Here is a 127091-nt window from a genome sequence, read left to right as displayed (position 1 = left end):
TTGAGGACACGGAAGAAGAGGTGTGGGTTTCACCGAGGTCGACGACGTCAGAGGCAGGAGAGGACTGGCAGAACATTTTTACTCCCACCAGCTCTGATGCCACTGACTTCTTGGGGTTTCCGTCTTCTCAGGGGGAAGGAGAGAGATCGCAGGATTGGGGGGAAATTTTCACACCCACAGGCTCGGATGCCACGGACTTCTTGGGATTTCACTCGTCCCCAGCAAGCAGAGAGCCACTAGGGAGGGGGAGAGAGGAGCCTGGGAGGGGGGTGGATGTGAGGGACAAGGGATACAGGGAAGTCCCTCCCATCTTAAGTTCCAGCCCATCACCAAGCGCTGGAGAGAGTAAGGAGAGCTCTGCCTCCAGCGGAGAGTCAGGAAGTGGTGTCCGAGGCTCAGGCAGGGTTGTGGAGCCCATGCCTCAGGTGGGACAGGAAGTTGGACGCACGGGGGGGAGGCCAATCCCCCCAACTCCCGAATTGCGACGCAAACGTAGGGGGAAGAGGTTGGGTCTGCCAAAGTTGTGGTGCTGGAAGAAAACGCGCCAATCGCCATTCGGGAGTTCTGACACCTCACCTTAAGGATGCATTTTCATTGCTCTGAACACTGTAAATAATCAGCACTTAATAAAAGCCTTAAAAGACCATGCTGGAGTCGTTACTCTAGAGTAGCCACACCAAGCCCTCTGACAGTATCTAAACTCAAAAGGGTGGTGACTGAAGAGGGGAGATAAAATTAAGCCTGAGGAGTAGGTGGATAACTTGTATCTCAAAATAAAAAAAATTCCTTCAGTAGCACCTTAAAGACCAACTAAGTTTTTATTTTGGTATGAGCTTTCGTGTGCATGCACACTTCTTCAGATAACTTGTATCTCAAAGTCATACACAGAGGAGGCAAGTGGAGGGAAAGAGTGCCACAAAGTAGCTAAAGTGCTGAGGCAACAGCTGCTGAGGTGAACCTGAGTTGAGAGGGAAACCTTACTGAGGGCACAAGATTGTTCCTGTAAAATTTGCCTGGAGTTATTAAGGATACTGAGCCACATTATTTGGAAAGCTGGAACTGGACTCTATGTACTAGCAAACCCATATAAAAACAGGGAGTTTATTTGGGAGAAAGAAGGAATCGTGGGTTGTTTGTACAATAACTGAATTTCTTCGGCACACTGCTAGTAATAGAGAAGGGAGGTACGTCGCACCCTAGCAGTGCGAGAAACAATAGACAAGTATGACCGGTTCCGTTTACCAGAACTGTTTACCTCTCTTATAACAGACCATACGTTTTTCCAAAAGTGAAAAGGTCTTTGTCTTTCTTTTTGCATAGCAAATGTTTGCCATTGGCCACATCACTCCACCCCGGTTACAAAATTTTTTTTTTAAAAAAATAATAATGTATAGCACCTTATCTGAGCACAATGGGAAAATGTTAATTTGCCTCCCTTTGATTTTTCTGGTTTCAACCCAACCCGATTTTGTTCACAGTGTCTTTGGCTGTTATCTACATTTTCCTCTGCCATCCTTTTTTATAAAAAGAAAAAAATGGGTGTGGGATGCAACTTGCAGTGCAATGCCATTATTGTATTAACATAGTGTGAAGGGGGGGTCCTACTTTCATCTGCCATTTAAAACTCTTTTGTGCTGAGTAGCAGTTTCCTGAAGTCATGTTAAAAAGACACCAGATCAGTTGCTTAGATAAGTAACATGTCAGCATATCAGGAATATGGTTACTGTTTGGGAAAAGTATTCTCTAGAAATGTAGACTTTTTATACGGTAAAAAGTGTCACTTTGTTTGCAGAATAAGCAGAATCCTGTTTTTGGTTTTTTTTAAGTTACACGGAATGCAAAGGAGACCAATACTGCAATCTTCCCCCCTGCCAACCTAGCAGTTCGAAAGCACGTCAAAGTGCAAGTAGATAAATAGGTACCGCTACAGCAGGAAGGTAAATGGCGTTTCCGTGCACTGCTCTGGTTCACCAGAAGCGGCTTAGTCATGCTGGCCACATGACCTGGAAGCTGTACATCAACTCCCTTGGCCAGTAAAGCGAGATGAGCGCCGCAACCCCAGAGTCGGTCACGACTGGACCTAATGGTCAGGGGTCCCTTTACCTTTACCTTACTGCGATCTTCCATGTACACACACTTCCCTAGGAGTACCCAGTGGGTCTTACTTCTGAGTAGACATGGCCATGATTGTACTGTAACTCTTGGGCTTACAATACTTTTTAATGCAAAGGGGACCTAAACATCTGCCAAAATAAATAGGGAGAGGCAAGAATGATTCCCAAACAGCAGGTAGTTCTAGGGGATGATATGGAGAGTTGGCAGAAAGCATGGTGGCAACATTCCTGGTACAGCGTTGCTGAATGGCTGGTTTAATGGGAAAGGCCTCAGATCTTGTATTCCTGTTCCAGTAAATATGCTACTTACTTTGAGTGCCCACTTAAGCCAGGAACTCTAGTATTTATTAGATTGAAGCCACATGAGTGGTACAGTCATTCCCTTTTCAGTCATGCCCTGAGTTACCGAACTTTAATCCTTCTTATCTTGTTTGCTAGTAGTCCAAAATGTTTTGCAGGCTGAAAGTGCCATCTATGCTGCTGACCTCGAAGGGCCCACATTTCTCATGCTAATATAAATACTTCTTACTTCAAATATGAACAGCATTTGAAGACTCTGAAAGCATATTTTTCAGTGGAGCACTAAATAAAAATTGCAGGACCGTTGTCAAATCTAGGGCCGGCCCACCCATCAGGCAAGGTCATGGTGGGGCAGCTGGTCTCCTCCTACCCCTAGGAAGAAAATGACAGAGGCTGCACCCTGGGGTCTCTTGGAGTCTTCACCTGACCATTGACCAACGTGATTCAGATTGGACTGCTTCCCCTTCCCCAGTCAGCGGTGCCGCTAGCCTTCTGGCTGCCCGGGGCGGCAAACCTGAAGGCACCACGCCAGGGGGCGGGGCGTCTGTTGCGCGCATGCGTCGCGTGTCACAACTCATGTCACAACTCACAACGCACGCGTCACACTACAGAGCGGGTTGCCTGGGGGCGGTGCTCCAGCGCCCGGATCCAAGGATCCTGATGGCGCTGGCAACCCGCTCCATAGCTCACTGACGCCCCTCGCCGCTCCTCCTGAGTAGGAAGAAGCACAAAGCGCGCTATGGGTTGACTTGCTGCGCTTCTTCCCATACCTGCCAAGTTGCTGTCAGAGAAATAAGGGACCGGGCCGGAAATAGCAGATCGGAAGTAGTGCTGCCGCCATTTTGGAACTGGGCGGAGCATGCTCAGAAGTGACTTTTGATGCTGCTTTGCCCAGTTCCAAAATGGCCGCCACGCCAGAATAAACCAGGAAAAAACAAAAAAATCCGTTTTTTCAGCTAGGAACAGCTGGAAAAACAGGGATTTCCTGGGGAAAACGGGAGACTTGGCAGCTATGCTTCTTTCTACTCAGGCGGAGGCGGAGCAGTGAGGGCGTCAGTGTCCGCCACTGACACTGCTCTCTGGCCTGCTCCTTGCCTCCTCCCCACCAGGAAGAAGTGAGGGGGAGGCCAGCAACATTGGGGCTTCCGTGATGGTGGTCGCACCGCCGCCACGGTAGCGGCAGCTGTTGGTGGAGGGAGCAAGGGGGCGCCGCACTGCCCCCCACAGAGTGGAGCCCAGGGCACCCCGCCCCCCACCCCCTATTGCGACGCCCCTGTCCCCAGTGCCTCATGGAAGGTTGATTTGATTCTCTGCCTTGTTCCCAACATAGATCTTCACTCACCTCTCCTTCCCTGGCAGCCCCCCTGCTGCCATTTTGTGGTTCGCCTCAAGTGCCAAAATGCTTTGGGCCAGCCCCCTTCAAATCTAAATCTATGGGGCAGATAAATGTTCTGCAGAGCACCATTGCCATTATCTTCCCATCTTTTGTGCCGCCTTTGTGGACTGCACTGTGGCTCGCTGCCAAGTTATTATCATTTCTAACTTAGCCTCCAATACCCAGTGGATACTGTCGTACAGTGAACTGCAACTCATAAACTGAATAGTTTTAAACTTATTAAAATATATGGGTCCCAAGGTTCAGCTAAGCTAAAGATGGTGAAGCCAAGGTGACCAAAACCGTGAGGATTTTCACAAAACATTTTAGTAGTCTAGGTCCCAAAATTCATAATGTTTGTCAAAAATTTCTCTCCACAATTTCAGTGTGTGGTGTGGATGGTGAAGTTTAAGGAAATTTTTAATATTTCTGAGCCTGCAACTTAAATGAGGGTGTGATTCTTCAGTAGTGTTTCCTTTATTGGTGTGGAAAGGGTTTTTGAAGGTAGCTGAACATCCCCTAAATCTGCTAGATCCTTAAGAGGAAGATGGCAAAGGAAGGTATGAGTGAATTATGGCTGTTATGCCCAGTAGGGGATTTGGAAAATAATTGCCAAAAAGCCTTCTGAAAGCCAGAAAGGAGGAAAGAGGAGCAATAGGATGCATTTTCTTTTCTCAAATGCTATTAGCAACACTCATGTGATCGGAATTATAGCAGTTGAGAGCTTCCCAAGCATATTTCATTTATGAAGAGTTACTTATGTATTCTGTTCCTGGCCTTATAAGGTAAGAACGGTTCATATATTATATGTAAATATGAATGTATGAATGAGAATGTGTGTCTACAGTCATATAAATATGAATAAATAAAGCAACTATATCTTCTTACTATAAATAAGTTAAAGTAAAACTGATATTTCATCAGATTAAATAAAAAGCTATGTTTAAAATTTGATATGCAGTTACTTGGAAGCAGTTACTTGATGTGCAGTTACTTGATGGCAGGGGGTTGGACTGGATGGCCCTTGTGGTCTCTTCCAATTCTATGATTCTATGTCCCTACTGAACTCAGTAAGTCTTACTTCTGAATAAACCCATATAGAACCAGGCTCCCGTGAGTTTCTTCAGGGATGTGTTCAAGAGTTTACAAAATGTTCCTTTATCCTTTTAAGTACAGCTAAGTTTGCAAAGACAGAATAGGAGATATGCTGTTCTTTCATAATCTTTCTGTCATAATACCCCTGCGTGGCACTTGCAACACTACTAAGTAGCACAAAATAAAATAATGGAGCTTGCAGATCTTTTAACACTTTAATAGTTACTTCAGTTTAGTTCCAGTTTCTTTAATACTTCTGCAAGGCAGGGGAGAAGTTGATAGCCGTCCCCGTTGACTGATTTTCCATCGCCGTTTTCAGAGTCTCAGAATCGGAATTCAAGATAACCTTAACATACTGGTTGTCAACCAGTGTGTCGTGGCACCCTGGGGAGACTGGAGGAGCATTCAAGGGAGCCCCGAGGCCGGAGGCGTCCTTTCATTAACTTGCAGCCCATATATTCCTGCATTATCTCTCTCCCTTTCTCTCCAAGGAACACTCAGATGATCCTGTGTTTTTAACTTGCAGTGGTCTTGCTTTCTAGAGTCCTCCTCTTCCTCACTGCCTCCCAGTCCCAATCCCAGATTCCTAGTCTCTCCCCTCCCCCTGCTCTCCATTTCTGGTGTGCCTACATAGAGGCTCCTTCCACAAGCTCAGAGTGAGGTAGAGCACAAGCATGTCCCATAGAAGGGGAAAGTATGCCTCTGCTAGTGTCCGCTAGTCCCTGGGCGAAAATGATCCATACTAAAATTGTGTCCTACAGACTATCCCCTTCGGACTTGTTGAAACTAGACCTTGCCACAGCTAAAAGAACCCTCAAGCAAAAACTAGAGGAGATGGACCTCCAGCAAAATGTCATAATGGGAAGTGGCACCTGTTCACCATCGAACCTCGGCATAGTGCCCTCCCCACAGATCCCATCTTATTTGACATCCCTATCAGTCGCAGCCCATAGATTTGCCTTTATTAAGGCAAGATTTAATGTCTTTCCTTCCAATGTTGTGAATAATAGGTTCTCGAAAGGCCAGAGTTCAGTTCTGTGTACATGTGACAACAGATCGATAGAATCCCTCCATCATATATTATTCTGTTGCCCCTTGCACATGGTCCCTCAGACCAGATTTTTATCCCCCTTAATATCAGAAACTTTGGATAAGACTTCGGAATCCCAGTTAACATATCTGTTACAGGATAATGATCCGAGTAGATCACTCCTTGTAGCTAGATTCCTGATTGCAGTTCTATCCTACAAGAGGAAAAATGGGTTACTTTATGATTATTGATTTTTCGTCCTAATGTTTGATTTATAGTGGTGACCAGATGAACTAAGTGATATGGTGTTTTTACCTTGTAATTGTAATTTATAATATTTATAGGGATAGGATTTATATGAATGGAACTGATTCGATTCATTTTGTCTTCTTTTATTCTGTTTTGTTCTGCTGTATGATGTACATTGTTTTGTGTTGATATCTTAATATGGGCCTATGGCAGTAATAAAGTATTGATTCTGCTAGTGTCCCCAACTGGAGATTTGGCTGCCCATGTCTGTCGTTAATGTGTAGGTAAGCAAGCAATTTTCAGTGTCTACTTGCTTCTCAGAGGTGGTTGCCCTTTTGTTCTGCTGCTGTTTGGCTGCTTTGGCTGGTAGCTGATAGTTACTGGGGGGGTGAGTGTTGATCTGCTGTTTGAGGGGGCATAATGGAGAATGAAACCCCTAGTTTAAGTGGAGCCACAGAAAGAATCTGGTTGGTCAAGGGAGCCATGGACCCAAGAAGCTGGAAAACCACTGCCTTAACAGATTGGAATACTGTGCCCAAACTAACAAAATAAATTTCAATAGGGACAAGTAAGGTTCTACACTTCGACAGGAAGAACCAGCTTTACAAATATAAGATGGGGGACACCTGGCTTGCCAGTAGTACACGTGAGAAGAATCTAGGCGTCTTAGTAGACCACAAGCTTAACATGACTCAACAGTGGGATGTAGCAGCAAAAAAAGGTGAATGTTCTTCTAGGCTGCATCAACAGAGGTATAGTGTCCAGAACAAGTGAAGTCATGGTACCACTCTATTCTGCCTTGATCAGACCACACCTGGAGTACTGTGTCCAGTTCTGGGCACCACAATTGAAGAAGGATATTGACAAGCTGGAATGTTTGCAATGGAGGGCAACCAAGATGATCAAGGGTCTGGAAATCAAGCCTTATGAGGAACAGTTGAGGGAGTTCGGTACATTTAGCCTGGAATGGAGGAGATACTATGGTCATACTCAAGTACCCAAAGGGCTGTCACGTGGAAGATGGAACAAGCTTGTTTTCTCCTCAAACCAATGGATTCAAGCTACAAGAAAGACGTTACCCATTAAGCATTGGGAAGAACTTTCTGACAGTAAGAGTTGTTTGACAGTGGAACAGACCCCCTCAGAAGGTTGTGGACTCTCCTTCAGGGGAGGTTTTGAAGCAGAAGTTGGTTGGCCATCTGTAATGGATGCTTTAGTTGAGATTCTTGCATTGCTGGGCATTGGACTAGATTATTCTCGATGTCCCTTCCAACTCTACAGTTCTGTGATTCTGTGAACAATGGATCCCATTCTGCACCTTTAAAAGTAGAGCAGGGGAGGCATATCAAGTTTGGAGACAACTCCTGGTCCCTTCCAGCTCTACAATTCTATGGTTTTCTTTCATTACAGTATTCTTACTGCATCTATCATGAATGCAATAGGGTTCTTTTGTGGCATGTATTAATGAACATTTCTATGTTGCCCCCAAAGTGAAGTTCTGTGAGCAGCTTTCTCCTAGGTAGGAGCCTTTATGGAATATGGTCTCTGGATGCTTCAGCAGCAGCTGCAGCAAATGATGGGAACTGGGTGTGAGAAAATGCAGAATGCTGTGACATCAGCAGTAGGTTAAGTTGGGGTGGGGGAATTCTCTGCAGATGTTGTGGGTGGCTGTGGCCCAGGAGAGGGCAATCTTATGGCAGTGTCTAAGTTATGGAGTTCCTTCCCCACAGCAGTGTGTCTGCAACTTTCATTGTGTATTTTTTGTCCTATGTGGAAGATGCACCTCTTTATTGCGGCCTTGGACACTTGATATATTAGGACCCACCTATTCTCTTGACTGTAATTTGTTTTAATCTCATCTTCAAAGCCCAGATCACATAGATGTTTACTTAAAAGTAAAGTACTGTAGTAAACTTTTATTGCAACAGTTTAACAGTTCAAAAACTTAGTGGCAAAGTAAATGAAAAATCTGGGGCAGTCATGTCCAACAGGTAGATTGTGATCTACCGGTAGATCACTGGACATCTGTGGTAGATCACTGGCTCCCTGCAAAGAAGCTCAACAACTTTGGCTCCCCTAAAAATGCTCAATATTTTAGCCCTTCACCACCCCCAAACAGGGCTTTCCTCCCGCCTCAGAAAAGCTCAACAACTCTGACCTGAACCCCTAAAAATGGGCCTTCCTCCTTACTAAAAAAAGCTTAACAACTTTGACCTGAACCCCCCCCCAAAAAAGTGGGTAGATCACTGCCAGTTTTTAACTCTGTGAGTAGATCGCAGTCTCTTCAGAGTTGGCCACCCCTGATCTAGGGGATAGTGCTCTTACAAGGCAGAGGAGTAACACCAATAAATCTGGTCCAAGAATGAAGACCAAGGTTCAAGATTTCCCGAGTTATATCAAGACTCCAGTAATGCATGGAAGACACCAAGCTGTTCCAACAAGTTTTCCCACCTACTCATCAAACTTTAAAACAGAGCTGGGGGTTGCTCAATTACTCATGAGAGCCCCTCTCTCTTTGCGGGAATTCCTGGCCTGAAGACAGGCACTTCTCTTGGGGTTGGGTTGTCCCTTCTCTTCTCTTCTCTCCTCTTCTCTTCTCTTCTCTTCTCTTCTCTTCTCTTCTCTTCAGGGATCTCTTAAGGAATCTCTTCTCTCTGGAAGACATCGCTAGGTGCACCTCCTCCTCCTCCTTAGGGAAATGCTGGGTGAGATCCCATGGACAGAAATACTAAAAGGGAAGGGAGTTCATGATGGTTGGGAGTTTGTTAAAAGGGAGATATTAAAAGCACAACTTCAGGCAATACCAATGAGACAGAAACATGGAAGGTGCCTAAAGAAGCCAGGGTGGCTATCTAAAGAACTTTTAACTGAGTTAAGATTTAAAAGGGATATGTACAAAAAATGGGGAAAGGGGGAAACCACCAGAGAGGAATTCAAACAAATAGCCAGCATGTGTAGAGACAAAGTCAGAAAAGCTAAAGCACAGAATGAACCCAGGCTTGCTAGAGAGGTTAAAAGCAACAAAAAGGGCTTTTATGGGTACGTCCGTAGCAAAAGGAAGAACAAGGAAGCAGTGGGGTCACTTAGAGGAGAAGATGGTGAAATGCGAACGGGATAGAGAAAGGGCAGAACTCCTCAATGCCTTCTTTGCCTCAGTCTCCTCCAAAAAAAGAAAACAATGCCCAACCTGAAGAATATGGAGCCGATCATTCAGCAGGGGAAACACAGCCCAGAATAAGTAAGGAGGTAGTACAAGAATACTTGGCTAGTTTAGATGCATTCAAGTCTCCAGGGCCAGATGAACTACATCCAAGAGTATTAAAAGAACTGGCAGAGGTGATTTCAGAACCACTGGCAGTAATCTTTGAGAATTCCTTCCTGGAGAACAGGCGAAGTCCCAGCAGACTGGAGGAGGGCAAATGTTGTCCCTATATTCAAAAAGGGGAAAAGAGAAGACCCAAACAATTACCGCCCAGTCAGCCTAACATCAATACCAGGAAAGATTCTAGAGCAGATCAATAAGCAAACGGTCTGTGATCACCTAGAAAGGAATGCTGTGATCACTAAAAGTCAGCATGGGTTTATGAAAAATAGGTCATGTCAGACTAATCTGATTTCATTTTTTGACAGAATTACAAGCCTGGTAGATGAAGGGAATGCTGTGGATATAGCCTATCTTGATTTCAGCAAGACCTTTGACAAGGTGCGCCATGATATTCTTGTTAAGAAGCTGGTAAAATGTGGGCTAGACAATGCTACCATTCAGTGGATTTGTAACTGGCTTACTGACCGAACCCAAAGGATGCTCATCAATGGCTCCTCTTCATCCTGGAGAGTAGTGACTAGTGGGGTGCCACACTGTTCTGTCTTGGGCCCAGTCTTATTCAACATCTTTATCAATGACTTGGATGATGGGCTTGAGGGCATCCTGAGCAAGTTTGCAGATGACACCAAATTGGGAGGGGTGGCTAATACCCCAGAGGACAGGATCACACTTCAAAATGACCTTAAGAGATTAGACAACTGGGCCAAAGCAAACAAGATGAATTTTAACAGGGAGAAATGTAAAGTACTACACTTGGGCAAAAAAAATGAAAGGCACAAGTACAGGATGGGAGACACCTGGCTTGAGAGCAGTACATGTGAAAAGGATCTAGGAGTCTTGGTAGACCACAAACTTGACATGAGTCAACAGTGTGATGCAGCAGCTAAAAAAGCCAATGCAATTCTGGGCTGCATCAATAGGAGTATAGTGTCTAGATCGAGGGAAGTAATAGTACCACTGTATTCTGCTCTGGTCAGACCTCACCTGGAGTACTGTGTCCAGTTCTGGGCACCACAGTTCAAGAAGGATACAGACAAGCTGGAACGTGTCCAGAAGAGTGCAACCAAAATGGTCAAAGGCCTGGAAACGATGCCTTATGAGGAACGGCTTAGGGAGCTGGGTATGTTTAGCCTGGAGATGAGAAGGTTAAGGGGTGATATGATAGCCATGTTCAAATATATGAAAGGATGTCATATGGAGGAGGGAGAAAGATAGTTTTCTGCTGCTCCAGAGAAGCGGACACGGAGCAATGGATTCAAACTTCAAGAAAGAAGATTCCACCTAAACATTAGGAAGAACCTCCTGACAGTAAGAGCTGTTCGACAGTGGAATTTGCTGCCAAGGAGTGTGGTGGAGTCTCCTTCTTTGGAGGTCTTTAAGCGGAGGCTTGACAGCCATCTGTCAGGAATGCTTTGATGGTGTTTCCTGCTTGGCAGGGGGTTGGACTGGATGGCCCTTGTGGTCTCTTCCAACTCTATGATTCTATTATTCTATTCTTCCTCCTCTTGCTCTGTCACAGCCTCTGAGCCCTGCTCATTCTCCATAGGCTGGGAGGGGGTAGCCTCTGGGTCTCCCACCTCATCAGGGTTCATTTCCCCCTCCGAGTCCTCAAGTGATCCTCATTCCTCGCCCGACTCAGAGAAGAAAGAGGCAACCACAGCCTGCATGGTGAAGGAAATCAAGCCACATTTTAATTTTTTTTATAAAAAAAAACCATTTAATTATTTTTATGGTATACAGTATGTGTAAATTGCCTTGAGAGGCATGTAGAAGGTAGTTGAATGAGACTTACTTCCAGGTAATTGTGTTTAGGGTTGTGGTCTAAGTTCCGATCTACACATTGGTCTAGGTCAGGAGTTGCAGATCAGGGCCGTTCACATTGGGACTCACAAAGACTGAGTTTCCCAATGAACCCATTGAATATTGAGTTTAGCATTCTGTATGCCTGGTTCAGAGTCATCAATGTTCTGTGTTGTACACACAGTACCTATTCAGTTAAATACAACAGTTTGTTGTCTTTTTTCGCCGTCAGACTCCTAGGGACTTAACTGTTCTTGATAGCAAACAGTTCTCTGTCCCTTTTCTTGAATTAGGAACCAAATGAAACTCAGTTAGGATACACTGTATTATCTATTTCCACATATGCTTGCAGGAAATAAAATCACAAGCTGCACAATTAGATATAATAAAGTCATGTAATGCTAGCGAAGCCTGCAATAAATCTTTCAACAAGATAAAGTCATTTATCATGTGTGCTGGCCTTCTTCCACAACATAAGCAAAGATTCTTCAGGCACACAACAGCAAGTTCTGTGCTCTGCTTTACTCGTTCACTTTAGAGCAGAAAACTTTATGGTTTTAGCGTCTGGCTTCTTTTGCTCCATATTTGCATGTTTACATTGCTTGACATGCACAGCACACTTCTTTTAAGTACGGCATCTTAGAATTCAGTGACTCTCTGGCAGCCGGTCGGTGCGGCAAATTATTAGGACATATTTGCGCTACAAAATTTAAGTTGGGTTGGATCAAGACTAAGTTATGCTTAGAGCAGACCTGTTGAAATCAACAGGGCGTAAGTCTGTCATGGCTAGCGTACCAATGGAATGTCTATTTAGTAGGACTAGGTCCATATCCAATTCACTGTCCCTCATAAATACCAATGAGTTTAGACCGGGTTACATTTTCCCAAATATAATAAAATCAGTATGGTTACGTCCAGTCAAAGGCGACTATGGGTTGTGGCACTCATCTCGCTTTCAGGCCTAGGAAGCCGACATTTGTCCGCAGACAGTTTTCGGGGTCATGTGGCCAGCATGGCTAAAGCACTACTGGCGCACGGAGAACTGCGATGAGCGCCAGAGCGCACAGAAACACCGTTTACCTTTCCCAACGCAGCGGTACCTATTTATCTACCTGCACTTTTTGGGGTGCTTTTGAGCTGCTAGGTTGGAAGGAGCTGGGACAGAGCAATGGAAGCTCACTCGGTTGCAGGGATTCAAACCGCCAACCTTCCGATCAGCAAGCCCAAGAGGCTCAGTGGTTTAGACCACAACGCCACTCACATCCCTATAAAATCAGTAGCGGATGGTACCCAATGGGAGCCCAATAGTAGGTGGCGCTAAAGCCAATGGCAGGCAGAGCCCACAAATTCTCATTTTGCCTTCATCTTTCTTGCTACTGAATTCTATAAAGGAAAAGCCGAGACTAAGGAGGGATAGCCGATGGGCAGTGCCCCATTTGCCCTAACCCTGGCTTCCTCAACCTCGGCCCTCCAGATGTTTTTTGGCCTACAACTCCAATGATCCCTAGCTAGCAGGACCAGTGGTCAGGGATGATGGGAATTGTAGTCTCAAAACATCTGGCGGGCCGAGTTTGAGGAAGCCTGCCCTAATGGATCAGCTTCACTGCATTATAATAATAATAAATAATAATAATAATAAATTTTTATTTATACCCCGCCCTCCCCAGTCAAAAACCAGGCTCAGGGCGGCTGACACCAGCAGAATTACAATAAAACATAAAAACAATTAATTAAAATACAGATTAAAATACAGTATTAAAATTTAAAGTACAGCCTCGTTTCAAGTAGTCCATAAATCCAAGCCATGAGGGAGGAAAACACAGGGGTCAGGCTGAGTCTAACCCAAAGGCCAGGCAGAACAGCTCTGTCTTGCAGGCCTTGCGGAAAGATGACAAATCCCGCAGGGCCCTGGTCTCCTGGGAAAGAGCATTCCACCAGGTTGGGGCCAGTACTGAAAAGGCCCTGGCTCTAGTAGAGGCCAATCTAGCCATCTTATGACTTGGGATCTCCAGAATATTATTGTTTGTGGACCTTAAGGTCCTCCGCGGGGCATACCAGGAGAGGCAGTCCCGTAGGTACGAGGGTCCCAAGTCGCATAGGGCTTTAAAGGTCAAAACCAGCACTTTAAACCTGATCCTGTACTCCACCGGCAGCCAGTGCAGCTGGTAAAGCACTGGATGAATGTGATCCTGCGGCCGGGACCCTGTAAGGAGCCTCGCCGCGGCATTCTGCACCCGCTGGAGTTTCTGGGTCAGCTTCGAGGGCAGCCCCGCGTAGAGCGAGTTACAATAATCAAGCCTGGAGGTGACCGTCGCATGGATCACTGTGGCCAGATCGGGGCGAGAGAGGTAAGGGACCAACTGCTTGATGCGGCGGAGATGGAAAAATGCCACCTTTGCTGTGGATGCAACCTGCGCCTCCATGGAAAGGGAGGCGTCAAAGGTTACACCCAAACTCTTGACAGAAGGCGCTGGTACCAATTGAGCCCCTGCAAGAGATGGGAGTTGGCCCCCCAACCCCATGTCGCCCCGACCTAGCCAGAGGACCTCTGTCTTCGAAGGATTTAGCTTCAGTCGGCTCCCACGTAGCCATCCAGCCACAGCTTCCAAGCACCTGGTGAGTGTGTCCGGGGCCGAGGCAGGGCAGCTGTCCATCAACAGATAGATCTGGGTGTCATCAGCATATTGATGACAACCCAGCCCAAAACTCCGGACAATCTGGGCAAGGGGGCGCATAAAGATATTAAAAAGCATTGGGGAAAGGATTGCGCCTTGCGGGACTCCACACACCAAGGGGTGCCGCAGCGACAACTCCCTCCCTAGCACCACCCTCTGTCCCCGACCTGAGATGAAGGAATGCAGCCATTGTTGGACTGTGCCCTGAATCCCCACGTCGGCAAGGCAGTGGTCTAAAAGTTCGTGATCGACCATATCGAAGGCTGCTGACAGATCTAAAAGAATCAGCAGTCCCGACCCACCTCGATCCAGCTGTCTACGGAGATCATCTGTTAAGGCGACCAGAGCTGTCTCGGTCCCATGACCAGGGCGAAAGCCGGACTGAAATGGATCTAGAGCCGATGTTTCATCCAGAAACCTACCAAGCTGTTCGGCAACCACTCTCTCAATTATCTTACCCAGCTACGGAAGATTCGAAACCGGGCGATAATTGGATAGATCTAAAGGATCTAGAGATGTTTTTTTTAAGAGTGGACGCACCACTGCCTCCTTCAACTCCTCTGGGAAAGTCCCTGTGCCCAGGGACAAGTTGATGATCTCACCCGGGGGGGGGCGTACCTCATCTGGACACGCTCTAATCAGCCAAGACGGGCACGGGTCCAGGGAGCAAGTGGTGGGCCTTCCAGCTCGGAGGAATCTGTCTACATCGGCAGGGAGTATCTGATCGAATTGGTCCAATACTGAACTCGAAGACAGTCGAGGGGCCTCCAGTTCCGTTATTGTATCCAAATTGGCAGGGAGGTCATGGCAGAGTGTCAAGACTTTCTCCGCAAAAAAGCTCGCAAATGCCTCACAGCTATGGGTCAAATTCGTATTTAAATTTGGCTGTTCCTCTAGGGTTGTTAGAGACCTAATTATTCTAAAAAGTTGTGCTGGGCGAGAGCTAGCGGATGCGATGGAAGCTGAGAAGTAGGACTTTTTTGCAGCTTTCACCGCCATCTCATAGGCTTTCATAAGTTTCCTGTAAGATGTTCTTGAGGCTCCGTCGTGAGCACGCCGCCATACTCGCTCTAGCCGTCTAAGGTCCCGCTTCATTTTCCGAAGCTCCTCAGTAAACCAAGGGGCCTGGTTTCGGCGGGGTCGCAGAGGGCGCTTAGGTGTGATCTCATCGATGGCCGCCAAGAGCCGGTTATTCCAGTTCTCGACCAGCTGTTCTAATGAGCTGCCAGGGGGAGCAGGGTCCCGCAAGGCCTGACAGAATCCGTCAGGATCCATCAGCCTTTGCGGGCGAGCCCAAATAGGCTCGCCACCCAAGCAGGGGAGGGGCGGGAAGTCAATCCTGGCTTTCAGAGCGTAGTGATCAGACCATGGCACTTCCACAGTTGAGGACATGATCACGTCTATACCCGCACCAAAGATCAAATCCAGCGTGTGGCCTGCTTGATGTGTGGGACCCAAAACAAACTGGGAGAGCCCTAGTGTCGCCATGGAAGACACCAGATCCGGAACCCGTGAGGAGGGGGTGGCTTCTGCATGGACGTTGAAGTCCCCCAAAACCAGTAGGTTAGGGAACTCCAAGGCCCAGCCTGCCACCACCTCCAGCAGGTCCGACAGGGTGGCTGCTGGTGCGCTAGGTGGTCGGTACACCAGACAGACAGCCAAGCCCCCCTTGGTGCCCCACACTAGGCGAACACATTCAATGCCGGTGATTGATGGTGATGGCAGAGCCCTGAAAGAGCAATCCTCCTGGATTAACAGTGCTACCCCTCCCCCCCGACCCACAGTCCGCGACTGGTGGAGGACGGAGAAGCCCGGGGGTGTTATCTCATGCAGGGCAACTACTTCGCCTTCACGCATCCAGGTCTCAGTCACGCAAGCCAGGTCAACCTCCAGTGAGATGAAAAAGTCTCTCATAGTGGCGGTTTTATTGCCTATAGACCTGGCATTGCACAACACCAGTGATGGAGGTGGGTAATCCCTGCTCGCCCTACCCTCGTCCCTCGGGATGGGGCGAAGATTGGAAGGGATTCGAGCATCACCACATCTCAAAACCCTTCGCCTGTAAAATCTACCCCCACCGCCATACCTCCCTCCCCCTTCAATGGTGGTGATCCCAAACCCCATGTTGGCCTCATCTATAAAGGACTGGTATCCCCTCACTAACCAGTCATCCCTGGGCCAGGTCTCTTGGGTCGGAGGGGTATAATGATGGAGTATGGAATCAGCTGGACAAATATCCCCAATAGGTATGGCCCATCCCGCAGCACCCCATGTAAGGAGGGCGGCCCCACAATGGCCTGCTAGCTGTCAATCCCTTTCTTGCTCATAGGATGACCGAGGGGCTGCTAACTCTTTCTGGGCCTTTGGGAATATTAAAGAAGCATGTGCTGTAAAATGGGGATCATTCGCCAACAGAGAGCCAGCTTCCTGCTGAGGAACTCCATCTGTCCTATCTTGCCAAAGATGGAATGGGGAGGAACGGTTGTCTTCGTGGGTTTTGGGAGTATTAAGCAAAGGACCCGCCTGGGTATTTTGTATCAAGAGTCTATCAGCGACCTGAAGTTCTTTGGGAGTTGTTAACGTGGGATTATCATGGTCGCCAGGCTCTTCCTCTTCATTGCTATCACTTAGGAAGAGATCCGAGTGTTGGACCGATGTCCTTCCTTGGGATGGAAAGTTGTTGGGCATATTTAAATATTGTGTTCCAGGCTGTAGTGTCCTTATACTTTGAATTGAAATCTCCAACTTTATGCTTAATAATCTTCTCTTCAGTTCTTGTATTTCTGAGCTCACGACTTCCTCTTTTGTATTTATGATGTCTCTGTTGTTTAGTTTGATTTCCCTTCACTTTTACTTTAAGGTAAAAGTGGATCTTTTTGTTTTCATTTGTGCTGTTGGGCCACTTCCTCTTTTGTTACTGTGTATCAGGCATCCCTAAACTGCGGCCCTCCATATGTTTTGGCCTACAACTCCCATGATCCCTAGCTAACAGGACCAGTGGTCAGGGATGATGGGAATTGTAGCCCGAAACATCTGGAGGGCCAAAGTTTGGGGATGCCTGCTGTGTATCCTGAATCCTAAGTGCTCTCCATTTGGAGATCTGCTCTGACTGGGGATATGGCAAACTCAGGAGCTTCTGTTCCTTCAAGCTCAGCCATCTGCTTGTGCAACAAGGCTGTGAGACAAGACAGAAAATGAGACTGAGGAAAGTAACCAGTAAACTTCCCAAGGGTTTCCTCCAGAAAGAAATAGTGGCAGCAATTACCAGTAAAAGGCGTTAGAATAGGAGAGTTAGACCAGAACCTGCTTCACAGTTTATCCAGATCCTTCAGAGGGGACATGGAACATGATGATGTCTCAGCATGCAATTCTTTTTCTAAACATTACCAGCGGGAGGAGAAGATGTGGGTAATGGCAGTCAAGAGTCTTACTAAAAGCCATTATTCAAAGAGTTGTTCTGGAGGGAATAAAAACATGTTATGCTTAAATGAAGATGTTACAAACAGCACTAGAGAAGTCTTCAGTGGTTTCTCTGCATCATGAAAATAAAAGCATTTTTGACAGCAGCTTTTCTTTTTCTTCTTTCTATTTTCAGTAAAAAGAAAAAGAAAAAAGAGGAAGAAATAGAAAGAAGAGAGTATTATATATCAAGATTTGCTTTGTAGGATTGATATATTCTGACAAGCTAGGAAAACCAACATTGGCCTTGGCACATTTCGGATGCAACCATAAGATTGCTTCAGGTCACAAGTGGGAATCAGGGTTTTTAATTTTCTCTCGTGCTAAGCAAAGAACATGCAAGCAGAAAGCTAGCAGAGCAAGAAGTAGCTTAAAGGAAAAAATTTCTCCTTGAAGTGTGAGCTGTTTTGTTTTGCTTTTCGAACTTGCAGGAAACCCTGCGAGCTGTAGGCACAGTCCACTGTACCGTTTCATGATTTCTACCTCATTCTGCTGCACATGCAGAACAAGTCCAGTGAAAGGGGAAGCAGGCACAAATGCCGCCCCCCCTGACATAAATTTAGAGTAATATCAGAGCACTCCTGCTTGAGCCTTACTTGCACATGGCTGCTTTCAATAAGGGCAATAGGCAACCAGGCTCTCATTTGATAATTCCTCCTTCTCCCACCTTGCAAATCATTCAGTAGACATCATCTTTTGATATTTCACAGTCCCATCAAATAAATAATCACATGGCCCCACCCACATGCTTAAAAGAAATATCCATATACCCAACAAAGGGAAAAGGAAACAAAGTGTGCATTGGTGCCAAGCTTGCTTGCTCTTTCCCTCTCTCCCTCTTTCTCTCCTTCCTTCATTCCTTCCGCACTGGGGGTGGAATTAGAGTGGTACACCTGCACAGGGTGCCAAGCTAGGGACGAGATGTTGCAACGACGCCTCTACGCCAAAAAAGACCTCACGTTCCAGATTGCTCTGGAGGAAGCCCTGGCAACCGAAGCCGCCGAGAGGTCAACGCAAGAGGCACGACCGGCCCCGCCATCCCAACCGAGGGTCTACCACGAAGACCTCACCGACGAATCCGAATCTGACAGGGAGGAAGTACACCGAGTACAGCGGCGCACTCAAGCAGCACACACACCACAGCAGCCTCGACGAGAAGGAGGGAACTGTGCAAGCTGCGGGGAGAACCACGAGAGGAGGACCTGTCGTTTCCGCAACGCAGAGTGCAGGCAGTGCAGAAAATTGGGACACATCGCCCGGGTGTGTCGGGCTCGACTCACCCGTCGACAAGCATCAGATGACCGATCCAGGAGCCCCAGGTCACACGGCACCATGCACCAAGGCAACTCGACGGAGATCACGGACTACCAGGTATTCCAGTTGCCCCATCCCAGCACAGAGAAAATTTATATAGAGGTACAGATAGAGGGAGCCCCATGCCGCATGGAGCTGGACACGGGTTCAACTCTATCCATAATCTCGGCCCAAACATTAAGGGAACTGTGCCCTAATGGGGGTCCCAAACTAAGGCCGGCCCCATTCACCCTCCGGGACTTCCAGAAACGTAAGGTCCCTACAATGGGGGTGGGGACCTTCAGGGTGCAATATCGAGGGCGAAAGCAACAATTGGACTTGCTGGTAGTTAAGGGCCCCTACGTTAGCTTACTGGGACTGGCATGGTTTGGACCTCTGGGGCTAGCCGTTACCGGGGTGAACCGCACTAGCTTACAAGTGGACGTGGACGCCATATGCAAAGAGTTTCCAGGGGTTTTCGATGGGGCATTGGGACGATATACAGGACCCCCCATTGCCCTACAGCTAGACCCCGCGGTACGACCCATCAGGCACAAGGCCCGCCGGGTCCCGTTCGCCCTGAAACCCCGCATAGACGAGGAATTGGACCGGCTCGTGGAGCAAGGAGTGCTGGAGCCGGTGCCCAACGCCCCCTGGGAAACTCCAATTGTCACACCCGTCAAACCTAACGGTTCGGTCCGCATCTGTGCAGACTACAAATGCACCATAAACAAGGCTCTCACGGCCCATGCATACCCAGAGCCAGTGGTCAGCCATGTCCTCGCCACCCTGGCTGGGTCAAAAATCTTTGGCAAACTGGACTTGGCCCAAGCGTATCAACAGTTGCCTGTGGACGAAGCCACAGCAGAGGCTCAGACGATTGTGACGCACAGAGGGGCATTCAGAGTAAAGCGGCTGCAATTTGGCGTTAGCGTGGCACCAGGCATATTCCAGAATCTAATGGACTCTCTCCTTAAAGGGATTCCTGGCGTCACCCCCTTCTTCGATGATGTACTGATCGCCGGGCCCACACCAGAGGAATTTGAGGACCGCCTCCGCTCCGTCCTGCACCGTTTCCAGACGGCGGGCCTCAAGGTGAAGCGGGAAAAGTGTTTACTGGGAGTGCCGCAGGTGGACTTTCTGGGATTTAAGGTGGATGCAGAAGGGGTCCATCCAACCGGTGACAAGGTACGGGCCATTTGTGAGGCCCCAGCGCCCAAGAGCAAGCCCGAACTTCAGTCATTCTTGGGACTATTGAACTTTTACCATGCCTTCCTTCCCCATAAGGCAGCGGTAGCGGAGCCCCTACACAGACTCCTAGATAAAAGGGCCCCTTGGGTGTGGGGCCAGCGACAAAGGGCCGCATTCCAGGCAGTCAAGGACTTGCTCGTCTCAAACTCGGTCTTGGCACACTTCGACGAGAGGCTGCCAGTGGTGCTGGCATGCGACGCCTCTCCCTATGGCATCGGCGCTGTCCTGGGACACCAACTCCCGGATGGAAGAGAGGTGCCGGTGGCATACTTCTCCCAGACGCTTGCTGCAGCCGAACGAAACTACTCACAGATTGACAAGGAGGGTCTGGCAATCGTGAAGGGCGTAAAAAAATTCCATGATTTCTTGTACGGGCGGCCCTTTACCATAGTGACTGACCACAAGCCGTTGCTTGGCCTGTTTGCCCCCGAGAAGCAGACCCCCCAAGTGTTGTCTCCACGTGTCCTCAGGTGGTCAATTTTCCTTGCCGGCTACCAGTATGCACTAATCCACCGCCCTGGGAAGGCGATGGGCCACGCAGACGCACTCAGCAGGCTACCACTACCAGAAACAGGCCCCGACCCAGCGCCTGCGCAAGAGGTTATGACCCTGGAGCTGCTTCCCGACCGACCCATTCAGGCACAAGAAGTTGCGCACCATTCCACAAAAGATAGGGTCATCTCCCGGGTCCTGGACTGGGTGTGGCGACCCTCCTTGTCAATCTGTGAGTAGTTTCGTTCGGCTGCAGCAAGCATCTGGGAGAAGTATGCCACCGGCACCTCTCTTCCATCCGGGAGTTGGTGTCCCAGGACAGCGCCGATGCCATAGGGAGAGGCGTCGCATGCCAGCACCACTGGCAGCCTCTCGTCGCCAGTGAAATATACTCGGAGTCGAGAGTGAATTTCATGCTCTTTATTCAGCTCATATTCATCAAGGAGAAGAAGAGAAGACGAATGGCTCTTTTCCCAAAACCATCTGCTTATATACATTATTTACACAATGGGCCTTGCGTGATTGGCTACTTCAGGGCTACACCTGTGGGCCAATTATATTGTGGATTGACTTCTGCCTGCAGCCTGATTGGCTGCTCCTACAGGCCAATCAGGTAGCAGATTCACTTCTGCCAGCCGCCTGATTGGCTGCTCCAGCAGGCCAATCAGGTTGCGGATTCACTTCCACCTGGAGTTGGATTGGGTAGCTCCCGCTGATTCTGAATCCTATTGTTCTAGGATTCAGCTCAGTACATAACAGGGAAGCAGGCACAAATGCCGCCCCCCCTGACATAAATTTAGAGTAATATCAGAGCACTCCTGCTTGAGCCTTACTTGCACATGGCTGCTTTCAATAAGGGCAATAGGCAACCAGGCTCTCATTTGATAATTCCTCCTTCTCCCACCTTGCAAATCATTCAGTAGACATCATCTTTTGATATTTCACAGTCCCATCAAATAAATAATCACATGGCCCCACCCACATGCTTAAAAGAAATATCCATATACCCAACAAAGGGAAAAGGAAACAAAGTGTGCATTGGTGCCAAGCTTGCTTGCTCTTTCCCTCTCTCCCTCTTTCTCTCCTTCCTTCATTCCTTCCGCACTGGGGGTGGAATTAGAGTGGTACACCTGCACAGGGTGCCAAGCTAAGGGACCACCCCAAGGCCTACCTACGGACGACGAGGCACCTCATGGTCAGAGCTGGTGCATTTGCTCCAGTCACTGCTTCTTCTTCCTCCTCCTCCTCCTGCTCTCTCGGGGTCTCTGCTACAGCTAGGAGACTGGTTTTCCTGGACCAGGCTCAGGTGCCACTTGAGGGAGCTGCAGCCACCAGGGAGGTCCCAATCCTGGGGGCGCTTCCAGAGGTGAGAGGATGGCATGGGAGGCCAGCACCAGGCCCACCCCCTAGAGAGGATCTGTGAGGTGCAGCGGGGGGGGGGGGCTTCCCTGACCCCAGTTTGTTTGTCTTGGGCACGTCAGGGCTGGAGGAGTCCCGTGGCACCTCCTTGTGTGCCCTGGGTGGCTGGGGTAGGTGGCTCTCCTCCCTGCCACTCCAACACTGCTTCCGAGTAGACAACTTTGGACTTCTCCAGCCCCACTGGAGTCACTGCAACATGGGTGTGCGCGCATGCGCATCAAATTTGCTCATAAATACAAAGAAAACAAAGGAGCTTGTGGTGGACTTTAGGAGACAGAAGAACACGGTCCAGACACTCTTGATTGACGGAATTTGTGTGGAGAGGGTAACGTCGTTTAGATTTCTAGGCATTGAGTTACAGGAGGATCTGTCCTGGAGTGTTAACACAAAGGGGCTTGTGAAGAAGGCGCAGCAGAGACTGTATTTTTTTGAGAATTTTAAGGAAAAACCATCTTCCACAAAAGCTGCTGCTTGCCTTCTATCACTGTGCCATACAGAGCGTGCTCACGTACGGTTTATGTGTGTGGTACGGAAGCTGGTACGGATAGAGCAGGGCTGTGTAGAATTATTAAAACAGCAGAGAGCATTATTGGCTGCTCACTCACCACCTTAGAACAAATCTACACCACCAGGTGCCATAGAAAAGCACTAGACATATCAAGAGATTCAACGCACCCTGGTCACCATTTCTTTCAGCTCCTGCCATCGGGACGGAGATACAGAACAATGCAGGCAAGAACGAGCCGTCTCAGGAACAGTTTCTTCTCTAGAGCGATTTTGGCCTTAAATGGAAAGCCTGGACTTTGAAGTCATCTTATTTTACTTGTTATTTTGTATTATATTTACTGTTTTTAATTAGGTTTTGTAATTTTGGATTATGCGGAATGCTTTATCTGAGTGGATGTAGCAACCGAGTAATTTCGTTGTTCCCACAAGGGGACAATGACAATAAAGATATCTTATCTTATCTTATCATCTTATCCTCACTCAGGATGTCATATTAGCAAAGTTCCCCCTTGCTTCCTTCCGTATGTGCGAATGGGATTGGCTTTCTTTAATTCTGACCAAGGGCAGGCAGGCGGGGAATCCATGAAAAAAAGTTAGGAGGGAAAAAATGGCATATTGACAGCGACTGACTGATCATCTTGATAGGAAGCAAGAGAAGGTGCTATTAAAGTAAAGGACCAGCACTTAGGGATCCACTGAGGAGTTGCTTCAGATTTCCTGTTTACTGTTTACTTTCCTACAGCCAGGCAGAACATGTGCCTTAATCCTTAGCTCAGTTGTGTCTAATTAGATACCAGGAAAGAGGTAGTAATTATTTTATGGAATTTCGTCACAGGAACAAACTGATCAATATAAACTTTACGAGGCTTTGCAATGAGAAGTGGATAGCCAGGTCCTTTCAGCGGAATCTTCTGGCAGGATAAGAACAAAAAGTCCTATGGTAATTTGGGGGTGTGATAACTGTCAGGATTCAAAAGGCTGTTTGAGGTCATAGCTAGGCAGCAGGTGCAGCTGGTGATCTCTGCCCAAGTTAATGCTTGTCACTGTCAGGTCTGTTTTGGTTTGATTTTTCAGCCTAAAACCAGATTTCAGGCCGACACTATTATTATTATTATTATTATTATTATTATTATTATTATTATTATTATTATTTATTAGCTACCTTGGGGGGGGGAGGTGAAACTCAAAGCAACTTTAAAAAAAGGAAAATTAGAATCAAGGATAAATAATCTAAACTGCACACAACCTAAAATACTCCCGCAGTCTCTCTTCTGACAAAGGATGCCCAAGGCAGTTTTAGTCCCAAAATTGGGCCTAGGCACTATGGAGCTAGAACAGGGGTGGCCAACTCCCAAGAGACTGCGATCTACTCACAGAGTTAAAAACTGTCAGTGATCTACACCCTTTTGGGGGGTTCAGGTCAAAGTTGTTGAGCTTCTTTTAGGGAGGAGGAAAGCCCTGTTTTGGGGGGGGGGGTGCGGGGCAAAAATGTTGCTTTTTTTAGGGGAGCCAAAGTTGTTGAGCTTCTTTGGGGTGAGCCAGTGATCTACCACAGATGTCCAGTGATCTACCGGTAGATCACGATCTACCTGTTGGACATGCCTGAGCTAGAACATCGGTTTCATCCAGGAAAGCATTACTTGGTACTTAAAGTAGCTAGCAAGATCTCACCCCTTTCTCTCTCCTCAGGCAGGTAGGGGCTTTCAGCCACAGAACAGTCAGAAGTAAAACTGATATAGTACACAACGTTCTTACTTAACCCTTGTGACTTTCCAACTATTTCCCTCCTTTGTTGTAGGATTGCAGGGTGAGAGCAGATAATTATATTTGGGGCCCCTCCAAACCTGTAAGATAGGACTCTGTAGCAGAAGGAGCTACTAAAGTGGCCAAACCATTCTTTTCGTTAAGTTAGTGGTCCTGCCCAAGCCTGTTTGACCAGCATAGGCAAACTTGGCCCTCCAGACGTTTTGGGACTACAGCTCCCATGATCCCTAGCCAACAGGACCGTTGGTCAGGGATGATGGGATTTGTAGTCCCAAAACATCTGGAGGGCCGAGTTTGCCTATGCCTGCTGTTGACCATCCTTTTTGCAAGCTGGCCATGTTGCCACAGAAGCAACTAGCTAGTGACGCCTCCAGATGGAGGGGATGAGTCTCCCTACTCCACCCCACCTAGCTAGAGGCCACATCATTTTAGGGGCAGGAGAGCAATGGGCCAGGGTCGCAGCAGACCTCTCTTGCTCTCTGTGCAGAAACCAAACCCATGGCTTTGAGGGGGCCTCTCTGGAAACCTAATGATCTACATTGGCTCCCAGTAGGTTTCCGAGCACAGTTCAAAGTGTTGGTGCTGACCTTTAAAGCCCTAAATGGCCTCGGTCCAGTATACCTGAAGGAGCGTCTCCACCCCCATCGTTCTGCCCGGACACTGAGGTCCAGTACCGAGGGCCTTCTGGCCGTTCCCTCGTTGCGAGAAGCCAAGTTGCAGGGAACCAGGCAGAGGGCCTTCTCGGTGGCGGCGCCTGCCCTGTGGAACGCCCTCCCAACAGATGTCAAAGAGAAAAACAGCTACCAGATTTTTAGAAGACATCTGAAGGCAGCCCTGTTCAGGGAGGCTTTTAATGTTTAATAGATTACTGTGTTTTAATTTTCTGTTGGAAGCCGCCCAGAGTGGCTGGGGAAACTCAGCCAGATAGACAGGGTATAAATAATATATTATTATTATTATTATTATTATTATTATTATTATTATTATTATTATTATTAGACCTCTGCCAGCCCAGGAGTGCTGCTAAAAGCCAGACAAGGCAATTTTCTGGGTGGGCACTGACCCTCAGTTGCTTTCTGTGGTGCTGCCAATGACAGGGAAACACACAGAAACCTCCCATATTCCAGATTTTCCTCATCCTCTGATTCTCTTGACAGTATCTCAAGATAATCCCTCCCAGTCAGGCTAGAAGCATCAGTGGGCAAAAGGTTTTTAATGTTTAATTTTTTTTATTTCATTTTTCTGTCGTAAGCCGCCCAGAGTGGCTATTATTTATGAGGAACCAAGATACAGTACATTGCTGTGTTAACACTGTAAGCCCTGCCATCTGATGCTCAGGATGTAGATGTGTGTAAATTAAACCATCAGTCAGAAGTCACCACAGTCTCCAGTGACCTTGATTTCAAGGAAACTGAAGTCTGAGTCATTGCTGGCACCCCTGAAGTCCCTCACCGCTCAGAGATTCAAGTGCATTTAATAACATCTCCTGTATCTACTGACTCCTTCCCCTTCAGTTTATTGGACTGTGTGGCCTATCAAGTCACATCCGGGACACTTGACTTTGTTTGAGGTTTTCTAGTTAACTGGAAAATGTACACGCAAATGATCAGAGAGGAACGCAGTAAGAAAAGAGGGTTGTTAAATGTCATAACGCAATCAAGTGCAGCAATATTTTAGAGTGGGCATGAAAGTGAATGATAATTAATTAATAGCCTCCTGCTGTTTTCAATAGATGGACGTTTTAGATCAGGTGTGGGAAACCTGTGCTTCTCCACCAAATGTTGTGGCCTACATACAACTCCAGCCATTCCTGACCATTTGGTCAAGTTAACTGGACCCAGGGGGACCAGCTGGAATAAATTGGGGGACACCATTTGAATGGCAATGCCCACCAACTTTGGGGTGCTGCCCCCTCAAATATATTATTGGGGAGGATGAAGGGGCCTCAGCCCCTAGAAGTTGGCTCCTATGACCGGACCTGACGGGAACTGCAGTTCAACAACACCTAGAGGGCCACAGCCTGGCCCCATCCCTGTAGAAATCATAAATGTTTGATCTCATCTAGGCCAAGATGGAGAAGGATATTAATTTACAGGGTGGGTGCCTACTTTGCACATCACACGCCAGCAAGCCATGGCTTAGCACAGGGATCCCCAAACTAAGGCCTGGGGGCCGTATGCGGCCCAATCGCCTTCTAAATCCAGCCCGCGGACGGTCCGGCAATCAGCATGTTTTACATGAGTAGAATGTGTCATTTTATTTAAAATGCATCTCTGGGTTATTTGTGGGGCCTGCCTGGTGTTTTTACATGAGTAGAATGTGTCCTTTTATTTAAAATGCATCTCTGGGTTATTTGTGGGGCATAGGAATTCGTTCATATTTTAATATATATATATATAGTCCGGCCCCCCACAAGGTCTGAGGGACAATGCACTGGCCCCCTGCTGAAAAAGTTTGCTGACCCGTTAGCACAAAGGTGTAGCCCCCAAGAGCAGAGATCACATCTGCTTGACACCCACCCAGCTCTTTTGAATCATAGAATCATAGAGTTGGGAGAGACCACAAGGACCATCCAGTCCAACCCCCTGCCGATCAGGAAACACCATCAAAGCATTCCTGACATATGCCTGTCAAGCCTCTACTTAAAGACCTCCAAAGAAGGAGACTCCACCACACTCCTTGGTAGCAAATTCCACTGCCGAACAGCTCTTACTGTCAGGAAGTTCTTCCTAATGTTTAGGTGGAATCTTCTTTCTTGTAGTTTGAATCCATTGCTCCGTGTCCGCTTCTCTGGAGGAGCAGAAAACAACCTTTCTCCCTCCTCTATATGACATCCTTTTATATATTTGAACATGGCTATAATATCACCCCTTAACCTTCTCTTCTCCAGGCTAAACATACCCAGCTCCCTAAGCTGTTCCTCATAAGGCATCATTTCCAGGCCTTTGACCATTTTGGTTGCCCTCTTCTGGACACGTTCCAGCTTGTCAGTATCCTTCTTGAACTGTGGTGCCCAGAACTGGACACAGTTCTCCAGGTGAGGTCTGACCAGAGCAGAATACAGTGGTACTATTACTTTCCTTGATCTAGACGCTATACTCCTATTGATGCAGCCCAGAATTGCATTGGCTTTTTTATCTGCTGCATCACACTGTTGACTCATGTCAAGTTTGTGGTCTACCAAGACTCCTAGATCCTTTTCACATGTACTGCTCTCAAGCCAGGTGTCTCCCATCCTGTATTTGTGACTTTCATTTTTTTTGCTGCTGCACTGTTCTGAGCTAGGCTGTGGTTTGGCTCATGGTTCAGCTATTCCAGGCAGAATGAACTGTAAACTATAGGGCAAGGTGTGGTTACAGAGTGTGATTAGTCCGGAGAGATCTAAACCATGAGCTTTGATTTCACACAATGCGCCAGGTCAAAGCATGGCTTCGTTTGGTTTGACACAATAGCAAAATGCTCTGTGAGGAGTGCAGGTGTTGCAACCTGCTCACCAAGCACCCACATGGCCATGTGCTCATGCCAAGGCATAGTATGTGTCTGGCTGGCTGCAGTTTTTTCTATGCATGCAATTGCAAGCAGATAACCATCCTCCAGTTCATGCTAGTTCACTTCCATGTGCAAATTTTATTGTGGTTAAGGGGTAGCCTAGGGGCCCTGTGCCTGGATCCCAGATCTCCTCCCCCTATTTTATTTTTGATATCTATTTTTACTTTGTGTGCAAAGTGGCTGGGCAAAGTATCCCCCACCCTCAGGTCATTTTAATTTTCCCAGAAGCAAATGTGTTTCATGGGCCTGTGCCTTGCATTTTTAAAAATACCTGGTGGTAGAAAGCAAGAGCTGAAATTCATCTCTTGCTTTCAGTCACCTTCTGTTCTTTCTGAAAGAAATCAAACATTGTGCAAGACCTTGGCTCATATATAACTGGGGCAGCGCTGATATTGCAGTGTTTACTCTCGTCTAACACAGGGATTACATTGCTTTGCTCCATCTCAATGTCTGATTTGAGGTGGAAGAATCAGGTGTTCAGGTGGTGTACCCAACTCCCCAGTAACATTTTTGCAAGCAATTTGGCCCAATTTAATGCATTTTTGTATATTGCTTTACTAGCATATGCAATTTTTCTAGGAATACTTTACCTCAATATATGCATTTTTGAACACATTTTTTTATTCAAGAACTTCATCATAAACTTTGGATAAGTGCATATTTTGAAGGATGGCTGTTTTCATATTGTTTTGGGAAGTGCAGATTAAGTTGATTTGCAGTAACGTGAAGTGAACCAAATTTCTCCTAGCTGGAAATAGCTTGAGATGTGCCAAGGCAATTTCTCTGGCCTTTGGTGCTACGTTGAAAAGAGGAAGCTACGTAATCAAATATTCCTCCTTAAACTCCATAATCCAGCCTATGGCTGACAAACCAGTTGACCTACAGCTTGCCTGGGTTCTTCAAGATGTGGATCCTTATATTACTCTACAGGTTGCTAAATTCCTAACAGCCGTCCTCTCGTACAAGAGACGGAATGGAATGTTAGCTGATTATTTATAGTTATAAGAATTTTCTATAATGACATCAGATATTGATTTTAGCGCAGTGTCTAAATTTTTAATCATAATCTTAAACTTTTCTTTTTGAATTGTTAATATTTGTCCTTGTGAGCTGTGAATTGTGTTATATTATTTGTGGCTTGTACGAGTCTGCTGTTTTATTTGATTTATTTTGTTGTGTTGTGTTTTATGATGGGCGTAAAGCCGAATAAACATATTATCCATTATCCATTCCTCCTTGCGATTCTGTGGTTGGTGTGGGAAGAAAATTGGTATGCAGGTAGTCACATACAGTTGTAGGAATCCAGTGAGGTAATGCAGTACTTAGACATCAGAACTGTGGGTTGAAATCACCCGAGTGTGCAATACTTCAAAAACATCTATGTTACTCAGAAGACAGGAATAATGAAATCAGCAACCACAAGTATGGAAGATGTAAATAATTAACCGATTTTAAGCACACTTCCATGAAATGCAAAATACATTGCAAAACTTTACCACTGATATATTTCCCAAACAGATATTAAGATTTCCTTTTCCTCAATCTTGCTAGAGAAGCTGTCTGAAGCAACTATAATAACTAATGAAATGAATATTTAAGGCTGCTATTCTAGGCACATTTAAGGGGTAAGTAGCACTCATTGGGCCTCACTTCAGAATAGTCATTCATAGTATTGCTCTACATGATTGCAAAGTCATTTCATGATTTTAAAAAGTCCAATGTGATGAAATTGAGGAGACAACGTAATCTGCTCTTTGCAATGTTTTGTGTAAAAATTCCAGAATAGATTGGACTTCTGCTTGTTAATTGGCAAGCATACCCTACAACATTTCTATGAAGAAAATATTGGATGTCCTATTTTGTAATAATATTGCTTTAATTTTACTATTTATACCCTGCCCATCTGACTGGGTTGCCGCAGCCACTCTGGGTGGTTTCCAACATATATAAAAGGATAATAAAACATTAAACATTAAAAAACTTCCTTATACAGCACTGCCGCCAGATAGCTCCAGGGTTGGATAACTCCATACCCTCCAATATTTCTCTGATGAAAATAGGGATGACCTAAGGAAAAGGCCATATCACTTGACATTGCAGGCAGCAAGAAAGGAGATTCAGATGTAACCAATAATTTTTTAAAACCGTAACATAGAAGCGATTTGTGGTTACAGAGTTTGTGTACACATTACTGCCTTAAAACGCAGGTGGCGCTGTGGTTAAACCACTGAGCCTAGGGCTTGCTGATCAGAAGGTCAGCGGTTCGAATCCCTGTGACGGGGTGAGCTCCCGTTGCTTGGTCCCAGCTCCTGCCAACCTAGCAGTTCGAAAGCACGTCAAAATGCAAGTAGATAAATAGGAACCGCTACAGCGGGAAGGTAAACGGCGTTTCCATGTGTTGCTCTGGTTTGCCAGAAGCAGCTTTGTCATGCTGGCCACATGACCTGGAAGCTATACGTCGGCTCCCTCGGCCAATAATGCGAGATGAGCGCGCAACCCCAGAGTCGGTCACGACTGGACCTAATGGTCAGGGGTCCCTTTACCTTTACCTTTAAGGAAAAGGAGGGCATCCCAGGATCAAATCAGAAACTGGGTTGGCTTCTGTAAATCCTGGACTGTCCCTACAAATTGGGGCACTTGGAGGGTCTGGGCCAGTGATCTTTGCAATTGCCTAGATGTGGCAATGGAATCAGCACATGGCAACTTTGAGGGAAGGCTGCTGTGGGCGAAGGTGGCCAGAACCTTCACTGGCCTTGGTGAGGGAGGATGACAAATCCATCAGGTCCAATACTCCATCTTGCGAGTATTCTTGTGATTGTTGTTGTTTAGGCATTTAAAGGTAAAGGGGCCCCTGACCATCAGGTCCAGTCGTGTCCGACTCTGGGGTTGTGGCGCTCATCTCGCTCTATAGGCCAAGGGGCGAACCAGAGCAGCGCACGGAAACGCCGTTTACCTTCCCGCCAGAGCAGTACCTATTTATCTACTTGTACTTTGATGTGCTTTCGAACTCCTAGGTGGGCAGGAGCTGGGACCAAGCAATGGGAGCTCACCCCATTGCAGGGATTCGAACCGCCGACCTTCTGATCAGCAATCCCTAGACTCTGTGGTTTAACCGACAGCGCCACCTGGGTCCCTCTGTTTAGTCATTTAGTCGTCTCCAACTCTTCATGACCCCATGGACCAGAGCATGCCAGGCACTCCTGTCTTCTGAAGAAGTGTGCATGAAGAAGTGTGCATGCACACAAAAGCTCATACCAATAACAAACGTAGTTGGTTTCTAAGGTGCTACTGGAAGGAATTTTTTAATTCTAACTGCCGTCAAATCAACTGACTGGTATTGCAACCAAGAGCAGCAACAGCCCTGTCCTGGCCACCTGACACAGACATTCTAACCTGGGGCAAGGAGTTGCTCATTGTCCCCACCTCCCACGGAGGCCACAAAAGCCAGAGCAGGCAAGCATCAGGTGAGGGAGTCTCTTCCTTTGTTCCAGGGCGGATCCAGATGCAGAACCCCATCTCTGCTGAGAATGTAAACAAAAAACACCCAACTTTATTCAAACCTGCTTGCAAGTCACCTTTGAAAACCAGTATGAAAACTTTGGGTTGGAAAATGGTATGCAAGTATTCCAATAAATACATACATGTGCATAGCCATTGTGGGTAGATATACATCTAGATGTGCATGTCCAGTGCTGTTTTTATAGAAAGAGGGGTGCTGGAACTCACCCTGAACGCCTCTCATGTTCTCTTATAATGGCAATGGCACCCACCAAAGAGGTGCCAGAACTGTGTGTCCTTATTCATTTGGATCTCTTAGTGGCATTCAGACTCATCACCCAGAGTCTCCTATCGGGATGGGAACTGGAGGCACAGCTTTGTAGCGGTCCTGTTCCTATCTTGATTATCGGCAGGGTTCCAAGTTGACGCCGAATTCCTCTGCCCCAGGGCAGTTATCTTATGATGTTCCACAGCGTTCTGGCTTGACTCCCATGCTATTTAACATCTCCATGAAGCCCCTAAGTGAGGTCATCCAAAGATTCGGAGGAAAGAGACTTCGGTATTCTGCAGAAACACACCACTATTTCTCTCTCTCTCTCTCTCTCTCTCTCTCTCTCTCTCTCTCTCTCTCTCTCTCTCTCTCTCTCTCTCTCTCTCTCTCTCTCTCTCTCTTTCAAAAAACCAAACTCAGGAAAGGTCTGGAAGTGCTGAATCATTGTCTGCATTAGGGAACTGACAGGGTGGAGACCAATAATCTGAATTTCAATCCATACAAGATAGAGTTGCTGTAGGCTGGTGGTTTGTCTGGAGTGGGAAGTGCTGTTCAGCCTGTTCTGGGTGGGCAGGATTGCATTCCACGTAGAAGATCAGCTTCTTCATCCAGTGTGCTCACACATGACATTAGCCACAATCCATATCTATGGCTCTATGCTGCATCTATCTTGTCATTTCTTATGAAGTACTGGTTTTTGATGCATTCCCATCTCCTAATCGAAAATGGAACCAAGCTGCGTTTTAAGGCAGTAATGTGTTTTTAAAAAGAAAGGGGGGGGGGAGGTATAAGTTAAGTCCAGTCAAAGGTGACTATGGGGTTGCAGTGCTCATCTCGCTTTTCAGGCCTAGGGAGCCGGCGTTTGTCCACAGACAGCTTTCCAGGGTCATGTGGCCAGCAGGACTAAACCGCTTCTGGTGCACAACGGGTCACCATGACGGAAACCAAAGCACACAGAAACACCGTTTACCTTCCTGCCGCAGCAGTACCGATTTATCTCCTTGCACTGGTGTGCTTTCAAACTGCTAGGTTGGCAGGAGCTGGGACAGAGCGACGGGACCTCACCCCGTCACACAGATTCGAACCGCTGACCTTCTGATTGGCAAGCCCAAGAGGCTCAGTGGTTTAGACCACAGTGCCACCTGCGTTTTAAGGCAGTAATGTGTACACAAACTCTGTAACCACAAATCGCTTCTATGTTACGGTTTTAAAAAATTATTGGTTACATCTGAATCTCCTTTCCTGCTGCCTGCAATGTCAAGTGATATGGCCTGCATTTGCAAAAGAGCCATGACACATACAGCGCCTGGGATGAAATGCTCATATTGCCTGAAACTGAATGTTGGTTTTTTTTGGCCAGTTCACACCTCCAAATGGCACTTATCAAGTGCTGAGAAATTAAGAGATCTACGCGCAGGTGTAAACTAGCACATGATCTCTCAAGACATAACTGTGCTTGCTCCTTGAGAATTGCTAGGTCACAGTGGAATTCAGTTACATAATTTTAGAATCCAAAAACTGTATCCCAAGGATAAAAGGTAAAGGACCCCTGACAGTTAAGTCCAGTCGCGAACAACTCCGGGGTTGGGGCGCTCATCTCGCTTTACAGGCCGAGGGAGCCGGCGTTTGTCCACAGACAGTTTTTCCGGGTCATGTGGCCAGCATGACTAAGCCGCTTCTGGTGAAACCAGAGCAGTGCACAGTAACGCCGTTTACCTTCCCGTCGGAGTGGTACCTATTTATCTACTTGCACTTTGACGTGCTTTTGAACTGCTAGGTTGGCAGGAGCTGGGACTGAGCAACGGGAGCTCACCCCATTGCAGGATTCGAACCGCTGACCTTCTGATTGGCAAGCCCAAACGGCACAGTGGTTTAACCCATAGCGCCACTCACATCCCTATCCCAAGGATAGGTCCCTATTATTATTTCTGTAGGATACTTTGGTTTTGGGAGAGAGAGGAGGGTTGTTTTGTTTTACCTAGCATAGCTGAAGCTGAATTTCAGCTTGCTTCCTCCTACACACTCTTAAACAAAGGGAAGGGAACACTCATTGATGTGTACATGCATTTTATTAGAGCTGATCAAGCATTATGTCAGACATTTTTTATAGGGGAAACTCACATTCTGCAATGCAATAGAATGCAGGGTCATGGCCTCAATTAGGCAGTATAAGATTAGATCAGCAGTGAGGGAGAAAGGAAGTTGTTTTGGAAGAAAAGAATGAGGTTCTTTATTCTATTCTCTGGTATTCAGGAATAAATTTAGGTTCATTAGGTTGATGAAAGTGTATGAGTCATGCATTTCTAAGGACCTTACTCTGCATAATAATAATAATAATAATAATAATATATTATTTGTACCCTGCCCATCTGGCTGTGTTTCCCCAGCCACTCTGGGCACCTTCCAACAAAAAATTAAAATACATTAAAAGCAGGGCATGTTACCTATTCCAACTACAACTATTTTGCACTTTAGTTGAAAGCGGAAATGAAATAAATTAGAAATAAATTTGCCCACTCTGTACTGGGCAAATATGAGCTAGACATGACTCTTGGGAATGATTTTAAGGAAAAAGACAGTAAATCTCAATGAAATAAACCAGCGTATTTCTGCACAACACATGAGGAATGGTCCTCTCTAGCGAAACAGACTACATAAGGTAGGATGGACTACAATGAATAAGTTCAAATTGAGAATTTCAGGAAAAACTAAGTTTTCCCTATGGCTGAGCTGCCTTATTCTGGCAGAGCTTTAGGTGTCAACAGTTTGCTGTTTAAATGTTTTTTAGCAATAGATGCGTGAAGCAATCTTTGACATTGCTTTTTGTTTTGACCCTACTTTGATTTATGACATATTATCTCGTGTGTGCAGATAGTTGCCCTTCTCGTTGTATAAAATCAGCAGAATGTATGAACTTAGTGGGCTAAGCAGATCAAAGTAATAAAGTAATAAAAAGGTGCAGAGCAGTGACATAGCTGGTAAAAAGACAGACTTTGGCTTGGATCCTATGATCAGCTCACTTAAGGATGTTAACAGAAAGACGGTTCTTGTCCCGTTCTCCCCACTCCAACCTTCCCAGGTTTCCACATGGTTTGGGGGACCCAACCCTCTACAGAGGCTTTTCTCAGGGAGTGGACCACATTCTGTGAACTTACTTGGGTTAATGTATCTTGGAATCCAAGCCCTAGTGCGGGACATCAAAACCTATTTTTTGTTGGACCCTTGGAATAACATTTGAATAAGATTGTGCTGCAAGTTTAGCTATTCAATAGTTTATTTTCTGGAGTTTCCTTCATTCAGTTAGTACTAGATTGTTAAAGTTTCTTTTTTTAAACCACAATGTAGTTCCCAGTAGCTTCAAATTTGCTTGCAGCAAGTGTGTGTTGTATATTTGTATGTTTGTGTACAGGGAATCTCCTGCAAACAGAGTGGCCAGGTAGAAAAGAAGACAGAGCTACAGTACTGCCCCTATAATAGTTGTGTAGAAGAAAACAATTCAGCAGCTGTAGCTTGGCATAGCATAGCAATCATTTGGGTCCTCAGTGATTTGTATTTTAATGCAGATAAGATGTGTTTAGGTTTGATGCAATCAGCACATTTTTATTTTTCCATTCAGTGATTTTGGGCAGATGCCAGCATGCATGTAATTGGCGATGGTCCATGCTTAAATATAACCACTGCCTCGTTTATTGATAGCTTCTTACTTCAAATGTATCTTACTGAAGGGCTCTGATTAAGAATCAAATAACAGACAAACTAAGTTACATACCAGAATGTCAAAGGAATTCTCCAAATCTGTATTTGTGCACAAATTTGGGATGTTCCAGCACCCCAAATCTGCATTGGAACTGCCTCTTAAATGTTTTGTCCGTTTTTACAGAAAAATGAGTGGTTTCGGGCTGGATCATATCATAACAATGCAGGGTATGTTTTACTGATGATACGGCTTCCAAGTGGCATCTCTGAATTTTAGCTATTTATTTATTTTTATTTATTGAATTTATATACCGCCCTATATCTGGAGCCAGTACGACAACTTGTCACCTATACTTAGTGTCAGAGATGGCTAAGGCTACTCTTGAGTAAAGACGCTCCACTCAGTCTTGTCTTTCAGAGTTTTATTGTGCATGCTATTTACAGTGCAAGAACATCAGCAAACATGACTGCTCAGTCCGTGTCAGAACCCCGCAATGGCTTCCTGCAGGTTTTTGCCCAGCATAAAAGCCTGGGCACCCCAAAGCGCCGACCCCTGGCCCTACGGGTGGGCGCTCGCCTCAATTTGGGCATTGGCGGGAAGGGCCGCCTTCCTGGCTGCCCTGTGTAGGAAAGCCCTCTGTTCTCCTCCTCCCCTATCCCTCTCTCCGAGTGGTGCTGGGGCTCTGGTACATGAGACAGCCCTCTCTCCACTCCGCTAACTTCCTCATTCCTTTGCCCTGACTCGCTGCAAAAATGACATATAATTTGCTGCATGGGGCAAAAAAAAAAAGAGGACCAATCCATCAGGCGGTTATGACTAAAATTCTAGTTCTGGGCTTTTTCCCTGGTTGTTTGCTTAGACTGGGCTTTTGTTCAGGCTAAATCAGCCATCAAACAGAGTATCACTGACATAGAATGCCAAACAGATTTGGGTAGGTCCATTTACTTTACTGTCAGTGATTACAGCGGGTATCTTTCAACTCCCATGGCGTATCTAAGCAGTCTGGAACCGCCTAAACATCATAGGGCCTTCACCCAGGCTTGGTGCTGTGCTCTCCCCTCTTCCATTCTTGAAGGACACTACAGAAAGATCTCATATCTGGAGAGAAGCTGCCCCTGTGACTCTGGCCAAATTGAAACTGTAGAACACGTGTTTCTTCAGGGCTTGTTTTATGGGGATTTATGCTCTGACCTTGTTCTGCCAATACTCCAGAAGTATACAGGTGTCACGGTACGATCGGCGGGCGTCAGGACCAGAGGCAAGATGGTGGTGAAGAAGCAGGGTCGAGGAGCAAGGCAGAGGCGAAGGTCCACGGGGCACGAAGCAAGGCGAAGGCAAAGCAAGGGTCCAGGAACAAGAAGCAAGGCGAAGGTCCACGGGGCAAGAGCAAGGCGAAGGATCCAGGAACAAGAAGCAAGGCGAAGGTCCACGGGGCAGGAGCAAAGCGAAGCAAGGGTCCAAGGAGCAAGGAGCAAGGCGAAGGATCCAGGAGCAAGAAGCAAGGCGAAGGTCCAAGGGTCGAGGAGCAAGGCGACGGCGAGGCAGGGGTCCAAGAAGCACGGCGGCAACAAGGCAAGGGTCCAAGGAGCAGGAGGCCAGATGCAACCAGGCAGGGATAGCGTTGCTGTGGCAAAGAGCTGAAGGGAAATGCTGGGCTTTTATCCCTCCCAGCTCCTGCCACCAGGTGCAGTGAGATCTCAAGTAGCCTCACCTGGGTGACTACTCCTTGCCTCTCCAGCACAAGCTGAGGACTTCACCTGTGTGGCCACGCCTTGCTTCTCCAGCACAAGCTGAGGCATGCCCCAGTCCTGCAAAACACTACAGGCCCCAGAGCCTGACTCCTGCCCATACTCCTGACAACAGGATGCTCTGATCAGTTTCTTGCCACTCTGTCACTCCTTGATAAAAATCCTGTTATAACATACAAGGTGGCCAAATTTTGTGCAGCAATCAAAGTACAACCTATAATGATTAGCACCCATGAATAGTATAACATATAATATATTGATCGCTGGACATTTCTAGGTCAGAAGAGTTTCCTTTCTGACAAATAAATGACCACTCAGAACTAATTTTATATGTACCGTATATGCGATTGTATATCATTTTATCTAGTCTTGAGCTTTTAAATTTTGTAATTGGTGTTTTTATCTTGATACTGGCTATTGACCGTAATAAATTTACTTTTTTTAAATAAAAAAAAAGAGGATCAATAATACCCCACTTTTGCATGTGGCACAGGACAAAGCAGGGAACAGAGATTCAGTTTTTCTGCAGAATAGTAAGGTAGGAATTCGCATACTCCTAATGATATGTGGGAGACACATGGACAAATGTCAATCTTTTTAAAATAGCTGAAATGCAGCTGTGGGGTTCAGTTTGTGGGAATGTTAGGGATGTGGATTAGGATATATTATTAGATAGATCCTATCCAAGCTTGTGTTAGCAAGCTTCCAATATCAGCAGAGTGACATTCCCCCTTTGTGCGCAACAAAGCATGAGCGTTAGGTTTGTTAGAAACTCTATAACAATATTATACTTCAATATTATACTTCCTGGCAAATCCCCTTCGTCCCTCTTAAAAGAAATACACGACACAATAGTATTAAAATAAGATAGAGTTTACTCACATGACATCCTGAGTTAACAGCATAATCTCAGAAAGGCAGGCTTGCGTAGAAAAGTTACAAGTATATACATCTGGAGTCTAGTTAGTAAAGTGAGGCTCCATCTGGTCTCTCTCTTGGCAGCAGGCCAAGAGGGAGAACCATCCTAACTGGAGATTCTCTGGAGATGTGTTCCCGTTGCAGGAGAAATGGCTAAGAGAGAGAATGGCTGCTGGCTAGGGGCTTTTGTCTGCCAGCTAATCCATCTCATCTGCATATCTGGAGGAACAGGAAGCTTAGTCAGGTGTCCCTCCAGGTGAGTTCCTCTTAGTGGACACTCTAGGAACTGTTGTGACTTGTCTGCCCCAGTGTTCCATCCCACACAGTTTTAGTGGAGGAATGATTTGAGGACAAGCTGCTTAAGCCTTTCCATTCCTGACTTCCAATTACAGACCCTATTTTGCTGTTCAGATTTTTTAAAAAAATTAAAAAGCCCAGAGGTTTTTCATGCGCCTCAAATATTGCTAACCTCCTATTCTCTCAGACCACTGCACCCCACAGCCAATTATAACCCCAATGAGCACAGACCGAATCTAAACCGTGAAAGATCCCTGAAACGAGATAATTAAATTAAAGTGAAGAATATAAATTATAATGAAGCTAAACTACTTGATGTGTAAATACTCAGAAAACGTAAATTGCTCAAAAAAACCTTAATGAGTTGCCGGCTAAAAGTCTCATTTCACTGTAAATGATCTATCAGTTTCCTCAGAAGGAAAAAAAAATAAGTTATAAAGACTTAAGGTCTCTTATATTCAAAATAAGGGGAGAATTCATAAACTCATAAACTCATAGAAGAACTGAAAACTCCCAGGTAGTCAGGGGTAAATTACCCAGAATAAAGAGTCTAATTTTGCTTAAACCAAAAGGTTTAAAAAATCCTATGAGAAAATTGAAATGGCCCTTTATATCACTTGCTTGGGGCTGGCTTTTTCCAGTCATATCAGCATGTACTAAAATATCCTTGAGATTCTAGGTTCTATGAAAACCAATACATGGAGGTGTAGATGGACAACCTGGGACTTCGTAATGTGCCAGTGCTTTCTAATTGTTCTGCCTATTGAGTTAGATAAAGGAGTGAAATCTAAGGACCAGGTTAAGGGGCGGACTTCAAGTTTAGATCATTCTTCAAAAAATTATAACCCCAAAGCATAGCTATGGCAAAGAGGCCCTTCCCATGTGTCTCTGGGAAGAAGAACCGACATTTGATTTTCAGGCTTTTTGGCTATTGGAATTTGAAGTTATTGACTAGTAGGAGGGCTGCTGGCTTTTCAGTATCTGCTGGGTGAGCTCCAACTCCCTCTGCTGTTAGGAGAAGGATCCAGCATTCACTGCATCAGATTAAGAGAAGCTGCTTGAAGAACAGCCCTGCGCCATGAGCACGCTCAGAGCTGTTTCCTTGAAGACCACATCCCCTCATAACTTTTAGCATGTTTTGGTAGTGTAGATCATGGAGAGTTTTCTATTTTGAGGTTGTTTTTTTAAAAAGTATTTGTTTTGTGACTTTCCTAGAGAGAAATTGCAAGCACACAAGCAACAGTGGACACAGTGTGAGTCATTTTCTATAATGTTCTTAAATCCTTGATTGATTTACATTTATTTTGTGAACTGAATTTGGAGGGGAGGAATTGGTGGATGGCTTGTATATGAGTATGCAACAAATTCTGTATTAACTATTTTTTTGGTATTCACTCAGCCACTGGGTGTGGCAGGCAGGTTCATCTGACCTACGTGCATTTCCAAAACATTTCCCACAATTTTTTCAGAAAATCTGTGTTCTGATCTGGCTCCAGCAAGCTTAGGTTCAGAATATCTTGAATGTGTGATGGAGAAGAATTATTTCTTGCTTGCTTTTTTGTGAGTTTGTCAATGAATTTATAAAATGAAAAGTTTTGGATCTGTGCCTGCCTAGGTATCACACTCCACGCCCTTCTTCAAACCTGAAAGAAACTGATTGTGTTTATTCAGGTGTAATATACTCCGTACATGAGCAGAGGTTATGTCACATCCTCAGTCACCCATTCTAAATTTGTTCTGATGTGCTCTGCTGCATTCTGGTTCAAATGAAACACTCATATTGGTCTACTGGTTGGAATATTTTCTTCTTCTAATTTTGAGGGGAAAGTACTTTGGATAATGAAAAGTTAAATTGATTTTCTTGTGGAACAAAACTGCATGCACCTGGAAGCAAGTGTTCCTTGTATTTTAAAAGTGTGTTTACTTAGTTTCTTTTTTTGAAAGTGGTAGGTACTAATTCAGTGGTACCTCAGGTTAAATACTTAATTGGTTCTGGAAGTCCGTACTTAACCTGAAGCGTACTTAACCCGAAGCGAACTTTCCCATTGAAAGTACAGTGGAACCTCGGTTTATGAACACCTCGGTTTACGGATTTTCGGTTTACGAATGCCACAGACCCATCTGGAACGGATTAATTCAAACATATGCTATCAGAGCTGCCCCAAAGCTGTTACAAAATGGTGCTTAAGATTCATTATTATTCTATGGGATGGGAATGCCATCCAGGCCAGTCTCGAGCAGGTCGGGCGCCCTGGCGCTGAGGCGCAGAGATCACTCCGGCGGCCCCGCGCCCCGGCTGCTGGCCCGGCGCCCCAACATCCCGCACCACCGGGACTATACCTAGAGCCGGCCCTGATGCCATCTGTGTAACACTTGAGAGATCCAGCCTATGGATAGTCAGTTTAGTTCTGCATCAACCTTTAGCATCCCAAACTTTATTAGCCAGATTAAATGGCAATATTTATATATATAATATGCTTGCTGTCTTCAAAGATAACATCCATATTATTACCAGGAACTAGAAACTTTACAAATTAGCACATACAGTCAACCTCAGTTAATATTAGAAGTTCTAGCATGATCTGCTTTATGCCACAGTTAGGATTTCCTGTTCTCCTATCCCTTTCCCTTTAAGCAAGAGGTAGAGGTACAGTGGAACCTCAGTTTATGAACACCTCGGTTTACGAATTTTCAGTTTACGAACGCTGTGGACCCATCTGGAACGGATTAATTCACTTTTCATTACTTTCAATGGGAAAGTTCGCTTCAGTTTATGAATGCTTCAGTTTATGAACAGACTTCCGGAACTAATTGTGTTCATAAACCGAGGTACCACTGTAATGGAAAGTGGATTAATCCATTCCAGATGATGAAAAACACCCCCTAAAACAGCAATTTAACAAGAATTTTACTGCCCAACAAGATCATTGATCCATAAAATGAAGGCAATAATCAATGTACTGTACTATAAAATAAATAAGACAGTAGTGTAGATGAAAAAAATTAACATTTACAGTGGTACCACGAGTTAAGTACTTAATTGGTTCTGGGGTGCCATTCACACCCCGAAAACATACTTAACCTGAGCGGCGATAGCGCATGTGCAAGAAGCGCCAATAGAGCGCTTCTGCGCATGCATGAAGCGCGCAAAACGCTTCTGCACATGCGTGAAGCGCGCAGAATGCTTCTGTGCATGCTCACGTGGCGGAACCCAGAAGTAAACACTTCCGGGTGCATGGAGTATTTAACCTGAAAGTACTCAACCCAAAGCATACTTAACCTGAGGTATGACTGTAAATAAATGAATTCAAAAACTTAGGTTATATGGTATGGCTTATTTTCTAAACAACAGGTCAATCTTGTGTGAAAATCCAACTTCAGCCCTTTAACATGGAAGCTCTTCCTGAATCCATAGATGTACAATGGGACTCTGGACATCTGTTATGGCACACTTCCCTACATGAGTGCTGTACAAACCCTATTGGGATAAAGTGCAGTGTTACAATTTTTAACCTTGGCTAGTTAAAATGTTCCCAGTTGCCTCTGGTTGTAACTTATTTTAATCTACTCTCATGCTTCGAATTTAAATAGACAAGGATTGCAATATGGGGGTGGGGCACACAATATATGATTTGAACTGGGCAAAGTTATGGTTGGTTGTGGCATTGCTCAGAGCCAGTGGGGCGGTTGTCCCAGACACAAAATTGTTAGGCAATGCAAAATTTCAACAGCCAGTGCTGCTTCAATGCAGCTATATGCTTCTGTCACTGGGCTCAGTTGAAAACAGATTCTCCACGTGAACCAGAAAGTGATAATGGAAGAACTCTTCTTATCTCTGCAATCACCTGGGTGATGTGGATGCCATTAGGCAGTTGGATGCAAATCTGTACTCCGTACCTGCCCCCTCTGCGCAGCCCCGGGCACTGGCAACCCATGCTGTGACACTGCTCAGAGCCGTTTTCTTGAAGACTTTGCCTCCTTGCAGCTCTTAGCACATTCTCATAGCCAGTGAGCGTTTGCTATTTTGAGCCGTTTTGCTCTTCTCTGCTTTGCTTAGTATTTATTTTGTGAGCTTGTAAGAAAGAGAAGGTGTGCAACTGCAGGTGCAGTGTGTCTCTTTCTGTAATAAATACTTAGCTAGGCTTTACTTAATCACTTTGCATTTATTTTTGCAAGAATAGGGATTGCTAAGAAAAATAGATGGCCTGTGCATGTGTTGCAACAAAACTCTGCATTAACCATTTCCCTGTATTCACTCGTCAAAAGCTGCACCAGCTTCTGGATGGAGCAAGGTACAGGGATCTGAGCTGCATGCTATTTTCAGGAGAGAGGCCCTTCCCGGGCCTAGATTAAGTTCAGAATAACTTGAATGCTAAGTTGTTTTTGTTTCTAAATGCCTTGAATGATGGAATAGATGACAGGGAGGACAGCAAAATGGTCCTGTAAGGCTAAAAAGAGTTCCAAAGCTTTGCGCCACCCACCCACCCCCCCAAAAAAAGAGGCTCAGTGCTTCTTTCATTGAAGTACTTTTGAAAAGTTAAAATGATTTTCTCGGGGTGGAAAATTGTGTGTGATTTTTGATAGTGGTACTTACCTGTAGTCCTTGTGTTGCATTTGTATGTGCCCCCACCCCCAGTTTCTGTAAGAGTCTCTGTGTTGCATACATGATGGCTATCCCTGTTTTATCCTTCCACATGCTGCTTTCTCCGTGAAGGAAAAAAAAGAGGTCGTTCCCTGTATCTATTCCCTTGAAGGGAGAACAGGAGCTTGATAGAGGCAATTTTGATCAGGAAGACCAAGAGGGAAAGGTTACGCATCCCCCCCTTTTTCTTGCTTCTGGACCCAACCTCCACTTGATAATTTTCATTAGAAAAATAATCCGTTGAAAGCTACAACTCCTTTTGACCCCAAGGGTCAACTTCACCCCAAGGAAATAATATTAAAATGCAGGGTATCCTTGACCATATGCTAAGACCAAGAACTTGACAATTTATTACGTTTATATGGTATTATTTTGCTCTGTTTCTATTACACCCTTTATTTAATAATGCCAGTTACCATATACCTTGTCCCATTAGAAGGCCATTTCCCATTCCTTTGGAAAGCCTTGTTTCCGTCCAAGAACCAATGTTGGTGACCAATTTTATGCCCAATTTGAGATGATCACATAGCTGGCAGGAAAGAGTCTCTTGAGAGGAAGCTATTAGTAAAGAGCAGGGCCAGAGTAAACAATTTTATTTCTAAATGGCCTCTGGGCGAGATTTATGGACTGAACAATAAGGAAACATTTCCTCATATGTTTGTGATGCTGATTTACAAAAATATTGGTTGATCTTATTAGGAGATACAGCTGAGGTTAATGATTCACCATTCACAAATGCCCACAAAAGAGAAAGTGGCAGGTGCGAATAGGTGGGTTTAATGATTGATTAGTCATTTTTTAAATCGCATCAGGGTTTTTTTTCCCCTGCCACCTCTGCTACTTATAGAATCATAGAATCATAGAATCATAGAATCATAGAGTTGGAAGAGACCACAAGGGCCATCCAGTCCAACCCCCTGCCAAGCAGGAAACACCATCAAAGCATTCCTGACAGATGGCTGTCAAGCCTCTGCTTAAAGACCTCCAAAGAAGGAGACTCCACCACACTCCTTGGCAGCAAATTCCACTGCCGAACAGCTCTTACTGTCAGGAAGTTCTTCCTAATGTTTAGGTGGAATTTTCTTTCTTGTAGTTTGAATCCATTGCTCCGTGTCCGCTTCTCTGGAGCAGCAGAAAACAACCTTTCTCCCTCCTCTATATGACATCCTTTTATATATTTGAACATGGTTATCATATCACCCCTTAACCTTCTCTTCTCCAGGCTAAACATACCCAGCTCCCTAAGCCGTTCCTCATAAGGCATCGTTTCCAGGCCTTTGACCATTTTGGTTGCCCTCTTCTGGACACGTTCCAGCTTGTCAGTATCCTTCTTGAACTGTGGTGCCCAGAACTGGACACAGTACTCCAGGTGAGGTCTGACCAGAGCAGAATACAGTGGTACTATTACTTCCCTTGATCTAGATGCTATACTCCTATTGATGCAGCCCAGAATTGCATTGGCTTTTTTAGCTGCTGCATCACACTGCTGACTCATGTCAAGTTTGTGGTCTACCAAGACTCCTAGATCCTTTTCACATGTACTGCTCTCAAGCCAGGTGTCTCCCATCCTGTATTTGTGCCTTTCATTTTTTTTGCCCAAGTGTAGTACTTTACATTTCTCCTTGTTAAAATTCATCTTGTTTGCTTTGGCCCAGTTGTCTAATCTGTTAAGGTCATTCTGAAGTGTGATCCTGTCCTCTGGGGTGTTAGCCACCCCTCCCAATTTGGTGTCATCTGCAAACTTGCTCAGGATGCCCTCAAGCCCATCATCCAAGTCATTGATAAAGATGTTGAACAAGACTGGGCCCAAGACAGAACCCTGTGGCACCCCACTAGTCACTACTCTCCAGGATGAGGAGGAGCCATTGATGAGCACCCTTTGGGTTCGGTCAGTAAGCCAGTTACAAATCCACTGAATGGTAGCATTGTCTAGCCCACATTTTACCAGCTTCTTTACAAGAATATCATGGGGCACCTTGTCAAAGGCCTTGCTGAAATCAAGATAGGCTACATCCACAGCGTTCCCTTCATCTACCAGGCTCGTAATTCTGTCAAAAAATGAGATCAGATTAGTCTGACATGACTTATTTTTCAGGAACCCATGCTGACTTTTAGTGATCACAGAGTTTCTTTCTAGGTGCTCACAGACTGTTTGCTTAATGATCTGCTCTAGAATCTTTCCTGGTATTGATGTCAGGCTGACTGGGTGGTAATTGTTTGGGTCCTCTCTTTTCCCCTTTTTGAAAATAGGGACAACATTTGCCCTCCTCCAGTCTGCTGGAACTTCACCTGTTCTCCAGGAATTTTCAAAGATTATTGCCAGTGGTTCTGAAATCACCTCTGCCAGTTCTTTTAATACTCTTGGATGTAGTTCATCTGGCCCTGGAGACTTGAATACATCTAAACTAGCCAAGTATTCTTGTACTACCTCCTTACTTATTCTGGGCTGTGTTTCCCCTGCTGAATCATCTGCTCCATATTCTTCAGGTTGGGCGTTGTTTTCTTTCTTGGAGAAGACTGAGGCAAAGAAGGCATTGAGGAGTTCTGCCCTTTCTCTGTCCCCTGTTTGCGTTTCACCATCTTCTCCTCTGAGTGACCCCACTGTTTCCTTGTTTTTTCTTTTGCTACGGACATACCCATAAAAGCCCTTTTTGTTGCTTTTAACCTCTCTGGCGAGCCTGAGTTCATTCTGTGCTTTAGCTTTTCTGACTTTGCCTCTACACGTGCTGGCTATATGTTTGAATTCCTCTCTGGAGATTTCCCCCCTTTTCCATTTTTTGTACATATCCCTTTTAAATCTTAACTCAGTCAAAAGTTCTTTAGAAAGCCAGCCTGGCTTCTTTAGGCACCTTCCATGTTTCCGTCTCATTGGTATTGCCTGAAGTTGTGCTTTTAATATCTCCCTTTTAACAAACTCCCAACCATCATGAACTCCCTTCCCTTTTAGTATTACTGTCCATGGGATTTCACCCAGCGTTTCCCTAAGTTTTCCGAAGTCGGCTTTCTTAAAGTCTAGAATTTGGACCTTAGTATGCTTGGTTGCTCCTTTCCGCTGGATAATAAACTCCAGAAGAGCATGGTCACTCCCACCTAATGATCCTGCCACTTCTACCCCACTAACCAAGTCATCACTATTGGTTAGGACCAGATCTAAAATGGCTGATCCTCTTGTTGCTTCTCCCACTTTCTGGACAATGAAGTTGTCTGCAAGGCCAGTGAGGAATCTGTTCGACCTTATGCTCTTGGCTGAGTTTGACATCCAACAAATATCAGGATAGTTGAAATCCCCCATTACTACTATCTCACTTCCTTTGGAATGCTTGGCCATCTGTTCCAGGAAGGCATCATCTGTGTCCTCAGTTTGGCTTGGGGATCTATAGTAAACTCCCACAATGAGATCACTGTTGTTTTTCTCTCCCTTAATTTTGACCCAGATACTCTCAATTTGGCTTTGAAGTTTTAAATCCTGGATCTCTTCACAGGTATACATATCCCTAACATATAAAGCTACTCCTCCTCCTTTCCTGTTTGGTCTATTTCTCTTAAATAGATTGTACCCCTCTATTACTACATTCCAGTCATGAGACTCATCCCACCAGGTTTCAGTGATGCCTATTATGTCATATTTAGTTTGCTGTACCAAGAGCTCAAGTTCATCTTGTTTATTTCCCATGCTCTGTGCATTAGTATACAGACATTGAAGACCGTTGATCATTCCCCCATGTCTCTTATTTAAGGATATTTTCGTCCCACCACTAGGTCTGCATGCTGCTTGCTCCATTTGGTCCTTGACATTTGGATGATCATCTTCAGCATTTGATAGACTCCTACCTTCAGGACCACTGTCTCCCTCCCCCACATAAGTCAGTTTAAAGCCCTCCTGATGAGGTTTTTGAGTTTCGTGGCAAAAACATTCCTCCCAACTTTTGTGAGGTGCAGTCCATCACTTGCCAGAAGTCCATCTTCAAGAAACTGCAGACCGTGATCTAGGAATCCAAACCGTTCCTGTTTGCACCATTTGCGAAGCCAGTTGTTCACTTCCCCTATTTTTCCCTCTCTCCCTGGGCCATGTCGTTCAACTGGGAGGACAGAAGAGATGACAATTTGTGCATCTAATTGCTTCAACTTCCTGCCCAGAGCCTCATAATCATTTTTGATCTTCTGTAAGCTATGGCTTGCAGTGTCATTGGTTCCCACATGCACCAAAAGGAAGGGGTATTTGTCAGTGGGTTTTATGATTCCTTGCAGCCGTTCTGTTACATCTTTGATCTTGGCCCCGGGTAGACAGCACACCTCTCGAGACATCTTGTCAGGCCCACAGATCACTGCTTCTGTACCCCTCAGCAGGGAATCCCCTATCACCACTACACGCCTCTTCATAGGCTTGGTTGGGATTCTTCCATGTGCTGTCCCTTCCAAGGTTACCTGCATATTCCCGGAGGACTGACTTTGCTGCTCGTCTTCATATTCCTCATCAACTGTGATGATGGAGAGATCCTCAGGTGGAGTCTGTTCCTCGTCTTCCATGAGCACTTCAAAACGGTTGTGTAATTCTAAGCACTCAGAGCGATCCCTGGGCCTTCTACTTCTATGAGTCACGTTCCTCCATACATCTGGCTGCTGTGTTGGGGAACTGACCTCCTCCTCAGGGAGATCCCCTGTCTCCTCCTTGGTGCAGACAGTGTGCTCTGCTGCATCCAAGAAAAGCTCCAGTTCTTTAATTCTCTGGAGCGTAGATACACGCCCCTGAAGCTGCTGCACCTTTTCTTCCAGAAGGGCAACCTTTTTTTATAGTAGGGCAAAATGAGTTTATGAGTGCTCTTTAGACTGTGACTTAATTCCAAGCAGTTGACTAAAGGCAGGAACACCTTTTGAGCGCTGTAAGTATTATCCAGCATACCTTCAAATTTGTACGCCCCCCCCCCCCTGATTTGTGTTCTTGCTTATTTCAGGTTAACCGTATAGATAAACATTGATGAAAATTTATTATGTCAATAATGTGTAAAACTTCAAAACATTTAAAGATGTTTTACTAATAAGCATACTATGCAGAATCTTTTTTTTTCTTTTGAAGAAACTTTTCATGAAAATCACTTAAAGGTTTTAGTACACAACACACATATGTGAGGGTTTTCCTTTTTATTTTATTTTTAAATCTAAAACAAGAGAGTAGGAATTGTCCTATTTATTGGTTGCTAATGGTACGGTTTTTGTTGAAAGGTGTTTAATTACTTATACCCATAATGTGTTTTCACTCTTGTACCAAAATCAATGAAGCAAACTCAGTTTGTTAATAAATTGCGAATGGTCAGCTTTTTGTCTATTGTAAGCACCTGTCGTATTAAAACATGTACTGTATGCTACAACTGGAAACTGCCTTTAACTGTTCCAAAAGAAAATCACTTTTGGGAGCTGTGTATTTAATGCATGCAGCTAAGTCACTATACTTGATTGTTTATTTCAATAATTTATATCCAACTAGCTGTACCCTGCCACGCGTTGCAGTGGCCCCTCCTCCCCCCAATCGGTCAGCATATCCCTGTGAGTGTTTTGATCCCCCTGTGGTCTGGCCTGTGGCCTGGCCTGGCCCCCGGGATCTCCGGGGAGTGTGGGGGTTCTGGAGTGGGCTGGTCTCAGGGAGGGCTGGAGGGTGTCCTCGGGAGATCTGTGGGGCAGGCTGGTCTCGGGGTGGGTCCGTGGTGGCGGCAGCATGATCTCTGGGGGGTATGGGGGCTCTGGGGTGGTCTGGTTTCAGGGCGGAGTGGTTCCTGTTGGCGGCGGTGGAAGGATCTCCTGGGTGTGCCTGAGTCCGGCTCGGCCTGGTCTCGGGGTGGAGTGTTCTGTGGTATTGGCACGATCTCTGAGGTGGGTGGGGGATGGGAATCGGCCTGGTCTCGGGGTGGCCTGCTCATGGCATCGGTGTGATCTCCGGGGGGGAGGGGGTTGGGGAGGTGGGTGGCCTCGGGTCGGTCTGGTCCTTTGTGGGGATGCGAACTCCGGTACGGGCAAGGGCTTTACAGCGGTCTATTCCGTGGACAGTCCGGGGGGCTCGGCCTGGTCTTGGGGTGGGCGTGGTCTATGGGGCGGGTTGTGTGTCGGGGTGGTGGTGGAATTGGTGGGAAGTGGGTGGGATTGTGGAAGTATTTTTGTCATGTGTGAATTAGATGTCCACTAGAGGGCGCAATATATAATTTTTTTACACAAAAATCCAGGTTTTTTACCTGTCCTAGGTGAGTTCTATCCAATGTAAGTGTATGGAAACACTCCTGTAGGGGAATGTGAGGTTGTGGCCAAATTTAAGAACAATTGGGTAAGCAGTTTCAGAGAACATTGTGCTTTAACAAACATGGACCTCCTTCTACATTTTTATATATATAGATGAATTAATTAAAGAAACACAACCACTTTTGAACTGTCTCGTAAGGTTGTGTCAAAAAGCACCAAGGGAACCAGTTGGCTGAAGGGCAGGATAAAAACGTGTTAAGTGCTATTTAAAAATGTGTAACTTTCTCTTAATGAGTAGCTAGACAGCCTAGAAAACATGCCCACACCAGTTTGTTTTTTTCTAATCCACTGTCAAGCATTAGAGCAGACTCCCTGAGAGTTTCAGATTAGAAATTAGATTTTGACTGTGCTTCATCCTCTCATACAGATTTTCTTAGAAGTATTTTTTCAAGGGTTTAAGAAAAACAAAGCAGCCATTTCCAGTGAGCGGCTAAAACTGTGATGGCTCCTTCTCTCATCTTCACTTTGGCTATGTAACAGCTCAGCTTTCACCAGTTTCCTGGCACCTGTCCATTGCAGATCAGTTGGGCCGACCTACTGTCATGGTGATGGACCTTCTACATTTTTATGTAGATGTGTTCATTCACCAAAGCAGAAGGCAGCTAACAATCAAAGGGGGGCGGGGAAGCAAAATGTAAGCCATTAAAATGTCACCCAGCTTAAAATACCACAGAGAATTTAAAAAAAACACAACAACACCTGAACAAAATTGTCTTTACCTGGCACTGGAAGCCAAAACAAAAGGATGCCAAACTTAACAACTGTTGTGTGGATAACCCAGACACCCTGGTGGTAGACCAATTAACACATGTAGTATGATTTTTTTTTATCCATTTTGTCAGTTATTCTATAGGAGATAGCATCAAACCTCTAGATGAATTGTAATTCATTGGTTCCGAATTGCAGTCACCTTTTGAAGTTCAGGATAATGACAGCCTTGCTGCGCTCCATATCACGGCGCTCCATATCTCCAGACAATCTGCTTCATGGTTTCATGTAAATGTGAAATGTAAGGAAACAAACTGGACACTTGTGGGACAGCACAGGTGATATGTCAGTCCGAAATCTTCCAGCTCTACCTCATGTAAGTGACAATCCAGGAAGGACTAGAACAGGGTCCCCAAACTAAGGCCCAGGGGCCGGATGCGGCCCAATCGCCTTCTAAATCCAGCCCGTGGATGGTCCGGGAATCAGCATGTTTTTACATGAGTAGAATGTGTCCTTTAATTTAAAATGCATTTCTGGGTTATTTGTGGGGCATAGGAATTCGTTCATATTTTTTTTCAAAATACAGTCCGGCCCCCCACAAGGTCTGAGGGACAGTGGACCGGCCCCCTGCTGAAAAAGCTTGCTGAACCCTGGACTAGAACCATTTAAAAAACATCCACCCACTTAAAATATTAAAGGTAAAGGTAAAGGGACCCCTGACCATTAGGTCCAGTCGTGACCGACTCTGGGGTTGCGCACTCATCTCGCGTTATTGGCTGAGGGAGCCAGCGTACAGCTTCCAGGTCATGTGGCCAGCATGACAAAGCCGCTTCTGGCAAACCAGAGCAGCACACGGAAACGCCGTTTACCTTCCCGCTGTAGCGGTTCCTATTTATCTACTTGCATTTTGACGTGCTTTCGAACTGCTAGGTTGGCAGGAGCTGGGACCAAGCAACAGGAGCTCACTCCGTCACAGGGATTCAAACCGCCAACCTTCTGATCAGCAAGCCCTAGGCTCAGTGGTTTAACCACAGCGCCACCTGGGTCCCCTACTTAAAATATTACTTCACTCTAATTCCTCCATTCAGATAAATGGGAGTTCCCATAGGGTTTGTCTAGATTGCATTTGGTATTTGTGCTGGTAATAATACACCTTCAATTACTTCAAAGATTTCAGCTTCCTGGTGAAGACGATTCAACAAATGTAGCAAAAGGCTAAAATGCACAAATGTAGCAAAAGGCTAAAATCAAAACATTTTAAAGGAGAGATTTAAATACAAGTTTAATTGCTGTGTTGAAACCAACCTTCAGCTTTTCCTTCATTATGCCCAAAAACTCTAAACATAGAAAAGGCTAGAGAAATATTCTTTAATTTGTTGGATTTTTAAAACCTTGTGGTTGCAATTTAATTGCACAGTTCAAATAAACTGTAATGAAAGGGAAATATTTACTGGAGTGGATGATCAGGAGTAGCTATGCATTTCCTTTCCAAAAATATGCAATTGAGCAGTCAAGTAGGTAGCGATATTTTGAATATTCCTTTCTGTACAGGGAAGACTGAAACAAAGATATTCCTGTTGACTTTGGCTACAACTCTCTTATAGAACCTAATCATCCTAACTTCTTTGAAAATAAATGGTTGATGATTTTTGAGGGGGAAAGTCAACAAGATGCTCAAGATGGAACTTTGTCTGGCTTCCATTTATAACTTTTAGCCAAACTGTAATCCCAGTAGGTGAGCAAAGAACACCCCATGCTTTATTAGGTACTTATAGGCAAAACCTCAAATCATGATGGACTGAGCGCATCATTCTGAGAAATAAACATTAACCAAAACACACAACATTCAACATTGGGGTGTAGCACTGGACTAATTCCACTCTCTCTGAGCAATTGCCCGTCTCGCACGCCTCGTCCCCATGAGAAAACAATCAGGCCTGGGACAATGTCAAATGAGCGGTAACACTATCACCACGAATAACCTAAATCATCTGACGTCATCAAATGATGGTATGACATCATTTGGGCGCCCAACCCAAAGGAAAATTACTGACTTCTTTGACATCGGGAATGCCTCGAATCCAGACCCATTACTCCCCCCCTCCTGACTACCAGATTCTCAGGCAGAACATTCCTTGCTCCTATTCTTAAGCTGGAATATTGCAGGGTGGAGGAGGAAGAAATCAGACCGAGTTTCTAAAATATGTAAATCTATTTCACGTAATATTATTTCAGGAAACATGGGAAGACGAGATAATGCCACACACGAAGCAGCACAAACTGCAGGGATGTGTGTGTTTCCACTCTGCCTTTTCAAGCAGTGTCACTTTTCAATGTGATAAACAAAAACAAGTCACAATGTTATGAACTGTGCTGCCAAAATATGTGCTGTTTTCTGAGCTTGCCTAATGCCAACAGAAGCTATATATTTCAACCTCAAATACTTTACTGCTTCTAGGCTTTTTACTCTGCAGCCTGGGAGATCTCAGTAGGACTTACTTCTGAGTATGAGGTGGTGGTGGTGGTTGTTTTTAGAAAAATGAACCTCCCCAGAAGCACTGCTGAAGAGTAGTGCATGCATTTAAAAAGTAAAATAAATACTGTGCTACATTCTGTAAGTTTGAATACTGTCTTTTTAAACTTGAGGATTTCTGCAGTGCAGAGAGCTGGACGAATGACCTTTAGGGTCCCTTCCACCTCTTTGATTCTATGATTGTTATTTATTTATGTTTGCACTATTTCTGCAGAAATTGTAAAAATAAGAAATAACCTACGTTACTTAATGATAACAATGTTGAAGTTCAGTTAATTTCAATCACAGAAGATTTTTTAAAATAGTAGCTTGTTTTTTAGTATGTTATTAAAAATAATCTGCTCCGTGCTTCTTTTGGTGTGTTTTTTAAAAAAATAATATTAAGATTAAAACAAAACTTGAAATTCAGAAATACAAACACATCAGGTGATATCCACTAAGTCATATTCAGAGTCAACCTGTTTATGTCAATGAACTTAAGCCCATTGATTTCAATCTGTATCAATCTGTATGACTTAGTTGGGTATCACCCAGTATCTCTTTCTAGATATGAAATTATCTGGAACAAAAGAAACACCTTATAATTAAGTTATGTCCTCGTTGTTATCTGCTTGATCTCCGTGAACTTGCTGAGAGTCCAGTCTTTATCTGTGTAAATAAAAAGCATGAAAAGATAAACGGAAAAAGAAAAAAGGAGGGAAAGAGAAATGTTTGGTTGTCATCTGGCAAGCAGCAAATGAACTATTGGGTCACAATGACTTGCTTTGGGAAAATGTACAGCTTTAGTACAAAAAGATATCCCACATCCCATGCTATTAAATGAATATAAGGTATTCCTTCATATAAGTGTCAAATACTCCTAAAATAGAATTTCTAGTAGTTCTGACAGCCAGTCATCAGTACCAGGGGAGATTTCGACGGCCTATTAAATCAATTGCTTAGCAATTTAGACCCTGTGTAAGCTATCTACCTATGAAACAGAGGGGGTATTGAAGTGTTTTACTCTGGCTGTATTGTGTTGTGAATAAATTTATGTAATATCAAATTTAAGACTGGGTATAGCAAGCAACATTTTTAATACTGTATAAGGAAATTTGTATCTCACCCTCTCACTGCTTCACAATATGTGTTATATTATGGGTCTGCACTTGAGATGATCTTAGATGCAACTCATGGCTATTCAGAAGAATTTGCTGTTGTGTTGACACAATAATTGATAATGAGCTTGCAGAAGGTGGGTTATGGGTTTGTTGTTGTTTTATTGTGAATTTTGTGTTCTCATTTTGTACCTTTGTGTTGCAAACTGCCCAGTGATCTTCGGATGAAGGGCGGCGTACACACTTAATTAAAAGAAGTTAGTGGTGGTTTGTACCCCCAAATCACTATGCAGATCATTATCCATTGCCCCATACCTAAGTCACTGGGGCAGGGGGACCTTTAGCCATTGTGACTCGGCAGTGCAGAGTGCTAAAAAGAAGTTATCACTCAATGACTCTAGGAAGCTTCCTTCAGACAAGTTGTTTAGCTAGCCCAGTGCTGACGGGGGCTGGTGGCTTTCCGGGGTGTCCAGCAGAAGTCCCCTTTAAGAAGGTGTTTTATCATTATCATTATTATAACAATTTTTTATTTATACCTTGCCCATTTAGCTGGGTTTCCCCAGCCGCTCTGGGCAGCTCCCAACAGAATATTAAAAGCACAATAAAACATCAAACATTAAAAACCTCCCTAAACAGGGCTGCCTTCAAAGGGCTGTTCTAAAGATGTTGGCGCTTAAAGTACTTCTAGAACAGGCATAGGCAAACTCGGCCCTCCAGGTGTTTTTGGCCTCCAGCTCCCATGATCGCTGGCTAACAGGACCAGTGGTCAGGGGTTATGGGAATTGTAGTCCCAAAACATCTGGAGGGCCGAGTTTGCCTATGCCTGTTCTAGAATATGCTAACAATGCATGTTGTTTAGTCATTTAGTCGTGTCCGACTCTTCGTGACCCCATGGACCAGAGCACGCCAGGCACTCCTGTCTTGCACTGCCTCCCGCAGTTTGGTCAAACTCATGTTGGTAGCTTCGAGAACACTGTCCAACCATCTCGTCCTCTGTCGTCCCCTTCTCCTAGTGCCCTCAATCTTTCCCAACATCAGGGTCTTTTCCAGGGAGTCTTCTCTTCTCATGAGGTGGCCAAAGTATTGGCATAGACACTGAAATATCCATTGCTGGTTTTCGGTTTCTTTCTTTGAAGCTCCACACAGAATGTGGCAGCTCCACCTAGCGAAGAAGTCTTGGTACAGCCTTGGGTCTCTGTGGGATTTGAAATCCATACTGTAATTGTACAAGGACAGAGGCGGGGAAGGAGCAATGTGAAGGGGGGGGCAGATCCAGGCAGACACAGTAAGCCCCATTAATGGCAGTGGAAGAGAATATAATACCTCTACCTCTCGCTTAAAGGGCAAGGGATAGGAGAACAGGAAATCCTAACTGTGGCATAAAGCAGATCATGCTAGAACTTGTAATATTAACTGAGGTTGACTGTACAGTGGTGCCTCGCTAGATGAAATTAATTCGTTCCACGGGTCTTTTCTTATAGCGAAAAATTCGTCTAGCGAATCCCATAGGAATGCATTGAATTTTTTTTTGCCCATAGAAACGCATTAATTGAATTTCAATGCATTCCTATGGGAAATAGGAATTCGCTAGACGAATTTTTCGTAAAACGCATTCGTCTAGTGAGGCAAGCTCCGCTCGAAAAATCCTTTCGTTAAGTGGAAATTTCATTAAGCAGGGCATTCGTTAAGTGAGGCACCACTGTATGTGCTAATTTGTAAAGTTTCTAGTTCCTGGTAATAATATGGATGTTATCTTTGAAGACAGCAAGCGTATTATATACCTAAAGATTGCCATTTAATCTGGCTAATAAAGTTTGGGATGCTAAAGGTTGATGCAGAACTAAACTGACTATCCATAGGCTGGATCTCTCAAGTGTTACACAGATGGCGTTCCCATCCCATAGAATAATAATGAATCTTAAGCACCATTTTGTAACGGCTTTGGGGCAGCTCTGAGAGCATATGTTTGATTGCCTTTCCAGAAGAACAGCGCTGCCATCTTGGCTTCAACACAACTTCAGCCTTGTAATTCGAGCCACCAACTTTAATTCCTGCTGGGGTTTTGACTGTATGAAGCATTCTTCCTTTTGCAGGATACAAAGAAATGTGTCACTGCTTAATTGGGATATGAATCAAATTTCTTGGTACTCTGCATAATCGCTGTTTGAAAACTGCTGCTGTTATACACACACAACTATTCCAATGCGGTTTTTTTGAATAATATTTATTTATTTTCCTTCACCAAACCTGTACATTTTTTTCACATGCTTATTTACATATACATTTGTTTATTACATTTTTCATACAATATCTCGAGCCCTCCTTTCCCAGCAAAAAAAAAGAAAGGAAGGGAAAAAAATAAAACAAAAATGAAAAAAGAAAGAAAAAGAAAAAAGAAGAAAAGAAAAAAAGAAGAAAAAGAAATTAAGAAAAATATATGCAAGTACATAAAATAAAAAGAAGTGTTTTCTCTTTGGACTTCCTGTTATCTCCATCAGCATACTTTTTTCTCTTTTGTCGTAGAGTGTATATTCAATCCATGCTGTCTCTGTTTTTACATATCGTTTCACATTCCTGTTGCTTGAAACAACCCAATTTCTACAAATCCAAGCAATTTTCTTCCCTTTTTACTCAACCGCTATCATAGAAATTTTGTTCTCAGTATATTTTTTAAACATATTTCTTGTACCTATCCCATTTTTTAACAAATTCTTCTTTAACCTTTCCTCTCAAACTGTTTGTTAACTGTGCCATTTCGGCAAATTCCTGAAGTTTATTTTGCCAATCTATAAGTTTTGGAGCTTCTCTTTCTTTCCATCCTTTGGCAATAACAATACGAGCCGCTGCTAATGAATATAGAAGGATTTCTCTTAACTGCATTGGAATATATTTTTGAAAGGTGATACTTAATAAAAAGATCTCTGGTCTTTTTGGAATATTCCTTCCTAGGATTTTTTGGATCTCGTCATGAATTTTATCCCAAAATTTATTAATATTTTCACACGTCCACCACATATGAAATAGGTTCCCATCGTTTCCCCCACAACTATCCCAATGTTAATACCGTAGATCACAGCAAGTGTGGAGAGCTTTTTCTCCTCCAGATGTTGCTGAATGACACCTATAAGCCCCAGCAAGCACAGCCAATGACCAAGGACAGGCATAGGCAAACTCAGCCCTCCAGATGTTTTAGGACTACAATTCCCATCACCCCTGACCACTGGTCCTGTTAGCTAGGGATCATGGGAGTTGTAGGTCAAAAACATCTGGAGGGTCGAGTGTGTCTATGCCTGACCAAGGATGATGGGAGCTATAATTCAGCAACATCTGGAAGGCCAAAGATTCCTCACACCAGTCTTACATAAAAACCAGAGACTCGCAGTGAAACACCGATAGAAGATTTGGTTAATTAAAATCAATGTGTGGCATTCAGTTTCCTTAGCCCTTGAAGAACAGCTAGTTCCTGCATCTTTAATAGTTCATTAGGAAAGGGAATTGACAAGCTCCAGCTGCTGAATTTCCTTCTTCTGGTCAGCAGCTGCAGGAAGTGTGGTCCTTTCTGTGTCTGTGTGGTCCAATGTTCTAATATCAGGCAAGGTAAAATAGCACTATTTTTCCCCATCTATAAATGTAGATAAATCTCCCCTTTTCCCCTGAAATGAAAGTCAAGACCCACAGGGTCCTGAAAGATGCCACTCCTTGATGTGGTTTATAATGACGGTGCTACTTGTGTGAGGTTTTTGCTCTACAACACTTCTATTCTATTCTGAATTTTTACATTTTTAAATAACCTCCAGCAATTGATGTGACTTGCAGATCTCCTCATGTGGCGGTATATCTGCCGGCTGATTTTAAGAGAATTAATTGCAAAAGCTTTTCCATGTCTTCAACAGAAAACATAATGGAGATTGATGGAGAGAAGATCAAAGAGAAAAGTAATGGTGAAACTAAAGATATTCCTGCAGTGAAGAAGAAAGTGGTAAGTCATGCATTTTTGCACTTTGAAATATAGTACTTAAATGTGTTAATGGTACACTCGGTTTAGAAGCAAAGAGATGCAGTTATTGATAATGGCCAATTTCTTTAAGTTCAAATATTATACAATGGATGGATTAGATTTTTCAGGGTTTTGTGCTCATTTTGCCAAGCTCTCAACTTTTTCCTTGTGTCCCTTAGATTTTGGTTTTATCTGCACTGAACATTTAACAGTCATGGCTTCCCCACCCCCACAGTCCTGGAAACTATAGTTTATTAAGGGTGCCAAGTGTTGTGAGGAGACCCCTCAGAGAGCTGCAATTCCCAGCACCCTTGACAAAGTTCTCAGGATTCTTTGGGAGTAAGACATGACTGCTGGTTTAAATGCATCGGTGTGGATGTGACTTCATACACACTTGCAAATTTAGAGTCTCATCTGCAACTGTACTGTACTGATGCAGCTTCCCCCTTTGGCTGCCAGGAAGGGCAGGTGAGAGCTGGCAGACACAGGAGCTGGACTACCAGTGGCCTCATGGACCATGGGAACACAGTACAGCGTCCAGGGCTGCTGTGATTGATTGGAGTAGTCCAACAGCTTCCAGCTTGTCTACATACCTTGGGCACTAGGAGAGGAGGAACTGGATTGTGTCCTTGATCTTCTTTGTATTGGCTGCACAGCCAGAATTCTTTGATGGAATCTTAAACCTGGATGGTGAGATATGACATAGCTCAGCTGGCAGAGCATGAGGCTCTTAATCTCAGCGTAGTGGGTTCGAGCCCCACATGAGGCGAAAGATTCCTACATTGCAGGGAGTTGGTCTAGATGACCCATGTTGTCCCTTCCAACTCTGCAATTCTTTCTCTCTCTCTGTGTGTGTGTTATCCTTGATTTATGCTGCACTTTCAAAACAGAACACAAGGTCAGGGAGGCTGGGCTGGGGCAATGATCAGTGTCCACAGTCTTGTAGCTGTGGCAAGAGATGGAGGCTTGTCATATACGCTAGAGGTCATTTGGACACGGACTATGGTGAGCAGAATTGTGGACCTCTGGATATTTGCTGTGCAAACTATCTTAAGGGGAAAAACCACCCCCGACATAAATAATGCAAACAGAAATAAATCATTACAACCAGAAGGTATTGCGGAGGAAGAAAAGGGGCTGATTCCGAAACACCATGGAGAATTTGTGGTTTGGCTTCAAAACCAGTAATGGTACTGAGGGTTATCCTTTTTTTGGCTCAGAATATGATCCTCAGTGGAAGGGACGCAGGTGGCGCTGTGGGTTAAACCACAGAGTCTAGGGCTTGCTGATCAGAAGGTTGGTGGTTCGAATCCCTGCGAAGGGGTGAGCTCCCGTTGCTCGGTCCCAGCTCCTGCCAACCGAGCAGTTTGAAAGCACGTCAAAGTGCAAGGAGATAAATAGGTACCGCTCCAAGCAGGAAGGTAAACAGTGTTTCCGTGCGCTGCTCTGGTTCTCCAGAAGTGGCTTTGTCATGCTGGCCACATGACCTGGAAGCTGTACGCCGGCTCCCTCGGCCAATAACGTGAGATGAGCGCCACAACCCCAGTCGGTCATGACTGGACCAAATGGCCAGGGGTCCCTTTACCTTTATGATCCTTGGTGATTTGTGTTGCTTGCTTTCAACACAAAGCTGAACACTGCAGACCTGAAATTACAAGACAATTTAGAATTCTTGGGGGTAGGGACCCTTCTGCAAATATTCTCCACTCTTCTCGCAATTGCTTGTCTCCATCAACAATGAGTCTGTTGAAGTTTACTCGCACTGTTCAAAACAGTATCCAGGCAGCAAAGTAAGTCTGTGCAAGACTGACCAGGAAGGACTGCTTTATCTATTCTTTCCACTTTGCTAGAAAGAAAATGGCAAAAGAGCATCAATGATGGATTTATACTGGACCATCCGCACATCAGTGTGCTTTATTAGTTGTTCTGCAAACCTTCTCCAAAGTTACTGTTTTTGCTACCTGGAGGGGAATTATTCCCACCCGGAATAATTGTTGTATGAAAAGTTACACGATTTTAGTAGGAAACTATGGGTCATTCACCTACTGTAAACAAAGTGATATGGCTGCCACAAAAGGTTCGTGGGCACAAATGGTGTCAAAAGCATGAATATGTATACGCAGCCCAGTGACAGGGTGAGAACAAATCGTGATGTCTGACTCTGGAGAGGCCTGGGGAGGGAATTCTGTGTTCTATGAAAGATATGAGGGGGAGAAAGGTGCAGAAAGAGTGTTGACTTTTTTATATTATTCTAGAATCAGTCGGTATACAGTGGTAACTCTGGTTGCGAATGGGATCCGTTCCGGAGGCCCGTTCGCAACATGAAAACGCTGCATCTGCACATGTGCGTGACACAATTCGGCGCTTCTGTTCATGCAGCAAACCTGGAAGTAACCCGTTCCGGGACTTCCGGGTTCGGCGCATCCGTAACTTGAAAAGACGTAACCCGCAGCGGACGTAACATGAGGTATGCCTGTATGGAAAAAGAAGCTGTTGCATGTATGCACAACCACTAAAATTGTTACTGCTAAATATATTTTGAGTAAGACGGAATTAGAAACTGAAACAATGAATGATTTTGAGTGCAAGTGGCTATAAGATGAAGTTGCGTATCACAGAGTTTTCTTATGTAAACTCTTCACATTTTATAATCTGTTAATTTAGAATGTGAAACTTTAAAGAGGAAGAATCCCTTTGAGCATCACATGTCTCAACACCATCAGTTACACAACTCGTCTAGGGTGTGTCAAACAGATTTGCCCTCGGGGGCCATTAAAGCATTTTAGTATGGTTCCTTTTGCAATGTGAAAATTCATAGTACGCTCTTTGAAAATTTTCATTTCAAATTTTTGCCAGAAATCATTCTAAGTCTTCCTTAACACCTTGGCGCTGCTAGAAAACTTTGAAAGAATCAGGCATGCACTCATTCCACTCTGCCTTAACTCTAGAAATGACTGCAAAATGTCAAACAATCCAATCCAGGGTTTGGCAAGATTGCCTATGCTTTTAGGACCTCTGTGTTAGTTTTCTGGGCTGAAAACAAGCTTGTAACGCGAACTCCCCCTCACACCAAATTACAGATGTACCTCGGAAGTCGAACGGAATCCGTTCCAGAAGTCCGTTAAACTTCTGAAAAGTTCTGAAAGCAAGGCGGAAACGGATTGGTTCCCAATTGTGCAGGTGCGCGGGAAACAATAGCGGAAACCGCACCAGACATTCGGCTTCCCAAAAAAGTTCGAAAACCAGAACACTCACTTCCGATTTTTGAAAATTCAGGAGCTGGAACGTTTGACTCCCCAGGTGTTCAGGAGTACGACTGTAGTCTTTTATAGCTGGATGTGGCAGGATAGTGTGTGTGTGTGTGTGTGTGTGTGTGTGTGTGTGTGTGTGTGTGTTTCACACACAAAGAGTTGAATTCTCTTGCCTCTTCTGGTCAGGACTCAGTAATGTTGTTACTGTTGGCACCTGTCTTGGGAGACAATGGAGGAGTACACCTTTGGGGGTGAAGTCCAACCATTGGAGAGTTACACCTCCTGCTGTGGCTGCAGGGACCAATACAGGAGAGACATGTTTTGCTGCAGCTGGGGCAGAGGAAGGTGTCTGGTTGTGCTGTTGCAGATCCACTATGGCATTTCTGCAGGGGGTTGGACTTGATGACCCTTGGGTAAGGTTACCAGATGTTCCCGTTTCCCGGGGACAGTCCCCAGATTTACAAATCAGTCCCCTGACAAAATCCTATCATTCCTACTGAAGTTGAAAAGTGTCCACGGATTCATTGAAAAAAAATCTGGTAACCTTACCCTTGGGATCCTTTCCAACTCTACCACTCTGATTCCATGGTCACTGTTGAATTTTGGACCAGATATAGTTTCAAAATACTCAAATCTGGCCCCACAGTGTAAAAACTGAAATTGCAGAAAGTACAAAAAATATACCTTTCCTAAACTAAAAGCTCCCCTATTGTAGCTGGATTGTTGTGTTTGTGTTACCATATATGTGAACACTGTTAATGGGAGCAAGAAGAAGAAAAGTTGTGTCCACATTGTAACCAACATTTTAAAATCAGTTTTATAGATTGATTTGTGGCATAAACCCATTTGAAGCTTACAAGTGAAAAAGTCCCAGTTCACATCCAGTCTCCTCTGACAGGCCACTGGGTGCAAAGAGGTGCTTACTATGTGGGGCATTCATGGCCATGAGCATTCATCCACCATTCATCTGGCTTTGCTTTTAGGATATTTGCATGTCTTCCTGTTAACCTTTTTTTGCCCCAAATTTCCCTCGGTGCCTTTCCCCACCGCTTTCCAAACTGCAAAATTCATGTTCTAAAGCTGACTTGTTGCACTAGGCTAGGGCAACAGGCCATGCATGTAAGCCTAAAGTCTTGGTATGCGCTTGAATCCCTCCTGCCAAACAGGCTGGAGCTAACCTGCAAGAGTGATGATGCCGGACTCCCCGATGTACTCCCCCCTTGGCTCCTGAAGATGTTGCCCCTTCAGACATTACTTGAGAACATTACACAGTGCACAAAACAAGTGTGTGGGTTTTTTTCCCCCCTTTCCTTAATCGGACGTAACATGACGCAGCGCAGCCGTTGCATAACATGCTGAGAAGCCATGTGCTCGAGAACAATCGGATTCTTTCACAGAAGGGAAGCGGCAGGCAATAAGCAAAGTGCCTCCGACGCACCCGGTCTCGTGGACGGGGATTTCCTTGCATCCATCCACACACACACACACCCCTTGCAACCCACTCTAGAAGGTTTCTAATAAGCCCGACGACATTTAGGGTGACCTTGCTACCTCTCTCCGTGGCTCCGCAGCAACTAGTCAAAGCTATTTTGAGCGGCCCACGGCAGGGGGAAGCCCCCTTTTCGCCGCCCTCTATACCTTTCCAAAGCATCTCTCCCCCCACCCCCATGCCTGCCGCGGGGAGCGAGCAGCTGCCGCCGACTGCGCCCCGGTGGCTGTGCGGTTGCACTCCGGCGTCGCTCCAAATTTGCGTTGGCAGGATCTGGCGGAGAAGGCGGTGCAGGGCCGCTCCCTCCCCCGGCGCCTTCCCCGGGCTGCTCAGCCGCGGGGCCCGGAGGCGTCTCGCCTCGCTCCACCTTTGCAACGCCCCGCCCGCCTGGCACAGCCAAGCAGGTACCGGGGCGCCGCCGCCGCCGCCACTGTTCATGTGCACCGGGCGCGCCGGAGGAGAAGGCCCCGCGCCGCCCCCAGCATGACCAATCTCGACCCGTTGCTCCGAACGGGCAGCCAGAGAGGAAGGAGAAACGTAAGGAGCCCCGCCGCCACGCGGCCCAGGGCTGGGCTGGTATGGGCTGCGCTCCACGTGGCTTTTCCGCGGCTCCAGCCCGCGCGCAACGCGGTTTTCGCCCAGGGCGCGCGCGGAGGTGGCCTGGCGCTTGCTTTTCCCCGGGCGGGAACGCGGAACGGGGCGCGGAAGAGACGCACTTGCGGCGCCAGCTTCATATGGGTGGCAGGTGGGGAGAGCGCGGCTACCCTCTCTGTTCTTCTGGATACCTCTCTGGGTATTGCGGAAAGTGCGCTTTGCACGCGCTCAGATGCCAGCTTCACTCACAACCAGTCTTTCAAGGCTGCGCGCGTGCGTTTCAATGGGGAGATTCTTGCACAGAATAATCCCCAGAGACAAAAAGCAGGCGCGATCCCAAGGGACTCCTCCTGCGCCAGCCCGGCTCTTGGCTGGTTCCCATTCGCTTTGGGGGGGAGTGGGGCTGGCGCAGGGCTCCAAGTGCCCAGGGATTCTTTGTCTTTTCTGCGACGTTCAGCGGGACTTGCACCAGAGCCCTGCAGACCGCGGACTTCTTCCCTTTCCAAAGAGCTTTGGCGCAACAGCTGTTGGATAGCAGAGCTAAAAATACTGCCCGGCACAGGGTACTATCGCCCAAGGAGAAGAACTGTATCGAAATGAGCTGGGTGGTTATTATTAGCCCTCTCCGAAGGGGCAGAGAGAGAGGAAGTGTAAACAGAGCAGGCAGAGAAAGTTCTCTGCTCTTTTCTGCCCTCCCACCAGTTTTAATCTCTACCTGTGTGCTCCCCTAAGCCCTAGACTTAACCCTTTAGCTGTCATTCCCGGCTGAAAAGAAGCCTCAGAACTTATGTTTGAGCTGCAGCTAAGCACATCCCTCCAGGTTCATGCTTGCTTCTCCCAATGCCAGCCAGAGACATTTGGCAGCCTCAAGAAGAGCCCAGTTGGCTTCCGCAGACTAGGGACAACGCTGAACATTGTAAACCTTTGGGGGCGGGGAGGAATTTGTATTTTGCACGTCTTGCTTTAAAGTGTGCCTTTGAATATACATTATCGCTGGTCTTTATATCTTTATCAGCATACCATGCATGAACAGGAACAGTACCATACATCTACCCCTGCAGAATTTTGACAATTACTGGTGTAACATGTGCACACACCATATATTTAAAGCCCAAGAATCCTGGGAACTATTGTTTGTCCCCCACAGAGCTGCCGTTCCAGAGCTGTAATTCAGCAAACTACAGTTTCCAGAATTTTGTTTGGGGAGGAGGGTATTCTTTAAATCTAGAGTGCATATTTGTAATCAGCGGTTAAAGGAATAAGCTAGGAAGTTCTCCCTTCAAATCATGATGAGCCTTAAACTCTCTAGCTGCCTTGTGTGCACACAACCGTTCTCTGAGCCCCACACATGCAAGGCCACAGCTGTGGGGAGGGCTCAGGGAGATTCCAGGTATCTTCCCCAAATTTTCAGTTTATTTTTTTAAAATAAAAGACCCTTTATATGTGCAGGTTGTATTATGAATGAACCTGTAGTGCCTGGGCAACGAGGGCAAAGAAACTTCAATAATTGATAAGCATTGGGCCCTAATTTTTAAATTTCAGAAAACAGCATGTTATTTTAACAGTATTTAATCAGATCACTTTAAGCCTTGGTTCTTCTGCTCTGGTTCTTCCAAGCAGGCAGCATGGTGGGGTGTCCGTGCTCACTTGACCTTTGATCGGTCATGTTTCTGGTGCTTACCAGAAGGTAGAAGGGGCGGGGGGATCTTCACAGCGCACCTTCCACCGCCTTGCCCCTTTCTCCCTCTCATCCAGGATAAGGTCAAGTGAGAGCTGGCACCTCACCTCACCACACCATCTGCTCCTGTTCCCGCTCTGGTTATGGGAACTTACAAGGTTTTGCTCGTAAGGAATATTAACATTGTGTATTTTGAATGCTTTGGATATTCCAGAGTGTTGTATATTTTTCTGCATATTATCTAGTCCAGGCACATCCAACAGGTAGATCGTGATCTACCGGTAGATCACTGGACGTCTGTGGTAGACCACTGGTAGATCAGTGGCTCCCCCCAAAGAAGCTGAACTTGGGCTCCCCTAAAAAAACTCAACATTTTGGCCCTTCACCCCCCCCCCCCAAAACGGGCCTTCCCTCTTCCCTAAAAGAAGCTCAACAAGTTTGACCTGAACCCCACACAACAGGGCTTTCCTTCCTAATAAAAAAAGCTCAAAAACTTTGACCTGAACACCCAAGAAACGGGCTTCCCTCTTCCCTAAAAAAAGCTCAACAACTTTGACCCTTTTTGGGGGTAGATCACTGCCAGTCTTTAACTCTGTGAGTAGATCGCAGTTTCTTGGGAGTTGGCCACCCCTGTCAATCTGACTTCTGGCTTGGATTTGGACTGGAGACCATTTTGGCTGCCCTAGATTATCTATACCAGAAACTCTGCAAGTGGACTGCATCCCTTGCTGGACCTCTCAGGGTTCATTTGGTACCATCAGCCATGGTATCCTGCTTGACAGCCTTGCTGGGTGCTCTGTTTTATGGTTCTCCTCATGCTTCCTAGATTGTTGGTGGCAGTGAGAGATTTCCACTCAACACCTTGACTTTTGATGTCCCACAGAGATCATTTTTATCTCCCGTTGATGTGAATGTGCTGGGAGAGATTGAACAGCAATTTTAGAGTGCATTGTTATCAATATGCAGGTAGCATGCAGATCGCTCCTTTCTATAATGTGATTACTCAGAAAATTCAGAGTTATCTGAGTGGCGAAGAGGACTTCCCCAGGAACAGTGGTTCAGATTGTTTTGAACTGCATAGCTCTTCTCTCAAAACAACAACACAGATTTGTAGTTTGGGGTCCTTCTGGCTCTGGTTTTGCTATGTCATGTTCAAAGTGGCTGACCAACTTCAGGTGGTGAACCAACTCTTCCTGTTTCTTGAGAGGTCTAGCCTAGCCATGGTGGCACATGTCTCAATCACGTGTGTTGTCAGAACATGTGTTGTCAGAACATAAAAAATGGCAGCATGCTGCTGATGAAAACAAAGTTTTGTGCCCTGTTTAAGTGACAGAGTTCTTTTCTGATTAAAATAAAGGATGTTGTCAATCACAAGTACTGTTTAATTGGAACCTCTGCATCTTTTGAAGAATGTGGAGAAGTGAGTTTAGCCTTACAACAATCCTTCAAGGTTTGTTAAATTTTGTCTGTGCCATGGAAACACGGGCTCATCTTAAGGTATCAATCTCACCCTCCATCTGCCTTCTATTTGTTTGTTTGTTTGTTTGTTTGTATATCATGCATTCGAACACCCAGTGTTGGTGCTTTGCTAACAAACTATCGCAGGCTATTATTAGCACAAAATCTGGACTTTAGGCTTGGTGAAACTCAGTATGCTGAGTTCATGGTTACCACCAACCAGATACATTACCTATGGACTTTTCAGAACTCTGCTCTGTTGTCACTTTAATCAAATCCATCACCATGACACTAGGTCGGCCCAACTGATCTGCAATGGACAGGTGCCAGGAAACTGGTGAAAGCTGAGCTGTTACATAGCCAAAGTGAAGATGAGAGAAGGAGCCATCACAGTTTTAGCCGCTCACTGGAAATGGCTGCTTTGTTTTTCTTAAACCCTTGAAAAAAATACTTCTAAGAAAATCTGTATGAGAGGATGAAGCACAGTCAAAATCTAATTTCTAATCTGAAACTCTCAGGGAGTCTGCTCTAATGCTTGACAGTGGATTAGAAAAAAACAAACTGGTGTGGGCATGTTTTCTAGGCTGTCTAGCTACTCATTAAGAGAAAGTTACACATTTTTAAATAGCACTTAACACGTTTTTATCCTGCCCTTCAGCCAACTGGTTCCCTTGGTGCTTTTTGACACAACCTTACGAGACAGTTCAAAAGTGGTTGTGTTTCTTTAATTAATTAATCTATATATATATAAAAAAATGTAGAAGAAGGTCCATGTTTGTTAAAGCACACTGTTCTCCGAAACTGCTTACCTGATTGTTCTCAAATTTGCTCACAACCTCACATTCCCCCAAGGGAGTGTTTCCATACACTTACATTGGATAGAACTCACCTAGGACAGGTAAAAAAAACCTGGATTTTTGGGGTTTTTTTAAAAAAAACCAGACCCCACCGCCAACGCCTACACAACGGAGGCCGGGATACCCGCCTCCTCCCCTACCACCAAACAGACTGGACCAGATCAGAGGTAGACCGGACCCCGCTGGGAGTCACAGGGATGAATCGAGGGGTGGGGGAAGGAGGGGGTACAGGAAGGGAGATCAAAACAGTCACAGGGATATGCTGACTGATGGGGGGAGGGGCCACTGCAACGCGTGGCAGGGTGCAGCTAGTAGCAGGGCCAGCTCTAGGTAGACCCCCGGTGGCGCGGTGCGGAAACCATGCTGTGCCCTGCAAGGGCGGGGGCGCCGGAGCGATCTCCGCCCCTCAGCACCAGGGCGCGCGACCTGCTTGAGACTGCCCTGGCTAGTAGTTTAATAAAAGCTTACTTTGACCAACCACAGCAGCTTGTGGGACTGCGGAAAGGTTCCAAGGGCATTTTGCCAATACAGTACTCCTATGGAAAATGGCATGGCCAGGTTGGGATTTGCAAATTTTGAAGAAATTTCCAAGAGCACATTGATCAAAAGTTGCTGATGTTACTAATGTTTTCCTTAAAATAATGCGTACCCAGAAGTCGTAAACTTGGATCAGGACATGAGTCGGGTCTTGTTTATTAACGTGTGGGGACCAACTAATGAGTGAAATGGCTAGTTTAGGACATCTGTTTGAAGCTGATTTGGGTCAGCTAGATTACTGCGACAGGAAGTGGAAATGAATGCAAATTTATTTAAATGGATTTACTTGTTTGATTGATTGATTTCTCAGTTTAAAGGCTGATCAATGAGCAACATCCCTACATAATATGCTTGTGCAAACATTTTTAAGAAGACATTTTCAGTACCTGCTACGCCAGAATATTTCAGTTAACTGGAAGAATTTATGTTCAAGATAAGATATAATAATGTTTTAAATACAGATGCTTATTCTAAAATTATGATCTCTTATTGTACTAGTTATAGCTCTCATAAAATTTGGCAGGGTATTCCCCCCCCCCATCTTTATTTCTACAAACAGTGCTCAAAAGATATGGTACTCGTACCAAAGGCTGGGTTTTAAAGCATCCTTTGTTGTAAAAACTGTAAACAAGATTTTTATTAAAAGCCATGTGTGATTTTCCCTCACCTGCTCTCCTTTTTCCTTTGAAAAGAGTGGCTGGGGCAACTCAGTTAGATGGGGTGGCATATAAATATATTATTATTTTTATTGATTTACAATATTTCAACCATTTCCATTTTTCTTTTTTCATGTTAGGACTGGTCTGCTAGTCTAATTGTTGCTGCTTTGGCCGGAGCCTTTGGGTCCTCCTTCCTCTACGGCTACAATCTTTCGGTAGTGAATGCTCCAACAGTGGTGAGTGAATAAAAGTTCTAAAACCTAAGTCCAGGCTGGCTCGATGTGGTGCAATCTCACTCGTTACATATGGGATTGTTAGTTTGATGGAGAAACGGAATCTTACTTTATCAACCACCAGCCACTGCAATTTATATACAGTGGGACCTCGACTTACGACGTACTCGACACCCGATGTTTTCAACTTATGAGCAGGAAAAGTGGCCATGCGTTTACGATTTTTTTCGACATCTGAACGGAAAACCCGTTCGCGGCTAGATGCGGTTTCCTCGACTTACGAATTTTTCCGTTTCCAATGCATTCCTATGGGAAACCGCTTTTCCTATGGGAAACTCGACTTACGAAGCTTTCGACCTACGAGTGTGCATTCGGAATGGATTAAATTCATAAGTCGAGGTCCCACCGTACGTACATAGCACATCAAACTTAGAAAGTTACTGAGTTAACCATTATACAAATTTGAGTCTTAAGTACCATAGTGACCCTTATTTTCATGACAGCTGCTAAAAAAATTTGTGGACTTGATTGTCTCAACCTGCAAGGGAGAAAAGCCACTTCAAAATTAGCTAAATGCCCCAGTGAGATGATTATAGTGGAGTAATTAGCTTTTCCCACAAATATCTGTAAAAGGAGTTAAAATAGCAATACATCACTTCTTGGACTTTTGACAATGAACAAGCATAGTTTTATGATTAATTTATCCTTGCTTACTTTGCATCATACCAAATATATTCTAATATTCAAAACAAAATAAACCTTAAACCTTGTTGTAGCCATTCATTCATTTCTATTTTTGTAATTAAAAGGAACCATGCCCTAAGTCCAGTAGTGGGCAATATAACCACAACATTTCACATGTTTAGAAACATTGTAGTACAGTAGAACCTCGGTTGTCGAACATAATCCGTTCCAGAAGACCATTCAACTTCCGAAACGTTCAACAACTGAGGCTCAATGGACGGTTGGCAACAGGGCAGTCTCGAGCAGGTCGGGCGCCCTGGCTCTGAGGGGCGGAGATCGCTCTGGCGCCCCCGCCCTCGCAGGGCATAGCATGGCTTGTGCGCGGCTTCACCGCGGAGCGCCCCACCTACTGGTCCGGCACCCTGGCGCCCCGCACCACCAGGACTCTACCTAGAGCCGGCCCTGGTTGGCAAAATCCATTGAAAAAATGGAGAAACGCACCTCGGAAGCCATTCAACTTCCGAGGCATGTTCGAAAACAGAAGCATTCACTTCTGGGTTGTCAGCGTTTGACTTCCAAAGCATTCGACAACCTAGGTTCCACTGTATGTTTATTTCTGGTATTTCTTACAACCCAGGGCAAGTTACATGAATGAAAAGACAATCACAAAATAATAATCAAACTATGAAAAAAGAAGAATATTTATCACCATCATCATTATATTTGTACCCCACCCATCTGACTGGTTTGCCCCAGCTACTCTGGGTGGCTTCCAACAGATATATATAAAAAAAGAAACATCAAACATTAAAATCTTCCCTATACAGGGCTGCCTTCAGAAAGTCGTAGAATTGTTTCTCTCTTTGACATCTGATGGGAGGGCGTTCCACAGGGCAGGTGCCACCACCTAGAAGGCCCTCTGCCACATTCCCTGTAGCTTCACTTCTCTCAGTGAGCGAACCACCAGAAGGCCCTCGAGCTGGATCTCAGTGACTGGACTAAGTGATGGGGGTTTAAACAGGGCTGAGGCCATTTAGGGGACTAAAGGTCAGCACAAACACTTTGAATTGTGCTCAGAAACATATTTTGAGCCAATGTAGGTTTAGGTCTGTTGCTATGTGTTCCCAGGGGCCGTCAGCAGCCTAGCTGCCACATTCTGGATTAATTGTAGTTGCCAAGTCACCTTCAAAAATAGCCTTGTGTATGGCGCATTGCAGTAGTCCAAGCAGGAGATAACCAGAGCATGCACCACTCTGGCGAGACAATCCATGGGCAGGGAGGGTCTCAGTCTGTGTACCAGATGGAGCTGGTAGACATCTGCCCTGGACACGGAATTGACCTGTGCCTCCATGGACAGCTGTGAGTCCGAAATGCCCCCCTTGGTCCATTAGGGGCACAGTTATCCCATTCAGGACCAGGGAGTCCCCCACACCTGCCCGCCCCCTGTACCCCAGAAACAGTAATTCTTTCTTGTTGGGACTCCACCTCAATCCATTGACTGCCAATGAATAATAATCATGCTTCACATCCAAAGGCAGGGTTAAATAGTGTGTCATAAGCAGTTGGTGTCAGTTGCAGCACTCTAGGGATGGAGTTGCGCAGGTTTTGAGCCACCATGGAGAAAGAAAGCCCTAGAGTGAGCCTGTAATAGGAAGAGAAGCTCCATCAGATATTTGGAGGCTGAGCTGTTTAGCGCTTTATCTGTTAACACCCTGAATTGGACGCAGAAACAAATATTCTGGGATTTTTCCTTCTCAATCTCCTTTACAGATGTATTAAACTACATCCTCATAATCATCATTTTTAATATTGTATACCGTCTTTCTATCTTACAATACTCAAGGCGGTTTACAAGCTGAAGAAACAATCAATAAAACAACAGCAAGCCACAGTACATAAAATAATACAAATTGAGAAGCAGAGATTAGATGGTGGAGTAAGGCAGGTGGAAGGAGGCCTTGCCTGACAAAGTCTCTCCCCTCCGTGTTCCTTCGTGATGCTATCCCACATGACTGTGCTGTGTGTGTGTGTGTGTGTGTGTGTGTGTGTGTGTGTGTGTGTGTAATTCTGCTATCTGGACAAGGCTGATCTTGTAGGACAGCCAGCACCAGGCTTTTGAGGGCAGCTGAGCCGGAAAATCCCCTCCCACAAAGCACTCGCCTGTGTCTTATGGTGGCCACAACTTCTTCCCCTCCCCAAGCTCATTCTGATTTCAAACAAGGCCCTTCTCTCTGGGTATTGGCTGTCTGATTGCCGGCCTGAATGAGTCTTGACGGATTAGCAGGTGTAAGCAGGAGCTCCCACATTCACCCAGATGGAGAAAAGGAGAATTCTTTCTTACCATCTTTCTCTGTCTAGATGGTGTGGAATCTGCCTGCTTTCTCTATGCGCAATCCTACCATCTACAGCAAGAGGTGGCAAGAATACACAGAGGAATTATACCAGAAAGATATGGAGGTCTCGTACACCCCAGGTAGTGTCGTTGCTGACCTTGAGCCAGACATCTTGGAGAGTGAAGTCAAATGGGCCTTAGAAAGCACTGCTAATAACAAAGCCAGTGGAAGTGATGATATTCCAGCTGAACTATTTAAAATTTTAAAAGATGATGCTGTTAAGGTGCTACACCCAATATGCCAGCAAGTTTGGAAAACTCAGCAATGGCCAGAGGATTGGAGAAGATCAGTCTACATCCCAATTCCAAAGAAGGGCAGTGCCAAAGAATGCTCCAACTACCGCACAATTGCGCTCATTTCACACGCTAGCAAGGTTATGCTTAAAATTCTACAAGGCAGGCTTAGGCAGTATGTGGACCGAGAACTCCCAGAAGTGCAAGCTGGATTTCGAAAGGGCAGAGGAACCAGAGACCAAATAGCAAACATGCGCTGGATTATGGAGAAAGCTAGAGAGTTCCAGAAAAACGTCTACTTCTGCTTCATTGACTATGCAAAAGCCTTTGACTGTGTCGACCACAACAAACTATGGCAAGTTCTTAAAGAAATGGGAGTGCCTGATCACCTCATCTGTCTCCTGAGAAATCTCTATGTGGGACAAGAAGCTACAGTTAGAACTGGATATGGAACAACTGATTGGTTCAAAATTGGGAAAGGAGTACGACAAGGTTGTATATTGTCTCCCTGCTTATTTAACTTATATGCAGAATTCATCATGCGAAAGGCTGGACTAGATGAATCCCAAACCGGAATTAAGATTGCCGGAAGAAATATCAACAACCTCAGATATGCAGATGACACAACCTTGATGGCAGAAAGCGAGGAGGAATTAAAGAACCTTTTAATGAGGGTGAAAGAGGAGAGCGCAAAATATGGTCTGAAGCTCAACATCAAAAAAACCAAGATCATGGCCACTGGTCCCATCACCTCCTGGCAAATAGAAGGAGAAGAAATGGAGGCAGTGAGAGATTTTACTTTCTTGGGCTCCTTGATCACTGCAGATGGTGACAGCAGTCACGAAATTAAAAGACGCCTGCTTCTTGGGAGAAAAGCAATGACAAACCTAGACAGCATCTTAAAAAGCAGAGACATCACCTTGCCTACAAAGGTCCGTATAGTTAAAGCTATGGTTTTCCCAGTAGTGATGTATGGAAGTGAGAGCTGGACCATAAAGAAGGCTGATCGCCGAAGAATTGATGCTTTTGAATTATGGTGCTGGAGGAGACTCTTGAGAGTCCCATGGACTGCTAGAAGATCAAACCTATCAATTCTTAAGGAAATCAGCCCTGAGTGCTCCCTGGAAGGACAGATCATGAAGCTGAGGCTCCAATACTTTGGCCACCTCATGAGAAGAGAAGAATCCTTGGAAAAGACTCTGATGTTGGGAAAGATTGAGGGCACTAGGAGAAGGGGACGACAGAGGACGAGATGGTTGGACAGTGTTCTCGAAGCTACGAACATGAGTTTGACCAAACTACGGGAGGCAGTGCAAGACAGGAGTGCCTGGCGTGCTATGGTCCATGGGGTCACAAAGAGTCGGACACGACTAAACGACTAAACAACAACAACAACCATCTACAGCAGAAAGAAGGTGCATGGTGGTGGCTTCAACTGTGTCACAGTGGATCGGAGATCAGTCGTGCATCTGTCAGATGTTCTGAGTGGATGGGTACATTCATAGCTATCTCTCATGTGCTGCCCTTTTCCCCTCCAATTCTGGGCTGAGAGATCATTATCAAATGATGCTGATGTAGTGATGTAAATGGCCTGCCAGCTGCTGGGCCATATGATCACCTGACGAATGGCGTTAGATCAGCCATCCCCAAACTTCGGCTCTCCAGATGTTTTGGACTACAATTCCCATCTTCCCCGACCACTGGTCCTGTTAGCTAGGGATCATGGGAGTTGTAGGCCAAAACATCTGGAGGGCCACAGTTTGGGGATGCCTGCGTTAGATTATGCATGGTACCAAAAGATCTCAAGGCTGCAGCACAGTGTACTGGCAGCGGCTATTTTTACCTGCTTCTGTGAAAGTTATTGAGAGTTGCAGTATAGGGCAGGCTGGCTCCCTGGTGTGTGCATGTACCACAGTGGAAGCAAGGTGCCTGTGAGCATTCATATTACAGCCCCCGTGCTAGGTGGCAGCTCTGAAAATCGAAAAACATTAAGATAGGGCTTGGCTGTACCACAGCTGAAAATCCACATTTTCCAAATCCATTTTTTTGCATTGTAGCCATTTTCTCCATGGTTCCATACCTACGTGGGTTGTTTGTTGTTCTCACATTCAGTTGTATTAGGACCACACATTTTGCCTGTTTGGATTTTGGATCTAGAGTCATCTTGTTCATTGAAAAAATCCCCACCCATGGACCCTTTGTAAGTCCCAGGTCCCATAAAACCCCCTGCCCTTCTCTTCTATCACTGCTTCTGGTGGAAATAAAGAAAACATATGCACTCTGCTTCCTTCTCTTTCCCCCACATATTTTCATGGCACCGTTAGATTGCTACTATGCTCTGATTAAACTTACTTTCCATGTCTAGCTAAAAATGGGTTTCAGCAATCAGCCTCACTTATCTTGCCCTGCTATCAGCTCTATCAGCCACGCAAGTGGTTTGCTGTGAGTACATTGCTTCTTTTTAAGGAGGAGGAAATCCCTGGCAGGGCAGATGCCATTGCCGTTGTAAAAAGGTGGTTTTCCTACGGCGAGACTCATCCATTGCACTTGCAGGTATGCTGACCCCATGATTTCCCCAAACCTGGGAGATTCGGCTGCATAATTTCTTCCTTTAAAGGAGAAGATAAACTTCTAGGTTTGGTGTTGGTATTTCTCTGCGGTTACAGAAGCAGGCACCAGTGGATCTGCTGTGAGTTGCTTTTGGTGGTGAAGCTGTTGGCAGATTGTGACAGTGGCTCGTAGGCAGCAGAATAGTACATCATGTGCTTTTGGCAGAGGGTGGGACTGTCATTGCCCCAGAACAGACTCCCCCCCCCCCCAATCAATAAAGGAAAAGCCAGCTTGCTACCTTTACTGACCAGCACAACTAACAACTCAGTCTCTGGCACTCCTGAGTACAAAGAGATTTCCAGGTCAATCCACACAGAAAGGAGAGAAAGTTGTACCCCGGAATGAAGAACAGCAACAGTGAAAAATATATGAGGAGGGGAGGGCTGAGTTTGGGTGGAAGGGGGGCATAGACACAGAAGAGGAGTTAAAAGACAGGGGAGAATGGGATAACCCAGAACCCATGATGCTTCCAAATACAACAGTACAAGGGCATGTAATGGATTTAGAAACCCTTTTTGTGTTACTATTGTTTAGTGGAAAAGCAGATTTTAGTGTCACATAAACCCAGTCAGTAGAAATGTGAATGTTTCCATGGGAAACAACCTACAAGGCAATTTGTGAGATGGATTATCCCATAGTTACTGGCTCATCCAGGAGCTCCAGGTTTGCTTCTATGCCTGGGAGGCACCCCCCCTCCCCCCAAAAAAATTATTGGGCAAAAATGTCCTTTGACAGATCCTTCTAACAGGCGCCTAATATATAGTGTTCTCAAACTTGCAGCTATGGAAGCTGATTTAGCAGATCTTATTGCTGCAAATTGCACTCGTTCTGGAAGCCTCAGAAGTTCCATGGCTACCCAGGAAGCAAATGGAGAATTGATAGAAGAGTTCGCTCTGCTTTGGGCCTCGTATTCTCACCCTCATTGCTCCTGTGGAAGAGTCTGTTGCTTTGGAGATTTCTAGTTAACATCAATGATGCTCTATTGCAGGCATCCCCAAACTTCGGCCCTCCAGATGTTTTGGACTACAATTCCCATCTTCCCCGACCACTGGTCCTGTTAGCTAGGGATCATGGGAGTTGTAGGCCGAAACATCTGAAGGGCCGCAGTTTGGGGATGCCTGCTCTATTGGATGTATGGAGTGACATCACTTCCTGTGTGTCCTTTCCTGCCCTTCCTATGGATTTCATACCCATTGGCTCTCTGCAGTCCGCCAGCCTTCACTTAATGCCTACCCTATCTACGTTCTCCTTTAAAAACAATTATTCAGCTCTCCCATCTTGGCTTAGATGCTTGTTTTTGCTTTATTATTTACTTACTCATTTTTATCCTGCCCTTTGCCTATCAAAACCATCGGGTGGTTTCCACTTCCATAAAATATAGCACCTTGTAAAATGCAACAATAAAATGGGAGGCCATCGTTGAAATGGCAATGACTCCTAGGCTTCTGGGACCCAGGTGGCGCTGTGGGTTAATCCGCAGAGTCTAGGGCTTGCTGATCAGAAGGTCGGCGGTTTGAATCCCTGCAATGGGGTGAGCTCCCGTTGCTCGGTCCCAGCTCCTGCCAACCTAGCAGTTTGAAAGCACATCAAAGTGCAAGTAGATAAATAGGTGTGCTGCTCTGGTTCGCCAGAAGCAGCTTTGTGATGCTGGCCACATGACCTGGAAGCTGTCTGCGGACAAACGCCGGCTCCCTCGGCCTATAGAGCGAGATGAGCGCTGCAACCCCAGAGTTGGACACGACTGGACCTGATGGTCAGGGGCCCCTTTACCTTACCTAGGCTTCTAGCGTTCGCATAGAAACACTGGACGTGGTGTCCCTCTCCCAATGTCTAGCTGACATACACCTTTTCCTCTGTGGTTTTGGCTGCTTTGACTGGCTCTTGTGTTCTGCTGTATACTTGTGGTTTATGTTTTACTCCATCCTCATTTAAGCAATTAAACCACTTTCACCCTCAGACCCTGGGAGCCAAACGGGATGTTCCCAAGCTTGTTGGCTTTCTCTCAGAGGTCAGTTTAACAGCTGCTCTGCAACCTTTTCCAGAAGTACCAGCGGTCTGGCTCCATTTTCGGTTGCTGGCTCTGAACATCAAAAAAAAAGGTCGCGGAGCAACTTTTGAACTCACGCCTGGGGGAATGCAGATAGAAGCTGGCGAGCATCTGGTTTGGGAAGAATCTTCCCTAGGAAATGTCGCCTGCTGTTTGGAAACAAATTGAGAGCATATGGGTTTTCAGATGGAAATCAGTCAGTCTAGCATTGCATCACGGCAGTTAAAGCTTAGCACATACCTGCCAGAAGCAGCATGCCGGGTTCTGCATGCCCAGCTGTTTCTGATAGTAGCACATAGTATACGGTAGTTTGCTATTATTCAGCTGGAATTAGTCATGGTGCAGTTGTGTTTATCTCGCACCTTTGACCCCATTACTTGCACTTTGCTTGCTGGTGAAATCCATTACATGCTTCAACAGTTTATCCAGTAAACATTGGCAGTAGTACATTGAGCAGGTGATCTCTTCGGCCTCTCTTCTGTAGAATCGTGGCAGGTTAGGTGGCTGTAAGAAACAGGTACTTTTGCGGTTCGAGGACCCGCCCCCCGCGAGAAATAAAGACACAGTGACACATGGTATTAGAGTTAATGGGTAGAATAAGGCCACAACTTTATTGGTTAGAGCAAGTGAGAGGTATTGGCTTAGGCATTGGACTCGCTAGCAAGCGTGACTCCACCTCGCTCGGCGGGGGGGTCATATCAGGTTAACACCCCGAGGAAGGAGCCTGTTGATGCAAATACAACTGAAAGCTCCCCCTGGTGTCACCGGGGGTCGTGCCATGGCCCTAGCCACCAGCAGGGCGTCGGACGGGATCCACGACCGCCGGATCCCTTAAGGCACGGGTGTCAAACACAAGGCCCGGGGGCCAAATCCAGACCGCCAGACCTCGTCATGTGGCCCGCCGAGCGCCCCAGCCAGCAGGACCCAGCAGCGGGACCTTGCTGCTGAAGCGCCGCGCCAAAGCGCCGACAAACAGCTGGGGCCGGGGGGGTAGAAAGGCAGTCAGAGCAGCGCTGCGTGGAGCACCCCGAGCCACAGCAGGAGAAGGAGGAGGCAGCTTGCCGGGTCAGCGCCAGGCAGCGCCGCACGGAGAGTCCAGAGCCTCTGCGACGCAGCAGTGCTCTGTAGCACTTTGAATCCTCCTCCTCCTGCCATGGCTCGGCGCCTGGAAACGGCTGCTGCTGCTGCTGAAGCACAGACAAAGCACCCAGCAGCGCCGCATGGAGGAGGAGGAGGAGGATTCAAAGTGCTACAGAGCACTGCTGCGTCCCAGAGGCTCGGGACTCTCCGCACGGCGTTGCCGGGCACCGACCCGGCAAGCTGCCGCCGCCGCCTCCTCTTGCCTCACCTCCTCCTCCTCCTGCCGCGGATCAGCCTCATGAACATGAGCTCAGCAGCGGCTCAGCCTCACGAACGTGCAACTCTGAGGCTTTACGCACTTCTCCTAAAACGGACACCCGCTGCCTCACGCTGCACGGGAAATGCTTTTTGCCCCTGGGTCCCTTCACGCTCTTTTCTGGCGCTGAATCAAGGCGACGACCCCCCCCTTCCCTTTCTTTCTTTCTTCCTCTCTCTCGTTCTTATTCTTTCTTTCCCTCTCCTTCCTTCCTTCTTTATCTCTGTCTTCTCTCCCTCTTTCTTTTTCTTTCCTTCTTTATTCCTTCTTTCCTACTCTTCTTTCTATCACCTCTTTCCTTCCTCTCTCCCTCCTGCTCCCTCTTTTCTTTCTTTCTTTCCTTCTTCCTTCCTTCCTTCCTTCCTTTCTTCCTTCCGTCCTTCCCATCTTTCTTCCTCTCCCTCATTCTTATTCTTTCTTTCCCTCTACTTCCTTCCTTCTTTCTCCCTTTCCATCTTTTCTCCCTCTTTCTTTTTCTTTCCTTCTTTATTCCCTTCCTTATTTCCTACTCTTCTTTCTCTCCCCTCTTTCCTTCCTTCCTCTCTCCCTCCCACTCCCTCTTTCTTTCTATCCTTCCTTCCTCCCTCCCTCCCCTCCCTCTCCCTCTCCTCAGAAACATAGGATGCTGCTTTATACTTCTGGCCCTTAAACCCTGGAACCAGGAGAGCAGCTCCAGTGAGTCAACCTCAGCCAGTCCCTTTGGTGAAGGGTGGTGGCTCACTGGCAGAACATCTGTCCTGCATGCAGAAGGACCCCAGCATCTCCAGGTACTAGTAGCTCTGCAAAGGTCCTGCATGAAACCCTAGCGAGCCTCCACCACCCAGTGCAGTTACCAAAAATAATTTTTCAATCAATTGTACAATAATTGTACATTTGAATATCTACTTGCCATTATTCTGACTATGTTTCTGCTTTCAGAGCTAGTTATTACTTACATTATTACAAAAAACAGTAATAATTGAATGCAGTGACAATAATTTATGATAATAAAGAGTGGACACATAGTCCTACAGATACAACCGGCCCTTTGAGGGTGACCAAACTGCTGATGCGGCCCCCGATGAATTTGAGTTTGACACCCCTGCCTTAAGGGGATACCTCTATAAGAGGAGGGTTGGATGATGGCCACAACCAGTCCTAGAACACACCAGACGACTCCATATTCCAATGCCTACCACCAAATACCGAAGAAGTTGTGACGAATTGCTATGAGGTAGGCGAAAAAACCAAGAGGCCGGTGCCAATTGGATAAAAAACTCCTACCAGGCCCCTTGGGCAACCAAAGGCGACCAACCGAAGTCCATAGCAAGGTCAAAGCGAACACCCTAAGGGAAGACCTAAAGGGAGGGTGGGCGGGAGATCCGATGAGGAGCAGCGCGAAAAGGGGTGATCTGGAGGCTGCCACACTCATTTGAAGCAGATAACCCCGCCCACAGACTGGCCCTATTGGCCAGCCATAGCTCTGAGCGCGGCAGCAGGTATAGGTAGAGCAGGGGGCCAAACACGCCCCCCTGCTCGGTGCGTAGAGCGGGTCCCGCCCGCAAATTCCCCCCTCCCTGAAGAGGAGGGATCTTATCATGCTACCAAGAGCAGCCCCAATTCCCTCCAGTAGCAACCTGAGGGAATGAGTGCTTTTCTGTCTGGAAGTGAAATGGGGGCATCCAAAAGTATTTGTTCAAGCCACTCCCAAGGGCAGCCTTTGCCAACCTGTTTTTTGGATTAGAACTCATGTCAGCCCAGGCAGTTCCAGGTAATTACGTAACCCCTTATCAGCACATCCCGGGTGTTATTTTGGAACAATTTCAAGACTATAACCTTCAAGCAGTGGGAGTGATACCATCAGCATCGCTCTTAGGGGACAGATGTTTCAAACATTGGCAGCTCGTAAAAGTCGTGATTTGTTAATTTTCAGTATGGAGCTTGAGAGTTTCGTGAAATAGCACAAAATAGTAAATAGCAAATAGCACCGTGCTAATGTAAATGGCTGTTTGGTTTGCCACCCTGGGTGCATTGCCAGGATCATTCATTAGTATAAATGATTTACTATAATATTGGACTGTATTGTTAAACACAAGATAACTGGCAGCTTCACAAAGAGCTCTGGCACGTTATTGCTCAAGGATCAGCCTTTGGAAACCACTTCCATTAAGCGTTGTAGGAAAAAAAGCACAATCTCAATACAGTTAATAAGAGCTGGCAAAATGTCAGTCATCAGAAGACACGTAGTGCCCGTGTTCATTAGTGACTGCAGACTTTTCATTTGGCAGGATTCTTGGTCATGTGGAAAGAGCCCTCCAACTATGCCCTGTGCTCAATGATTGTGTGCACCAATATACCGTGTTTCTCCGAAAATAAGACACCGTCTTATATTTTTCCTAAAATAAACCCCCACAGTGGCTTATTTTCAGGGGATGTCTTATTTTTTATTACGCGTCCAGCCTCGCCTCTTCCTTGGCGCCCTCCAGAACTGCGCCTATCACTATGTCTTATTTTCGGGGTATGGCTTATATTGCGCAAATGCTTAGAAATCCCGCTATGGCTTATTTTATGGGTATGTCTTATTTTAGGAGAAACAGGGTAATTAGTTTGTATTAAATTCGGGTTTTAGTTGTTGTTTTTAAGGACACAAAATATAACTTGAAAATTTTAAAAATGAAAGTATCAGTTTAAATAAACTTAACCTAAAATTTTAAATGGTAGATATCAAATGATATTAATCTGTACTGGACATCATGGTTCTAATCACTTTAAATGTTGTTGTTTGTAGTTTGTAAAGAAGTTTTACAATGAAACTTGGGAAAGAAGATATAACCAATCCATGCCAGAAGGAACGGTCACCCTGCTCTGGACTATATCTGTTTCTATTTTTGCCATTGGTGGACTTGTGGGGGCTTTAATTGTTACTCCAGCTGTCAAGTATTTTGGCCGGTAAGCAAATAAATGTGTCTTGTGACTTCTTTTTCTTTCTTTCTTTTTGTAATATGATGAATCAAAGGCAAGAAGAACAAATGCTTTTCTTTGCACTTCTTTTTACTTCAGAACTCTATATGCAAGACTCTTGCCTTTAAAAAATGTAATCTAGGTACTTCCCAAGATCAAACAGTCATGGTTACGTTGACACCTAGTAATAATAACTTATATGAAGAAATGAATGAGGTTTTTTAAAAATCAAAATAGGAGGGTTCCCTCTTCTATATGGTCATGCTGCTTCTTTGATATTTGGTCTTATTAATGAGATAATTTTTTTATCATTTAAATGTTACCAATAGTGCAAAAGTGGAAAGCTGCATGTTTGTGCTGTGTCTTTCATACTGCACTGAACATTGTCGTACAGTGGTACCTCTACTTACGAATAACTCTACTTACGAATAACTCTACTTACGAATGGAGCTCCATCCACCATCTTGGATGCAGTTTAGATAGGATTTTTTCTACTTACGAATTTTTTGATAGGGTTGCTTTGACTTACGAATTTTTTCTCCCAATGCATTCCTATGGGATTCGACTTACAAATTTATTCGACTTACAAATGTGCGTTCAGAACAAATTAAATTCGTAAGTAGAGGTACCACTGTATTGTGTATGTCTGTGAGAAGATGCTCAGTTGACCACTTCCCTACTGGAACATCAGAAAATCACCTTTGGAAATGTGTCATCCGAATATATGAAGCTGCCTTCAACTGAATCAGAGAGACTTGATCTACTTTAACAAAGTTTATCTGTGCCTGACTGTGTCTGGAGACGTCAGGATTAAACCTTCTGAATGCAAAGCATGTGATCTGCATCCCCTGTTCAGATAGCGAGTGAGGCCATTTCACACTTTATGGAGCAACACACCTGGATTTGCCACTGAAATCAACAGGGAACAATAGCCAGTATGGTTTCTCTCATGGATGCACTGGCATAACATCGGAGTTTCCAAATGCCTAGCTGAGTCGTAGTGAGAGATTTTCTATTCAGGTCTTTTTATGACAGCATTTCCAGTCCGATATCTAACATAGTGGTGAACCGTCGGGCAGCACGGTGACAAATTCTGCACATAGTGATAAATGAAGAAGAGTTGTTTCCAAAAAAACTGTCTAGATCTAAAACCATACATCCTACATCCTCAATCTGGTACTGAAATACTCATATCTTTGTAGTCAGTCGTGGGCAAAAGGTACACTCGAATCTACAGGTGATTTTTGTGGGAATGTTAGGAATGTGGATTAGGATATATTATTAGATCCTATCCAAGCTTGTGTTAGCAAGCTTCCAATATCAGCAGAGTGACATTCCCCTTTTGTGCGCAGCAAAGTGTGAGCGTTAGGTTTGTTAGAACCTCTGCAACAATATTATACTTCAATATTATACTTCCTGGCAAATCCCCTTCGTCCCTCTTAAAAGAAATACACAACACAATAGTATTAAAATAAGAGAGTTTACTCACATGACATCCTGAGTTAACAGCATAATCTCAGAAAGGCAGGCTTACATAGAAAAGTTACATATATGTACATCTGGAGTCTACTTAGTAAAGTGAGGCTCCATCTGGTCTCTCTCTTGGCAGCAGGCCAAGAGGGAGAACCATCCTAACTGGAGATTCTCTGGAGTTGTGTTCCCGTTGAATGAGAGAAGGCTAAGAGAGAGAATGGCTGCTGGCTAGGGGCTTTTGTCTCCCAGCTAATCAATCTCATCTGCATATCTGGAGGAACAGGAACTTAGTCAGGTGTTCCCCCAGGTGAGTCCCTCTTAGTGGACACTCTAGGAACTGTTGTGACTTGTCTGCCCCAGTGTTCCATCCCACAATTTTGAAGTATATTAGCAAGGATTTCTGACCCAATTGATCTGTCTGTGACTGATGGCTTGCTGCATGTTTCCATCTAAGTTAATAAACATGCCAGTGATGGCAGTGTGGAGAAATATACAGATTGAGGTCATCAAGACTTGTTCTCGGTGCAGCAGATGTTCAAGAGGGTGAAGGAAGGACCTGACATTTTGCCAAGTGACAGGTGTTTCTTGCAGCATGTAGTTTCACCCTTGCTATGCTGTTGTCCATTGAGTCAGTGAAGAATGCCTGTTTAGCGCATCTTTGGTATATTGCATGAAGCACCTTTGACTTCTGTCTTGTTTGTAATTGCTACTGAAGGATTTTAATCACAAATGTAATTGACCATGCCTGTGAAAAGCTGCTGTTTATCTGATGCTGCAAACATGTGATGTTGTTTCCTCTTAGGAAGCGTACGCTGCTGCTAAATAATGTGTTTGCCATTGTGGCTGCCTTGTTGATGGCATTCGCTAAACTGGCAGGAGTCCTTGAAATGATTATTCTGGGCCGATTCATAATGGGCATTGATGGAGGTATGATTTTGTATTTGTTGTATTTGCATGCCAAGTATATTCTGAGCAAACCCTGTTACCCCAGAGCCTGATATTTCAGTTGAACTTGCCGAGATTGAATTTAAATACTACTAAAATATATAACGTGTTGCATATTATTATTATTATTATTATTATTATTATTATTATTTATTTATTTATTTATACCCTTCCCATCTGGCTGGGTTTCCCCCGCCACTCTGGGCGGCTTCCAACAAATACAGAAATACATTAAAATCACAGATTAAAAACTTCCCTTCCTACTTACCTATATGAAGATAGTAGCTTTAACAATGTTTGATAATTATAAAATCCTTTGACTCAATACACAACAACAGTATTTTAGATTTTAAACTTCTTTTACTGAAAAGCTATCTTTTATTTCTGCCCCCTTTCACAGGTGTATCTCTGAGCGCCCTCCCTATGTATTTGAGTGAAATTTCACCCAAACAGATCCGTGGTTCGTTAGGACAAATTACAGCAATCCTCATCTGTGTCGGTGTCTTCAGTGGACAAGTTTTAGGACTACCTGAGATATTTGGGAAGGTCTGTAATATTCTGAATTGCACTTTTACTGTTGTAATGAAGCTGAGTTAGAATCCTAGAATTGCACAGGTGGAAGGGCAGCCGAGAGTCACCTGGTCCCAACCCCTTTGCAATGCAGGAATCCCAGGGCACACTCAGCTCAGGGGAGAGATACAGGCAGATAGCACTCAAGACAAAGTATTGTCCATGACAACAGTCCTTAGCTGCAGACAAAAATGTATCCCAATAACCAGATTCTCCATAGCTCAGAAAGAAACATAGTTCCTCTTCCAATTTCCAAACTCCCACAAGGATAGAATTCTGCAATCTAGGCAAACAGTAAGTAAGAAAGCTGTGAAAGAGCTATCCCCACGCATGTGCTCATAAGTTCAATATCTACTGACTAGAGCAACATGAGAGCGCGTAAGGGGTGCATAGCTGCCAAGTTCCAGCCTGAGAAATAAGGGACTGGACTGGAAGTAGCGCTGCCGCCATTTTGGAACTGGGCGGAGCATGCTCAGAAGCGACTTTTGATGCTGCTCTGCCCTGTTCCAAAATGGCCGCCGCACCAGAAGTCGCGCTGCAGCCATTTTGGAACTGGGCAAAGCAGCATCAAAAGTTGCTTCTGAGCATGCTCCGCCCAGTTCCAAAATGGCCGCCGCGCCAGAATAAACCGGGGGGGAAACAAAAATAATTCTGTCTTTTCGGCTGGGGACAGCCGGAAAAACGGGGGTTTCCCGGGGAATACGGGAGACTTGGCAGCTATGAAGGGGTGTGACAGCGGCCACAGAACTTTTCTCAGTTTGGGTGCAACCTGCCATTAGCAGGGAAAGGGAATCCCCAGTAACAGTGGCATGTGACCGAAAGTGCAGGCCATCAGCTGCAAATTCACCCTTAAAACCTTTGGAGCAAACAGCAACTATTCCGGCCAACTATAAATGATAAATGTGGAAAGCAGTTGAAGTGCAACAAATGTCTGAATCAGGTTAGGAGTTGTCCCTCTGGAAAAGCCCACAGGTCTTGGATATACGGTAGCAAGCCTAACTTCAGACTGCAACCGATAACAGGCGTTATGACCACATGGTGGCGATATTGCTCTGAGTAAATGCATCTGATACGTTGAACGTTTTTTTATCTTAATATGTTGTTCTTTATTCATTTATTCCGGTATTGATCTTCTGTGTCCATATATAGCAGATGCATGGAATTGGAAAGGGTAAAAAGTGTGAGGCAGCTTGAGATTAAGTGGTGCCCTAGGCAGACATCTGAAACAGGATATGAAGTTGAAAGGGCTCAAAAACAATCTATTAAATGCAGCTCCTTGCTTCAAGGCAAGAGAGTCCCCCCAAAGAGGAGGCTTTTATCAGGGGCTTTGAGGTCCCCTCGGCATCCTTTTCATCCTTCACTCAGATTCTTCATCTTCACAGCTAGCAAGATATGCCCTGTGAAGGACAAGGGGACTCACCTATAAACCTCGGCAGCTAATTCAACTCATTCCTTAGCCAGGCAAAAAGTTTAGAAGTTGCAATTTGCAACCAAGGAGAATTGGTGGTGGTGGCAGCTGGCACAGATGTCCAGGCTGGCATAACATGTGGGCTGGGGGCAGCGGAGTAACCATTCTGGAATGTGGGAAGATTTTGGAGGTCAACCACATTATGTATTGAACAGGATTTGTATACTGCTTAGTTGTAAATAAAGCCTCTAAGCAGGTTAGCAAAAATTAGCAATGGGTGGTATTCAATGCTAGTCCTACTAAGATTCCTCATTGAGTTTAATAGATATGAATAACACAAATGTGAGAGAGTCTATTCTGAATACAAACCCATATATTCTGGAAAGCTGTTTCTTCACTGTGTGTTTAAGAGGACCCCTCTTAAGATAAGGTAAAGGTAAAGGGGCCCCTGACCACCAGGTCCAGTCGTGTCCGACTCTGGGGCTGCGGCGCTCATCTCGCTCTATAGGCTGAGGGAGCCGGCGTTTGTCCGCAGACAGCTTCCGGGTCATGTGGCCAGCATGACAAAGCCGCTTCTGGCGAACCAGAGCAGCACACGGAAACGCCGTTTACCTTCCCGCCGGAGCGGTCCCTATTTATCTACTTGCACTTTGATGTGCTTTCGAACTGCTAGGTTGGCAGGAGCTGGGACCGAGCAATGGGAGCTCACCCCGTTGCAGGGATTCGAACCGCCGACCTTCTGATCGGCAAGCCCTAGACTCTGTGGTTTAACCCACAGATATCATAACCAAATTTTGCATTATGGTTCCAGAGATGGAAGGGCAGGTTTTTGTCTATGTTGGTATGGTATTTTGTGTGGAGATGGAGGACCAACTCTTTCAAAACTTCATTGATTTTAATTTCAAAACTGTACTGCTTTTTTGGCCAAGGGTAGAAATAAGTTTGTTTGGTTGTTTGTTTAAAAAATACAATTAGCGGTATGTATAAAATCAAAAGCTAACATATACATTAGGAGCTAAATACATGTCATCTTCACATGTCTAGGTAGGTTGCCTAAACAAACAAAGATTTTAGCAGGTACTGAAGAGAGTACAGCAAACATACCTGCCTAAAGTCAATAGGCATGGAGTTGTGAAGGCTGTCGCACTAAAAGTTTGTGGGTAACTCTTGACATAATCTTAAGTGGAGCTCGGGACCTGGTACGTGATGTAGGTGCTGTTGAACCAGTTGGAAACAGTGACTGTAGCGCTATCATAGCTGCATGAGGGTAGGCAATTGGCAAGAAAATCCCAAACAGTTTTTGGATACCAAATGTGAGGGGATTGAGAAGCAGGAAGTTGATGGGGGAAAGTCATGACTTACGAGGGTCTCCCAAATGCTTGAGAGTTGTTTAGAACCACAATATTACAAGCTCAGCTAGAATGTATACTGATACTCAGCCCTGGGAAAGGGGGGAAAATAATAATAATAATAATAATAATAATAATAATAATAATAATAATAATAATATATTTATATGCCATCCATCTTAATGGGTTCCCCTGGCTCCTCTGGGTGGATTCCAACAAATTAAAACACAGTATGATCGGGGACAGTGTTAGTGAAGAGAAAGGGATGTAGAAAGAAAGACTAGTGGAGATAAATGTTGAATAATATAGCATTGAGAGCTAACTTCTAGGGCTGGGTGATACAGCGATATATCATCCAATGCCAGTCTGAAGTCCATATCGTGATATTGGTTTCCTAATTTTTGACCTGGCAATACATTGTGAATCATTATATGTGTGTGTGTGCTATTCAAAAATCACAATGCAGGAAAAACTGTGAAGCCAGCCAATGCCTCTATAGCTCCATCCTTATTTCAAACGTTGTGATATATTGGTATATCACAATGTTTAGCTGGTGATATTTCATGATGCTGAAAACCAGCTGCCTCTCCAATGGAAATTCTAGGTAGTCCTTCCTGCTGCTCCCCCAGTCTACTGTGTAGCGACTTTGGCCTTCTATCTAGCCTGCCTGACTTTGACCCACAAGCAGAGAGCAGACATTTTTCATGATTATGCCAATAACTCAAGAAGGTCGTAGAACGAGGTGCAGAATCTCAGGGTTACTGCCTTGGAGGAAAACTTGACTCACACATACCCAGGACAGCAATCGGTTAAGCAATAGGGCATCAGCAAAAGTCATTTGTAGCATAGTGCAGCTTAGGAAGCCTATTAACGCTTAAGGGCATGTATATAGAATTAAAACTGCATCTTGGAAGGAGGCGCAGGAGAAAACCACTTCCGTGCCTCTGCCGGAGGTGGAGTTGTGGGCAGCCCGACGAGCCCATTGCGTAGGGGCTGCAGTTTCAGCCCCTACGCAATGGAAGCTTCCGCCTGCGTCACCACGCCCCCGTCCAATAAGGACGAGGGGGCGGGGCCGCGGCGTTTAAAGCCTTCCGCGTTGCCGGAACTCGCCCTTTCTATTCCAGTTCGCCGGAGCGAACAGAAGCACCTTTGCCTTTGGTTTAGGTTTCAGGCTTATTTCTTCTTACAGGGATTTCTGCATCATCCTTCCTTAGTGCTCCCGTTTTGTTTGTTTGTTTTTCCCTTGTTTGTTGTCCTCTTGTGTCTTCTGTACAGGCTTTGGAACCAGCGCGGGAAGCCAGGAGCGGCAAGCGGTGACGCTACCGCTCATCAGCTGTTCGCCTAGAGCGCCCATCAGCTGTTCCCCTCCGCCGGCAGCGGTTCGCCGAGAGCGCCCATCAGCTGTTCCCCTCCGCCGGCGTCAGAGTCCCTACAGGGCATCCAGCTTGCAGCCGCATCTACCGTAGAGCCACGCCAGGGTCCCAGGCTCCGGCAGCATCGGGAAGCCCTGCAGCCGACTCTAGCTTCCCTGCGCTGGGCGGGAGCTCGCGCTCTGTTGGTTTTGTCTTCTGCCGCTTTAGGTCGCATCGCGAGCTGAATTAGAGGCGGCTGCCTCCCCGCAAGGCTTTTCCAGCAGGGTTTGGTGTTAGTCAGCTGCTCTTCACTGTTGCCAGCTCGTCTTCTTCTGCGGCCAGGTTTTCACCGGCCAGGATTTGCGCCAGGCAGGAGCGCTCTTGGCCAGAGGCAAGGAGGCTTCTCTGCCTGTTGGTTCGGGTTGCAGAGTCGAGGCGGCTGCCTCCTCTCCCCTTTCGCGTGTGTGGCCGTTCATTGACGCAGACGCAGCCGCGGACCCGGGTGAGTGATTCTGATCTCCCTCCCCCTTTTGCTTTGGGCATTTTATCCCCTAGCTTCAAAAAAAAAAAAAAACCCTTTCTACGGCCCTATCGCACGGCTTATCGTCGCACCCTTCCTTCCCCTTTCGAATAAGTACCTAATTCCCTAACTGGGTGGTTGTACCCACGTGGGTTTGGCGGCCATATTGGTGGGGTTCTCTTGCCCCCAAAGTGAGAGGGAGCCATTTTGAGTGTGGCCACGTGAGGCTGCTGACGGTAGCCATTTTGGGTGGGGCTCTTTGTTGTACAAGTTCGGCAGCCATTTTGTGTGTGGCCACGTGCTCTGACGGTCGCCATTTTGAGGGGTCCCTTCCTTGTACAAGCCCGGCAGCCATTTTGAGTGCTGGCGGTCGCCATTTTGGGTGGGTCTCTTTGTCTGTTCAATTTCTGCGGCCATTTTAAGTGTGGCCACGTGCTCTGACAGTCGCCATTTTGAGGGGTCCCTTCTTGGTACAAGCCCGGCAGCCATTTTGAGTGTGGCTCCAGGGTCTCTTGCTTTGGCAGCAAGCCTCACGTTAGCCAGTTATGGTACATTGCTTGGCTGTTATCGCATTTAATTGATCTGGGTTGCCCCAGCGGTGATTTTCTCCATATTTTCAAGTTATCGGTTTGCCTTTGTGGGTCTTTTACGCTAGTTTGCTTACTTCAGGGGAAGAGCTTGTACGCTTATTTCCGGCGCTTATTTTAGATCACTGGTTAACCGCGCTTGTCCCTGCTAATTGAGTGAGCCCTGCTAATTGAATTACTTTAGGAATTGGTTGATTTAAATTGATCCGCGGGTTAACCGGTCCTTTCTTATGGTGGCATCCAGTGCTTAAATTTGTTTTATGGATTTTACCTTGCTTGTCCCTACTGTTAGATTGAGCCCTGCTTGCTGAATTAATTAAACAATTGATTGTTTTGAGCCGATCCGCGTGTGTTCCTGCGCACGTGCTTTGGTTATATGCAAGTTGATTTTACCGTAGCATTTGGGGGTTGAGTGGCACGGTGTCCTTGGGGTGCAAAGCACGATTTAGTGTGTGGGGTCACAGCTAATAATAAGTCGGTACGTGACCGTTGGTCAGGATATTAATTGTAAACAATAGATATCTGACCACCCCCCCACTTGATAAACAGTGGTGGTATTTGGGACAAATTGAGGTGGTTTATTGGGGGGTTTTCTTTTAACAATAGTCCAACAATTTTTTCTGACCATGGCACCCAAGGGCAAGCAGGGCTCGGCTAAAAGCCTGGCAGCTAAAGTGAATCCCAAGGCATTCGCACAGGCGGTTAATGCGCTGCAGTCCATTTGCGGCCAGCTGGGCCCTCTCTGCAGCACGCTGGTTCCGCTAGCCGAGAGCTTGCAGGACGAGTCTCCGCCTAATTCGCAAGATTGCGTGGCAGACACCCAGTTCGAGGATCAGGATGGGCCGTCCACTTCCGCATCCTTGTTCTCTACCTCCACCTCGGGTGGGGCCAGTGACATGGCACCGGAGCCGCGGACCCGGTTGCAAAAGGCACGCTCCAACACTCCCAGCCAGCAATCGGTGGCCTCAGGGTCTCCGGCGCCTGGCCCCCTCAGTGGGGCGGCCCAGTCTGTTCCAGGTCAGCAGGGGACCCAGCCCGCGGCAGCTGTGGCGCAGCAAGGGGCGCGGGCGCGCGATTCGACCACGGACGACAAGGCGGCAGGGCGCGCAGCGGGCGGAGACACGGAGTCGCGGGGTGAAGAAGATCGACGCCAGGGAGGAAAGGCGAAGAAGAAGTCTGAGAAATGTAAGAGGAGCAGAAGGGACGACTCGGACGACGACACAGGTACGTCCTCGGATTCGGAGTGCGACATCCCAATGGAGGATTATTGGGGTGTGGGGGAAGACCAGATGGGTTTCCCTCTCTGGGTGCACAAGAGGAGGGCCAGCGCCCATCGTAAATCTTTTAGGGGTACGCTGGAGTGGCGCGATGGAGCGTTAGTCCCCGACGAAAAGTATGCCACAAATTCGGACACAGATATCCTTTTGGGGTCTCACCTGTCGGACAAGAAGAGGGAGAAAATTTTAAACGGGGATTATATTGATGTGTTCACCATTCCTCCCCTGACTCAGATGATGGGAAAAGGGGGAAAGCGCAGGGATTACAGGGGTCGGCGTCATAGAACGCCGCGGGCCGACCGCACTTTTGAAAATTGGTTAGAGGGCATACACATTTGGGCGGCCGTGATCTCTGCGGCATATCCAAAGCGAGCGGTGCACCTATTTGCATACATGGCCGACGTCAGGTTGGCTCACAAGATGGCGGGGGAGACGGCAGCTCTGAACTACGACGAAGACTTCCGCAGGAATGCTTCGAAAAATCCGAAAACGCGTTGGGACCAACGGCACCAACACTACTGGAGTAACCATGTAGTGCCGTATGTTGAGAAAAAACAAACTGACCCCCCGAAAGCAGGCAGGTTCGAGCCCAAAAAAGACCCGCGGCGCAGGGTTTGCTGGGAGTTCAATAAGGGCCTCTGCCAAAGGCCTAACTGCAAATACACTCACGAGTGTGAGAAGTGCCTTGGTCAACATCCGGGGGTATCCTGCTTCAAGGGGAAGCAGTCCTTTCGGGGGGCCAAGGGCAATTTCCACCCGGGTCCCAGATACCCCCCCGGTGCCTCCCACGGAGCAACCTCAGGACAGAATAGATTCTAACTGTTCTCTTGCCATAGCTTACTCCCCGGTAAAACTGAGCCCCTTAAAAATATTGCTAGCCCTATACCCTAACAGATCTGCTGCAGTGTACCTTGAGGAGGGGTTCTCTTCAGGTTTTCGCATCCCCGTTCGGATCCCGCCTTCCACAACTGACCCACCAAATCAGAAGTCAGTTAGGGAGCGCCCCGACATTGCCATCAGGAAAATAAATAAAGAACTATCGGCAGGGCGGGTCGCGGGCCCATTTTTAACTCCTATAGCCGACCTTCACATTTCCCCGCTAGGCATAGTTCCAAAAAAGGCCCCAGGAGAGTTTAGGTTAATTCATAATCTTTCCCATCCAAAGGGTAGCTCAGTTAATGACGGGATCCCACAGGAGCTTTGTACGGTAAAATACGCCTCCTTTGACCACGCTGTGAAGCTGGTTCGCCGGTTTGGCAAGGGGGCCCTGATGGCGAAGTGCGATATTGAATCGGCCTTCCGCCTCCTTCCTGTACACCCCCACGACTACAAATGGTTGGGTTTTAGGTTCGGGGGCGCTTATTTCATTGACAAAGCTATGCCCATGGGATGTTCTGTCGCATGTTCGGCCTTTGAAACATTTAGCACATTCTTGGATTGGGCCCTTCGCGCTAGGACTGGTCTGTCGGGTGTCACACATTACCTGGACGACTTCCTTTTCGTGGGAGGAGCACACAGTGCCGACTGTGCAGGCCTCATGGAGGCCTTCGCTTCCCTTACAAGCGAACTGGGGGTACCGCTAGCAGCGGATAAAACTGAAGGACCCGTTTCTCGATTGACGTACTTAGGGATCGAATTGGATACGGTAGCGCAAACCTCGCGTTTACCGGCAGAAAAACTTACAGCCCTTAAGGAGTTAATTAGACAGCTTATTCCCCGCAAAAAGGTCACGTTGAGACAAATCCAATCATTACTAGGGCATCTTAATTTCGCTTGTAGAGTTATCTCACCTGGGCGCCCCTTTGGCATGAGGGTCGCCAGGCTCACCATAGGGCTAACCCGACCTTTCCATAGGGTACGTTTGCCAAAGGGGGTCAAAGCGGACCTTGTGAACTGGCTGACCTTTCTAGAACACTACAATGGCGTATCTTTGTGGCAGGATAACATTACTCTACACTCAGACTTTCAGATTCATTCAGACGCAGCGGGCGCATTGGGTTTCGGGGTATATTTCAAAGGGAGATGGTGTGCTGAACCTTGGCCTCCCAGCTGGAAAAACACTGATATTACTCGGGATTTAACATTTTTAGAATTCTTTCCCATAGTGGTAGCAGTGCATCTTTGGTCGGACGACTTCAGGAACCGGAGAGTCTGCTTCAATACGGACAACCAAGCGGTAGTCAGTGTACTTACCAGGCAATCGTCGCGCTCGGGAAGGGTGTCTGCCCTCCTACGTCATTTCGTGCTGCGTAGTCTCGAGTTAAATATGCACTTCTCAGCCAAATTCGTGCCGGGGCAGAATAATAATATCGCAGATGCTTTGTCTCGTTTCCAGATGGACCGCTTCCGCTCATTAGCACCAGATGCGCAGCAGTGTCCAGAGAGGTTCCCGGAACACCTATGGAACCTTGGGAACGCAAAATCCTAAAGGGAGTATTTGCTTCCGTGGCCCCCGCCACCCTCAGCTCCTACAAACGAGCATGGGCAGACTTCCTTGCCTTCCGGCAAAAGGGCACTGGTGTGCGCCTCGAGGGGCCACCAACCCCTGAGGAGGTTATGCAATACGTGGTACACCTCAGGGGGCTGGGTCGCGCCGCCAAGACTCTTGGCATCCACACTGCAGCTATCACCTTTTTCTCGAAATCTCTTTATCTCACCGACCCTTGCGATAACTTCCATTTGCGTAGAGCAATGGAAGGCTGGCGTAGGCTGCAGCCTCCCGTTGCTGATTCCAGGCGGCCCATCACTTTCGACATGCTTACCCATATCCATAAGCAATTGAGAATCCTTTGTTGGTCCAAATTCGAAGCGCGGCTGTTTTCGGCAGCCTTTTCGATAGCTTACTTCGGGGCCCTTAGGGTCGGTGAGGTGGTGTGTGAGGACCACCCTGATGGTATCACCCGGGGCATATTATTACAGGATCTTTCACTGTCCGACTCCCAAGCTCTTGTTCACGTCCGCCATTCCAAAACGGACCAGAGGGGAAAAGGCGCTACCATTTGCCTCCCGGCGACAGGCGCTGCAGGTCCTTGTCCAGTGAAGGACACCAGACGGTATCTTTATCTCCGTCCGCCGGGACCCGGCCCATTACTCATACACCATGACGGTGCTAGGCTTACCCGTCAGCAATTTACCAGGGTACTTCGCAAAGCCATTGCATCTTGCGGGTACAACCCCACTGAATTTTCTGCCCATTCCTTTAGAATCGGCGCTGCTACTTCTGCTATGCACCTAGGCTTGTCATCAGAAAGGATCCAGGAGATGGGGAGGTGGAAGTCGAGCGCCTACAAAAAGTACATTCGCACGTAGGTTGACTCTGGTAGCAGTGCTGACCCTGGCTTTTCATCTCTACTTTTCAGGTTACCATATCATCCGGGTTTGGATAGTGGGGCACAGTATAGTGCATTGGGCCCAGAGAAGGGCAATCGAAGTTGGTCTGGGAAGCGGGCTCGGCCTCCCAGAAAACGTGGAAGTATCCTGGATATCCAGAAGGGGCATGCTGTGGAGCGAGTTGCTACCGATCATCCAAGCCCGGGCTGCTTCACTTGGCCCCCCAGATGTTCTGATGGTGCAGCTCGGTGAGAACGACCTAGCTTACCGAAACGTGGTCGATCTGAAGTTACATATACTCAGGGATTTGGACGTTATGATGGAAAGTTTCCCGGGGATGACGATTCTGTGGTCCTCCTTGCTGGAGAGGCGCTGTTGGCGTGATGGACGTTGCCCAAAAGCTTTGAACAAATCCAGGAGGCTTTTGAACTCATTCGTGGCCCGCAGAGTGTTATCCTTGAATGGCTGGGTTATACAGCATCCCACCTTGAAACGAAGTGAAGCAGCCCTCTATCGCGATGATGGCGTTCACCTTTCTCCTATCGGGAATGACGCCTGGCTACAGAACGTTATTGCTGGCATAAGAGATGTCCTGGATAATGCAGATCTTAATTAGGCGAATAAGAGAGTAGGGTCCCACTTCCCCGGTAAAATAATTGATGAATTGATATATGATATACTAAACTACTAATTAGGGTTACGCTAAAATTAATATTAGGTTTATTATAACATGTGAGCGGATTGGCGGCGAGCCTGGGGGGGCTCGAGTGGCGGTTAGGCGTTGGAAATTTGCATAACAATAAGATGGAGGAGGGGCAGGTTGCGTCATCACCTGCCCAAATTTGGAGAAGTAATTCTGTTAAAGGATTCCGGGGGCGAGGCTTGGTCCAGAGCCGGGAGTCGCCAGGGCCGTAAGGCACGCCCCGTACGGTGGCCACAGGAGGAGTTCCGGTTGATCTGCATCGCCGGGTTCCTTACTGGTGGTTAACTTCTCACGGACTTCAACACACGGGTTGGAGTCGGATTTAGTCTGATAGGTTCCAACGCCTAAGCCAATTCCGCTCAACATGCATAATTAATAAAGTTGTGGCCTGAACCACCCAATTTAACCCTTAAATTCTGTGTCGCGAGTCGTTATTACACTGATCGGAGGGACATTGCTACACAAACCCTCCACGAAATGGCTTCCATTTCTGATTTCAGAGCCCGGGTTAAGTAGGACTCCCTGGTTAGCCTCAGGGCAGTCTCGAGCAGGTCGCACGCCCTGGCGCTGAGGGGTGGAGATTGCTCCGGCGCACCTGACCTCGCAGGGCACAGCATGGCTTCCGTGCGGCTCCGCCACGCAGCGCCCTGCCTACCGGTCCAGCGCCCTGGCGCCCCGCGCCACCGGGACTCTACCTACAGCCGGCCCTGGTTAGCCTTAACCAAGGTTAATGTCTCTGTCAAAATGCCATTCAATTGAGAGTGCTGGTGGGAGTTTGCACTCCGGAAGGGTGGGGTTAATTGCGGTTAAGTAATTGGCAACATTGCATCTTTACCAGACGCATAAGTATGAGGGTGCAAAAAGCGATTAGCGAGCTGAATGGCTTCAGAAGATTAACCATATTAACAACAACAACAGATAAGCCTGTGGAACCTTTAAAGACTTGTACTTAATGTATGAGGTGCCAAGAATCATTGGACTTACCGGTACTTTCTTCCTTTCTTCCTTTCTTCCTTTCATTATATTGTCAAGTGGTAATGAAAATTTCATGTAGGGTTCAGACATGCCCTGGTATCGATTGGCCACTGCCAATTTGGGTGGCTTTTAAACAGGACAAATTTGTGAAAGATCTGTTGCTACTAGCCATTGTCGGAGGCAACATTCACTGGGAATCACAATTGGGGAGAGTGTTGCTGTGGCACAAAAGTACTGCCTGCTGGCTGGTCACTGTGAGAACAAGATACAGGATTAAATGGGCATCTGGCTTGACCTCAGAGCTCTTATGTTCTCATTTGTTTTTGTTTAGTCGTTTAGTCGTGTCCGACTCTTCGTGTCCCCATGGACCATAGCACGCCAGGCACTCCTGTCTTCCACTGCCTCCCGCAGTTTGGTCAAACTCATGTTCGTAGCCTCGAGAACACTGTCCAACCATCTTTTCCTCTGTCGTCCCCTTCTCCTGGTGCCCTCAATCTTTCCCAACATCAGGGTCTTTTCCAAGGATTCTTCTCTTCTCATGAGGTGGCCAAAGTATTGGAGCCTCAGCTTCACGATCTGTCCTTCCAGGGAGCACTCAGGGCTGATTTCCTTCAGAATGGATAGGTTTGATCTTCTTGCAGTCCATGGGACTCTCAAGAGTCTCCTCCAGCACCATAATTCAAAAGCATCAATTCTTCGGCGATCAGCCTTCTTTATGGTCCAGCTCTCACTTCCATACATCACTACAGTGGTGCCTCGCTAGACGAAATTAATTCGTTCCACGGGTCTTTTCTTATAGCGAAAAATTCGTCTAGCGAATCCCATAGGAATGCATTGAAATTTTTTTGAAATTTTTTTTTGCCCATAGGAACGCATTTATTGAATTTCAATGCATTCCTATGGGAAACCGCGATTCGCTAGACGAATTTTTCGTAAAACGCATTCGTCTAGCGAGGCAAGCTCCGCTCAAAAAATCCTTTCATTAAGCGGAAATTTCGTTAAGCAGGGCATTCGTTAAGCGAGGCACCACTGTACTGGGAAAACCAGTAGTGTTCTCATGCAACAGGTCAAATGATCTTCTGTCTTCACCCAATTAAGAAATATGATCAGAAAAATGGAAAACCTCAACAAATATTTATCCCCTGCTCCCAATTTTCTAGTAATTTTCGTGCTGTCCTAACTTGCTATCTTGATTTTCAGGTATCAAAAGAAAACGATAGGTTTCCATCCCATTCTTCTCAGGTTTGCATAGGCTGTGGGAGCGACAAGGGAGACCCATTGCCAATGGCCCATCAGTGTGGCCTGCAACATTGCTCCTGAGCCCCACAAAAATCACTGAATCTTACCATAGTTCAGGGACCTTAGCTGAGCAGAGAGCTGGCCTCCCAGTTGCTCCTAATCCACGTTCTCCCCCCCCCCCCCCCACGTTGCACATAAGCAGGCAGCACGGAGGGAAGAATCAGCAGTTTTTCAGCATTTCTAAGCCAGAGGGGGAAAGCTGTAGAGCAATGTTTACTGAAGGTCAGTAGACCAGAAAGAGAGCCTGAGATGACATGGCTCTTTAGCTTGCGAAGAATGAGGAAAGAACGGCTTTTTGGACACGTAGCCAGTCAATTTAAGGAAAGGTCTGTATTGTTTTTAAAGGTTTTTTTAAAAAATAAAATAAATGTTGTGATACACACGAATGCAAAAGCTCGCAATGCTTTGTGAGAGATCATTATGTAAATGCTTTCATTTTGAAATAAGTCATTAAAATAAACATTTTGTGGGCTCTTGGAGGGTAACCGCTGGCAATGCGCAGTTGCTTATTCCCACCTCCAAGTATAAGTGAATGGCAACCATATAGGAGAAACTAAAGAGGTTTAACCCCATCATGGAGATGGGGGAGAAATCTGCTCCTTGTGGCCCCAGCCATTGTCTGTAGACCCACCTATTCATGTGATCAGCCCACCCTCAGTCCTGTTTTTATGTGTACAGTGGAACCTCGGTTTATGAACACCTCGGTTTATGAACACTGTGGACCCATCTGGAAAGGATTAATTCATTTTCCATTACTTTCAATGGGAAAGTTTGCTTCAGTTTATGAACGCTTCAGTTTATGAACAGACTTCCGGAACCAATTACACCCATGCTTCAGTTTATGAACGCTTCAGTTTAAGTACTCCGCAGACCCGTCTGGAACGGATTAATCCACTTTCCATTACTTTCAATGGGAAAGTTCGCTTCAGTTTATGAATGCTTCAGTTTAAGTACTCTGCGGACCGTCTGGAACGGATTAATCCACTTTCCATTACTTTCAATGGAAAAGTTCGCTTCAGTTTATGAACGCTTCAGTTTATGAACAGACTTCCGGAACCAATTGTGTTCATAAACCGAGGTACCACTGTATTGTGCATGCATAAGACAGAATGGGGAGAACCAGCAAAAATACAGTCCGCACAGGTAGATTCCTTGTCCTGCATCAACCTTCCCAACCTGCCTTCCTTCACATTGTACCACAGCTGCCGCCAGCATGCTCAGTGGTAAGAGATGATGGGATTTGTGCCCTCTGAATGTTGTGGACTGCCAGGTTAGGGAAGGTTGTCATACGCTATATGTCTTTCATAGCAGACCTTTCCTTTTAGTAGTGCATAATTGGGATATTATTAAGTATGAACTTTGGAGTCACAAATTTCAACACATGAGTTCAGGTTGATCAGTGTCATCTAAATCTTACCAAGTTTTTTTATTTTTTAAACACACAATTTTGAATATTTTGCTAAGAAAATGAATAGTGGGTCTTGAGTTCAAATGAGAAAGTATTTTATTTCAGACACTGGCGGATCATCATTTTTAGTGTTTTACATTCAGCTGCCGCTTTATGCCTTTCCAAAGGATGAAGTTATGCTAATGGAAATAGCATTAATTAGTTCGATTGTTGAATCTCATACATGAGTAATACTGCTTAGATAAAGAAATAAAAGAATGCTGAAATTAGAGCATATTTCTGATTTGTGTCTCAGATGTATTAAACTGGTAGAAGTATTTGAGTATTTTTAAAAGGCAATATAGAATACCTGTCAGAAGGGGAAATACAAATAAAAGAGAGCGAGGAGGACAGTTCTTACTGCATTTTAATAGTAAGTAAGACTACTGCTAGGGACCCAGGTGGCGCTGTGGGCTAAACCACTGAGCCTAGGGCTTGCTGATCAGAAGGTCGGCGGTTCGAATCCCTGTGACGGAGTGAGCTCCCGTTGCTTGGTCCCAGCTCCTGCCAACCTACGGTAGCAGTTTGAAAGCACATTAAAATGCAAGTAGATTAATGGGAACCGCTATAGCAGGAAGGTAAACGCCGTTTCCATGTGCTGCTCTGGTTTGCTAGAAGTGGCTTTGTCATGCTGGCCACATGACCTACTCCCTCTAGTCCACTCTTAATTTATAGAATTAATATCCGCTTTATTGTCCCAATCCCCGTAAAGCAAATCCCAAACAATTTCTCCTTTCCTCCTTCTCCAGCCCTTGACCATCTTGGTGACCTTCATATATATATTCTCCAACTCCCATCTTTTTTAAAATGGGGGGTTGTATACTGCAATCTGAACAGCCACTGATAATCAGAGTGACCTGACAGCTGAAGCCCTGTTTGGGAGGTATCCAGATTGTTTGCACGTACATGGACACACAGTTCTGTTGGTTAGCGCTAATACACCAGCAGCAACACTTCTTGGAGTTCAGCAATCCTGCTGCTTCCCACGCCACCACGAAATAGCTCACTGTTTATCTGGCTAAAACAATCCATGAGCCCAGGTTTTGACATTACAAGATGGACTGGCTTGCTTTCTGGCAGCGTGGCAGGAACAGAGAGGGGTAGAGCCAGAACATTTGAGCAGCATGCACCACTGCACATGAAACCATAGTTTGTTTTTTGTGGGATGTGAAACACAAGAGCAGTCAAGTACAACATCCCTAGAGTGGACATAAAAGGGGGTGTCTGGACCAGCCAGTCAGAACTTCCTGTTTCTCCTAGGCTGGGACAAATTTTCTCTGCATGTGACTAGAGGTGGGCATGACCTCACCTGCCCAGGTAACAAAAGAGCAGGACTGGTCAGCCATATCTCTCTCTCTCTGACCACATTCGTCAAAGAAGCAACATCTGCTTAGCCTAAGATGTGCTTTTGGCTTCCAGCCAAGAGAGGACAAAGGGACTGTCTCCATATGGGATAGTTTCCAGGTGTATATTACTTTTGTAACTTAAGCCTGCCTTCTGGGATCCATTTGTGAACAGAATGTGTGAGTAAACTCTTTTTATACTTTTATAGAAGACTCTGTCGTGTCTATCTTTTTATGACGGACTGAAGGGGAAATTACCAACGAAACTTATTTTAGAGGCTTTAGTGAGCCTGAGCAAACACATCTGCTGTGCAAGTTTAAAAAGGGGGGGTGTTACTCTGCTAAATTGTAGAACTTGTTAACACAAGTTGGAAAGGATATAATCAAACAATATATCCTCTCCTGGATCCCTGAACATTCCCACAGTTTTTAATTATGATTTCGTGTGATGTGTGAACCGGGCCATTTTGCTTGTTAGGTAGTATATTACTTGCATGTGCCCCATTCTTTCTTTTGGGGCCCTCCACCCCACCTGCAATAGAGGAAACACATTTGCACATGACACAAAATGCATGCAGCTCAAAGTTTTATGCAAATTTGTATGCTCTTTCGAGAGAAGGGAGGAGGACCCAATCCACATCTGTGTCCTGGGCCCAGGAAATCCTGTTGACATCCTTGGTTCAGATATTGCAATGTACTCTCTGCACAGCTGCCCTTGGAAAGTGTGTGGAAGCTGCAGTCGGGCAGGTATATAAATAGCCCTTCACGTAGGCTTTGTTCGCTAAGATAAACCTCCAGGCATTCAGACACAGAAGGTTATGTAAACGGAAAGGGCGCTGTGGCTATTGCTGTGTTGCAAAGTGTTAAAGTAGATGGGGGTGGGCTGCTGGATTGGTGCAAAGTTCTAGTGCTCACCTCCAGCATGACTGGCTCTCCCAATTTTATTCTTATCCATTTGCTTCCAGTCACAGTTCTAGGGGGTCCGTGGCAGAGCATCAGCCTTGCATTCAAAAGTATAATCCCTGGCATTTCCAAACAGGAATGGGGGAGACCCCTGTCTGAAACCCTGGAGACCCTCTGCCAGTCAACGTAGACAGTATTGAGCAAAATGGATGCCATGGTCTGATTCGGCGTAAGGCAGTTTCCTATGTATGCAGGCACTCCTATCTTAGGAAAAGTAGCCTTCCTTGCCTGTACACTTTTAGGACTGGTAAATAGGGTTGCCACCTGTCCCTAGAGAAACGTAATTGTCCCCCCCCCCCTTTTTAAGAAAAGTGTCCCCTTTCCTGTTCGGACTTCAAACATGACACATGTTTTCACGTATTCAAGCTCCTCCCCCTCCCCCTCCAAACTGCACATCCAGAGAGTGGATCCGGTGGGAGGAGGAGAGCGAGAGCCTGAGAGGGAGTTTGTGGGGGCAGAGGAGGAGCACTGAGATTGAAGGTTCTGTATGCAAAAAGTGATGTTTAGAGCACTGAGCCTGTATCCTACATTTTCAATACCGTACAAAGTAAACTGATCTAGGTTGAAGAGAGCACGTTATGAAGAGTTCTGTTGCACTTCATTTTGCTCATGTCCTGCTTGTAGATGTATGATGTCATGTGAAGTAGGACATATGGGTGGGGCCAGAATTAGGTCCAGAAGCGCCCCCTCCCCCCCTGGTTAAAGCCTCTTACCACCCTTCCAGTCTGGATCATCCCTCCATGCCTACAGTTGACTTCTAACATCCCATTCATGCAGCTGCTAATTCAGTGAATGACATCTCTTTTAGTTTGGCCCTCAAGTGCATCTGAATTGGCTGAGTCAGCCAGCTCCTTTCAAGAAAAATTATATGGCATGTGGATGCTGTGAATTTGCCAGCCTGTGGCAATAAATAATTAACATGTACTATTTTTTCACCTGCCAGATGTAACACACCTGAAATGATGTTCCCTGAAATATATAATTCAAGTTTATTGCTTTCTCTAACAAGCTCTGGGTGCCCTGAGAAGTTTTGTAGGTTGCCACCTTTAGTTCCCTTTTTCTTTTTAAACAACAATTTTATTGTCATTTGTGATAATGAGAAAAGATAATCTCTTGAAATTCTGTTTTTTTGTAAAAGGGTTACAACGTTACCTCAGATGATATAAGGATGATGCCTAGAGACATCCTAACTAACCTTGTATATTTCAATATATATGTGATTTTTAGCTCCCCGATTCACCCCTCAACCTCTCCCGCATTTTGCCCGACCAAAGGTGGCAACCCTACTGGTGGGGTCACATCAGTGGTCGCATCCAGAGCAGCTATTTTAGTTGTGGTGTCACTTCTTTGGAATTCCCTCTCGGAGGAAACACCACCAGATCCTGGCCTTATAAATAACTACCTTGATACAAGATAGGCAGTTGGTCTCTGTGTGGTGTGTTCTGACTGCCAGGGGCTGGCTTCCCAAGTCATCAAGCAGATATTCCTAGCCAAGGAGAAAAAGAGAGGTGCAAGGAGAAAAAGAGAGGCTACTGGATTATGAATGCTCCCTATGTTTCCGTTTATTTCTTCATTACATTTGGATCAGTATTTTCTTCCAGCATTACCTTTCCATTTTGTTTTGCTTTTGTCTCTTGCAGTTATCCATGTGGCCCTATTTATTTGGGATGATAATTGTGCCATCACTCATCCAAATGGCAGTCTTGCCTTTTCTTCCGGAAAGTCCCCGCTTTTTGCTGCTTGAAAGACACGACACAAAAGCAGCAGAAAAAGGTGCTGTTCTTCTTCTTTTTCCCATCATTTGTCTGTTTGCCTCGAAAGACAGGATTTCCCCTGAAAATGCAAATATCCCTTTGTTTTGCAGTCTCCTTTCTTTAACTCCAAGAGTCCTACAAAAATTGCATAATATCAAAACACTCGAGGCACTCGCAATCTGCTTTTCCACCATGCGATTCTGTTTCATGCAAAGTATCTGTCTCCTGCAACTAGGGCTTTCTCGGTGGTGGCACCTGCCATATGGAGTGCCTTGCTCAGTGTGGTGTGCCAGCCCTCATCCCTAGGATGTTTTCAGGTGACCAGTTGACAGGACTGCTCAAAAAGATCTTCTTCAATTTACTGTTAGCTCTGCTGGTTTGGTTTAATTTTTATGATGGCGTTTAAGTTGAGGGTTGCTTTATGTTTTAAAATACTGTTTTCTGTTTTGACATTCGTACCTAAATAGGCAATGGTGGCGCTGTGGTTAAACCATTGAGCCTGGGGCTTGCCGATCAGAAGGTCGGCGGTTCGAATCCCTGTGACGGGGTGAGCTCCCGTTGCTTGGTCCCAGCTCCTGCCAACCTAGCAGTTCGAAAGCACGTCAAAATGCAAGTAGATAGGAACCGCTACAGCGGGAAGGTAAACGGTGTTTCCATGTGCTGTTCTGGTTTGCCAGAAGCGGCTTTGTCATGCTGGCCACATGACCTGGAAGCTATACGCCGGCTCCCTCGGCCAATAATGTGAGATGAGCGCGCAACCCCAGAGTCGGTCATGACTGGACCTAATGGTCAGGGGTCCCTTTACCTTTACCTTTATGCCTGCAAATTTGCATTCTCCAAATCTCCAAGGTAATAATCCTAGCATGTATTTGTGGGTGCGTTTTTTTTAATACTTACAGTATTTGTATCCAGAAGCTGAATCAATACCATATTCAGCACTACATCTGTGTTCCCATGGACCTCAAGTGTACACAAAGTCTATGAGATGAACCAAACTCATATGAACTTCCTGGTATAATTTACATGGAGCTATACAACCATTTTTTTTACCCAGGAAAAAAGAAATGTTTGATGCAAATTAACTCTTTGATTTGTGGGTTTACAGCGTTTCAGACCTTTCTTGGCAAATCTGATGTGTCCTATGAAGTGGAAGACGTTTTGGAGGAGAGTCGAGTTCAGAGAAACACGCAGATAGCATCGATCTTCCAGCTTTTGTGTGACAGCAGTAAGCGATGGCAGATCCTCACCATAATTGTAACCATGGCCTGCTACCAACTCTGCGGTCTTAATGCTGTAAGTGAGATACATTTCTATGTTTTGCTCCAATGTTTCAAGATCTGTCTAGAATATTTCTAGAATGTTTTGGCGACGGCCTCAAATCCCTGAATGGAAGGGCTTTTAGAAAGGCAAAATGAAGGGTTTGTCCTCTCATAGGATCATAGAATTGTAGAGTTGGAAGGGACCCCATGGGTTATCCAGTCCAACCCCCTGCAATGCCTCTTTCAGACCAAAGTCTCCTTCCCCTGAAAGCCTGGGCTCAGCCTGGGAGGGCCTTTAATCCAGCACCATCATTCCCCTGCCAGCCCCCCAGTGGATCAGAGGGTAGAGCCAAACCGGTGATAAGCACTGTTACCGAAAATAATCAGTGTTTTTATTGATACACAATGTTTAATTCAGCAAGTAGCACTGGGCAACTTTATACCAGTGGGCGTGATGGGATTTTTACTCCTTTTCTCCTGCCTTTTCTCCTGCAGCTCCCAATCCTTCTAGCCGATCTTTGAGGCTGCAGGGGGAAGGGTGGAAGGATAAGTCCCATTTGCCAAAGCAGACATCTGTTTCCCAAGTGGGATGCCACCATTGGATATAGCCCCTTATCTTCATACTATGAACTTTGAAGAAAGATGCAACAACATAAAGCAAAATATGGTGCACTGATACTTCAAAACACATTCCTAAGTTTCCTAGTATTGGGGGATAGATCTCATAGTTATTGAGCCAATGCTATTGTCTTCAGGTAAGCAGGGGTGTTTTGTTTTGTTTGTGTGTGTGTGTGTGTGTGTGTGTGTGTGTGAGAGAGAGAGAGAGAGAGAGAGAGAGAAATGCATTAACTCATTTTTCCTGTTGAATCATTGTTCTTTTTCACTGGTTATGCCTTACTCCCTGACCCATTAAACTTCCTGAAGGGCAAATTCAAGTCCAAGTCAGATCACTAAGTTAACAACCTGATTTCAGTCTTTTTCTGCCAGCAGTTGCAGAATAGCTGTTGGCTGGCCAATCTCCCTCCCTCCTTCCAGCCACTATGAGAACAGGATGCTGGAGCAATGGTCCAGTGGCCTCATCCAGGAGATGATTCTTATGTTCTTAGATGCAGTAGATGCCTTCTTTTCATCATAACTACCAAGCCAAGGCAACCCCAATATATTGCATTTGGCTCAGATGAAATGGGATCATCATGCTTCACTTTGAAATACGTGGAAAACATTCTTTCACAGAGACTGACATCTGCGGAGCAAATCCAACACCCCAAATGAATTCTGTTGCTCTCTAAATAAGCTACCTGGGATGATGGCATGACCACATCTAATTAAGGGATAACTTGAAAATTACTGTGTCCTTTTTAAAAAGGAAAACCTTTTGCACCTTCCAAAGCAATTTGTAACGATTTTTTGGCAGTAACTTTCTAAGAGTTAATTAGATGTTACTGAGAAATTCTTCGCTGTCTGCTGTGGATAAGAGGAAAATCGCACTTCATCATACCTTCAATAAACCTACAAAAGACATCCCACAAAAAGTATAGCTTTCTACTAACTGTAGGATTTCAGTACTAATGACAGGCTTGTTCTGTTCCCTGTTGTGGATACTTTACTGAGAAAAGATATGGAATTATCTTGTCATCTATTCGGTTTACAGCTCTTCTTATAATTATACTTACAAGAAATAGAAAAGTGCCATGTGTAGTGAAATAACCAAGGCAGGGTTTTTTTCCCTCCCCAGTCCTGCACTTGAAGTGCTGGAAATAGAATGGGAACATCTGGGATTGTGGCAAGAAGATGTAGTAGATGTCTTCAAAGAGAAGGGGGAATCTCGAAATGAAGTGGTATTGATTCCCTCTAAGAATTACTCATAGAGTAGGTTTAAAGACTCAGTAGAAATGGTGTGTGCCATGTGGGGTTCTGCACTCTTGAAAAAGCTGTGAGAGAGCATCCCTTTGAGGGTGGAGAGTTGCAATTGGGAGAGGTTAGTTATTTACAGGCTAGGTTGGAAGAGGATGATAAATCATAGCTTAAGTTACAGATAGGTAGCCATGTTGGTCTGAGTCGAAACAAAATTTAAAAATTCCTTCAGTAGCACCTTAAAGACCAACTAAGTTTTTATTTTGGTATGAGCTTTCGTGCGAAAGCTCATACCAAAATAAAAACTTAGTTGGTCTTTAAGGTGCTACTGAATGAATTTTTTTATTTCATAGGTTAAGGTTAGGGAGAAGCGTTGAGAGTGTTAAGCAGCACAGACAATACCACTGTCCTGTTGTTTGCATATATCTTTTTCCAGATTTAGCCATTTGCTAATGTCCTGAGCTTCCAGCTAGGGTAAACTGAAAAATAATACAGTATATCAACATATTGTTTCTTCTTCTTTAAATTTACAGTCAAGGGACTTTCCAGACAATCACTTTAGAGAGCAACTGTTGCTGCTCCTACGTTGTGTGAAATTCAGATTTCTTTCCTCAATAAAGTACTTTTCTTTTTTGCAGGGTGGAAGGCTGCCATAATGTTTTACATTATAGTACACCCAGCTCTTTGTATTTATATAACACCACAACGTTCAACAAAATCTCTACATATTATATCAGTCGCGTGTTTCTAATTTGGTTTATTAAAGTGCTCCAGCACAATTGGAGCACAGAGTTGTGCTGTTAACGTCCGGTTGGATGTCACTGGGCATTAAATGTATGTAATGTACTGAGGCATTAAATGTATGTAGTCCTACATTTTAATTAAATTTTAAAGACCTTTTTGAAATCAAATAACTGAAAAGAAATGGTTTCTTGTTACAGATTTGGTTCTACACAAATGACATTTTCAAGGGAGCCGGACTAAATCCTGAAATAATCCCATATGTTACTTTAAGCACAGGAGGGATTGAGATTTTGGCTGCCATTTTCTCCGTAAGTACTGTGTCTTCTATACCCTTTAGAATCCTTTTAGCTTCCTCCTCTTTGGATTTGATGTGGCATTTTCAGGCAAAAAGCAGACAGAAGGGGCTATGTTTTATAAACTTTATTCAACTTTACTCAATATTTTAAGAGGTTGGGATGCAGAAAATTTCAAGTCTGCAGTCATTATGAGTTCTCAATAAATTAGATTAATCTAGTTTATTGCTGTATTAGTTTTTCATTTATTTAAATAGCACCATTAATGTGTGTATGTCATAGAATCACAGAACTGGAATGAGTCCTGAGGTTAATCTTGCCTAACTCCCTGCAATGTAGGAATCTCAACTAAAGCATCCATGTGTCCCATATTACAGAGTACTGCATAGCTGCCAAGTCTCCCATATTCTCCGGGAAATCCCCGTTTTTCCAGCTGTTCTTAGCTGAAAAAATGGATTTTTTTGTTTTTCCCCGGTTTATTCTGGCGCGGTGGCCATTTTGGAACTGGGCGGAGCATGCTCAGAAGTGACTTTTGATGCTGCTTTGCCCAGTTCCAAAATGGCTGCAGTGCGACTTCTGGCGCGGTGACCATTTTGGAACTGGGCAAAGCAGCATCAAAAGTCACTTCTGAGCATGCTCCGCCCAGTTCCAAAATGGCGGCAGCGCTACTTCCGGCCCGGTCCCTTATTTCTCGGACAGCAACTTGGCAGGTATGGGGTACTGTGAACCTTGCTATCTAAAATCCAGTACAGGGACGAAGAGTAGGGGGGGGGGGGTAAACAGTGAATAAATATGCTATAGTTCTGAATTTAGGCCAATGTTTATTTTAGCCTACGTCACCACAAAAGGGAAGAAATGGGGAAAGGGGGGGGGGAGAGAGATTGTTTTCTGTGGTACAAAAAGCCTCATGTTGGAAAATGACCACAACCATTTAGAACTAGTTACTTTTAAAATGTAGGGCCTATATACATTTAAAAGGATGCACAGTCCAGACCCATTTACTTATTTTAAAAGCATATGAATTACTTTCATGCCCTGAAATCAGTGATGTTCACAGTTCCAATCCTGAAAACAGTGGGACTTGCCTGTAAGAAAGCCTGCCTAACACTATGGTTGGATCCTGTCATATATTTAAAAGTGTGCATGTAATTTACAAAGATGTCACAATCAAAATTGCCCCATAGCTGGCTTTCTTCCTGAGGATGAAAAGATGCTGTGGGGACTTCTGTCTGTTCCCTCACTGCGGAACAGCTCAAGGGAGCAATACTGAGCAGGCAAAAGGCCTGGTCTGCCTCTCTTTGCTTACCTTGGGTACTTATAATTCATTCATCTTAGGGGGAAAAGAATTATGCAACTACAATAAATGAAATGTGAGCCTCATTCACCTGTCGGGGTGCATAGGATTGCAGCCTCCAAGTGGAGGGGGCGAGATCCAAGAATGACATACTCTATGTTTGTATATCAACTTGGTGAATTTATTCAGATGGGCTGCTCAAATGCATAGCTGCCAAGTTTTCCCTTTTCTCACGAGGAAGCCTATTCAGCATGAGGGAATTTCCCTTAAAAAAAGGGATAACTTGGCAGCTATGCTCAAATAGGTTACCCAAGTCCTAAGCATGCTTGCTTTTTGCACTTCATTTGACTAGACCTGCTTAGGAACAGCCTTGATAAACATAATTCATATTCATTGCTCTCAATAAATTGTAAGATCAGTGCAGCTGAGCAAAGCTAGGCAAAGCAAACGCTGAAGTCAATGCCATTGATTGTGTTGACTTTTTTTTTAGTCCTTTCCATGCAGAAAATTCTGCTGCTTTGTTGCCTTTGATATTATATCCAGTTCCGACAGAAGGCAAGTTCCCATAGCAGCAAAGCTAAAAATGGAATGTGAGGTCATGAGCAAGGAGGAATGAAAAAGCTGCCTGGTTTAATTCAACTTTTAATTAATTAATGCTTGAACACATGCTTAGTAAGAGGGGTGTGCTGCAGGGGCCACTAAAAGTGGAATTGCAACCAACTTTCCATGGAGCCAAAAATTTAATGTGGTTTTCTGCGCATGTGATGTGCAGGCATGTGTGAATTGACCCACTGGCAGAGGCTCAGAGGCCCCTAATTGCTGACATTCTCCCTAATATTCTCTTATATGCTTTCATGACACTTCTCTAGGTGCATGGTTAAATTAAATATTTCTAATATAAAACATGCAGAATTGTTGAAATAGTTCATGCACAAAGTAACACAAAGTAGGTACTCATTACTCCATGTGTGCAGAGCCTCTGAAAATTCACTCTGACAAACACTGGTGAGCACCCTTTAGAATATTAATACTGTTGTTAGTGTGACTTAATGGTATATTAATTTGGTTGTAAATCGTGGGCACAAACCATTATTCCACTTCAGTGCAGCTTATGCAGCAGACCAATGGTTTATGATCTATATGATTTTGTGATCTAATCATAATTTCATATATAGAAAGTTACAACACTTGGAATATGAAAAAAGTGCATGTTCCAGTTTGGAGAGTTTTTTGTTTGTGTTGTAAAAAGTATAGCATTGTGATCCAAGTGACTAATCCTAGCATCTTTAGGATTCCCTGAAGGACATGGACTCCCATTGCCCCTAGATTGATCTGTGAGGAGTTACAAGAGTTGACCACGTAAATCCAGGATGCCTCTGGTTTTATTAGAAAATGAGACACTGTTTATCTTTCTTCCTCAGGGCTTAGTGATAGAACGACTCGGACGCAGACCTCTTCTGATCGGGGGGTTTGGCTTGATGGTCCTCTTCTTTGTAATACTCACTGTGTGTATGACTTTACAGGTATGTAAACCTGCCCTGCTCAGCTTAAATATCAGACAATTCTCCTTGCTCTTTCCTCTACACAGTGTGTGATCTTTAATGTGCAACTTTGACATTGAAGTCATGTGTGAGTTAACTATTACACTGTCAGTTATTTATGTCCTTTTAAAATTCTGTTTAGCCAAGAGAAAACCAAAAGCTTCACAACTGAAATTGTTCTTGGAGGTTTCAAGATGAGACAGTTTAGGGATAATAAAGTGTTTCATACACTACCCATTGGAATAAGAGAAAAACGAGGGGCTAGAACCTTTTCCCACAACGTCTCTTGATCATTTGTATAAAAGGAAACATTATAATATAATATAATATAATATAATATAATATAATATAATATAATATAATATAATATAATATAATATAATAATACTATTTTTGGGACCCAGGTGGCGCTGTGGGCTAAACCACAGAGTCTAGGGCTTGCTGATCAGAAGGTTGGCGGTTCGAATCCCTGCAACGGGGTGAGCTCCCGTTGCTCGGTCCCAGCTCCTGCCCACCTAGCAGTTTGAAAGCACATCAAAAGTGCAAGTAGATAAATAGGGACCGCTCCGGCGGGAAGGTAAACGGCATTTCCGTGCGCTGCTCTGGTTCGCCAGAAGCAGCTTTGTCATGCTGGCCACATGACCCGGAAGCTGTCTGCAGACAAACGCCGGCTCCCTCGGCCTATAGAGCGAGATGAGCGCCGCAACCCCAGAGTCGGACACGACTGGACCTGATGGTCAGGGCCCCCTTTACCTTTACCCTTTAATAATACTATTTTAATCTAACCTTGGTTCTCCAAACTCTGGTTTGTTTGAACTAGGATTAGTAAAAAAACTATCTGGGATCAAACATATTCATTCTCCCTATCCTCCTTTATTCTGGCCTGCATAGTGTATGAGCATTGCTGCTAACCCTGACTGAAGAGATCACAGAACTCCAATTCACTTTGAATTGTGAGGTTGAGGTTGGTAATGCATGATTCCCAACACAACCATGGTCCCTAAACCATAGTTCAGCATTCATTCTTCAGCAGCCCTAATTCTGTGTTTTAAATACAGTGGTACCTCGGTTTATGAACACAATTGGTTCCGGAAGTCTGTTCATAAACTGAAGCATTCATAAACTGAAGCGAACTTTCCCATTGAAAGTAATGGAAAGTGAATTAATCCGTTCCAGATGGGTCCACAGCGTTCGTAAACCGAAAATTCATAAACCAAGGTGTTCGTAAACCGAGGTTTCACTGTACAGTGGTGCCTCGCTTAACGAATGCCCTGCTTAACGAAATTTCCGCTTAACGAAATGATTTTTCGAGCGGAGGTTGCCTCGCTAGACGAATTCATTTTATGAAAAATTCGTCTAGCGAATCGCGGTTTCCCATAGGAATGCATTGAAATTCAATTAATGCGTTCCTATGGGCAATTTTTTTTAAAAAAAAATCAATGCATTCCTATGGGATTCGCTAGACGAATTTTTCATTATAAGAAAAGACCCGTGGAACGAATTAAATTCGTCTAGCGAGGCACCACTGTATGTGTATCTGAAAGATTATATCACTCCTAGATATCCTGTTGCTTTTTGGCAATTTCATTTTAAATATTTTGATTCAAAAAAGTGAAGATTTGTTATTTGCTCTAAATGTCAGGAGCCCGACATGATTAGCATTTACTTTCCAAGTGGCTATTTTTTAAATGGTCCAAAGAAGGTTCTGAAGGAGGTCACAGAACTAAGTAGCAGAAGTCATTTTCATCCCTGGCTTGTTTCTCTCCTGTTGCATCGATTATTGTACAGCTTCTGTTGCTCCAGAGGGCATCTCTCAAACTGATGAAAGCTATAATTCTGACAGGTCAAAACAGCAGGCTTGGGGTGAACTTTCAGTACATTGTCTTTCCCCAGGCAAAGTCATGATCTCCGTTCCTCACACAAAGGTTAACACATATTTCCCAGGAAAGAGTTGCTTCAAGTAGTGTGCAAACATGAGCATATCTACATTTTTTAGCCAGAGCTTGGATGTAGTAAGTTGCCTTATACTGATTCCACCCAGATAAGCCTCCCAGAGTGGCCATTTTCAGGCCACCCTTTTGAGGTAGAGATGCTGAGGTTTGAAGATGGGGTGTTGCAAATGCACATTATGTGTTTCATGACTGAGTTACAGCTCTTCCCCATGTGTGGCTCAACACCTTCGTCATTAGACTCACTATTCAGTACAGATCAGTTGCCATTCTGTTTCATTTAGATACAGGTGCAGTATATTAAAAGTAGAAGCAGATAGGCCAAGTTGAAATGTCTTTCTTGGACAGGGTTGGATTTCAGCACAGACAGAAGATTAAGGGGGTCAGAGGCAGAAGACAGGTTGAATGGCAGACATGGGGTCATGTATCAAATTAGGCAGGTGCCATAGGCAATAACAATAATAAAAATAAAAATGTTGGGAAAGATTGAGGGCACTAGGAGAAGGGGACGACAGAGGACGAGATGGTTGGACAGTGTTCTCGAAGCTACGAACATGAGTTTGACCAAACTGCGGGAGGCAGGGGAAGACAGGAGTGCCTGGCGTGCTCTGGTCCATGGGGTCACGAAGAGTCGGACACGGCTAAACGACTAAACAACAACAACAACCCCGCCCATCTGGGTGGCTTCCAACCGAATATTGAAAACATTACAACCATAGTCAAAGACAGGCTGGTGATCAGCACTAGATTGGGGAGGGAGGTGAGGCGAGGTCGTCCATATGGTTCTCAGTCCATTGAGTTGCTGAAGAACCCAACCTGGATTTAGACCCAAACAGACTGCTCTTAGTTCCTCAGGTCATGGCTAGTCTGAAGAGCCGTACTTCCAGCTTTGAACATTGTATGGGTGCTGCTGCAGCATAGCAGAGATTGGGGTACTAATTCCCACCACTTGAGATGCCGGAATCTGTACTTTGAGACTTAGAACGATCCTTTAGATTTAGAACGATCCATACAGTATTTCCATTTTTGCTGCTTTTTTGTTACTGAAGTAAGCAGTCAAGCGGAAAGAGTTCTTAAACCCAATGATATATACGGGGTTTATTTGTAGCAGTGCATGCCTTTCTGACATGATAGTTTGTGTATGCCATTTTGAGTAGTTATTCGCTGGCGCAGAAATGATAAGCCTCGTATCACCACACTCTAGGGGCTGTGTTACTTTGCAAACCAAGGAGTTCATCTTTTTTATTATTATATATTTATTTATACCCCACCTTTCCCCCTGAGCAGGACTCAAATAAAAACAGGAACTGCTAAAAACATAGAGAAATCGGTAATCAAAATACAATTGAACACTGATAGAACATATATTGTGTGTGTGTATACACACACACACACACACACACACACACACACCATATATACTCAAGTATAAGCCTACTTTTTCAGCACCAAAAATGTGCTGAAAAAGCCACCCTCGGCTTATATTTGAGTGAGGCGGCGGAGAAAGACACAGAACCTGGGGTTTGGAGAAGCGCTGCGCTGTGACTCTCCGAACCCCCGTCCTATGCCTGCTCTGTGTGAGGCAGCAGGGAGGGAGAAGCGGCGAGGAAGGGATCCTTCCTCGCTGCTTCTCCCCCCACCCCGCCGCCGACAGCTGGAAAAGACATGGGATGTTATTTATTTTTATTTTTGAAATTTACCAGTAGCTGCTGCATTTCCCACCCTCGGCTTATACTCAAGTCAATAAGTTTTCCCAGTTTTGTTGTTGTTGTTGTTTTTTGAGGTAAAATTAGGTGCCTCGGCTTATATTCGGGTCGGCTTATGCTCGAGTATATACCGTATATAAAATCTGTTTAAAACATACCAGTATATTATTACTATATATTTAGTAATCTTTTTCTATAGATCTTGCATTTTTGTGTGCCTGACTACAGAATCTAAGAGTACAGAAAGCCTGTATGATTGTTGGCACTTATTATAACCAGTACTTCTATGTAGTTTGCACATTAGTAATACCTCTCCAATGTATTTTTTTCAGGATCAAGCAGTCTGGCTTCGATACCTCAGTATAGTCTGCATTCTTGCAATAATTGCATCGTTTTGTATTGGACCAGGTAACAATTTTTTTCAAATGAATTTAAGTAAACTATCAGCCACTCATACTGAAGTCTGTTGTATTAGGGGCAGTATATTTCCTGTTTTAGCCTGTGAATGTCCATCAGGGTGGGAGTGGTGAAACAGACAAGGAGAACTCAATGCTTATAATGACAATATGAAGTATGGTGTGTTGTAGATATGTTCATCTACCTAGGTTAGTACTGGAAAGCACCATTGATCTAATTGTGGGTTCTGCCGTCTCTTAGCCATAGCTGCCAAGTCTCCCATATTCCCCGGGAAACCCCCATTTTTCCAGCCATTTCCCGCTGGCAGCCCAGATTAAAAAAAAACCCGTAAATCCCCCGGATTCTTACCGGCCCAGGGAGGCTCCTTCTGCGCATGTCTAGAGTCTCTGGACATGTGCAGAAGCGATTTCTGGCACTGCGGCCATTTTGGAAATGGGCAGAGCATGTGTAGAAGCGACTTCCGGTGCTGCTCTTCCCAGTTCCAAAATGGCCGCAGCGCAACTTCTGGCACTGTGGCCACTTTGGAAATGGGCAGAGCATGCACAGAAGCAACTTCCGGTGCCGCTCTGCCCAGTTCCAAAATGGCCGCAGTGTGACTTCCGGTGCCACGCCATGCCGATCCCGGATTTTTCAATCTGGGAGTTGGCACCTATGCTCTTAGCTGTAAGCTTACAATGGATTGTATCCAATTCCTCTTCTCTACAGCCCCCTGCACACCATCAAAATGTGCTCTGGAGGGTTGGGAGACCTTCTGGAACAGATTTTGGGGGCAGGAAGGGAGAGGACAAGAAGGAGAAATCCTGTTGTTGCATGAGCGGAACTCTGCTCACAGAGTGCTGGATAAAATCCAGTGTTTCTAAACCCAATATTCTTCTGACTACAGTCATACCTCGGTTTAATTATGCTTCGGTTTGAGTACTTTCAGTTTAAGTACTCTGCGGACCTGTCTGGAACGGATTAATCCACTTTCCATTACTTTCAATGGGAAAGTTCGCTTCAGGTTATGTACGCTTCAGGTTAAGTACGGACTTCCAGAACCAATTACACTCATACTTTGGGTTAAGTACGCTTCAGGTTGAGTACTCCACAGACCCGTCTGGAACGGATTAATCCACTTTCCATTACTTTCAATGGGAAAGTTCGCTTCAGGTTAAGTTTCGTTGTTGTTTAGCCACAGCGCCACCTGGGTCATATTCGACATATTTTGACATATTCCTGTATATGATGTGTAGTAAGATTCTCCATTTGGCACTAAGTGAAGCTGAACCAAAAGCTCTCCAAGCAGAACTTTCAGCTCAAAATTTGAAGTCGGGAGAGGGGAGGAAAAAGAGGGTACTTTGAATTTGGGGTTGAAATATTTCAGTGCAATCCTTACGATTCCTTACTTTTGCACTTGGCAGCAGAAACAATTCCTCTTTTTAAGCTTACTTTAGCTACTGGTTGTAGGGGCAGCAGATAGGGTTGCCAGACTCAATAGAGGACAGGACTTCTGTGCCTTTAATTTCCATGCTCTCTTTTAAGCCTGGAAACCTTAAAGAGAAACCAGCAGACCCTTTGTTTAATTTCCAAGCAAAGGGTCTGCTGGTTTCTCTTTAAGGTTTCCAGACTCAAAAGAGAGCGGGGCAATTAAAGACACAGAAGTCCTGCCCTCTATTGAGTCTGACAACCCTAGCAGCAGATCTCTTTGTCGTACCCAATGGCCACCTGAATGCTCCTGAAATCAGAGAACCACATCATGAAATAGCATCGTTCTGTGAAGCATTCAGGGGGAGGAGCCCCTCCCCATTGCAGTCTCCATTTACCCTGTAGAAGCCTCCTCAGAATGACCCTCTGACAAGCAGCTGCTGCAAACAGCAGCAAACAATTGTTAAGGGGGTGGGGAGAGAATGAGAGATGGAACCACTGCTGCTATAGCCTGTGAAGGCAGTGGAAGGGCTCTAAGACTTTCTCTGCTAGCCTCCCCAAAAAATGGACAAATGGGGTGGCAAATTCAAGGGAGACCTCAGCCCTAATGCAGTTAACCCATTCAGAAGGCACTTTCATCATGCTCAGCCATGCATTGTTTTGCAAATTTCACCCAGTATTTTGACAGTTGACGTGTGATATTGCAACGTAAAGGGGAAGCTTTGTTGACTGAATGCTGCAACCCTAAACATATTTTCCCCAAATTTACATTACGTACTGTGGAATCAGAGTTTTAATGCTTTCACCTGGTGCTAGAAGAGCCAGGGCCTCAGCAGGGCTAAAGGGGCCTAATATGGAAAGGATCTCAGTTTTCCTTACATGTCATGTCATATTAAAACGACACCACTGCTTTAGATTTGTAGCTAGTATTTTTAGCCCCCAATGCAACAGTCTTAATATGATTTGAGGTGTTTCATTAGCCATTCTGATGGCCCTTTTGTTCAGACCACACATGTGGGATGTAAATGATATTGTTTCTTCACCAACGCCAAGCCTATTACTCATGTATTGTAGTAAAAAAAAAAGTCAGAGATGGTGAGCTGAAACAGGAAAATTTGGGGGGGGGGGGTTTACAGATTAGAAACATGTTTACTGATCATCTTACCCTTGTCTTTTTTGTTGCAGGCGGAATCCCATTTGTCCTTACGGGAGAGTTCTTCGCTCAGTCTCAAAGGCCCGCTGCATTCATGATTGCTGGGATAACAAATTGGCTCTGTAACTTTGCCGTTGGACTTCTTTTCCCTTACATTCAGGTACGAGCAGTCTTAACATTTAACTTAGCTGTTTGGACTGTTGCCAGAAATGGAAAGTGCCTTAATTCTCACCATAAACCCAAAGACTTTTGGATAATGAATGAAACCAAATCCTAACCCATACAAGGTAGCACTGGCCTTCTTTTGTCCGGATGTTTGTAGCCCCAGTCCTGCAGCTTTTAAAGGCAGCAGGTCTAAAAAGTCTAAAGGTAAGTGAAGATGCCCTTAACAGAATGGCTATTCAAATTCACCACTGCTTCAGCTCAGCCTCCACAAGGGAGGAGGATTTAAATTTACCACATTTGTAGTTTCTGTATGTAGCCAAGTAGAGTAAAGGAGGTGGCCAGCCTTTTTAATTCCTCTCCCAAATATTGGACACTGTTGTTCAAGTTTTAGTACTGTTTTTAAAGTGTCTAGTCCGTAAAAGAACCTTTTAATGAAGGTGAAAGAGGAAAGCGCAAAATATGGTCTGAAGCTCAACATCAAAAAAAACTAAGATCATGGCCACTGGTCCCGTCACCTCCTGGCATATAGAAGGGTTCTTGGGTTCCATGATCACTACAGATGGTGACAGCAGTCACGAAATTAAAAGACGCCTGCTACTTGGGAGAAAAGCAATGACAAACCTAGACAGCATCTTAAAAAGCAGAGACATCACCTTGCCAACAAAGGCCCGTATAGTTAAAGCTATGGTTTTCCCAGTAGTGATGTATGGGAGTGAGAGCTGGACCATTAAGAAGGCTGATCGCCGAAGAATTGATGCTTTTGAATTATGGTGCTGGAGGAGACTCTTGAGAGTCCCATGGACTTCAAGAAGATCAAACCTATCCATTCTGAAGGAAATCTGCCCTGAGTGCTCACAGGAAGGACAGATCCTGAAGCTGAGGCTCCAATACTTTGGCTACCTCATGAGAAGAGAAGACTCCCTGGAAAAGACCCTGATGTTGGGAAAGATTGAGGGCACAAGGAGAAGGGGATGACAGAGGACGAGATAGTTGGACAGTGTTTTTGAACATGAGTCTGACCAAACTGTGGGAGGCAGTGGAAGACAGGAATGCCTGGCGTGCTCTGGTCCATGGGGTCACGAAGAGTCGGACACGACTAAACGACTAAACAACAACAACAAAGTCCTTATGGCTGCCGAAATACTTGGATGTGTGTGACAAAGGGCTGTATCCAAACTTAGTGAACTTATTGAAATCAATAAGGCAAATTAGACAAAATATGAGACCCGCAGGTTTCAGTGGGAATAAACTGCAATTAACTCATTGAGTTAATGTCCTTAAGGACGTCTTATGGATTACTTCAAATCTGTTCTACTGTTGACAATACTGTTAAATATACTTCAAATCAGCTCCTTGAGCTCCACAGCTCCGTGCATGGCCGCTGCTTGGGATGGAGGAAGGTGGATTGTGATCACCCCACAGAAGGAACGCATGTCGGTATCAGATAAGCAGGGCCAACAAGCCCATGAGGCAAGGAAAGACCCTCAGGGTCCATGGGAGCAGCTGATCTGGCTTCCAAAGAATGCATCACCGGCATTGGAGGCTGGATCAGTCTCCTCCCCAATTCAGTGGCGTCGCAAGGGGGCGGGAGGGCGGTGCGCCTCAGGTGCCATGTCTGGAGAGGTGACGCCTGGGCGCGGTGGCGGGAGCAGCCATCGCACCATTGCAGCCACATGTGGAAGATCCCACCACCGTCCGTACAGCGCTTGGGGAAACCGCTACGTACAACGCATGTGTGGTGTCACACGCATGTGCTGTATGTAGTGACGCCGCACATGTGCTATACATAGCGGTTTGCCACCGGCGCCACCCAAGCGCCGTATGGATCCCTCTGGCGCCGCTACAGCCGCAAGTGGAGGATCCCTCTGCCGCCGTTGCAGCCGTGAGCAGAGGATCCCACCACTGTCCGAACGGCGCTCGAGCAGTGGCAAACCGCTACATACAGTGCATGCGCGGTGCTGCATGCATGCACTGTATGTAGCGATGCTGCACATCTGCCGTACATAGCAACGGCAAACATGCGTCGTATGCGCAATGTGTGTACAGCCAGCAGTTTTCCCCGCCCCGGGTGTCAGTTAGCCTTAGTTCGCCCCTGCCCCAATGCCACCTCTACAGTGGCCTGTCAGGAAGTAGGAGGTGCTACTCGTCTCTTTCCACCCCTAGGGAGGAAATGTTGGGGGCTGCCCTCCAGGGTCTCTTGGGCCCTTTTCCCCACCGCAACAACCTTTGAGTCCCACTTCAACTACCATATAAGGTTGATTCCCCTCCCCCCCCCCGGCTCCTGATATAGATCTTCGCTCACCCCTTCTTTCCTGGTGTGGGACTCCTTTTGTGGTTTGTCTCAGGCGCCAAAATGTCTTGGTCCGGTCCTGCGCATCAGATACACATTGTCATCCCTATCAGATAAGGAGGGCATAAACCCAAGTAGCATATTTTTAATTTGCTGAGATTAAAACCAGTTATTAAGAGCAGAGTTTTGACCCAAGACAGAAAAAGCACCCATCCCCCAGTCCTGTTTTTCCAAAGTAAAATAATTAGAGATTTTTATACCTACATGCAATTAGGATTCATTTTCGCATGTTGACCCAGCTCTTATTCAGAAGAGAGAGAAAATGTAATAAGTCAGTTTTCCGTATCTTCTCTTGTCCACTAACAGTGGAGCTTCTTGCTAACAAGACATAGGCTCAGCTTGTGCTGAGATCAAAAACTGATGTGATGAATCCTGACAGTACATTCCAGGGACTCTCAGGTCTCATGAACTAGTGAATATTTACATTTCTTTGGTATCCTGCTTAAAGGTGTATCTGCCCAAGGCATAAAGGTTCTTTTGATCCTGATGCGTGTGGGCAGTGAAGAGACGGGCTGAGCATCTATGAAAATCAAAGGATCAGAATTTAGCATGAGTTCATAGTCACAAATGTTTTTCAGTCTCTCTCTGAAAATGTGTCAACATGGCAAGTTTCAGCTCCTCAAACTGGTTACCTGCCAAAACACAGTTTTAATGGTCAGATAAATAAAGGGGCAGTTCATATCATTACCGTACATTCCTGATGTGATTGGGTGTTGTTGTTTTTTAAGTCTCCATGCCTCCAACAAGGCATATGCCAACAAGCAGAGGGACCCAGGTGGCGCTGTGGTTAAACCACTGAGCCTAGGGCTTACTGATCAGAAGGTTGGCGGTTCGAATCCCTGTGACGGGGTGAGCTCCCGTTGCTTGGTCCCAGCTCCTGCCAACCTAGCAGTTCGAAAGCACGTCAAAATGCAAGTAGATAAATAGGAACCGCTACAGCGGGAAGGTAAACGCCGTTTCCGTGTGCTGCTCTGGTTTGCCAGAAGCGGCTTTGTCATGCTGGCCACATGACCTGGAAGCTGTACGCCGGCTCCCTCGGCCAATAATGCGAGATGAGCGCGCAACCCCAGAGTCGGTCACGACTGGACCTAATGGTCAGGGGTCCCTTTACCTTTACCTTTATGCCAACAAGGAGTTAAATAGGCTCACTCTCTCATCATTAGATGGCAGCAGGAACCCTGGTTTGTGAGGGCACCTGTTCTATGGCATCCTGGATATCTCTTGGTTATTGCCTTCCTTCACAAGCGAGTCTTTGAAACTGCATAGTTTGGTCAGAAGGTGAAGTAAGAGCAAGTGCAATGCAAAAATATACAATGCATTGAATATACACATTAACATTTCTGCTTATTCTTTTTGTATAAGCTGCTCTATGCACATACTACAGAAGAGGATATACATGCTAAATAACAAATAGCATGGTTTTTGCATTGCTTTACAATTTTGCATTATTATTGATCTGTCTCCAAGCACTAACAGCTTGCTTCACACCTCCTTTTCTGCACATGTTTTCTTCTCTCCTCCACCGCAGGATTTCTTGGTTGAGATCTTTTCTTTCCCTGAAAGTGAAGAACTGCATTAGAATGTGTTTCTCTTCCCCTTTTTGCCATATAGACAGCGCTGGATTGCCCAGTAACAGTGCATGTGTAGAGCGCCAGCAAAGCAGGGGCACCAAAAATTTGAGGAAATTGTTTTTGACATAATTTTATTTTTCATTTTTTTAAAAAAAATGCATCAAAGGAATCCTCATGGGCAGAAAACAGAACTTGGACTTTCTTACACTCTGCTACATAATCTTATTTTCTGGTTTAGTATTGTTTTATGTTTAATTTGATATGGGGACACCATCCTATTTTCAGCACTTAGGGCAGGGGTCAGCAAACTTTTTCAGCAGGGGGCCGGCCCACTGTGCCTCAGACCTTGTGGGGGGCCGGACTATATTTTGAAGAAAAATTTGAACGAATTCCTATGTTCCACAAATAACCCAGAACTGCATTTTAAATAAAAGGACACATTCTACTCATGTTAAAACACCAGGCAGGCCCCACAAATAACCCAGAGATGCATTTTAAATAAAAGCACACATTCTACTCATGTAAAAACATGCTGATTCCCGGATTGTCCGCGGGCCGGATTTAGAAGGCGATTGGGCCGCATCCGGCCCCTGGGCCTTAGTTTGGGGACCCCTGACTTAGGGTCTCTAAAGGTCTGGGCCTGTGGATAATAGTCCATAGCAAATGGAACACTGTTCAGGCATGGATAATAAGGCACCTGGTGCTCACTGCTGAAATCTGCCATTTTAAAAAGTGGATGAATTTTGTTCTGAATATTACTTTAGTTTTGCAAAAAGGAAGTGGGTTATCCACCCCCACCCCCACCCCCAGTGAACTATGAAAAGAATGCAAGGAGCCTCCAAGGATCTTTGCTGCATTTGGTCAGTGTCCTAAAAATTTGTAATTCTATAAACTTGTGAAAGTAGCACTGCCAGTGTGCTTGTGTTTTGCCGCGAAGTCTTATGCATGTTTCAGAAGCAAGTCCTACTCTTTTCAAGGGATTGCAGCCTTAATTAATAATAATAATAATTATTTATTATTTATACCCCACCCATCTGGCTGGGTTTCCCCAGCCACTCTGGGCAGCTTCCAACAGAAAAATAAAACACAATAATCTATTAAACATTAATAGCCTCCCTGAACAGGGCTGCCTTCAGATATCTTCTAAAAGTCTGGTAGTTGTTTTCCTCTTTGACATCTGTTGGGAGGGCGTTCCACAGGGCAGGCGCCACCACCGAGAAGGCCCTCTGCCTAGTTCCCTGCAACTTGGCTTCTCGCAACGAGGGAACCGCCAGAAGGCCCTTGGTGCTGGACCTCAGTGTCCGGGCAGAATGATGGAGGTGGAGACCCTCCTTCAGGTATACTGGACCGAGCCATTTAGGGCTCTAAAGGTCAGCACCAACACTTTGAATTGTGCTCAGAAACGTACTGGGAGCCAATGTAGATCGTTCAAGACCAGTGTTATGTGGTCTTGGCGGCCGCTCCCAGTCACCAGTCTAGCTCCCGCATTCTGGATTAGTTGTAGTTTCCGAGTCACCTTCAAAGGTAGCCCCACGTAGAGCGCATTGCAGTAGTCCAAGCGGGAGATAACTAGAGCATGCACCACTCTTGCTAGACAGTCTGCAGGCAGGTAGGGTCTCAGCCTGCATACCAGATGGAGCTTATAGACAGCTGCCCTGGACACAGAATTGACCTGCACCTCCATGGACAGCTGTGAGTCCAAAATGACTCCCAGGCTGCGCACCTGGTCCTTCAGGGGCACAGTTACCCCATTCAGAACCAGGGAATCCTCCACACCTGCCCGCCTCCTGTCCCCCACGAACAGTACTTCTGTCTTGTCAGGATTCAACCTCAATCTGTTAGCCACCATCCATCTTCCAACCGCCTCCAGGCACTCACACAGGACCTTCACTGCCTTCACTGGTTCTGATTTGAAAGAGAGGTAGAGCTGGGTATCGTCCGCATACTGATGGACACCCAGCCCAAACCCCCTGTACTTCTTTGCTCATTGCTGTAGTTCAGCATGCGTAGAACATTCTGTCAGCTGTAGTGTGGAACATTTTGAGGATGACAAATCTGATTACAGAGACAAAACATCTCCCTTGCCAATGCTTTATGAATTGCCCTCTCCCTAGTTCCTACCATCACCACACAATTGGACAGTGGTTCTAAGAGCATCAGATGCAGATGCTCTCTGGGGAATTTCAGGAAGGACTTGCCCCAATGTATTAATGGACCAAGACTCCCTTTCCTTCAGGGGGTAGGACCAGGAGTCCTATTCCTTCAATCGCGCACAGTCAGCGTGATGCAGAAATGTAGGAGTGCTGTATACCACATGCTGCTTATTAGTGGTGGGATAAACTGGGTAACTATTTGACTTTCTGTGTCAGCTATCTGGTTTCTTCTGGGCTTACATGTCCCAATTATTTTTGAAACACCTGCACTTGTGTTACTTATAGACAGGCTTAAAATGCATGCTCACAGCAGCAACTTTAACACCTGCACGGATGTACCTAAAATCAGGCCCCTGAGCCAGCCGATAACACAAAATTGCAAGCAGAGGGTAGTATTGTCACTGACATTGTTGGAGTGGTACAGACTTCCACTCATGTGATGGGACATCTTTCTCTCATTGTCGCCCTCCTCCTGCTCTGTGTGCACCTTCAAAATCTGCTCCAGTGGGTTGGGGCATCCTACAGAACAGATTATTTGGGGGAGGGGGGAACCCTGCAAGAGGAGGACAGGGAGGGAGACATTTCATTTTGTGAGTGGAATCCCACTTATTATTATTATTATTATTATCATTTATTTATTTATTAAATTTATATACTGCCCTTGATCCAAGGATCACAGGGCAGTTTACAGTATAAAAACACAGAAATATGCATACCTGCCAAGTTGCTGTCCGAGAAATAAGGGACGGGGCCGGAAGTAGCAGACCGGAAGTAGCGCTGCTCCCATTTTGGAACTGGGCAGAGCAGCATCAAAAGTCGCTTCTGAGCATGCTCCGCCCAGTTCCAAAATGGCCGTCGCGCCAGAATAAACCGGGGAAAAACAAAAAAAATCCGTTTTTTCAGCTAAGAACAGCTGGAAAAACGGGAATTTCCCGGAGAATACGGGAGACTTGGCAGCTATGAATATGTAGCATAATAACAATCAAAAACAATAACCCCGCCACCACACACATAAAAAGCCATTGCTTAATTAGCCAAAGACCTGGGAGAAGAGGGAGTGCATTTGCCGGTGCCTAAAGATATGCAATGAAGGCGCTTGGTGAGCCTCTATGGGGTGAGCATCCCTCAAGTGGGGAGCCACTGCAGAAAAAGCCCGTTCTTGGGTTGCCACTCTCTTGCAGAGGAGGCACACAAAGAAGGGCCTCAGGTGTTGATCACAGGGTCCAGGTCGGTTCATATGGGCAGAGGCGGCCCTGAGTCGCTTAAGGCTTTATAGGTGAAAACCAGCACTGTGCACTGGTCCTGGAAACTAATTGGCAGTCAGTGCAATTGGACCAGGATTGGTGCAATATGCTCAAACTGTCTTGCCCAATGAAAGCTACCTGGCACTACGTAGCATTGGATACAACCTAAGGTAATAAAAAGCTGACATGACCTCACATTGTTCCAGGGCATTGTGGGGATTTTTGAAATGTTAGCTGGCAGCATGGAGGATCAGGAGGGCACTGGAAATGTTCACACACATCCCAAACATTACTTCAGCCCGAAAATAGTTGAAGTTTCCCCCTTTCGTCACTGCTAAATAGGGTGGCAAATCTGGAACTAAATAGGGTGGCAAAACTGGAACGTTCTCATAAGTGGAAGGCAGCTATGATTTGTTGGCTGTTAACTTGGTGGCAAACCTTAGTGTGCTCCAGAATATTCTACGAATATCCTACGATTGCCCTTGCTTGAAGCCTTGCCTGGTCGGTTCCTTCATAATTGAATTATTCATGTTTTAAAAGAGCATGGCTTGTACTAGTCAGTGGTTGATAATAATTCACACTGGTTACATTAATTACCTTTTAGTTCACTCCTGGGTGATTTTCTATAGGTTTTGTTGCTAAGAGCCTCATTCACGGCTTTTGACAGAACTCCATTTCTAAAATGAGAGGAAGCTGGGGTTGGAATGTTTCTAGAGTCGTAGTCTCTGCGCTAGAAGCTCTAATCTCAGACTTGAGGTGGAGGGGTGGCTCCTTGTTAATAAAAAGGGAAGTGCTCTTTTATTTATATTGTACCCCTCGCATGTTCTCAAAATGATTTCTGTTTGTTTGTTTTTTGTACTATTGGTAATGCTGGATGGGGGGTCCATTTTGCTTTGTTTTTTTCAGGAAGGCTTGCAGACATACTGTTTCCTGGTGTTTGCTGTCGTCTGTCTCGCTGGTGCCACTTTCCTTTTCTTTGTTCTGCCTGAAACGAAAAACAAGACTCTTGCTGAAATCAACCAGGCCTTTGCCAGGAAGAAGGTGCCTTTAGAAATCCGTGAAATGGACTCGTTTGAAGCCAAGAGCAAATCAATGCAAGAACAAGACCACGAACACAACCTGTCTTCTACACTGGAAAATGGAGAATCCAAAAACAGGATAGTCTAAAATTATGTTTAATAGGAATATTTTTTTTTTGCATCTTATGTACTGTATTAATAACCACAATCATTCCTTCAGCCTAGACATTTTTTTTAATCTCAGTGTGGTCATAACCAGGGTTGATCTGTGGCACAGGAGATGGCAAAGTATAATTCAAAATTAACAGAAGCAAATAATGTAGAGGAGAATTGCTCAAGGAAGTGAAACTGGTCATTGATTCATTTAAATGTACAGTCATACCTCAAGTTACAGGTAGGTAGCTGTGTTGGTCTGAGTCAAAGCAAAATAAAAAAAATTCCTTCGGTAGCACCTTAAAGACCAACTAAGTTTTTATTTTGGTATGAGCTTTCGTGTGCATGCACATGAAAGCTCATACCAAAATAAAAACTTAGTTGGTCTTTAAGGTGCTACCGAAGGAATTTTTTAATTAGTCATACCTCACTTCAGGTTACGTGTTTTCATGTTGCGTACCGGAATGGGTTACTCCGGGTTTTGCCGCTCGCACATGCGCAAAAGCACTAAATCACACAGGCACAGGCGCGGCGCTTCGGCTTGCATCAGTTCCATGTTACAGACGGGCCTCCGGAACAGATCCCGTCCGTAACACGAGCTTCCACTGTATGCAAATTCAAGCCGGATAATTGTTTTCTGAGGCAGAGGATGGCGAGTGGGAAGCAGTTGGTCAAAGGGCCCATCAGCATTTCAAATTGGCTGCAGTTTCCGACCTCCCCTGCTTATCAGCGATAGGAGACTGGGTCCATCATCCTTGCTCCAGGCCCCAGGCTCTGGGGTTTGCCACGGAGGGCCCTTCTAGGAATCCCTCCCCACTCTGCTTCCTTGCGGCTGATACTGTCCCCTGGACCTGGCCACTTACTTGCCACTTCTGGGGCAAGAGGCCTTTGAATGTTTCCTTGTAATTTTTCCAGTGTCCCCTCAAAATCTGAAGGAGCAGAATCTGCTGTAGTGGAAGCATCAAAGGCGCTAGACAGGGATTAATTCGATCTATGAGAACTGGCTGCCTGGTTATGGGGGGGGGGGTGGTAGCTGCAGCCAGTAGCTTCCTGCTGCCTCCCTATAGTGTGGAGCTGCGTGTTCTGTGGGGAGATTAGCTACTCTGAAAGTAATTCCCTGTAGATGCAAAGTTACTTTGGTGCTTCCATTAAGGGAAAAGTGACATTCCCCATGTTGGTGGTATGCAATCTGATCAACAGCTGCTCACCTCCTTGATTGAGCTTGTGGTCGTGTTCAAGGAAGAATTGTTAACCATGTGACTTTGTATGCATTGTGCATGCTAAGGATTTCTTCTTCATGTTTAAGGAATTGTTTGAATCTCAGGTTTTTTACCACCTGCTTAATCCATGTCATTTCCTACTTTAAAACAAAATCAGGGCCCCGCTCTGCTTTTGTGGGCTATTTTTTTATTCAAGCCAGATTAGAACTTTAGTGTGTCAGAATAGTTTTCATGAAGTGGCAGCTGTTTTGTAAATAAAACCAACTGATTCTGTGTATATATATATATATTGAAATCTAACCAACAGTGTATAGGGCGTGCACATATCTTCAGCCTGAGCCAGTCTAGGTTTAATCATGTAAATAGTTTCTGATTGCGGTGTATCTGGTTTAGGCTTTGTGAATTTCTCACATCATATATTAGGCTTGATAACAGACACAAGATCTAAGAAGCCCAGCATTTCAGAAGAAAGGAGCCACAATAGGTGCCTTGTCTGGATGACAGGTGTGTCCCTAGCCTTAAATAGCATTGCCAAGAAAGTGGTTTGTACATGAGAGAGAGAGAGAAAGACTTCTGTTTATATATATATATATATATATATATATATATATATATATATATACACACACACACACACACACACACACACACACACACACACACACATTAAATTTGTATTGTTGTCTTCCTTTGAATCATATTGATATAAAACTAGGATAATGGTAGTAAATTCATCCTGTTTGAAAAGTACTGCTGATTGGAGCTGGAACTTCATTCCATCTGGCAATGTTTGTTTTTAGAGTGTGTGTGTTGTCAGTGCTGGGCTTGTTCATTTATTGGGGCCTGGTATGACTTGAGCCTTGAGAGTTAAAAACAGCCCCAGAATGACTAGGTCTGGGCCTTGATTAGAAATGTGTGTCCAATGCAACAACAACAACAACAACAACAACAACAACTTATTATTTGTACCCTGCCCATCTGGCTGGGTTTCCCCAGCCACTCTGGGTGGCTTCCAACAAAATATTAAAATACAGTAGTCCATCAAACATTAAAAGCTTCCCTAAACAGGGCTGCCTTCAGATGCCTTCTAAAAGTCTGGTAGTTGTTTCTCTCTTTGACATCTGGTGGGAGGGCATTTATAGGGCGGGTGCCACTACCAAGAAGGCCCTCTGCCTGGTTCCCTGTAACTTGGCTTCTCGCAGTGAGGGAACCGCCAGAAGGCCCTTGGCACTGGACCTCAGTATTCGGGCAGAACGATGGAGGTGGAGACCCTTCTTCAGGTATACTGGGGGCTTTAAGGGTCAGCACCAACACTTTGAATTGTGCTCGGAAACATACTGGGAGCCAATGTAGGTCTTTCAAGACCAGTGTTATGTGGTCTCGGCAGCCGCTCCCAGTCACCAGACTAGCTGCCACATTCTGGATTAGATGTAGTTTCAAGGGCGTACCCACCATGGGGCAAGTTAGGGCAGCTGCCCTACTCTAGAAGCCAGCTGGCAGCTGCCCCTCTCTAGAAGCAAAAGGACGCAGCGAGGGAGAGGAGGGGAGAGAGCGCAACACCCTCCTGCTGGAGCTCGCCCGGGCTGCCTCCCCACAGCCTTCGCTCGTTCAGCTCATTCTGCTGCTGCTCTTACTAGAGCAAACAAGGAGGGGGGAATGGAGAACCAGAATTGGAAGAGCTGGGGTGTGGATTAAAACACTGTACGTAAAACACCACACTCACTCTGATGTTCCTCCCAGGGATCGCGGTGGGAGGGAGGGGGGAAGAGGGCGAGAGAGAGAGAGAGAGAGAACTTGAAGCTGGCTGCTGAAGGATTGAAGTCAGTCTCAGTCTCTCTCTCTCTCTCTCTCTCTCTCTCT

General features: G+C 45.4%; 1 protein-coding gene across 4 annotated transcripts; it reads left to right on the top strand.

Moving 5' to 3' along the window:
* The first annotated feature begins 47601 nt into the window (after window positions 1-47601).
* On the top strand, window positions 47602-124347 carry SLC2A9 (solute carrier family 2 member 9). Of its 4 annotated transcripts, none has more exons than XM_060279063.1 (13): window positions 47602-47648; window positions 57285-57370; window positions 68049-68147; window positions 80275-80435; window positions 82723-82847; window positions 83266-83411; window positions 101629-101761; window positions 102848-103035; window positions 105797-105907; window positions 108608-108709; window positions 112715-112790; window positions 115389-115516; window positions 123746-124347. In XM_060279063.1, the coding sequence occupies exons 2-13, from the start codon at window positions 57293-57295 to the stop codon at window positions 124004-124006; spliced, it is 1608 nt and encodes a 535-aa protein (XP_060135046.1). In that variant the 5' UTR covers window positions 47602-47648; window positions 57285-57292; the 3' UTR covers window positions 124007-124347. The 4 variants fall into 4 exon arrangements, with proteins under 4 accessions (XP_060135046.1, XP_060135047.1, XP_060135049.1 ...); XM_060279064.1 differs by lacking the exon at window positions 47602-47648 and adding an exon at window positions 48292-48309; XM_060279066.1 differs by lacking the exons at window positions 47602-47648; window positions 57285-57370 and adding an exon at window positions 62508-62665.
* The last annotated feature ends 2744 nt before the right edge of the window (window positions 124348-127091 follow it).

Source organism: Zootoca vivipara, chromosome 9 (assembly GCF_963506605.1).
Source record: "Zootoca vivipara chromosome 9, rZooViv1.1, whole genome shotgun sequence".
In the NCBI taxonomy this organism is placed as follows: Eukaryota; Metazoa; Chordata; class Lepidosauria; order Squamata; family Lacertidae; genus Zootoca; species Zootoca vivipara.
Note: the sequence above shows the minus strand (reverse complement) of the source record. Positions and strands in the feature narration are given on the sequence as shown.

Excerpts from the sequence above, each read along its gene's own strand:
- SLC2A9 (XM_060279063.1), top strand. The coding sequence starts at position 57,293 with ATGGAGATTGATGGAGAGAAGATCAAAGAGAAAAGTAATGGTGAAACT. Across the intron at positions 105,908-108,607 it reads TTTTGGCTGCCATTTTCTCC|GGCTTAGTGATAGAACGACT; the intron begins GTAAGTACTGTG and ends TTTCTTCCTCAG. Across the intron at positions 112,791-115,388 it reads ATCGTTTTGTATTGGACCAG|GCGGAATCCCATTTGTCCTT; the intron begins GTAACAATTTTT and ends TTTTTGTTGCAG.